Source organism: Pseudonaja textilis, chromosome Z (assembly GCF_049901715.1).
Source record: "Pseudonaja textilis isolate UNSWEBS1 chromosome Z, rPseTex1.2, whole genome shotgun sequence".
In the NCBI taxonomy this organism is placed as follows: domain Eukaryota; kingdom Metazoa; phylum Chordata; class Lepidosauria; order Squamata; family Elapidae; genus Pseudonaja; species Pseudonaja textilis.
Genome location: NC_142008.1, coordinates 22,546,306 through 22,656,650, shown reverse-complemented (window position 1 = coordinate 22,656,650; position 110,345 = coordinate 22,546,306). Strand labels below are relative to the sequence as shown.

The window sequence follows — 110,345 nt, the reverse complement described above, 5'->3', positions numbered from 1 at the left end:
CAAAATTCAACATTCACGCTACACATTCATGTATCACACAGAACACTGTTGCTTGAATTATTTTAAGTACATATTCCGACATCTGAATATCATTTCCAAGCATTGTATTGCTACACAATCATGTTACATCTGCAGTTTATTTTTAAATCTACTTCTTCCAATCCAACCTCTCACTATATAATCTCATGTAGACTGAATAAATATTGGGAAACTATATAACCTTGTCACATTGCTTTGCCAACTTGGGCCTAATCTGTTTTTTTTCATCCTGTGGGTTCCTCTCCTGCATATAGATTTCACTTGAAGATAATGAGATATCTTGGGAATTCAGTTTCCCAAGCACATTCCAGATACAACTAAGGCTCTAATCAGTTGGTTGCAAAATTACTTTCTCATCATGATCATAATTGCAAATAGCTGCTGTAAACAAGGCAATTCCTAAATGAGACAACCTATAGCGCTTTCTCATTTGTACAGACTTAAGCAGGGTTGTTTTGCCTCCTGCTATATTAATATAGGCAACTTCATTCCAATAAGATCAATTGCTCCTACTATGGAAAGAATGACCGCTCTCCTCCTTGTCACTAAAAGCTGCATTTTATTTTATTTTTATTTTCCCTAGGTGACATTGAGAAGAGTTCTGTCACTTTTAACCCAAGTAACAGGGAAAAAAGTCAAACCGCAGTCCCACCCTTTTAATTCATTTGGGAAAGGTAAAGAAACAGGAATCTACTAATCAGAAGTTGTAATGAACATCAGGTCATTATCAGAGCCAAAACACAAATGAGTTGAATCCCATAAAAGTCACTCTTAATCCAGCCTCATTTCTAGTTTATATGCAGGAGGCAAGCAATTTAAACAGCAGTGTGGAAAATCCCTTAAGAATATTGGGGATGAGATTAGATATGCACATTTGGTCTTATTAAATAGAGAACTGGATTAGGATGTAATAAGGAGTCCCTTAAAATTTGCTGAGCAAAAGAAACAAGCAATGATTGTTAGTATACTAATTTCAATTAGAAAGGAAACCATGCCACAGGCACACAACTACATTTTCAGAGTTGATTTTCTACAATTGAAATCAATAGGGGACACCAGAAATTGCAGTGTTTCAATCTAACCCATCAAGTTTATATATTAATAGCAAACTGTAGGTAGGACTGCTGTAAAACAAAGGATGTGCTTATTAATTCTGAGTATAAAATAAGTGTTAAGAAAATGGCCAGGGGAAAAATCTCCCAATCCAATGAAATAGTCAAGCAGAGTTCTATCAATAGAATATTGATTAATGTATTTACCTGAGATACAATTTCTTCAAATAATTTACTTTTAAAATGAATGTTGCCCTAATGAATTTTTCTCATAGTCTTTTTAAAAATGGTAATAGGTCAACTAATTCTAAAGTTTTCTTTTCAAATTCATATTTATTCTTTTCAAATTAATAACATAGAAAACAACAACTGGAAAAGGGGAGGATTGAAATGGTCTACTTTATGAATGAATGAATTCTTTATTGGCCGAGTGTGATTAGACACATTGGATTATTCTAATCTATTATACTTCATTTTAATTCTGGGTTTAAAAAGACATCCAGGGAAAAGTATTTTTTTGTTTCTAGGTGCAATTTTTCTAGCTGTCAATCAATGAAATATGAAGGTGGCTGGACCCATTGCTCCCCAGTTCCAAGGCTGCATTTAAATACTTTTCTGATTTAGACATTTGTGGACAAAGTTGCATAAGGCACCTTTCTCTCTCAGCCTAACTCACTTAAGAGGGATGTTGTGGGGGAAATAGCAGGAAAAAGGTGGGCTGGACATATTCCCTTCCTTAAATTGTTTTAAAAATAATAAAAGGCGGGATACAAATAAATAAAGTCAAGTCATGAACCCTCAACTAACCATACTAGCTGAATCGAACCAATTTAGTAGACACGGGACCGAAAGGGTCTAGTGAACACGACCTTTATCATCCCTTGACAGATTTAGTCCCAAGACTTTTACTAGATGTCCATCCTTTCGGTGGCACGAAGTGTATATAGGAAGCTATCCGCTGTGACGATCGAATCTTATTGTTCTGACGACTATTCCCCACAACGGAGGGCAGCCCAAAGGAAGCAACCGTGGCTCCCGAGACGTTGCACACTGCAAGGAGGCTGCCTTTTATCTTGCAGCAATCCCAATGCGCTGAAATCTGACCCTATTTCTCTAGTTTCGAGATTCTGGCGGCTGCAAAATAATACTTCTGAAGAGAAGGCAAGGTTCCACTGCTGCTTCGCTTCGCGCCTCCTCGGACTCTGGCGCCTGCTTTGCATTTCCCTGCTTCGATGCTGCAGACCGACTCCTTCTCATCCCGGGTTGGCTTTGGCGCACTGAGTAGTACAGTCCTTGGAATGACGTCACAAAGCCCCGCTCCAGTCACAAAACTGCCCAGCCCGGGCTCATAAAAAAAGGGCTGCGGGAGGGAGGGAGTGCCGGTTCTGCTGCTGGTTCGTGGGAGGGCAGGTATTCGGTGCACGGAGCAACATGACACTCCAGGTAATGAAATAAAAAAGCGGGAGGCGAGGAGAAAGAAGAAGGAGAGCTGGTTTTACCTTTGCGGTTTCTGGGCTTAATTGCACATGAAAAACTAGATCGTGAACGGGGGTTGCGAAGCGGGGGAGGGTCGTTTACTTGCTGGAAATCGGCTTATTTTCGGTTCATCCTATAAAAACCCACTTTTCTTTTAGTCTGCGTCGCCGCGTTGGCCAGTGACATTGATTCACAGACTGGCCAAACGCATTTGAATCTGCCCTGTTAATATGCGAAACGGTCAGTTACAAGTTCCCATGTGATGTGCGAACCGGGCTAACTTAGTTAAGTGAGTGAACCGGGATTCTAACCACAGGAGAGATATTCGTGGGACTAAAAGTGGCGAGAAAAGTTATTACTCCAATTCTGTATTCATTTATTTTGGGGGAAGTCTCTTGGAACTCGGCAAAGACTGGTGAACTCTCCGAGTGTTTAATTGGACTGCGAATCCATTACTGAAGCGGAAACAATGTAGGGCTTTGTTTCTTGGTGCAGAAATTTCTTTTCTTTCTTGGTTGCGAAGGAAGCAAGCAAACTCTGCTGATTTAAAATGAACTTGCTCTTTCACTTTTCTTTTCTGCCCCTTAGTGTGCGTGAGGACAGAAATGGGACTTCATACTTTTTCTATGCACAGTATAAATACGATCCTTAGAAAGGTATAAGTGCTTGTGACTTTAGAAATTTCTTCAGGCAGCTTCACTGCAGAGAATTTGATGTTCTTAAGGAGGCTAAGCTATCCATTGAGAATAATATGTGTACTGTAATGAGTCTCATGTGGAGAAAAGTCAGGTGTTTGATAATAAAAAGTGTTTACTAAGCATGATTGCTATGAAAATTTTGAATTTGCTATAAAAGCAAGGATTTGCCTATCAACTGGATTAGAGGTCTAGTTTTAAATGAAATGAGGAATGTGGGTGATAAGATCATTGCAATTCATTTCTAGGTTCATGTATAAAGGAATATAAGAAAACCCATGCTAAGTGGTCAAACCAAAAGCTATTAAATTCAACCAGGCAGCTGCTAATTGGAAATTGGACAATACACTTCTATTCCTGCTCCTTACAAGAGAGGCAGTGTGTTTCTGATTGCAAGAGCTACACATCTCTTTTGTGATTAATAGCTACTAATAACTGCGCTGTCTTTATGTTGATGTAATTTTTCCCCAATTATTCAGGGCTATGGCCATCACTGCCTCTTGTGAACATAAGTTGCATTGTTTAATTAAATGCTCCGTGAAAAAGTTATTGTTTCCGGGTTCATCCAGCATCTAGTATTGTGTATTGTGTAAAGGGAGGAAAGTTCTATTCCCCTGCTCCACATCATGTGTATTTGTAGGCAGATCTTATATTCACTTTTTTCTTAGCTAAATAACCACCAACACTGGTCACTTTTCCTTATAGCATCTTCCCTGCTGTGGTTCCATTTTGAAACCCTCTGTCTTGTGCTGGTTTCTTAGAAGCTTCTGCACTGCTGGCATGGATTTTTCCTTTAATTGAACCTGGCAAAGTTGTAGATAAACAGTATTTCACTTGCTTCTAGAAAATCAAACATAGTTCCCAATTGCACTCCTTGCCACCAGGTCTTGTTCTTGACTGCATATAATACCTGCTCCTACTTTGCAAATGTCTGGACTTTCCCTGGAAGAGTACTAAAGTAGTACGAGGAATAAAATTAGGAATAAACAGCAGTGTTCTTCGGAGTGGGCAACATTTGTAGCTAAGCATTCTAAGATGGGAGACCACATAAGAGTAATGTAAGGTAGGCTGGAAAGTTTTTTTAAAAATCCCTGAAGTAGACAGTAAAACCACTTTTGTAATTGTTATCAAATAAGCTGCAGGTTTATATCCAATTCCCTAAGAGTCAAACTCAATCCAGCATTTTTATTTTTTTTTTGTATTTGGAAGGCTGCTGTTGTAACTCTTTCATCCAGTGGTTTTTAAATACTGTGGCAATAGAAGAAATAGTTTAGTGTAGTAGTTAAAGACATTGAGCAAGAAACCAATGTTCTTGTCCTGCATTAGGCAGGCACAAAGCCAGCTGGATGACCTTGGGCCAGTCGTTTTTTCTCAGCTCTAGAAAGAAGGCAATGACAAACCACTCCCAAAATCTTGCCCCAAAAATCTGCAAGGACATGTCCAGGCCAGCACCAGAAATCAACACAGAGTTGAAGCCTCCCCTCCTCGCCCCAAAAAGCAATAGAACATATTTGCATAACCTTTAACAAATAGTTTGGACTATTTCAGCACCATTGTTGTGAAATCTGCAAAGGTTTTCTTGACAGCTAACACCGAGGAGAAGGCTTGGTTAAAGATAATATGACCTTAGCCAATGGCAGCTTTATTATTATTTCATTCTAATACCCTGTAAACATATAATCATGTCAAAGCAATTTAAATTTGAGATCTGATTCTAAATAGGTCCTTGCAACATCTACTGATCCTGAAATTCTGGTTGCTGATCTTTATCCCTTTCAATGTACTACTGGCACTTGGTAGAGAACAAAAGGTTGAATGGTGAGGATGGCAGGGTGAGATTTCCCCATAAAAAGCACCTCTCTGGAAGATGGAACTATCATGAATACTAGCTCAGCTGGGTGGAGCTGGGAACTTTATAAAATAATCTCAGAAGCTGTTGTTGGAGGTAACATTTGCTTCAGCCAGCCTTTTGTTCTGTGCCCAGAACCTTTGATTGTGAATCACTTATCCAGAGCAGCATTTTATAACTTTTATGATTTCATGGCACTCCACAACTGATTAGTCTTTCTTGCTTTTTGCATTTCTTGGACAAAACAAACAGAAGATATAAATAACGGATATAAATTATGCAAATGAATAATTACTATTAATAGCATTTTGCTTCATCATAGAGTTCCATTTTTAAATACTCTGTATTTCTATAAATTATCATAATAATGAGTTATTGAGTCTGTCATCTGCACTTCTATAATGTCTAGTTTGGTTCTGCAACCCAACAAGACAGACACAGACTTCAGAGGATAATTAGGAGTGCAGAAAAAACAATTACTACCAACCAGCTTTCCATTGAGACCCTGTATACTGCACCAGTCAAAAAGAGGGTTCTGAAAACATCACATGCCGGACATAAACTGTTTCAACTCCTACCCTCAAAACGACACTATAGAGCACTGCACACCAGAACAACTATACACAGTAATAGTTTTTTCCCTGAACAGCATCACTTTGCTAAACAAATAATTCCCTCAACACTGTCAAACTATTTACTAAGTCTGCATTACTATCACTATTAATCCTCCCATACTTCCTTTCACCCATCTTCTTCTACTTATGACTGTATGACTTTAACCTTGTTGCTTGTATCCTAATAATTTTTATTGACTGTTTCCTAGTATGATTTGATTGCTTATTGTACCCTATGACTATCATTAAGTCTTGTACCTTATGATTCTTGACTCTTGATGAATGTATCTTTTCTTTTATGTACACTGAGAGCATTTGCACCAAGACAAATTCCTTGTGTGTCCAATCACACATGGCCAATAAAGAATTCTATTCTATTCTATTCTATTCTATTCTATTCTATTCTATTCTATTCTATTCTATTCTATATTTCTTTATCATGGTACACTAAATTGGAATCTGGATTTTACTACTGCTTGTCTACTCATCTGCAAAATCTGATGTCTTGTATATAATTTGTTATTATTAAGGCAGGTTCATTAGCACTACAATGAACGAAATATTGGACAACTCAATTTACATTTTACTTCCATCTGTGCCATGACTGGAATTGTCAGGGCATTCTTTAGTGTGTTTATGTGCTTTAGCAGAGGATATAGAGCAGCCCAGCTGTGACGGCAGCTGGATCAGGGATTAAATCATGGAGCCTCACTTTCTTTTAGCCTAAGGAAAGATCACTACAATTGCACTCAAATATGAATCCAATCTAATGTCTTTTAATATATATATTAAAATTACTTGTATTTTATTTCCTTTAATGCACAAAATCATTATGCACTGCATTCCTATTAAAACTACTGTACCTGGAAACCTACAGATTTTGAGAATTTATCCATAGAGCCCAGGTAGCTGAAAAATGGACCCAGGTTATGTTGATTGAACATAAAAGATGTTGAACAGGTACATTTTTAAAAATTTAATAATAAGAATAAATTAGGACTGCAAGAAATAATTAAGCCCTGCTGGTAATGAAAAAAGAAAGTGACTTTTGGGATGAATAAAAATTTTATATGTATGTACTACCAAAACTCTTGTTTAACTGGGCAAAACAGTACATCATAAGGCAGCAATTTTTGAACCAAGGGTGGACTAACCTTGAATTTATCTAAAAATCCAGAACATTGTAAAATTCAGTTCTGAGCAAGTAGATATAAAATTCTGCTGGACATAATACTAAAAATGTGCTTTCAAGTGCCAGCTGTAGAACAGATGAGATAATTGTATCATACAAATGATCTTAATTTGAGTAAAGCAAAATTAATTAGTTAAAAATCATAAAATTGTTATCAAGGCTAAAACAGAGTTTCACTGCTGAGGAAGCATACATTTAATCTGGAAAGATTCCAAGTGGCTTTGCTAATTCCATGTAGCTTTCATTTCTACATTTGCACATGTGTGTATCCTTAGATTTATTTCTACATTTTAATTTCGGGATTACTTGATGCAGAATCAGTTATCAGTTTCTTTTCTCTTAATTCATTTCTTTCTGACAATTCTGTTACTTTTTGCTTTCTTTGCAGGTGTTTCTTATTAATATAGTTTATTATTTAAAGAATACGGAGAGGTTTAACGAATTTTCTGTGTAGGAGAAAATAACATATTTAGATAAAAATCAATTTTTGGCTTATGTCAAACATAAATTATCTTGGGGTCATCTCATATTGTCCTCCTGAGCCTGCTGTTTATTAGAAATTTTGGGTGAAGGACTCATCGTAAGAAAGGTTGATTTAATATAATCAGAAAAAAAATAACTGCAGTGTCACTTTTTAATTTACTTGGTTTTGTCAACTAATAAACAATAGCATAGAATATTTGAAGGAATGCTAAGTATGCTAAGTAAATATATTTGATTTCTTTTTAAAAAAGTAATACAGAATAGAGAAAAGGAAATTAGGAGCATAAAGAACTTAGAGAAATTCTACCGAATTGGATAAAAGTGCACATTTCTGTTTCCACGAAGTGTACTTCTGTTTCCACAGAAGTGTATCTGTGATCGTAATAAGTTTTAAGAACAGTGGAATAAGTGGAGGATTACCTACATTTAAAGCCCTTTTGCAAAATGGAGTTGTGATATGCAATATCATTTAAAATTTGTGTTGTATGAAATAGAACCAGGTTGTTTTTAACAGAATCCTAAATATTATTTTAAAGTATTTTCTTAAATTTTATTTATTTACTTATATCCTGCCTTTGTCATTTTTACGAATAACTCAAGGCAGTAATATATCCAACACACACCTTCATCCTATTTTTCCCCACAACCCTATGAGGTGAATTGGGCTGAGAGTGACTGGCCCAAGTCACCTAGCTGGCTTTCGTGGTTAAGGCAGGACTTTGGACTTACAGTCTCTTGCTTTCTAGACTAGCTTCTAGCCTGGTGTCTTAACCAAACTGTCTCTCAATCGTGATTAAATGAAGACAAAAAGAAGCCGGATTATAAACTCAACTAATAAATGTTGGATTATAAATTCAACTAATAAATGAATGTTGAATTGTTATCCCAAACTTAAAGCTTGCTTCTTGCCAGTTGCTGTCTAGTAATGAAAGTTTCTTTATCTTTAACAGCAATTCTCCACATGTACAAACCTGTTTTGTATGCATGGCCTCCAGCTCAAAGGCTGGAAGGAATTCTTACACTGGCAAAAAAAGGGGGGGAAATATAGGGTATGCACTAGAAAAACAGGAATATTTTACCATACATCTAGCATCAAGCATTCAGTAAAAAGTGTAGAAATATATCACATTGATACATAAAACAATGGCATATTTCTTTAATGATTGTCTTGTTTTGTTTTCTCATCAGGCTGACTTTGAGGCTGCTGCAGAAAAGGTTAAAAAATTAAAATCCAAGCCCACCGATGATGAATTAAAGGAATTGTATGGACTCTACAAACAGGCCACTGTAGGAGACATTAACATTGGTACTTAATAAACATCTAGGAAAAATTGAGTATGGGAGCACTTTTCAAGAACACCGGTTTAATGATTATATTTTCATCTTCCAACAGAATGCCCTGGGATGTTGGATTTGAAAGGCAGAGCCAAATGGGAGGCTTGGAATCTGAAGAAAGGTTAGTTTTACTGTAATTAATACTGGGAGGGTGGGGGTGGGGTGGTTCCCCCGATAAAAAGTAAGACACCGCAGTAACTGCTAATTTTTCATTCCAGGTATATCAAAAGATGATGCTATGAAAACCTATATTTCTAAAGCAAATGAAATGATCCAGAAATATGGAATATAGAATTTCCTTAAATACTTCATCTTCAAGTAGCTCATGGTATTTTCAAAACTATGTTTTTAATGTTAATGTTCTGGCCTAAAACTTATTCTGTAACAATTTCATTTTACTCATTATGGCATTAATTGTTTACAATACATTTTGTATCTTAATACATAACTTGTTTCCACCAGAATTTTAGACTTATTCCAATGACAGTCTTGTGGTACTTTAAAGTCTCAAACATTTATAATAGCATAATCCTTTGTGTTCACTGTCTGCTGCTTTTGATGTTTGTGGAACATAATTTTGAAAGAATAGTACTATAATACACGGTGATTATTGCTGTTAAGAGCAGTATTTCATAAAGTGGCATATTAAATGGCAGGTGAAACTGACAATTACAGATTAATTCATTATTAACAAAAAAGATATTGGATGAAGCATAATTTTGCATTTATGAGGTTCTTATATGTCAGTATGATAAGAAATCTTGGTCTCAAGTTTGTTTTGCAAGAAATATTAAGTCTGTTAATGATAAGCTTAACGAATTCTAGCTGTGCCATTTCTGTCTTTATAATTACACTTCTAAAGGATAGCCATACTGAGAGCATGATAGTGTTGAAAAGTTTCTCCATTGCTCCTTTGTTGGGTCTTGTTTTTTCTTTTTGTTTCTAGAATAGCCAATTTGTTCATTATACATTATAGAAAAGTACAGGTAGTTCTTGACTTAAGGCCACAAATGAGCCCAAAATTTCTGTTGTAATTATTAAGCTATTAAAGTGAGTTTTGTCCGATTTTGCAGCCTTTGTCACAGTGTTAAGTGAAACCATTCAGTTAGATACGTGCTTGTTAATGGAATCTGGTTTCCCCATTGACTCTACTTGTGATCACATGACCCCAAGATACCGCAACTGTCACGAGTCAATTGCCAAGCACCTTAATTTTGATCACGTGACCATGGGGATGTTGCAAAAGTCATGTGAAAAATAATCATGTCACTTTTTTCAAGGCCATTGTAACTTTGAACAGTCATTAAATGAACTGTTGCAAGTCAAGGACTACCTATAACAACATGTTCCATATTAGATAAAATGGTGTATTATCACACTGAACTTGCACTGCCAGTGAATCTGGGCCTAGAATTGATTTCTGGATACTGTAATTATACTAGTTTCTGCTGGTTAACAGCTATTTATAGTTAAACCCAGTAATAATCATGGCCTGTGAAAGAAAAGTACCATTAACTGTCCGCATATCTTCTTACACGTGACATTAGTGAAGTCTAATGATTCAAAATTTCTACAAAATTTAATAAGAATGCTAGGTTAGAAATTGGATGTGAAGATAAATCCTGTGTGTTACGCTACATTGTGATCCAGCCAGACACAATCTGTTGTAAGGAGATTGTTCTCATCATTGATTCTCATTAGCTATCACTATTGTGTAATGCTTACAATTATAACATTTCTGGTTCATGTACTTCGTTCCATCCTGTTCAATCTACCAGAGAATGATAAACAATTTGCCTTTTCTAAAATGTTTGCATATTATACTATAGTATACTATATTATACTTGCCATGTATACTAGTATATATATTATACTATATCTTTTAAATGTGTGCCTGCAAAGTGAGGAATTTACAGGAGGGTACAATCTGGGTCATCAACTGATTATTAAGCAGTTGTTTAGTGAATTCAAGATTAAAAATTAAAACAACAGTCTGTCTAGTAGACTAAAGATTAGGATTTACATACTTACCACCTGCATCTTCTAAAGTTTTTTCAACACACTATTGTGCATAGATGATTGTCTCCCACAGAATCAGCTAGATGATGTCTTAGAATTACACAAATATCTGAACACCTTTTCATCATCTCAAAAACAGATGCAATAAATAAAAAAAATCTGTGTGTGTGTGTGTGTGTGTTCATATTCCATTAACTTGATTTCCCTTCTGCCACATGGCAAAATCATGATTTTTGTTAGATTCCTGTCTTCAGGAATTAAAATGCATAGCAGTTCTTTTTTTCCCCTTCCTGTGAGGACAAGTCAAGTGACACTATCAACTCTGTAATAAGAATCCTGGATTTTTATAATTTCTGCCTTAATCCTATGAATGTTTATCTAACTTTGTAAGTGAGGAAGAATTCTTAGAAATGAAAATCCAATATAACTGAAGGCATACAAACTTTGCCTTAGCATGGTGTGATAGTGGTGAGTTCAGAGTGAGATAACCCAGGATCTGGTCCTCCCTGAGGCATGGAAACCAGCTGGGCCTTTCACCTTTCTTACCAACTGGCACTTGCAACAATCCAAATATGTACTAGTATGTATTAATATGTACTAGTAAACTGTAATAACAGAGTGCAAAAATAAACAGACATGCAACCAAAATGGGCATGTACTAAGGAAAGCAGCATAACTTGGCCCCCTTTTAACAGCTTATACCAAATCATAATTAATCCCTTCACAGGGAAAGAAGAAAAGGGAGCTCCACATCAGCTGAAAAGTTCTGCAGCTGGAATCCAGTAGGCAGGCTAATATGTAACATTAAGAATTGCCAAACTTGTAGGAGTCAGTTAAATTAACTTAGGTGATATTATACTAATCTCATTCAGTTTGTAATCAACTGAGTTTTAAGGTATACTCCTTTATTCTTTCAAAAAATTTTGAATGCTTGTTAACTGTTTTGCGTGGCAGAATAATTAAGATTACATCCTGCCCTCCCACCATAATGGAACAATGTAAGTAAGCATAGATGAATAATATACATATTGTTGCTCTTTGGAATGGCTTTATTTCAAGAATATATTGCATTATTCATAGTTTCTCATTTATGATACAAAGAATGCATGTTGTCCTGAGAATCATACTGAGTTGCACGTTTGAAATGGCAAGAAAATACAGTATCTTTGATTATCATCTCTTCCAGTTTATAGAAGCGTTTAAACAACCCCATCAAATAAAAAAAAGAACAACCTCAGGTTACCTGAAATAAATTCACAAGCATTCTAATACATTTTCCTTGATTACATTTGAAGGCAAGAAAAAGCCATGATATGCATTTCATATAGAAAGAAAACATGATTACTGCAATGGTTGCTCAAAATACAACTTTCCATTGTAGTAAATGAAAGCAAGTGTCCCCCATGTACTTCTGAAAACATTAACTTAGAACATTGAATTCATTTGAATATGATTTTGCATTCTTTATTGCTAGTAAGATTACATAATTAACTTTTTTCTATTGAAAAATTCAATAAACCTTGCATTTTAGAAGTTTAGTTTATCATTGCATAGTTCTAATCTTATTTTGCATTGCAATTGCAGATTATTCCAAGAAAATTGCATTGTTATTGCAGTAGAATTTTGCATGATTTATACCTAGCTTATATGTAACTGTCAAATATCATATCCACTTCAATCATTCCTTTTAAGTAAGGCTTTCATATTCAAAATTTCAATATTTATGGTTCTACAAAAAAAGGCACTGGAGCTCCAATATTTTTTCTACATCTGGGATGTGGATATTATTTTTATTATGTCTTGAAAAGACTGGAACAATTCCTTACATAAATTTTCGGCATCTGTGTCTGGACATGACTTCCAGGCACTGCAGGCAACAACAATCCTACCAGAGAAAAGATGGAACATTATACTAATATCATTCAATATTATATTAATCTCATTCAGTTTGTAATCAACTGAGTTTTAAGGTATACTCCTCTATTCTTTCAAAAACTTTTGAATGCTTGTTAATATTTAGATACATGCCATTTTTAAAAAATCAGCACAGAATTTCAGTTGGGTATATGTAGTGTCTTGGGCAGCTAAGTAATCGTAATGTTACAAGATACAATTACTGCATACCCTAATCATGGGCAGGTGGATTTATGCTATAAAATAGGAATGAAAGAATCTCTTCAAGATGTATTTCACGTTGAACTTCAACAATATGAAAAAATAACTACCTTCAAATTAGAGAAAATTTTAAAATGTTGTAAAACAAAGTTCTTTGTCTTATTACTAGTATTTTTCAGAATGTTTGGTTATGATATACCCCTAAAACATTACTCAGCATATTATTCCTAATACGAGCAGCAGAAATAAAGAAAAAGGCAAGAAATTAGCACTATGGAATGTATAAACCTGGTTAGGAAGCTGAATTTTTGAAGTAAAATATGGGTCTACATAAATTGTGATTTATGGAGTTAACCCTACTCTCTGGATTCACAATATCCTAATAAACCAGTGTACTAATCGCCCTATTACATTAATACAACAGAAAATCACCAGTTTAGGTTAGTTATATGAAGGCACAAATACAGTAGATCACAGAATTGATAAGATATTTTAGGAGAAAGAATAATCATATTTAAAACTATGTAGAAGAAAGTTAAGAGTGCCTAAAAAGCCAAATGTGAAGTCAAGTTTTAATTACTGAAATAATATGCAGTGGTCACTCCCACACTGACACACAAAACAGGTTTCAATTTTTTTACTTGGAATAATGTTAATGGTATTCTTACCTGTCATCTCTAATTCTGTAGAAAAAGCCATAACCATGCTTTACCATTGGAACAGTGGCTCCTGCAATTCTTGTGTACCCTACCAGGCTAGTTGAAAGAACAAAATTTCCACCTCCCCCACTGCAAATTAAAAGAACAAAACAAGAAGACATGTAAAAAATAAGATCTGCTTTCTCTGCTAACATTAAGCAACTTCACTGGAATAAATGAACAGGATTCAATGCTCAAACTGGTATTATGATGACTTCTGGCAGACTCTTGTTAATGGAAAAAGTGAATTACTTATTCCACAACAATAATTTAAAAGAAGTACATTTTCTTAATCACTGGAAGCTGCTGGACCTATAAACTTTTGTCCCATCACTAAACAGTTATCTATATCTTTTCAACTCCAATATGGGTTGTCCCTGTTCAGTGATTACATCATTTAGCAACTGTTCACAATGGTGATGAAAAAATAGCTTTACGCCAATCCCACCTTTTACAACTTTTGTCTATAAAGCGAGGAAAACTGAAGATCATAAGCACAGCCGCTGTTTAGAAAGTGCTTCATTCAATGACAGTTATTTGTATTAATTGTGGTTGCTAATTGAGGACTACCTGTAAAACCTTACGTTCAGTTGGTATAGAATGATTTAATTCCAAAGATAAATTTAATATTTTTCAGTACCTTCTGGTGAAAGCAGGATCTAAGAAGAGTTCAGGCATTGGAAGGCTGTGCTCTCTGGCCAGGAGTTGGAGGCCTAAGAGATGACGATCAAAACCTGTTTGAGAAATATAAGTTAACTGAAAAAATGCTCAATGACTTGCACAGAGTTTATTCCATTCAGCCTGTTGAACTTCTGAGGGTAGTGGAATGGATGGTTTGAGAATTGTGCTGGAGGAAAAGTGATGCCGGTTGGGGGCTTATTGTGTACAATAGAGCAATGACTCTACTCAGCACTCTTATAATTAAAACTGGAGAGGTATGAAAACAAACCACAGCTTATGAAGAAAAGGTATTAATGCCAGGATGCACAACTAGTAGATCAAGGTTTACCCATGGCCATACTTTTAAAGGAGGAGGTTGGTTCGGAAAAAAACCATATTTGTCATTTAATAATTAAAACTAAACAATAGTATTACTCTCAACAGGTAAATTTTAAAAAAAACTCTCTCCTATTACATGAAAGATTATTTTGATATTTTGAGACTGTATCTCTTTGCTTCTGCACGATTAAAAAAATGTACCTCTTCCATTCTCACACTCTTTCATCAGTTTATTATGTCTTGCAAATGCTTTTAACATTAGGTGTTTTCTTTGGCCTTGCTGCAGAACATAAGAAAAACATAATTATTCCACCCAAACTGCTTATATCTAAACATTTCAGAAAATAGCAAAAGACAACAGGAAAAGGAAAAAGAGCCAAGATGCATCAGCTGCCATTTGGTTCCTTCTATGCTTCAATTATTATCTATCAGCCTCTCTTCCATCTGTTTGCCACAGAAGATAAGAAGGAGAGTGATAGCGTTCAGTTGAATAACCACCACCTGCTACTAGGCCTTTCTTACTAGGAGTTGAACCCCAATCAGATTAGAGAAAGCTGCTCTTGAAATGTGAAGGATGATCCAGAAGTATAATGTGATCATGTCCCAAATATGTATCTAAAATTGTGTTCTACATATCCAGAAACCATGAAAGGGGAAGCTACTTTTTGCCAAGTATAATTTGCATATTCTGTACTTGCACAATCAACATGAATCAAGAAATTTAATACAAACATGATTTCTGAGTAAAAAAAAATCTAACAAAAATATCATGGTAAAATATAACTGCTTTTAAAGAGGAATTAAAATATCCATGAGGATGAGATTATTTCTTATTTCAAAAGGAACATACTGCAAGTTTTATTTCATACTGAACAGTTCAGTATTTGAACTTTTTCCCATGCTGACAGCTATGAATTCAGTTTATGAAATGATGTATCATTATCAAGGAAAGATGGCATTTATCTCCACTAAATTTTGACCTATTGAATATACGAGTAAAAAATTTGGGGGGTTCTATAAGTGTTAGTACTGAACACAAAAAAGGTCACAATCTCTTTGACTAGAATACTCACAGTGACTGTAGGGTCTAGCATGGATTTACACCATTCAATTACTTCAGTGGTGCATGGTCTCATAGTTTCTGTCCGGCCATGATAAAATTGTCTGGTTGCTGCAGTTTCATAACAGCAACCAGGGCTAGAAAACAAATAGTAGATTTATCCCTCAACTGTTTTAACTGCTCATAGAATAGATATGTAAAAGCCCTATTGTCTGTGGATATAGCAAATTACTTTTACCAAAAAGTATTTGAAACAAAGTAACTTCACTCCAGTTTTTGAACCTTACATAATAAAATGATAATTTACTTCATCTGGCCTTCACAAGATATCTTATTATTAAATTGTTTTTAAGCAGAGAAAATTGATGATATAATAAAATACAAAGTATTAGATGAATAGATAGAAACATGAAGAATAGTGCATTTAGGAAGAGCAAAAAGATAGGAAATGAACAAATTAGATTTTTGGATTAAGTCTGTAAAATAATATACAAATAAAGAAGAAAGGAAGAAACATAAAGCATTTGATCATTCTAAGGAATATGTAAAGTGTGCAAACATGAGAAAATAATTTCCATCTATTTGTAAACTTGCACAAAGGCTATATAAATTATTCTTCATATCTATTTAATGCTATTAAATGTTTTAATACATGTTTAAAAATTATTCTTACTGTCCATGACATCTGTAATAGGTTAATTGGAGAGCAATCTGGACAAATGTATCAGGATGAAGATGGTGTTTCTTAATCAGTACTTTCCCAAAAGTTGTAAAAGCATAATTCACAAGCTCTAAGTCAGACATCTGAGAAGGGAAAATAATGAAATTTCAGAGAACCAATGGAGGGAAATTTTATATTTTGAATTACACAAAACTTATAATATCTAGCAAAGATTCAAGAATCAAGACTTTAGAAACTCTGAGTGATGCTTATTGCCATACTATTGATAGAATCCTCTGGCTTATAGCAATGCAAACTGGTATTCCTAAATCATGCTTATCACCTGGACACTGGGGAAAAAGCATAGATCTGCCTCCGTGTCTTACATTTGAAGAACTGATACGAAATGTTTCAGGATGGATCTGGGCTGCAGTGCAAGCAGACGGCAAACCAAATTAACAAGTCACCAGCTGTGCATAAAAAAAGAGTTCTCTTTTGCTTCATCCTCATTCGCGTCATATAATGGAAACAAAAAGAACGCACTAACACCAAGCACAAATATATGACTTTCAAAAATGTACATGCATACCTGCTTGTAATATTTCTCCTTTGCACAAGTGATATCATTTAGCACCTTCTGATCAAAATTAAACGCAAGCTCCTCAGGCCAAGGGATATTGCGTACTTTGTCCGATCCCTGTTTTGTATGAAATAAAAAGAGAACCATTTAATTTATCTGACACAAGAAGGAAGTTTTATCAACTGGAAAGGAATGGAACTACAGTTAACAGCATACCTTCCATTTCCCTTCTGTTTCAAAAATCTTGGAATCAACATAAGAACAGAGGCTCACTAAAACCATGGCGTCAAAAGGAGCATGCTGGAAGATATGTATAAAATAAACATTACTCCATGGAGCAATAAATATTTGAATCATCACATTTTATTTTATTTTTCTATTACAACCATAAATAATTTACTGCTGGTCAAGCTGAGTGGGGCTGTTAGAAATTGTAATCCAGCAGCATGTCACATGTCTCCTGTTTTCAATGATCTTTTTTAGAAGGGTTGCTCATAATTTTGTTATGTCAATATTTCTTTTCTAGTAATTAAAGTGTAGCACAGTAACAGAATGAACAAATTATTTTTAAGTTGCTATTTATAAATACATTTATTGCTACATTAAAACAAGCAGAAATTTCTTAAGATTGCTGGTTGTAATGTTTTTATATAATAAAACAAAAGAGAGAGAAACACAAAAGGTACAAACTCACATCACAGTTTGATGCACAACTACCATTTGAGAAGGCAATGAAGTTATAGGATTTGTCTCCCCACCGCAATGTTGGGTTCCCCGTGAGTGCCAATCTGGTGATCTAATTCAAGAATTAGCATTATTAGTTCTGAAAGAAAAAACTGTCACATTTTCCCCGCAAAGACAGAAAATCCTCACAGCGATATCCTACTTCTCATGTCTTCTGGCATCATTGCAGGGTGAAGTGTGAGAGCAAGATCTCCACCTACCATTAGGTTCCTCACCTCCAATACTACCTTCTACAGCCATGATGGCGAACCTATAGCACGTGTGCCACAGGTGGCACGCAGAGCCATTTGTGCAGGCATGCGAGCCGGAGGCAAACTTACCTCACTGTGCATGCGTGCCTCACAGCTGATTTTCAGCTGGTCTGAGGCCTTTTCAGCCTCCCAGAGACTTGAAAAAGCCTCTGCAGGCTGTGCAGGAGAATAATAAGCCCGTTTTGTCACTTCCTTACAGATGCAAGCCTGACATAAAACTGCAATCTTATACATCTTTAAAAGGGAAGGAATCAATAGATGTCAGTAGATTTTGAACAGATGTCAAGCTGTCCATTGCCGCTTGGATTTCTGGAATGACATGCATTGTTAGTTTAGTAACAAGATATTCATAACCCATCAAAATAATTTTCCAGGTGGACTTAGTTCCTTGGAATAGTTTCTTGGTGTACCCAGAAACTATGTTTTCCCTATATGTTTTCCCATATAACCATCAGGGAGATAGCACTCAAATTACTTTGGCTAACATGAAAAGCCAAAGTAGGGTTGGAACTGATTATTAGATGGGAGGCCACTGGGGAATACCAGGCTATAGGCAAGACTGGGAAGTAAAAATATCTTATAGAAGCTGACTGAGATTCCTTAGTAATCCTTGGCTTATGATTACAATTGAGACCAGAATCTCAGCTGTTGAGCAAAGTGAGACATCACAGGACACTTTCCCCAATGACTACACTCAAGTTGTGGTTGTTAAGCAATCTTGTGTGTCATTGAGTAGATGGAATCTGAGGTAAGGATTGTAGGAGGGAGTACAATGCAGATGGAAGGAGATGCTGTTACAGAGCCCCTCACCATAGGACACCTATCACAGCCCAGGAGGCCTCGGCCAGCTACAAGGCCTACTGGTGCGCAGAAACTGCTGCAGATTGGGAAGCCTGGGGCCTTTTCCCCCACCAGGCTCAGAAGGCCGCAACTGGTAACAGAGCTGACCAGCAAATGCAAACTGACCCACTTACTTTGCAGTTTTTCTGCAGTTTCCGCTAGGTGTGCCCACGCTATGCAAAGCATGAACTTCCTACCAAGACTGCCTCAAGCCATTCAGCAAGAAGGCACCATTTTCATAGTTCAGAAGGCTCTTTCAAGTAGGTGTTGAGTCCTATAACTAGCCAAGGCCTCCTGGGCATGAAGGGGTGGAAAGTAAGCTTGGCCTGTACTTAGCTGAGCCTCCCAGGCTGTAGCATGTTTCCACGCACTAATGGGCCCTGTAGCAAGCCACTCAAGACTTCCAAATAATTTAAAAACTGGTGCCTCATTGCAGAATAGCATAAGGCAGCATTGGTAGAAAGGCCAAGCCTTGCATAGGATGGCACACCTGTTCAGCAGGTGCAAAAAACTGCAAAGATAAATGGGCCAATTTGGGTGTATCAGCGGCCTTGTAATTGACCAAAGCTTCCTGAACCTGGTGGTATGAAGAGCAGGCCCGCACCTCTTGGATATGATAGGTTGGGAAGTAAGTTGGGGCTCTCCAGATGTGGTGGTATGGAAACGGGCCCAAGCCTCTTGACAGAAGGCAGGCCTGACAGGCTGGGAACAGGCCAAGGTCTCCAAGGCCATGGCCATTTTGCATGTGCTGGTAGGCGGGGGCCGGCAGGGGAGGGGCAGCTGAGATGGTGAAGAGATTGCTGGAGGGAACTAAGTCATCCCTGCAGTTTTAAGTGCAGGCAGATTGAGTGCATGCCTGAATTTTCATCAAGTGACTGCAGTGAAGCTGTAATGCTCATATAACCTATATAAATCTTCAAGTCCCTTTGTCCAGGACTGCTGTGATTTTGAACAGTTGCTGAATGAACAGTTAAGGAAGGACTTCCTGTAACTACTTTTATGCTGTTGCCAAGAAAATGACATAACCATAGCCATACATAAGAAGCCAAGCTCCATTTAAAGAGGCTTTTGTTTTGTGTCATATTTAATGTACGCGTAAGATAAAGTAGTATACTTTGTCTTGAAAAGTATAAATTGGACCACGGAAGTGCTATTTGATCTCAGCAAATTACAATTTAAAAAATGACAATTTATTCTCTAATAATTGATCAATGATTTTTCTCTCCTGTCACTTTTAACTACTTATAGAAACTTTACACTACATAGTAGCAGAACTGTGTTGTGCTTTAGATTTGATTTCTAAAATCTACACAGCCTTAATAACCATTGTAAAAAATAAGGACTCAAAAAAAAAAAAGAAAGAAAACAAAGTAAAATCACTTCTTCTCAATTGCAATCCAATGTATATGTAATTGGGGGAAGTATTTCTGAACATGTTTACTATTGACTAAACAACATATAATTAAACCACCTTATCTCGTGTTTATCTTGCCTATTTGTAAATCAGAAACAAGTGTTAATTAGAGTTTAACAGCGACCTGGGGAGGAATGTTGCTATGCGTTCATTGGAGTTGCATAATTCCCACATTCTGTCCATGACACACTATAATTTACATTTTGAATAAACCAGATACATGATGTAGTTAACGTATGCCATTTGATCACTCCAAATCCTTTTCCTTTATAATATAACAAGGCAAATTATGGTCGGTACCTCTGTATAATCTTCAGGGGTAGCTTGAGGCTTTGAATCATCTAGACATATTACAAATAAACTACGCTGTATTGTTTCCAACAGAGACAGATTCTTTGGATGGAGTCTGATAAGATAATCACGTGTCTATAAGAGGGAAACAAAACAATTATTAAAAATAAAGCATATCAATCTGCACCAAATGTTTCTTTTAAAAAAAGTCCAAACCTTTGCCCACGAGTTTCTTTCTTCAGATGTTAAGGCGGCCAATCCTGGCCCTTCAAGTTCATTCTCACATTTCTTCTTAATGTAGGAAAGTTGTCTACAAATAATATAAATACCAAGTAAAAAATACTTAGCATTTCCAATGCAAACTATCATGTAAGACAATGCAAACTATCATTTTTATTTTTTATTTTTTTGTTAAGCCAGCATTTGAGGTAATGAAGACTGAAAATAAATAAAATTTCCAGGTCCTTATTTATTAAACTAAACATTCATCTCTTCTGAAGTTATTTATCAAATATTAGAAGTATTAGTGTCCTTTATTAGCTATAGTGATCTTCTTTGATATTCTATGCAGAGAACACTCAGATTATAAAAATAAAAAAAAAGTTGGAGGTGTGCATATATACTATACATGAAAGAATGAGGGGGAAAAAAGCTTATTAACTGCAACACAATTTCTCCAAGTAGATCCCTATTTTTCTTCATTCTTCCTTAACAGACTGACAGTAATTATACTCTTGGACAATTTGAAAGGGTGGGGAAACAAGCACTTGCTGTGTGGGAGGTGCAAGTCCAGTCACCAATAAACTGAATTTAAAATGGTGTTTCAGCAAACAGTACAGCATTCTCTCTCCCATTCATTTCCATATTTAGGGTTTCAATTCAATAAATATGTTTAACAATCACAAAATAGTATCTTGATTTTAAGATGTGTCCTTGTTTAATGAAGCATAGAATTATTTTAGGAAGTTGGGAATTGTAAGTATTACATTCCTTTCATTCAATTGGGATTCTCAGCTGACTTATCATTTTCCCCTCATATGTTGAGTGGGAGGCAATAATAGGAAAAACACTCCAGAAATTAAGGACACATAAAATTATTAAAAACAGTATAACTGACATTTAATTGAAATTAATAAAACAAAGCTATAAAATGCTGTAAATTAGATCAGAAAGCACTGAATTACAGTAATGTAGCAACAATATATTTGCCACAAAATGAGTAAAAATACATAAAAACTATACTTAAGTATAAATGGAAATAATCTTAAATATTAATTCAAAACTGAATACACAGCATCTTTTATACAGAAGCCCTTAAATTCCATCAATCTTCATTGACTACTTCTTTCTGTAGAGCATATTTGGAATATCAGTATAAATATATTTAATGTCAAATTTGTATAGAAATATCTATAGTCTAGCAGGTTGTTTTTAGAATGATTTCTAAACATACCTAAAAAGCTCTGGTGGGCTCAGAATATGACCATCATTTAAACTATCGAATTCAAAAATTCTGCCTTCACACAACACTATCAAGTGAGATGGACATTCACCTTCATTCTCTGGAAGAAAAAGTTTAATTCATTAACAGAAAAATTTGTATAATCTTCATAAAATGCTTCCTAGGAAGATGGGACATGCACAATAACCTTTTTCTCTTATTAGCTAAGTAGGCCAGGATATTGGAGACTTATATCTCAAATGAGCTGTATCTTCATTGTTTAGCAGGATGGTAATTATCTGCACACATATGAAACACTGTTACAGGTAGTCCTCAACTTAAGACTGATTGTATAATGGGACAGATGTTTTACAGTCCATAAAGCATTTCTGATTGTCATGAAATTTGGCACACACAGTTCATGACTGCACGACAGCATTTCAGGTGCTTGGCAACTGGTTCACCTTTACAGCGTCCACTGTCACATAGCTGCAACTTGCAGCAATTTTTTCTGGTTTCCAGCAAAAATAGCCATTCGGAAGAATGAGTTTGCACTTATAATTGCAGTATACCCAACAACCATGGACTTGCTTAATTATCATGGTGATTCACTTCATGTCCATGCAAAAAAAAGTAACATAAATCAGGTCGGGAATGACTTGACCTACAACTGTTAACAATGTATGGCCAGAAATCCAGACCCAATTGCAGTATTAAATTGAGGACTGGATCGCAGAAAAAATGTACTTGTTTTTCAACTGCTAACAGCAGAACTAAAAGAGATTCTGAACAGGTACAGTGGGGAAGAAGCTTTAGCCATTGTTCTCCCCATATAATTTCATGTTTAACTACATGTTTTTCACTCCACGAAAAAGGGTCTTTTAAAACCATGTGCACTAAGCTGGGGTAAACAGATGTAGCATATAATGTCTCCATCTGCACGTGTGCATATATGTGCGTGCATGTGTCTATATTTGTAACGACAGACACACTAATCAGAGAAGCAAACAGAGTAAATAGGCTCTAAACACAGAACACAGTGCTCTGATAAGAAGTTCAAAATTCTGATTCGGTTGTGTGCAAACACAACTATTATTGAATACAAGTACAAATTGCAATAACAGTTAGACTTACATACCACTTCCTAGTGCTTTACAGCCATCTCTAAGTGGTTTACAGAGTCAGCATATTGCTCTCAACAATCTGGGTCAAATGAAAGGGCAGTTGAAAATTTGGGGTGCTATAAAATTACTTTTATAATTAGAAGCCAGGACTGGAGTTCAAATAAACTTGTTTTGAACAAAACGCAGAAGCATCATTATACAATTCAATGCTTTATATGCCAATTTAAAAACTAAATCTCACTGTATTCAATTAAACAGACATAGCATGGTTAGGGATTAATCATCTTCAAGTTTTGGTTTTGCTGGGCAAGGATAAGTAACATTATTTACTACATTTATATACCATTTTTAGTACAGATTCCCTAAATGGTTTACAATTATTAGAATTACAGCAGGCTATATAAATGACGTACACAGTAGCTGATGGCTTGGTTCATATTTTGTACACTTCTGTATAAATTGAGAAACAAAACTAACTTAATGTAATTCAAGATTTGACTGATAATAAAAATATCAGCATGTATACAAACAGGGCTTTTTCATCAGAAAACCTACATCTTCCCACCCCCCAGCTAAGTTCTTTTGCTTTTAATGAATGTTCCTTTCTGAATCTAAGAATTGTACATCGAGGTCCCCTATTCCCGGGCCATGGCCCATTTGGAACTATGTGGTGCAAGTGGCGGGTGAGTACACAAGCGCAGCTCCACTTGACTGAGTGGCAGGCTCTCACAGCTCCATTTGTGCAAGCAGTGGGCGTATATATGGCACTGCTTGCACAAATGGAGCTGAGCAGTCTTACACACACACCTGCCATTCATACAGAACCACCCCCTCCTCCCCAAGCCAGAAAGTTAGGGGTCACTATTGAACACAATTACTATGTAACACGTTTAGGAGATCCATGAAGGTTTACAAAAGGGGCAAACCAGCTGACTATTGTTTTTTTCACTGATGCCCAATTTCCACATCAACAGTACCGCAATATATATGCAACATCTTACAGTAATTAAGTTAAAGCAAACCAATTTTTTTGCAAGCAACACAAAGGAGCGTATTTATAAAGATGACTGCCTAAAAAACTCTCTTCTCTTAACCTGCAAACCAATATTTATAATAATTACACAATGTAGTTTTGTGTAATGTAATTATATTGTACAACATCAATGTAAGTAAAGGATTATGAATACAGGATCATTGTACAAGTGATCTCTATTAATTTTCTGTGGCATATTTCTCATAGATCACAAAATGACAGAGCTGAATTCAGATTTATGAACTGTAGATGAAACACCGGGAGTGGTTTAGAACATGCTGTGTTAAGAATATTAACACATACAGCAATGTAGTATACATAACACAAAAACAAAAAAAATCATGTTAATGCTCTGAAAAATTTCAGCAGATATAAAAATAACACCCTTTGTTTATAACTTAGAAGGATGAGTCTCAAAGCAAAGCTCTAAGACAAGGGTCTTCAAACTTGACAGCTTTAAGACTTGTGGACTTCAACTCCCAGAATTCCTCCTCCAGTCATCTTACCTCAGGAATTCTGGAAGTTGAAGTCCACAAGTCTTAAATTTGCCAAGTTTGAAGACCCTTGCTCTAAGAAGTACTGGGCCAGTGCAGCTGAAATTCTAACTATTGGAGGGGGGGAGATATCAGATATCTTTCTCAGTAATTATCCACATCTTCCTAATGGCAGATGCCTTGTTAACAATTTTAGGAATTATCCATGTAATTATGTCTTTTATCCATATCCCATAACTTAAGCTGCCTAACTTTGTATTTAGTTGTCCTGATATAAAGTGGTATTCCCATCTTATTCCAATAAAAACTTTACTGCACATGTGAATTATATCCAGCTCCTATTGGCTGCAGCACACATACAGTAGTATCTGCCCTTCAGTCACTCAGCAGTGTCCTCCATTGCTATTTTGCTTTGTTATGTTGAACTAACATGGTACCTGGCTTCTTCACAGAACTGCCTGTATAACAACTGACTGGCACTTTCAGAAGTGCAAGTCAGATTTTATATGGGCTCCTTATTAATACATGATTATAGCATTAGACCTCTTTGAAAATGTATGACCAGAGGCTTCTGGGGAAAAATAGCAAACTGTTTGTGGAGCCAACAACCACAGCAGAATGAAGAGCCAGCATGCAGACTGGCTCTAAGTAATTCCCCATTACATATGGCAAGGCCTTGAGACCATCCTGAAGTCTCTAGACAGCGCTCCTTGTGAGATCACAAGACAGCAGAAGTCTCTGGTGAGTTTAAAGCTCTATGAGAAAATAATCTATTCTGCTCAAACCCTGGTCAGCACCTTTAATAAACTTGGTTTGCATACTCCCTTTTCTAATAATTTTTGGAAATTTCTTGTTGACTACTTTTATGTTAAACTTTTGGATTAACACACTTTTTGCACCAGATGAATTTCCTTCAATCCTTAGTGAGAGAGGTTCCAAATACACCTTTAAGGACTTAAAGAATTAAATAAAATTAAGACTAAATTTCTGCACAGCTTAATTTCACCAAGACGATAATATTTTTAGCAGTATAGTTTATCCACTGCTTCTACCGACAAGGGGACTTGCTTTTATATTGTTTTTAATTTGTTGGAGGGCCACATTATTATTCTTACAGGCTCATTGTTCACTCACTGCCTGAACTTCTTCACCACAGTGCATCTAACACTGTGCCATGGTGCTGGTGATTATACATAGGGCAAGTTGCAGTCATGTCCGTCCACAATTTTGGGAGCGAATATCTAAGGCATGAAATGAAGAGTGGATATTAGCAACTGCCACTTGTTAAAAGATCTAGGCGCTCACCACTCTACTGAACAGTAATCACTGTGGGAATGGAACGGCAAGATTGTTAAAAAGACTGCCAGCAAGATCATCATTTAAAATGCTCTCCATAGCACCTTGAATGAGACAGAGCAAATTAAGCCAACACACTTTTGGGCCACATTACAAATTAGAGTAAAATGTGTAAAAGCAACTTGCCTAGTGACCCACAAATATTATTACCTTGCTATGCATTTTTATTGAAGGAAAGAATGAAAAAAATCTTCAGCCCTTTTAATATTTTTCACAACAGCTATCTTAAGGAATCAGACTGTTTGTTTCCAGGTATTCATACTACATACTAAATCTTGGCCCAAACTATATTGTCTGTACTGTAACGAGAGCATTTCCAATAAACCCCTATTTTATATTTGTTTACAATGCCTACTGTAAAGCATTATGGAGTGATATATAAGTCTAAATGCTAAAGGTGTCTAAGCTCTACTAGGTTTTACTTCCAGGAATGTGATTCAGACTGCCAACTAAATATACCTGTTGACTATATATATATATATATGGGATAAACATTATATACACTACATTGAAACCACTTTTTTTTATACAGAAAAAAATCATTTACCTGTTTTGAAATAATTCACAATGGAATCTTGAACAATGCCTGGTATCTTGCAAGTGCAAAAAAGCATTCGAAACTGATCCATGTCCAGGGGTTTATTGCCAGATCTATGTACAGCCAATTTTTCTCTGTAAGATAATTAATATGTAAGTTATTGAAGCTAAATGGATAAGCATACATTTACAACCAGGATCTAAGCAACTGCTATATTTCAATATGTTTCAATATTATATATTCAAAAAGCCTATGTCTTTCCATATAACGTGACATAGACAAGGCACTCATCATTAAGCTTCTTGGAAGAGAAGCGAAACATCTTCAAAGAAAAAACAAAGTTCATTTGCCTCTTTAAAAAACACCTTTAGGACAACTATAACCTAGATGACTGATAATCTCCACAGACCAGGGGTGGGATTCAAAATTTTTAACAACCGGTTCTATGGGCATGGCTTAGGTGGTAGGTGTGGCTTGATCATCATGTGACTGGGTGGACATGGCTTGGTGGTCATGTTATTGGCTGGGTGTGGCCAACTCAATATTGCTCACATTGAGGCACGCATCTCCTTGCCTGGCCTCTCATGACTGTGGGGGTGCTGCAACAGTTGTAAGTGTGAAAAATGGTCATAAGTCACTTTTTCAGTGCCACTGTAACTTTGAACAGTCACTCCACACAAGCAAAGTACCAGCAAAGGAGAGGAAAAAAAACTCCAGAGATGTTACTGAGACAGGAAGTCTAGTCCTGCCAAGAATTTAATAAGGGTTAATGGAGAGGCAGTTTCTGTAAGCAACACCAGAATGTTTCCTTCCTGACAGGATTAGGCCAGTAATTTCTTCTAACAACCAGATCTCCGAACTGCTTGGAATAGAATGCTAACAACCGGTTCTAGACAATAGGTGCGAACTGGTAGAATTCCACCCCTGCCATAGACACTCAAGTCACAACTACTTATTCTTTTAAAAATACTACAGAAATGCTCACTATACTCTCAGGCTATTATGCTTAATTAAAAGCAGTGGCACTTATTTCAGAAACTTTAATTTCAAAGATGACAGTTTTTTTCCCTATTAGAGTTCCAATGGTTTAATTTTATAGATGTTTAAAATAAATGTGAATTTTTGGAGACCTGCACCAATTAACCAGATATAAAATTCTACTCCAAACTTATGATAGCAATATTAACTCACAATAACATGACAAATAATCGTACGTAACTATTGTGATTTTGTATTTCTTACTTTCTTAATTGTTCCCAGAATTTCAAGGTGTACCAAACATTTATGCCTGTTCTTTCTAGCTGAGTCCCTTCTTTAATTGGCCAATAATGTTCAATATAGGGGCCTGGTCCTCCAAAATTGTGATAGATTTGTGTTGGTAAACGGGTTTCAAGATAGCCCACATTCAGCCACCATTCTTCCAACTGAAAAGAAAAAGCAATTAACAGCAAAAGAAATCCTTAATTTGGTTATTTGTTAAGTTCAGGTTCTATCCCACAGTTGACATTAAAAGCACAGCAGAAAGCATTTGGTACAACAAAATGTTATATGATGTTCAAACAGCGACCATCCTACACTTCAGAACAGATATGAAATCAAGCAAAACTTAAAATAAGTTCAGATCTGTTCAAAGGAAAATATTTCTAGTGAGACTTGCTATTTGTAAAAGCAAAGTTTGCTATTGAATTAAATTCTGCTAATGTGTTTTTTCCTCTCTGACATTCACTATCATAAGGACTAGAACCGAGACAGGACTCTATTCAGACAAGGCTTGCTGAAATACTACAGTAACTGCAGTGGCTAGATTATAATAAATAAAGCCTGGCTTACATATGTCAATTGCAAGTTCACAAACATGTTAAGTCAAACCAACAAGCCCACATTATGTAGTGTGTGAACACTGTCAATATATTCTTATTACTATACATAGTGACTGGGAAAAATGGCTTTCTTAAAAGCATACCCAATTTCTCTTCACTGTAGCCCTTTCAAGTAATTTTTTATGCAGCTCCTTTCCAATGCCATTCTCAAATCTTCTGACTATGTCTCGAGTTCTTTGATACTCTTCTTGATTTAGGAAAGGTTTCACTGCACAATATAAATGATTGAAAATATGTTTTAAACACATTTACTTCTCTACTTCAAGTAGCATTAAGGCTTCATCTTTACTATAAAACAAAACTTCTAGAGATCGCATATCATTCGAAATTTATTTCTAGCTCTCAACAGAAATGGATTCAGGTCATATAGGTAAAGGTTTCGCCTGTCCAGTTATATCTGACTCAAGAAAATGATGCTTATCTCCATTTCTTAGCCAAGGGAGCCAGCATGGTCCAAAGATGCTTCCATTGTCATGTGGTCAGCATAAATATACGCCATGGTAATGCTGTAACCTGGTTCTTCCCACCAAAATGGTACCTATTTACCTAACCGTATTTGCACACTTTTGAACTACTAGGTAAGCCAGACCTGGGTCAAATAATAGAAGCTCACCTATTGCGCAGGTCCTGAACCCAAACTGTCAACTTTCCAACTGACAAGCTCAGCATTTTTTCTTTTTTAACTGGTTTGTAAGATAAACATTGCAACATGAACATGTACTGTATGTCAGTTAGCTCCTTAACAACTCAATGTTTGCTTTCTAAACTGGGAACCTGCCCCATAATTCCTATTTTAGCCAGCATTTCTGAAGTGGTGTAGGGTTTCCTATCTAAGCAGGGGGTTGGACTAGAAGACCTCCAACGTCCCTTCCAACTCTGTTATTCTAATATGTGTTCAATTGGCAAATTCCCATTCAGGGTTCTACAGATATGAGGTCAAATGAAAGAATGTGTTAGGCACACATTATGAAAAACAGAGATCTTAGAAATTTGGAGAGGATTGCTTATAGAGCACATGTATCTTTACCAGCACAGATTAACAGCTTTTAGCAACAGCTGGAACAAAATTTGGCAATTTTCCATTTACAATAATTACTACAACAGTTAGAAATTAAAACCATCTTAGGTTTAAAATAATTAGTTTCCAGCTTTTCATAACAATATGTTGCAAGGATTCACAGGCTTTGCCATTGCAAATCTTAGACTATGACAAAATGACTTCATTCAGGGCCAGCTTAGTCTAGTGGTGAAAGCCCCCGCTAGAAACCAGGAGACTACGAGTTCTAGTCTCTCCTTGAGCCTGAAAACCTGCTAGGTAATTTTGGGCTAGTCACTCTCGCTCACCTCACAGGGCTGCTGTTGTGAAGAAAATAGGAAGAGGAAAGAGGATTAGGAATGGTCACTCTCGAGTCATTACAAACATATTAAAACAATTTTAATATTAAAATATTTTTAAAAAAATCTGAATAAAGTTTCTTTGCATAGAGAATGGAGATCAAATTGTTATCTAACATTATAGGATAAAACCCACTTTTCAATGGAATTTTTAATTGCAGAGTCTATATAAAAATTAAATAAAAAATTGTGCAAGAATACATTCCTGAAATTAAGACAGTGGGATTTCCTGTGATGATACAGTTAAGAAATGTGAAAGTGTTCTCATATATTATTATCAGCCGCAGAAGGCACAGATCTATAGAAAAGATGGCTAGTTTCCTCCCCAGCCATATTCTAGAGATAGAATCAAAAGCAATCTTCAAGTCAATGAAAGCATTATAATATACATACCTGCATCAAGGTATTTCGTTAGGGATTCATCAAGAGGAGGAACAGGAAGTGAAGGCAAGGAACTCTGGTATTGAAATGTGCTTTCTTCAGAAGAATCAGTTAATTGGTTTTCCATTATGTTGACCTATGGCAAGTAATAATATTTTTCATTTTGACATTTGTATTTCTGCAATTTACTTATATTTTAGTCTTTACATCATGAATATTTATATATAACAAAACAGGAAGAAAAGTTAATTTATGTTTACATCGCTTTCACGCTCCATCTGTTCAGCTTTTTATACAATAATTAAAATTTGCTTTAATTCTATTAGTGTTTAATGGACTCAGTTACAGTGGCAATGAATGCATCAGTTACAGTGGCAATGAATGCATTGTTAGTAGACTTGAAAGAACAGGTCCACAAGATAGATCATATTTGAGAAAATCTAACTATGTACAGGTAATTCCTGGGTTAAAATGTTACCTTAGCGACTGTTCCAAGTTACACGAGAAGTGCCCCCTAGTGTTTATGAACAAATCCCAAAATTATGAATATTGCAGTAGCATAACTGTTTTTCACTCTTACGAACGACTAGAGGCTCTGCAATGTTCACCCCACCTATTCCCCCACCCAGGTCTTCACAGGCATTTCAACTGAAGTGGCAGACTCACCTTACAAAGATCTCCTCTCTATCATAGTTTCTTTGCCTGCATTCACAGAGAACAGAGGCCTAACATACCGCAAGATCACACGAGATCAGTAGCATGAGATCTCGTGCTACTGATCTCATGTAATCTCACATTTTAAGTCTCTATTCTCTGCTAATTGAGGCCAGGACGTCTGCAAATGGAGGGAAGGCTTTGGTCCTTCAGGCCTTCTCTCCATTTGCCATTTCCTTCCCAAAGCCAGAGGGAGTTTGCGTTCTTGTAGGCTTTGGCAGCTCTTTGCAAAAAGCCTTTGTTGGCACCAGTGGAGCTAGGAAGGAGCAGGTGCATCCTCCAAAGTCCTGTTTCTACCGGCAAAAGCTTCTTGCAAGGGGTTGCCAAAGACCACAGGGACGCAATCCTCAAGTGCTTTGCTGATGAGAAAGGCTGTGTGTGACTTTCCAAGGATGCTTTCTCACTGGAGATCAGCTTGATGAGGCCTCCAGTGCAGAGAAAGCAGCCCCAAAAGGCTGCTTTCTCAGCACCAGAGGCCTCTTCAAGCCATTTGCTGACGAGAAAAGAGAGAGCAGGCTAAGAAACAGGCTGAAGAGGAGACAGATTTTCATAAGATAAGTCACCCAGTGCAGTAGGATGGGAGTGGGATCAATTGTGGGGACCCCAGGGGAGAGGGAATGAGGTATCTGAGGGTCAGGGGAGGCTTTGGGTGGTCTGGAGTAGATGACCTGTCCTTTCACTAGGCCCCCTACGGCCTTTCCCACCCTAAGATACTTCATGTGCACTTAACAAGCTGCACATTCACCCACACATTACATTAGTGTGGGCAAAGCAGGGACTTCAAGATACAATATTCACTCCCCCGAATTCTCAAGTTACGGAATGGACATTACATTTGTAACTAGTGGACTACCTGTAGTTACTAGGAGTCAAAAATTGATTGCACATAATCATAATTAATCATCTTTAACAGCGTTGTGTCGGATCAGACCTCTACATCTACAATTAGCAGTTTCAAGAAAACAGACAATACTTTAAAAATTTAGAAGACTAGAAGTTATTATAGAGTAATAATGTGCACATTCTGGTTTTTGTCTCCAAGTCATGTGCTACATGATCAAATTAAGGATGTGCCATTAGTGTTTTCAGCAATATATTGCATTTATATCATAAAAAAACTTTGAACCCAATTCTCTCCATTCCCTTTGTTAACCAGCAATGCACTCAACGGCCCCACCCCGTTTCACTGCTGCTTATCATGGCTCGTTAAAAGTTCAGGTGGACTTTTCCAGAAGAATTAGGAAATGCACCTGTGATACTACAGCTGAACATATTCTGCCACATGGTTGCAATGTAAAGAGGGGAAAAACACACATGGACACAAAAACCCCCACCTACTAAGATTGGTGTTCATTTAAAGCTCCTCCTTTGTGCCTTCCAAACAGATTAATCTTTAACTGCCCATCCTCGTTTAGACTGGACTGTTGAAAGAAACACACCTGAAATGCCTCATATTGAAAAATGCTATTTCAGTATAAACCCCACCCACCTACCCCCGCCCAATTGATCTCACGAACTTTTAGGGTGTCAGTTCAGGAGAAAGTTTCTTAAACTTGTTTTCTTTCAGGATCCCTTTCCCACTTTTAAAAATTATGAAAAAATTCCAAAAGAGCTTTGGTTTGCATGGGTTATGTACCATTGATATTTACCTTATTAAAAATTAAAACTGACCCACGTTTGCTGCCACTTTATTTTATTTTATTTGTCAAGCGATTATAAGATAACAGGTATAAGTATAAACATAGTTTTGAATATATGAGATGGATACTAAAGAAAAATAAGAAACAATAGGACAGGGACGACGCCTACAGGCCTCTTAGGAAGGGGGTGAGTTCAATAGTAGACAGACTAAAGTTTTTGGGGTTTGGGGAAGAAACCACAGTCAGGTAGAGTATTCCAGACACTGACCACTCTGTTGCTTAAGTCGTATTTCCTGCAGTCAAGTTTGGTGCGGTTTACCACTTCTCACGAATGTTTAATGAGATTTTAATACGACTGTATTTTTCAACACTAGGAAATAATTTTGATTGCAAAGCCCGCAGGAAAGGCTCTTCTGGGGGAAGGGGGAACTCGAATGCTAGCATTATTTTAAAAAAAAAAAAAAAAACCATTGCTCTACTCCATAAGGGAAACTCCCATATTATTAAGGCAAGATGTCCTAGTCCCGAGTTAGTTCTTCCAAGGTAAATATGTATCAATGGAAGAGAGCTAAGTTTTTAATTTAGTTAAGTTTCTATTTACTCAGCAACGCCCAGCGTTTTTCTATGTACTAGCACGAAGCTCCGTCTCTCAATCTTCGTGCAAAGCGTTTTTTGTCTCCAACAAACCGAAGACGCTCTACCATGTCCAGTCCCCAGAAGCTGGCAAGAGAGAAAAGCGGAGTAATAACGACCCTCCTTCAGCGAAAGGGGCCCTGAAGAACTAGGGCCGAGAACAGAGGAGAGGTCCCACCCCACGCCGAAGTCTTTCCCCGCTCGCAAGTTCCGCTCGCAAGTTCCGCTCGCAGTTTGCCGCTTCTCGGGAAAGCCCCCCACTCCAACCTCGTCGTCAGACCCCGCGGGCTGGTCAAAGGTCCCCCTCACCTTGTCTCCTGTCCCGCACCGCGCTCGTCAAGTCTTCTTCGAGTCAAAATAGGGGCTGAAGCAGAAGCAGAAGCAGAAGCAGAAGCAAGCGACTCCTCCCTTTCTCCTCCTCCACTTCTGCGCTTCATTTAAACTCACGCGAAAGGAAGGCGGGGAGGAAGGACTGGCGGCCAGGCCTTCTTTGGCGAGACCAAAAAGGCGCGTGCGGGGAGGACTTTCAAAGTTTCTCCACCACCCACTGAGGTTACAGATGCCGTGCTCTCGGCTTTAGTGGCCTGGATGGGGGCTAGGGTTCAACTGCGACCCTCACTCTGTCCATGGCAACGTTTTTCAACCTGGCTAACTTTGAGATGTGAAAGACTCCAACTCCCAGAATTCTCCAGTTAACGCGTGCTGGCTGAGGGATTCTGGGAATTGAAGTTCCTCTATCGTAAAAGTTGCTCAAGTTGAAAAACATTGCCCAACTTATTAGGTCGTTTCCGTCAGGAATGGACAAGTCCGATCCTCCTAATTTTAAATTCTGTCGGGTGACAGGCTACCTGCAATCTATCTCTGTAAAACAAGCAAGCACCATTCTCATTAGAGAGCGCACGCGTTTGGATTCTCCAGTAGTGTTAAAATTAGGAAAGTTTGGATCTTGGAGCATCACAATTTCAGCTGGCGTCCACCAGTTAAATAAGAAGTAATATCCATCTACACAAAATCACTACAATTTGAGGATAAGTGGTCCCAAGTTTTATTCTATTTATTATACCCATTTATACGGCACCCAACTAACATGTGACTCTGAGTGGCTTATAACATTGAAACTCCACAACACACACTCCACTCTCCCTTCATAGCAGCAGCACTGAAATTATTACTTATTATGCAAATTTATTTTAAAAAAATGGCCACAGAATCAAAGCATTAATAGGAATACTAGATGCCCATAAAAAGTACATATAGTCCTCAATCTATGATCATAAACGTGCCCCAAATTCCTGTGCTCAATGAGGCAGTAACTGAGCTGTGCCTCATTTTACAAACCATTTTTGCCACAGTTGTTAAGGGAATCATTGCAGTTAAGTTAATCACACAGTTACTAAGTGAATCTGGCTACCTCAGTTGATTGTGCTTGTCAGAAGCCAGCTGGGAAGATTACAAATGTTGATCATATGATCCTGGGATAGTGGAACTGTCCTAAATACATGCTAGTAGCCAAGCACTGGAATTTTGACCACATGACCATGGGGATGCAATGGTAATGAGCAGAGATGGTATTCAGCAAGTTCTGATCAGTTCTAGAGAACTGGTAATGGAAATTTTGAGTAGTTCAGAGAACGGGCAAACACCACCTTTGACTGGCCCCGCCCCCATCTATTCTCTGCCTCTTGAGTCTCAGCTGATTGGCTTCTTTTGTTGCCCTGCACAGGAGAATGGAGCTGGAAAGCAGGTTAGAGTGCAGTATTGCAAGCTACTCCTACTGCAATTTGGCAGATCGAATCCCACCAGGCTCAAAGTTGACTCAGCCATCCATTCTTCCGAGGTGGGTAAAATAAGGACCCAGATTGCTGGGCGCAATATTTATTTATTTTTATTTATTTATTTTGTCAATTGCTTATAAGATAATAGGTATAAGTAAAAACATAGTTATGAATACATGGATGCATATAAGAAAAATAAAAATAAAAGAAACAATAGGACAGGGACAGTAGGCACATTGGTGCGCTTATGCACGTCCCCTACAGATCTCTTAGGAAAGGGGTGACGTCAATAGTAGACAGTCTAAGGTTAAAGTTTTTGGGGTTTGGGGAAGAAACCATAGAATCAGTAGAGTATTCCAGACATTGACCATTCTGGTGTTGAAGTCATATTTCCTGCAATCAAGTTTGGTGCGGTTTGCCTTGAGTTTGTATCTATTGTGTGCTCTTGTATTGTTATGGATGAAGCTGAAGTGTTAATTGACAAGTAGGACATTGCAATGTATGATTTTATATACTATACTTAGATTGTACCAAAGGCGGCGTAGTTCTAGGTTTTCTAGGTCAGTAAAATCAGTGGTGGATTCAATTTTTTTTACTACCGGTTCTCCAGAAGTGGTCAGAATCTGCTGAATACCACCCCTGAGTAAAATGCATATAATTTGGCACAAGGACATCTAAAATTTCAGTAATATAATATTAAAAATAAGAATCACACTGAATCAACTTAATACTTGTCAACATTACACCAGTCACTATTATACTGCAAGTGTGAGAATTTTTTTAAAAAGTAAGTAATCTTTTATAAATGGAGAATCACACTTCTTTTATTTTAATAACCATATTTCTTGAAAATATGGACCAAGATGAAATAAAAGAAGAAAGTTATTTCTTAACTTGCCAGGTGTTTAGAATCTCTCAAGTCTTGCTTTCTAGTTTTTTATTCCCCGCCTACATAAAATATTTAAACATATTTCATCATATGCTTAATTTAAGATTCAAGAAAAAGACAACATTGTTACACTGCAAAAATGTTTTCATGATGTAATGTGTGTAAAATAAGATAGTAAACTAAGCCTGTATTCTTTAAGTATCTGTTACAAAGTCATAGAAGAAATTTTGTCTGGTTTTTGGTTTAAAATGTTAGAAGAAGAATTTGGAGTTCCAAGTTTAGCTAAAGTTGTGCAGGAGCAAATCAAAATGAAATCCAGACATTTATTTGGAAATAAATATTTATTTATTCCACAAAGTAAAGAGGTTTGCCTATGGGGATAGCTACAGAGAAAATGGGGGATAGAGAAGTTGTTTTGTAGGTAGACTGTACTTGGTGTGGGTTTGAGGTGCATGTTATTTCTAGTGTGTGACACTTGAAAGGCATGAATTTGTATACATATTGACTCAGAGAGAAGGCTAATTAAATCAAACAATGTAGTTTGAATCTCTTCATTTGAATTGTGACCATTATTGATGGAGTTCAATAACCAGTCATTTCAGTGTGCAAAGATGGCTGATTACATACGTAGAGTTTATTCATTTTACATGGTTTTCCACAAGTAGCAAAAGGCAACATAGATGCAGCATTAGGAATGGTGAATCCCACACACCAATTCTTAAGAATAGAGGTGATGTTAGTAAGATGAGATCACTGTACCAGGCACCTAACATAGAATGAGTCCTAGTATGAATTCAGTCAGTTGTTCAGTGATGCAATGTAGGTTGGTCTTGGCATCTGTGGTAATCAGCAGGAAGTTCATGGGGCAGTTTGTTTGGTGGAGGCTAACCACAATCAATCCTGTTTAGTTTTCAGTAGCTTGGAGAACTCTTCCTGAAGTAAGTGCAATTTCTCCTGATGCATTTCTATTGAAGCCAATTGAATCAAACAATCATTAGCCATTATTGTGGGGGAGCCACGGTTCTATTAACACTCACCATGTTCTATACTTTGCACTGCCAAGTCTGTTATTGCCCATTCAGGTTCCATATTGATATTGGGCATTTTCCAGGTGTGTTCCTGTAGCTCTCTCAGCTATGTTGATCAGTGCGAAAGCATGTTCTTTCCACACATGAGGTGTGCAAAGCTTTACTTGGGGGAAGGTTCTCTGTTAGGCATAGATCGGGTGGGGGGATGGTCAACACACCATTGATTGGAGTTCAGGATGGCTGGATTTCAAAGTGGTTTCCACTCCTTTAATGACCCTTGATCAGACAGGAGACAGATTAGCTGTGGAAGAGACTTCAAGAAAATTGATCAGTGTTATAACTGGCTTGGACTGTTAGAAACCTCACAATCTCCTAAGTTACCTGCTTTGCATCTTAGCCTTGTTGCCACAAGGCGCAGTGGAGTTACAGTTTCTTTCTCTTAATTGTATTGATAATAAAAATGAACAGCAAACAGTAAATTAACCAGGAATTAATTGAACCCAGCTAGCTAAAATTAGGACTGATTAAATTATTTACTAGAGTGGCTTCTCCCTCTTCTGCCAGTTTCCTTGCAGCACTGACAAATTACAGGCAAGACTAAAAACATCTAAGATTTTCAAAACAGAACTCTTGCCCCACTTCTTTGGGGAAGGGTTGTTTTCCCCAAGTCAGGTCTGAGCCTGGTGCCAAAGTTGTTGAAGAACGCCAGACACAAGGTGCAGGTTTGTTTCCTTTTATTGAAGTGATTCAACAAAAAAGGCCCCAGCCAGCAAAATGCCAGAACAAACAAAGGATTCAACAAGCTTCTATATGGTTTTTCAAGGCGAGATAAACAAGCCGTGTCTAACAGACATTCTGAAATTTCTCTAAAGGTTCTCTGTTGGCTCCATACCGTTCCTATTTCTAAGTTTTAATTAATAAGCACTTCAAGAGTTATCTAACAAGTGTTCTATTGGTTCTATTTGAACCTTATTTCTAAAAGTTAACTAATAGGCATCCTATAAGGCTCTGTCTTATCCCTATTCCTTATCTTAACGATATGTCTTGTATGATGTACATGACAGGCAACTCTTGTTTTCGACATTGAAAGGGGCCCCACCCGTCCACACTCCCTTTTCCTTTATCTTTTTTATGTAAGCCTTGCAAATACACATCTCCTTTCTTCCTTCTGAGTTCATGCCATAACCTTGCATTTTTACAACAAATTGGCCCTAAAACAAATGGCTCATCCTCCTCCATCCCCTTTGAATCTGAAAAGTTTTCCAAGATTCACCTAATACCGATCGATATCTGTGTGTGGAGAGACTATGTTGTCTGCCTGCAAGCAGAAAGGCAATGTGGAAGACACTGCAAGCCACAAAAGACGATTAACAGAATAAAAGATAGACACAAAGACCCTTTTGCTTAAAGGAGGTCTTCTTCTGAATGTTCCTTAACAGTTCAGCCAGCTGGGCAGAAGTGTTGACTGTTAATAGCTTAGCTTCTATAATTCCTCACAATGCAAACACTGCATATCCTGCCTTTCTGTGGTCTTCCATCATAAACCTACTACTATCCGTAAACCATTCGCAGTTTATTTTATTTTTATTTTATTTTATTTGTCAATTGTTTACAAGATAATAAGTGTATACATAGTTATGAATACATGAAATGGGTACATATAAGAAAAATAAAATAAAAATAAAAGAAACAATAGGACAGGGACGGTAGGCACTTTGGTGCGCTCATGCACGCCCCCTAGAGACCTCTTAGGAAAGGGATGAGGTCAATAGTAGACAGTCTAAGGTTAAAGTTTTTGGGGTTTGGGGAAGAAACTACAGAGTCGGGTAGAGTATTCCAGACATTGATCACTCTGTTGCTGAATGCTGAAGTTGGCATTTGGGATAGGCTGATCATTGAGGTCGGGTCTACGAGCATGGACTGACTCTACAACCTGTATACAATCATGATGTAGATCATATCTATCTGGAATAAAAGTGTGGCCAGATTAAGTATATTGCACACTTCCATTTGAACAGCAGAAGAGTCAAGCAGAAGATTTTGGTGTTTTGCTTGATGGCCCCTGGTCAACCAAAATACTCCTTTTATCTCCATAATTTCTTGAACCCTGTGTACTGCCTTGACTATGAATTGTTATACCAATGTTAGCTTCTGAGCTTCTTCAACTAGTAGAATGTTGCTGCCATCCCTCGCAAACAGTAAGGCCATTCCAATGCCCCCCCACCGCCCCATTTATTTGCTTGGTAAAATATGCCACTGGTCTCTGCCATGAGCCTAGTTTTTTCTATTCATGTACAAAAAGTATAAAGGATCTTTTGGGGTCTGGAAGTCCCAAAACTGGTGCTATCATAAAATTCCTTTTTAACCTGCGTAAATGCCTGTTGGAATTCTCTGGTACATTCAAATGTTTCCTTGTCTCCTCCCTTGACTGCTTCATGATTTTGGACAATTAGTCCAAAATTGGGAATCCAAATTCTGCCAGATAGCTTCTCTCCTTGGAGCTAATGGCTATACCCCAAATATTTAACCTCCTGTTGTAACAGTCGAGCTTTTGTTTTTGACACCTTATAGCCACAAGTTGCCAGCCAGTTCAAAAGCAATATGGTCTATACAGTTGTCTCTCATTTCAGCACCCCAAAATGAAACATCTACATCCTGCAAAACCGAATATTCCTTGATCCGTGATGGTTTATACAGGTCCTTAGCCAAGTATTGGCCAAAGATGGTGGGATTGTTCTTAAATCTTTGTGGTAACCTAATCCATGTATATTGTATGGGGGTGCCTGATATTGAGTCTTGCCATTCAAAGGTAAAAGTTGGTTGGCTCTCTTTTGTCAATGCGATGCAGAAAAAGGCATCCTTCAAATCTGATACTGTAAACCATTTATCTTTTGTGTTAATTTGTGCCAAGAAGGTATACGAGTTGGGCACTACTGCATGGAGAATGAGAGCATTCCTGTTCACCCCTCTCAGATCCTGGACAAAATAGAAAGACCCATCTGCACTGGGGTGTTCCAAGGTGAAGATATTTGGCTTATAAGTCCCCATTCTAGAAAGTTTTCTATTATGGGCTGCTTGCTTTGCCTCCCATTTAATATTATATTGCTTTATATGAGCCGCTTGTCTCCTATAAAACAATCTTTCCAGATCCTATTTTCTTTGTAGCTACCCCCACAGGGAAATCTCTTTGCTTTTGAGAATAAATATCCTTTCCTCTCAGCATGTCAATTTTATTTTGATTTGCTCCTATGCAATCCTGGCTCAAGTTGGAACCCCAAATTACTCTTTTCACAATATGGCATGCAACATGGAGTCTCGAAAGTAACTGGCCAGGGACCCAGACAGGGTACGTTTACACCAGACCATTTTGTCTTGGGGTGCTCCTTCTGGACTCTGCCTGCTTGGCATTGGTAGTAAAGGGATTTTGAGCTTTGAAACAGACAACTGTGTGAAAAGGAAAAACATGATAGATACCTCCATATTTCTATGTTCATGTCTAGGGAGCAAATGAATGTGTGTGTGTATGTGTGTGTGTTCCTCTTTTTCTTTCCGCTACTGTGGGCTTTTTTTTTATGCTCCATGCCTTTCCTAGCAGTCCCCTAATTCTTACAAGCCTCACCTGGCTAGGACCAAGACACTGGATAGCAAGAAGGATTGGCACATCAAGCAGCTGCGAATCACAGTAGATTGTGCATGAAAAAACAGAATGGATGTGCAAGTTTTAATTTGGATGATTGCCAGTCTCATTCCACATTGAAACCATATACAGGTAATCCTCAATTTATGACAGTAATGGAACAGGCCCATTTCAATCATAAGTCAGGAGGACCTTAATTGAAACTTGTTAGGTGAAAGAGCCCTCATCCTGGATCGCCCCAATGCATATGTTAAACAAATGCAGGGGTGAATGCAGGCATTGATAAACTTGCACGGGGAGCCTCAAGGATGCCTGCCTTGGGCCTCCCCATCCGGAGATACCCCCATGCTCTGCTTCATGTCCTTGGGGTCCCCACAGCCATTTCCACCCCTCACAATGCCTTGCTTATCTTTTGGAAATCTGCAGAACTCAGTATTGTGGGCTGTAGTTACTGGCCACATGGGACAGCCATTTGTAAACTGATCTTGGCAAAGCAGCATTTCCCTCCCTTCCGCCTTTCTGCATGGCCTCTTTAATTCAAAACAGGATGATCAGCCCCAGTTTGTTCTTTGAAGTGTTGAAAGGCTAGAAAATGCCTTTCTTCTGGGAGCTCGATTTTCCTGATGGGAGAACTCTGGTTTAAAGACAGAGACAACTGCTTGGATTCCTTTTATTTTTCAGGAAGGCAAGAGATAGCAAGAAGTCTGCATTCCTGGGGCTAGCCATCTTTGTATAATAAACCCCTGATTTTTATACCTTTTCTCCTTTTGTGTGTGAGTGCTTGTGTTTGTATTTCTTAATGTTTTAAATCCTGTCAGGGGGTTGTCTTCATTTCCGCCAGAGGGTAAATTCCGCGGGGTGGTTTGATTTGATTATCAGTTTCATCCTAATGTTTTCTTATATTTGTTTGGTGGCAATCTCCTGTCTGCTATGGAATTTATTTCGCGTGTCTTTTGTCTATTTGTTTTGCTGATTTGGCATGACCTGTTGTTTGTAAGGGATTTCTTTTTCTTGTTTCCCTAGCTTTCTTAATTACTTGGCTTTTGTCTAGGGGCTTCTTTCAATACCTTTTATTAAATCTCTTTTCCTATGCAAGTTTGTTTGGCTTTTGTCTAGGGGGCTTCTTTCAATACCTTTTATTAAATCTTTTTTCCTATGCAAGTTTGTTTTATGGCTGGCCTGATGTTCCCTTTGGGCTTTTCCTGCTTGGGTGTCACCACTGTCCTCATGAAGTTCCCTTTCCACAGAAGTTTCTATGTTTCCTTGTGAAAAAAGTTTTAAATGGAAGGTGGGGGGGAAACTTGAGTGTGGTGCAATGAGATGGAGAACATACAATGAAGGATTAAGGATTAAAAGGGAGAGGGAGAAGGAGCTGCTTTGCCTTGAAATCTGACTTGGAAGGCAAAGCTGCTCTTCCCGTTCCCTCTGCATTGCCCTTATCTTGCCTTTGTAAGTGAGATTACTGTTGCTAGACTATGTTGTACTAGCAAAGCTAAAGCTAGTCTATCTTAAGAATCTTTAATATAGGATTCTTTGTCTATTGTCTCATCATTTAGCATGGATTACTCACTCATCCTCCATTTTGTGAAAGTTATTACTGACTGTATGTTACTGAAGATGTGTGATATAAACTTTCTTATTACTAAAGTTTGATTTAAACTTGTCTGCAACTGTATGTAGGTTCGATGCATCCTATGCTGCAAAGTTGATAGCAAGCATAGGTTGCAGATGATTGCAGATGAGTTGACACACATATCTCCCAAATCTTAAGCATACATTTTGTGCAGATGCACATCCTACATGCTGATTGATTGATCTAACTTCCACTTGGGATGTAGGTGGAAGCCAAGGCACATTCAAACAGGAAACTCTGGTTTTTCTTCAGATTATACAAATCTTTCTATTTATTTATTTTTTACTTCAAACAACAAAATGGAGCAGTTAGAGGATAGCCTTACTTACAAAATGGGGAGATACAAACATTTGTATGATGTAATGGATAAATACTACCCCAAAAAGGGAGTAACAGCCAATTCATGGGGGGAAATTAGAAGAACTTTGAAGGAAGACCCAAATAGATGCAAAGGAAAGTGGAAGCAACTGTGAGACAAGTTTGTCAAGCTAAAAAAAAGAAAAGAAAACAAAGATAAGGGACCTGGGCTTTTCATAAAGAAATTGCCTTTGCTGATTTCCATGTGTGTATCTGTATGTATATAAATGGATGTGTGTGTGTGTGTTCCAGCATAATTCTGGAACGTCTCAAGTAATTTTAACCAAACGTGGTACACAGATGACTTACTCTCTGGAAAAAAATATTGTGGGGGTAAGACACCCTAACACCCCTTATGTATTTGTGTGTGTGTGTGCCTGTGCACACGCATGTGCACACACCTTAAAATGGCTTCTACTGTACAGCACAGTGGAGTTGCCATGGTAATGGCTTCACAGTACTCCACAAAAGGGCTCCCTCTGGTAAGGGGGATTGGTTCTTATAAAAAAAGGGGGCTCTCAGCTTCAAGCAAAGAGGGCAAGATGTTGGGGGAGGTGCCTGTTAATGCAGATAATCATCTCAAAGACTGTTCCCTGCAGAATTTTTCCACGGCTGTTGGCCAGAGCAATTAGGTCTCTAATTCTTACCACAGTGCTTGAGGTAACAGGCCCAGGCTCAAGATGCCTCCAAGGAAACATCAGGCGATTGGCTAAGTGCAATGAAAGGTGAAAAAAATGAAGTACCAGCATAGACAAGAAACTCCCAAGAAGCGGAATAGAAGACTTGCGACACTGCATGAGAAAGCTACTACATATACAACTTCAGAGACAGTACAACAGCATGAGGCCTGACTAAAGGATAAGAGAGATAGAGCTGCTACATCTAGACATTTGGTACAACACCGTGGGGCCTGACTACACTATAGGAGAGATATACCTGTTACATCTACAGCTTCCTTTATAATTTGTATACTCTACTTATACTTTTAAAACCCTGTAAATAAAGTTACTTTGATTTGACACTATAGATATAATTCATTCCTTTTCCTGTCTAATACAGGATTGGAATAAATAAATACCTGCGCATCGTTGGGTTATCAGCTAGTGTGTGTGAGTGTGTGTGTGTATGTATGTATACACTCACACACACACACACACACACACACACACAACAGGATGTGATTTTTAAAAACTGTATATTCCTAGAAATGACTCAACACTCACTGGTTATTGAAGCTTTATTTTTAATGACATTCAACAGATATTAGCAACTGTCTCTTTTCACTGGAAACAACACTTGCTTTTAAAGCTTGTCTATAATACCTCTTTCCCTCCTCCAAAATACAAGTTTCAAGCTCTAGATATACATTTAAAACCTGAAGTACATCAATTTGCATTGTATGGTCACAAAGGAAACTTCTTAATCCATTACCTCATGGGGAAGATGATGGTGATAAAAGTCATCATACAAGTATAACTGTCAAGATACAAAGTACTCAGTTTAGCCAGCAAAACAGATGTTTAATGCTGGTGATTCTTCTTAGAAATTTGGCCTATCTTGCTTAATATAAGAATGTGAATAGCATTTTCTGCAGGGGTGGGATCCCACTGGTGTAACTACCGGTTTGGTGATTTTGCGATTTGTGTGCGCATGTGCGCGCATGTGGAACGTCGTCAGTTATGCTGTCTGAACAGCTGAGGAGCGCTGCGTGCAGGTGTGCAGCATTTGAAAAAGCACTATTTTCCTGCTTTTTCAACTGCAGCTGTGCCGCGCAAAGCAGCTGAGATTGAAAAAGCAGGAAATAAAGGTCAGGTAAGAGCCTGGGTGGGCAGGTGGGGCAAAACAGCAGCAGACATAGAACTGGTTCTATGTCTGCTGCTCTTCAGAACTACCGGTTCTACAGAGCCAGTCAGAAATGGTAGAATCCCACCTCTGATCTTCTGTACTTGCTAGTCCCCACAAATACTGGTTGGGAACTCACAGTCTGGAGATAACATGATGAAACAGACTGACTCCAGGTTGGGGAGAAGTGAGTAAAAACTGTGTATCCTTCCCTTATTTATTGAACTAATCTGTGGAGCATACCACATATTACAGGAAGCTGGGAAAACAGTAAAGGAGTGACAACTTCTCACTTTTAGGAACCAGCAGCCAACAATAAAGAAACCAGTAGCCAGGAAATACTCCTTTAGACTAGCATTGGTAGAATAGCCATGAAGTCCTGAGAAAAGATGTGTATATCTAAACAATCAGAAACGTGCAGACCATATTTTCTCTGTAACACTATGGATGTGAAAGTTGGACATTGAAGAAGCAAAATAAAAGGAGTGTTGATGTTTTTGAACTTTGGTGTTGGAGAAGATTCCTGAGAATATCATGAATAGAAAAGAATTGGATCATGAAATAAATCAATAGATTTCTTTCTCAAGGCACAAATAAATGATCAGGTTTGAATATCATACTTTTCATATATTATATGAAGACCTAGTTCTATTTAAAAAAGTCTATAATGCTGGGAAAGGTAGAAGGAAAGGAAAGAAGGAAAGAAGAGAACTGTGGTGGAATGAAATCTGGATTAGGAGCTGCATTCCAAAAGGCAAAGAGTCAGCAAAGCATGGGAAATCTGATCAGGAGGAAGAGTTAAAACAGTTCCGCCCTAGCAATTCCCATAATATATTTATGGTGATGTAAATATTTGCTTTTCTTTGGCAAGATTTCTGCCTATAGATGAGGAACAATAAAGGAAACTATTCAGAAGTAATTCCATGTATCCTTCTTGGTCCTTAGGGACCTGACAAGGGCAACCAGCAGCAAGACAGATGTTTTTAGTTACTGTGGCAATCAATGCACCTATGGAAGACCTGAAGGACAAAATTGGGGGTAGATCATTCTGCTGAAAATCCATCTGTGCAATTGTAAAGAGTCAACCCAATTTAATGCCACATAATCCAGCAATCAAATTAATTCAAGTAATGTTCACTTTCTTATTTATACATGAGCTGTTCCTGCATGTACATTGACTAGTGAATAATAAATTCCTTTTTGAGCCAGTAGCTGCTGATGTGTTCCTTGTTCCATGACTTTCCCATTCTGGATTACAGCTATAGTGTCAGCATTCTGCACTGTTGATAAACGATGAGCTATTATAATGCAGGTACGACCTTGTCTGGCTTTATCCAGAGCCTCCTGAACAACCTATTGAAAAGAAAAAATATATTCTAATAAATAAAAAGTCCTCTTCTATTCTCTGAGAATATGTAATTTTGACTATAATTTTTCATTGTTAAAATGAACTATTGAATTAATTATATAATGAGCAACCATAAAAAGACAATCATCTTTAGCTGTTACCTATTTTTCACCCTACCCCCCATAAATAAGCCCTAGTGAAGGGGTGGGTGTGGCCAGCACAGGAGGCAGTTCTTCCCTTCCCTGGTCACCTCCTGGCTGCTCAACCCCTTAATCGGGCCCATGGATCAGCTGAGCCAATGAGGGCCAGGAGCTGCCTCTTGTTCCTTCTCTCCAGGCGCAACCTGTTCCTTTCAAGTGATCAAATGTTGTTCGAGAAAATAATGCACATCCCAGGATTGCAATGCTGAAAGCTCAGGAAGGAGCCTATTTGAGATGTCCATCTGTGCTGAGCTTGAGAGAAGGATGAGAGGCAGAAAACTCCCCCTCCCCATTTTCCTGCCGTTTGCCAAAAAGGCTCCATTCCGAAACTTCAGTGTATCAGGAATCCAACACTGAAGGCTAATAAGATGTTATCTTATCTCATCTCAACTCATCAAGTTCTTTAAATAGCATCAACAACAATTAGAAGAAGGAACATTTCCAGCTCAATTGAAAAAACCAGGAATTAAAATTGAGACTTTTGTTCATGTGCTTGGTATTTAGGTATGGTCTGCCTCAAATGATATGCTGTATTCTGAAATCTTTCCAATTGGAAGCCTATGTTTTCTGCAGTGACAAAATAGTTACCTTTTCACTTTCTGTGTCAAGAGCAGAGGTTGCTTCATCCAACAGCAGAATTTTTGGCTGGCGGAGGAGAGCACGGGCAATAGCGATGCGCTGCTTTTGGCCCCCAGACAGTTGAGTTCCTTTGTCACCAACAGCAGTATTGTATTTCTATACACAATCAACAGTATTTCAATAAATAATGGTGTGTCCATTAATTCAATTAGTTCATTCCAGTGAACAAGCTAGGATTCTTTGCGTGTAAAATGCCTGCTTTCTCTCTCTGAAGTACAATTCTTTCTTTTAGAGGAGCATCTCGGTTAAAATATAGTCTCTTAGTAGTCTGCCAATGCTCCAAATTTAGCAAGAGTAGAATTTATCAAGAAGTAAAAAGCTTAATTAATTAATCCTGCCAATGTCATATAAACAGCCATGTACCAAGGATATATACCTCAAAATCCAAGAGTCTGTAGATAGTGAACTGACATTTCAATCATTTTATGGCAGTTGGGAAAAATGAAAGAATACTTCCAGTTCAGCTGGCAGTTGTTAGTCATAGTTCATAATAACTTTTGCATATATCAAGTTCAAAGAACTCTGGCTAAAATAGATTATAGATAAGTCTTGACTGGTTGTTTAACAACCTTTTGAAATTTTGATGGACTTGGAAAACATTTCTGGCTAACGTAAAATGTTACACTGTTCCATCCACTCCACCCACTAGGTCCATGGTTATGTTTCAGATGCATGGCAATTATGACGTTGCAAGCATCCATGGCGACATGGCTGAAATTGCGATTTTTTTTGCCAGTTTCCAATAGTTTTTGCCAGTTTTAGGCACCCATTTGGGAGAATAGATTTATTTAACAATAATTGTAAAACTGGTGATAATCAACTCTGGTCACTTCGGTGCCTTAACTTACAAATACAATGACTTACTGTTGAAATCTCTATCCCAGTTGTAGTTGTTAGTCATAATAACAACTGCATATGAATTCTTTTTGCTGGGGGCTCAGGCTCAAGCATACGAAATACCACTCACACATCATCACAAAATCTCCAGAACTGTAAAGCCTACAAACTTAAAATTTGGCACGTATTGGCTTCTAGGTGCTCACTAAGAAAGGATTTTTCAAAATGACCATCAGACCATTAGCACTTCGTATCTTATTATTCACATGCTCTGATGCTAAGGAGTTCTATTCCCCCTCCCCATCTGGAAAGAAATCTGTTCCAAATGCAAAACACTGCTTGTGTTTTTCAGGTGGAGAGGAGTTTCAGTTTCAGTTTCAGTTTCACAGCACCAAGCAGCTTTAGTACAGAACAGTTGAGCTAAACCATGTCCAGGCTCCTTACTGTCTCCTTCTTGCTCACACAGCAAATACTGTTTCAGTTTCCAAACAGCCCTCAGCTCTGTCACACACTGACAGGACGCTAGCCAGATGAATACCAATGGATGCTGGTAGGCAGAGGCAGAATTTTTCCTCCTTATTTTCCTCTCCAAAAACTAAGCCTACCCAAAAATATAGTTTCGTAGTGAAGCAGAGGTATCAAGCTAGTATTGTATATTTATAATTCCCAGTTTTTATTTTATTATATTATAAAATATAATAACATTTATATTATTTATATATGTGTGTGTGTGTGTGTGTGTGTACACATACACACACACACATATAAATCTGTGCTGAGTTGGGACATTTGGTATGAGTCCTGTTTCGATGCCTGGAAGTTGTGAGGATCTACAATTATATTGAATAGAACCTAATTGAATTTGAGCATGATGGAACTTCTCTCTGTGGAGAAGCCTTTTGTTCCAAACTAATTCCAATTTTAAATAGGATGACATTTCTTCTGAAGAAGCAGGTGGTTACTCTGAGAATTTTCCTGAAGCAAGAAATGGTGGGCATGACCAGGACACATTCAGCCAATTATGCAGTTGTGACCTTTCCTGACTCAGGAGCCTGAACTCTGTTATCTATCGATTAGATCACTGCAACTTCCCCCGCTAATGTACTGACCAGGGATAATTGGTAACAGCAGGGATAGGGGGAACGTCTAGCTAAAGTGAGAAACTGAATACAGTCCACCCTAGAATGACCCACTAAGTTGGGCTGATTCAGATTCGATTAAATAATTCTTCAGGTACTTAAGTACCAATTATTAATTGTTTTAGACTTATAAATTATCTAGAACCTTTGTTGAAACATATATACATTTGTGTAGAAATAGTTAGGGAAAATATTAGTGTACAGATAGTCTTTGACTTTTGTTTAGTAAGCATTTGAAGTTACAACAATACTGAGTGACTTATGACCATTTTTCAACCCATGGTCACATGATTTAAATTCAACCATTTGGCAACTGGGTCATATTAATGATAGTTGCACTGTCCAAGGGTCATGTGATCACTTTTTGTGACCTTCTGACAAGCAAAGTCATTGGGATTTATTTAACAACCATATTACTAATTTAAGAACTGCAATTGATTCACTTAAACTTGTGGTAAAAAAAGCTGTGAAACAGAATAAAACTCCATTTGTCTTGTTTAGCAACATAAACATTGAGCTCAACTGTGCTCATCGATCAAAAACTACCTCTATGCATAGTAAGAATTTAGCAGAGTGAACCAATCCTTGAAGGCTCTTCCACCATTAGAATACAGATTCAATAGTGTGAAAATTCTTTTTTTTTAATACAGTTTATTTGAGTTTTCACACACACAAAATACAAGTAAAACATCTTTTTTGAAAATAGCATGGTCCCGGGTTACACTTCTTTATACAGACACAAACTCAATTTCATGCTCATCTTTGTGAAAATTCTTGTAGTAGAATAATAACAAGTAATCTTAGGAATCATTTAAGTGAGATGGGTGGTATAGAAATGAGGAATAAATAAACAAATTACAATAAGAAATCATACAATGAGCATAATCAGAGGTAATTCTAACCCTCTAATTTTAATTTGCTAAAAGGTTTTTTTTAATGTAATTAGTTGAGTGCTATCATGAATATACAACCTGTTATTCTTTATGGTAACATTTTGCTTAATTTCCATACAAGAAAAATTCCTTAACAATATACCATCAAGAAGAGTCTCTTTGCTACCAAGGAAACATGCCTAGGAATTCAATGAAGAACATGTTAGAAAAGGAACTTACCTCTGGTAAAGATTCAATGAAGGAATGTATATTGGCTGATTTGGCTGCTTCACATATCTCATCAAATGGTACCTCCCTACTGTTATCACCATAGGCAATATTTTCTGCAATACTGCAGCCAAACAGAACTGGTTCTTGAGAAACAATTCCAATCTGAGACCGCAACCACTGAATATTTAACTGCTGTTCATTTTCACCATTCAAAAGCTGAAAAAGAAGAGTTAAGACAGCTTAGAGGTGGATATTTTTGTGATATACAATGGTTATTGGCTTTCAAAAACATTATCAGACATACTGAAAGCTCTTCCTTACAAAAAAGGAAGAGGGCAACCAGCCAGAAAGTGGATGGACTTAGTTATGGTGACAGTGAGTATAAGGTAAGGATACTTGAAAGAACAGGTTATGGATAGATTGTCATGTGGAAAAATCTATGTTTAGTTGCTAAGAGTTGAAAATGGCATTTAATCAATGAATCATTACAAAAATGACAGAAAATCCCACAAGAAATAAGATGAAAATATGAAAACAATGCATAATTTGAATGAAATGAATGAATGAATGAATGAATGAATGAATGAATGAATGAATGAATGAAGCAGAAAGGCAATTTTTGGATCAAATTTTACCTCATCCCAAGATGACTTTATAATCGAAGATGTTCTGGATTAAGTTCAAGGCATAATCAATATTAGGAAAAGGATGGAAGCTACAGGCAACACCCAAGAGTCACAAATTCATCACCTCTTAAATTGCCCTAAACTATTCTTGACAAAATACTTTGGCCACCTAATGAGAAGGAAAGACTAACTGGAGAAGAGCATAATGCTGGGAAAGATTGAGGGCAATAGAAGAAGGGGATGACAGAGAATGAGGTGGCTGGATGGAGTCACTGAAGCAGTAGGAGCAGGCTTAAATGGACCCTGGGGATGGTACAGAACAGGAAGGCCTGGAAGAATGTTGTCTAAGGGGTCGCGATGGATTGGACATGACTTCACAACTAACAACAATTCTTGACATGGGGGTGCCTCCAGTTAAGTCTTGAAGGACAATGACCCAGAGTAAGAGTTGGGGACCTCACTCTTTATTCCTATACCACAGCATGAAAAGGGTCACCTTTTTCTAAAGATATTAAAAATTACAAAAGAGAGGAAAATAACAATATATTTTAAAAATAAAATGGTACCCCATTTTGGCACCTAGGATTCAATTCTGGGTAGGAATGTTTTATTATCTATTACATTAATTACATATTACATTAATTTGAATTTTGAAAGCAATATAAGCAAAATCCAAATGAGTTTACCACTTCTCCACTGAGGGGATCATAGAATCTTTCAAGCAACTGGATTAATGTGCTTTTCCCACAGCCACTGCTTCCCACAAGCGCCAGGGTTTGCCCTTTCCCTGTTGCAATATTCAGACCTTGAAGCACTGGAACATCTGGCCGGGTTGGATAGTTGAAAACCACTTCCTTAAATGCTATATTGCTACTAACTGTTTCCTAGAATCCAAGCAACACCCATGCAGTTAAGACAAATGGTACATATACATAAGAGACATATTAAAAGTAAAGCAAGCAAATTATTTTGTAACTTTCCTTTGCTAAAACTAATAGCTACCATTCCAATTGAAATAATATTTTAATACCTTCTAAGATTGAAAGAGCTGTAATTTAATATTATAACGTCAGAAGGCAGACGGCATTGAGGAATTCTAATGAACATATTATTCTTGCACAATTCAGATGTGCTGGGTTTATAACTCTAGATTTTAGTTAGGACTTCTGATAATTGAACAATTTTAACAAAACCTAGATTAAACAAATCAACAAATTTGGATTACAGAAAAACCAGTAAGATAATGTGAAGAATGAAATATCTTGATTTTTGCATCATAATTACTGCAGCAATAGCACAGTTCCATATGACATTATATACTTTGAAATAGATAGTTGGCCTTATCTGTGCCCATGAAAAGAAGGCCCGTGAAAAGATAATTTATTAAACTGCATGTATTGGAATAACATGGTACAAATTAATCTTTTTACTATAGCAATAAATAGCTCTTAACTACAGTCCTCACATTAGCTAAGACAAGTGTTGAAATTCTGTCCAAAAATCAACTTACAGGCTTCTTTCCTTCCTCACTGTAATTATCTATTGATGGGACTCTTTCAAATAACATGAACATTTGAGCAGCAGATATCTTGGCTTTGGCATAATCTGGTGTGAATGAAAACGCCTGCCCTACAGCCATGGCACCAAATACAATGCAGGAAAATACTCTGGAACAGCAAAATAAGAAAGCAGGGCAAACACACATTACATTAAGAGAGGGGTTTTAATAATATTTATATTACATTTTATTATTTTGTTTCTTGTTAATGAGAAGTTATTATAATGGCTGGGAATTTATAGAATAACATTGCTAATGCATTTGGAAGAGACCAGGTTGTGGAAGATTGACATAATAGCATGACTGCCTCAGTGTGCTAAAAATTCAGAAAATGCCTAACTTATTTCTGCTGGTGTGTCATTGCCTCCCTCTCCTGAACAAAAGAGAAACATTTTTTTTAATATTCGTTTGTTTTGTAAAATATTCAGTTAATTATGTGTGGTGTTATATAAGGAAACATCAAATAATTAATGAAATGAACTAAGTAAAATAAACTCAAATTTTGGAGGGTCTGGAAGCTGCACAAGAGCACATCCCATTCTCACACTCCATTCTCATGCAGCCTCCAAAAATCTCACAAGAATGGGACATGTTTTTTAAAAATAATTGTGGTAGGTGTTGATAAATGCTGGCAGCTACCCAAATTTTGTGGAATGTCATAGGTTCATCACTGTCCTATAATACTATAGATGATTTATTATTCTATTCTGAAAAAGCTGCATGTGCAAAAATCTCAAATCAGTCATGCAAAAACTAACTCAAATATGAGCTACTTGCCTTTTTTATAAGTGAAACTGAAACATGAACTGTGTATATTTCCTCTTTTAATTAAATGCTTAAACAATTGTTGGGAAAAGCAATTACTGCTCTTTCAAGAGATGTGGCTCCCCAACTTTCAGATCGCCACCATATTCAGACACTCCAAAGATTATGTAGGAATGCTATTTTTTTTCTCTTAATACACAACCTTTGCTCTGCTTGAATAGTCAGTCAAAGAAGGGAAGAGTCTAGGTAATGCTCTCTATTTATTTCAAGAATCAAGTTATTCATTCTTTTGTTTAATTTTTGCTGCACATGGTTCCCGAATATTTCTAAAGCACCTGCCTGGCAGATTGTTCATTCCACATAAACATTATTCTTCCTCCTGAGGCTTTAACTGTCCTACAAGTCCATCTATCTGGTATTTAATCAATCACAATTTCAGATATGTTATTCTTATATACTATGATACAAGACAACCATCTACCCAGTTGCAATGTATGGCATTGAATGCTGTGCAGCAACAACAGGGACTGAAAGCTAACTCCATGCCTTTGAAATGAAAATGCTCCGTTGGATATTGAGTATCTCCCTTCTTGACCACATCACAAATGACACCATTCAACAGCGTTTTGGTATGGCACCAGTTATAGAGAGGATGAGAGAAGGCCGACTCCGCTGCTATGGACATGTTCAGAGAGCAGCACGTTATTACACTGTGGCCAAGACTGCCTACCAACCAGAAGTCAATAGCCAGTGACCTCACAGGCATCCAAGACAAAGATGGCAAGACACTATTAATAAAGATATGCAAGTTGTAGGCCTGCGCTCTAGAGACATAGCTGACCATGCAAAATGGTGTTCAATGATCCAAAAAATGGACCCTGCATCTGTGGGAATATACTAGGAAGAGGAAGAAGAAGATTCTAGTATACTATAATGCAATTGGAATAGTTTTTCAAATATTGCAGTGTTACATACAAGAATACGGACTTAAAATCCATATATCCATTCGCAATAAGATAGGCACCAAAACGAAAACAGCCTGCATAGGAGAAGTACAACATTGCTTGGGAAATGCCAAAAGTTAGTCCATGAAGATGTGCTTTCTTTATAGAATTTCTGTAACAAAAAATGGAAAAAAGCTGGGTTTTTAATATGCTGATACATTTTCTACACATTTATCAATAAAATAAAATCTATCAAAATTCCATATGAATAATTCATGCTAATCTTTCCTAATATGGTACAAACCTGTATTTTGGGAACCTTCTAGAGCAGAGCTGTCAAACTCCTAGTCCGCGTGCCAGATGCGTCACGTGCTAGCCATGCCCATGCCTGGTTTAGTGAAGGGGAAAAATTTCTTATACACCATGTGAGCCATGGTGACTATGTGAGTTTGACACCCCTGTTCTAGAGAATGATAGAAGATTTAATTTTTTACTAGTGGAAGGCACTGTACTGGAAAAGGCTGTGATAAAATCTTTGATTTCTAAGTCTTTTTTTTCCGAATGTTGGCAAGACATTTTAATATATCTTACTTGTAAGGTCCTTGCAAATTTTCTCCATACATTTGTTCAAATTTTCTTTCTCGAGTGAGGGAAACTACAGTTCGAATATTTCCAATAGCTTCTGTTGCAATCTATAAAATGTGAAAAATATGGTACTAACAGGAAAATAATGAACTCTCCAATTTGAATTTTAGATTTAGGACACCATTTACCAAATTGGCATTTTCTAATCCTAACATATCAGGATGACATTTTAAGACCATCACCCTGAGGAAAAAACAACTTGACAAAAAGACTATAAAACAAGAAACACCATACTCTAGTCTAGTACTATGTCAAAATAGTTTTATATATTTGCCATCAAATTTTAATTTTGGAACCAGAGCACAGTTACAACAGATACTTCCAGGTATCTGTTGTAAGCACTGACAGAGCATTATTTATCATACTAATTCATAGAAAAATTAGGTATGTTTTATTGAATAAGCCACAAATATTATGGTTTCATTTATAACACCAAGCCAAAATTATGGCTTAATACAGATGTGGAGGTTTTTGAGGAACAAGAGACTGCATTTTGATTTCCTGAAGGGCTACTGGACAAAATCTGAGAATGTTCTGATATTATCAGAACTTGATGACTACAGTAAATGTCTTTTGCTTCTTTTTTTGAATAGTTTTTATGTGCAAGATTGGGAGTCAAAGGAAAACTCATTCTCATTCTAAATCCTGGAAAGCTGGCCAGAATCACTGTAATCACTATGATGAAGGGAGAGACATTAGTTGCAGCATTGTGCTTTGACCTGGAGAACAACCGGGGAGAGAGGATAAATTTAATAACTGTCTTGAAGATTTTCTTCCAAATATAAGAAAAAAGAAAACAATAGGTACTCAAATTAAACAAGACTTGATGCAAGATCAATGTGCGTTCCCAAACAGGAGTTTGCCAACTAATTAGTCCTCTATTAGGATTTTATCTTGTCCAACCTGAAACCTTGATTTGATACAATCTAAACTTTAGTATTAGTATTTAGTATTTGATACAATCTAACTTTAGTATTGGATGATGTAATCATGAAATATCTGGAGAACAACAAATTGAGAGAGACTACTATAGATTGACAGAGAATCAAGAAACATTCGTTAAATTGTCTTTTATATATCTCAGTGTTTCTTGGTTTCAATACAGCTTGTTCACCAATAGTTGAATTGGCTGTTCAAGAGAATGATTGATTAAAAACTTACCTTCCCTGCACCTTGAAGTTCCTTCTTATCTTTCTCAGCATGTCCAGATAACATTCTGATTTCAATGAGCCCTGCTATTGCAATGATTGGCACAAGAGCCAGAAGTAAAAGGGTCAACTGCCAGCCATACACGAATGAAATAATAATTCCAGTCCCAAGATTAGCAATGTTTTGAGCAATCATACCTAACCTTTCCCCTGTGGCCTGAGAGAGGGAGGGGGAGAAAAAGAACGTTAAAACAATGTAGTAAACGGACTGACTCTTCATAAGGAGAAAAGTGGAAAACTGCAGTGAAAGGTATTCAGAAGCATTTGTTTTGCGCTTTCTTGTTCTTTCTGACTGATACAATCTAAAACAGGGGTGTCAAACAATGGCCTGTGGCTTGGGTGCATCATGTGCTGGCCATGCCCACCCTGTTTTAGTGAAGGGGGAAAAACCACGACACTTCATGTGAAGACAATGTGACGCCATGAGTTTGACACCCCTGACCTAAAACTTCCATTAGGAACTTGACATCTGCATATTTGCCATTGCAAATAGTTAATCCATGGTTAAATTTCTATTTTGGATAATGCCGAAAAGCTCTGGGAACAGATTAGAAATGTGTTATTACTTACACCTTTTACTTCAGAAGCATCATTTGCAAGTCTCGTAGTTAGGGCTCCAGTACTGTTTTTGGGATTATCAAACCAACTGATATCCTACAAAACATTTCAAATAACAATTCATTTTCAAATAAAACTTTTCAAATCAGATTAAATAAAAGATCAGAATTAGATAGAATCAAGCTGTGATAAAGGTTGTGCTGCATTATAATTACTATAATTCCTTTTCATGACTTTATGAGGTTTTTTGGGTTGACTATTGAAAGATTAGCAGATTTTTTTTAAGGCTATACAAGACACTGCTCTCACGATGTTGGCCGCTGTCGCTGTCACTTTTTGGGGAGTTTCTATTAGCAGTGTAGATGTGGCTGGCACTGGGTCCTCATCCAGAATAGGCAGGGGGCATCGGCTGAGTGCTTCGACATGATTGATGTCCTTTCTGGGTCGGTATATTAAGTCATAGTCGTAGGCGGCTAGGAACTCAGTCCAACACGTCATCCTAGGTGACAGGATGTTTGGGGTGGCTCTGTTCCCTGCAATGATCCCAAGCAGTGGTTTGTGATCGGTGAACTTTCTTCTGTAGATGTATTTGTGGAATCGCTTGATTCCGGTGAGTGCAGCTAGCGCTTCTTTGTCGAGTTGACTGTAATTGTGTTCCGGTTTGGACAATGTCTTTGAATAAAAGGCTATGGGGGCTTCTTTTCCATCCGGAAGTATGTGGCTGATTATTGCGCCAAGCCCAAATAGTGATAGGTCGCAGGTTAGGATTAGTGGTAAAGTCTCGCTGTACTGGATGAGCACGCAGTCTGATGTGATTATGTTTTTGATTCCACGGAATGCTATTTCTTTCTTTTGCTCCCAGGCCCAGACTGCCTTCTTGTCAAGCAGTCTGTGGAGCAACTCTGCAGCTGTCGCCTTTTGTGGTAAAAATATATTGTAAAAGTTAATACGTTCCAGGAAGGATTGCAAATCTGCCTTGTTTGTTGGCCTGGGGGCTTCTTTGATTGCTTTAATTTTGCTTTCCATGGGGTGAATTACTTCATTGTCTATTAAGTAGCACAGGAATTCTACCTTGTTGGCTGTTAGTTGGCATTTTTCCTTTTTCCTTTTAGCTACTTTGAATCGGGTTAGGACTTTCCTTAGGTGTTCTTATAATTGCTCTTTGTCCTTAGCTGATATCATTGAAATAAGGCACCACTCTTTTTTAGTCCTTGTAGTAGGCATTTTATGAGACTCTGGAACAGCCCCGAAGCTACGCTGACCCCGAATTGTAAATGCTTGCATTTGAACGCCCCTCTCTGTGTTACTATTATCTGGGCTTCTGCTGTCTCAGCATCTACGGTAATTGTTAGTAGGCTTATGTGAGGTCAAGCTTTGTGAAAACTTTCCCCTGCCCCAGGGAATGTAAAAGGTGTTGCACCACTGGGACGGGGTACGCGCTTTGCTGTAGGGCGTGGTTCAGGATGGCCTTATAGTCAGCTCAGATGTGCATGGCCCCATCAGGCTTTACTGTAGTGACGATAGAGGTTTCCCATCTTGCATGGTCAATGAGTTCTAGGATCCCCTGGGCGTTGAGCTTATCTAGCTGCTTGTCTATTTTTGGTTTAAGCACGAAGGGAACCTGCCTCGCTTTTAGTCTCATTGGAACTATTGTGGGGTCCAGATTAAATGAGATGGGGGACCCTAAGTACTTGCCCAATTTTCTGTCGAAGATGTTCCGGAATTCTTCCATTAGGCTGTCTTCCCATTCGCTGTCAATGATGCCGTGGATTCTGGTGATTTCTATCCCCAATGGTTTGAACCATTCCAGCCCCAGCAGGCTTAGCAGTCCTGGTTGACTACAGTTAATGGCAGGATGCCGGAGTAGTTTTTAAAAGTCACTCTGAATTTTCCGATACCAACCATGGGAATCTTATTCCCTTGATAGTCTTTTAAGGTTAGTGTTTTTTCAGCTGGTCTTTGGTTAGGCTGGGTTTTAGCCATTTGATGGTGTCCCAGGATACCATCGATAGGTATGATCCAGAATCCACTTCCATCTGGCATTGCTTACCCTCTATGGTGACTTGAATGTGGACTTTCCATGTGTTTGTCATGCTGGAGTGGCCCACCATCACTGTTTGATGCATCTCACTTCTTCCAGTGGCTGACACATTGTTTTGTTGGCTTTGGTTGAATTGGCAACATCAGTTCTTGGGTTGGTTTTCTCTGCTCCGTGGAGGCATGTTCTGTCTTTGTCTCCTGGTGTGGGGTTTGGATGCTCGGCATTCCCTCGTGATGTGCCCTCACCACTCACATCATTGGCAGATAGCATCGTGGAAACGGCATTCTGACCTGGGGTGGTTTCCCTCAAATCTTGCACAGCAAAAGTCCTTCCTCTTTCCGTCTTGGCCTCTTTGGCTCTGTTCTGAGAGGAGTTGGTTCACATCCTCATTATCATCTGTGTCTGACTCGGATTCAAGGTCCTCATGGTGAATGGCAGCGGCTTCTTTCAGTGGGAGCTGTGGTGCCTTGTTCATTTTTCTCATGCCTGCGGTGGATTTCTGGGATGCTTCCACAGCCAATACTTCTTCGATGGCCTCTTTTAGAGTTCTTTTGGGCTTCATCAGGAGTTGGCTCTGTAGTGTTAGGTCCCTGAGTCCCAGGATTATGCGGTCTCTCATTGCCTTGTCCACATTTAGGAACTCACAGGCCCTGGCAATGTCCCTCAGGTTCACAGCGAAATCGTTGATGCTCTCCCCGTCCTTCTGGACTCTCTGGTAAAATTCATGCCTCTTGATTAGGCAGGATATCGGCAGGGTGTAGTGGGTCTTCAGAATTCTCTCCAGGTCCAGCCAGGCTATTGTTTTTACATCATTGGGTGCCGAGAGAGCTTTGGCCATTTTAAAAACAGCGGGTCCACAATGCGTGAGGAAAACAGCTCGTTTCCTCTGTTCTGAAATGTTCATCAGGTCGCCTCCTTCAAGAACATGTGGAATCCGTCAACGTACAATTCCCAGTCTTCAGGTGGCGTGTTGGTTCCGGCCATTGTTCTGATTCTTCCTTAGGTTCGACAGCCACATGCTCGCTGATCCGTTGCATCTCAGAATTCCACCTTCATCGCCAGTGTTAGGTTGTGGGTAAGAAAGATGCGGGAAACTCAGCTCGTCCAACTTCTCTTTATTCGCTATTACAGAACTAAGACATGCAGCCGCGGCAGCTCCTTTTATAGCCGAGCTGTCCATGGCTTTAACCAGTGATGGCTGTTTAAATTCCTGCTCCCATCGAACAACCAATTAGGGGTGAGTATGCTAATATCTATCAAACATGCTTTAGCTTAAGAACATATGAAACCTTTTGCTATGATAATGGTTTTATATGAGAATTCCAGATTTTTTTTTCGAAGAAGGAAGAAAAGAAAACCATAAATACCCCAAATGATGAAAAATGAATAGAAAAAGTGGATTGTTATTAATGAGAACTAAAGAGCAATTTTTAAAAACTAATGCAATAAAGCACAACATTAAATGTTTCATAGAAATAGGTTCCCTACTATGGGAAATGTTTAGAAAAAAATCTACCCAATTGAATTAATTTTTTATACCCATTCGAAAGATATTTCAACACACCCACTGATTGACATTGGAAAGTAATGTTGCTAATTTGCATTGTTCATTTGTATATTCATTTAATATTTGCTATATAGGTTTATACACCATGTTTCCTTGTAGGATTCAACACACATATACTGTATAATGCTACCATGTTTTTCCTCACAGCAAAAGTTCTGTGAGATAGACTCAAATTTACTGATGATTTTAAATAATCTAAGTTTAGATTTAATCTTGAATCTCTCTAAACATGGCCTAGCATCTAACCAATACTACACTGTGTTTCAATAACTGCAGTAGACTAGAAACCCTATATAACAGCTAATTTCTAAAATATTATTAATAATAATAATTAATAACTGCTTATAAGCTGCCCAGAATCTCTGTGAGTAAGTGGGTGGTCACATACATTTCTCAAATAAAATAAAAATAAAATATTAAACTTTCTAACTGTGGTGAATTTTGAGATTGTTTTAAATAAGAAAACTGATATTTAAAACATTGTTAGACTTGCCTTTGGAAAAAAACAAAGTACATACCATGGAGTCTATTAGTTTAAAATGATTAAATTATACTTTATTACACTACAAGGAAAAGCATTGTTTGAGAAATATAATTCACATTACTCCCTGGATGTTTTGTATATTATCATACATTTTGTAATGTACAACAAACCATGACTAATTGGGTGAAATAATATAAAAGCAACAAAACAAACGGGTACATTTCTTCTGCATACCTGTCTAAGTATTGCTTTGAATCCCATGTAACGTAGCTTCATTGTAAGAATCTCTCCAGCTCTGCCAAAACTGAAGCCCTGAAAGAGAAGAATGTTGTACCTGATTGCAGCAAATATAAAAGCAACACAAAGCCAAATGAAAGAGCAGTACAATGTTCTTTTCATAGGAGAGAAAATAAAATTCCTAGAAAACAAACATTCAGAGGGAATAGTAAAAACAAAATCAAGATAACAGTTAAAATGTTTTTTATGCCCTGCTGGTTTTTAAGCTCCACATCTAAAAAGTAGACAAAGCTCCAATAGCACCATTGTGGCCACTAACTTGCCTTTTCTGAACACATTCTGTGGCTACCCATGGAAACAATTGTTCCATCAAAGTCCAACAGATTTTATATTTAGCTCTTTCCCCTTTTGGACCATTTCATTTCCATCTTAAATTGCTTCCTAAGATAAATAGGGTTAGAGACTATTAGTACAATCCACATTTTAATTAGACTAATATTGTGCTATATGGTTCAATGATAGTTTAATTATCATGAAGAAGAAGAATTTAAAATGCCAGTAGAATAATTTAAAATACACTACATTAAGACTCAGTTACAATGTTTTCCTTTCCATAATTAAAGCACTAATTTTCAAAATAGCCACGCAAGCATCAAAACAGTTCCCCAAAATATAAGGAAACTTATCCAAGATTCAGACCAAATAGATATACCAAGGGAATGTAATGAGAAAGACTATTGTTTTTCCTGATTTAATAATAGCTCTAGAATGCTATATATCTGAAGATCACAAATGTCTGGATCTATCTCTTGGCAGAAATTGGTAGAAATTCCTTGAGTTTTCTTCTTCCTGGGTATTTTCAGAATCCATCTAAAATGATAAGAATAAAACAATGAAACCTACCTGAAGAAAAAAGGTGATGAAGGAAACAATGCCAATTCCTAAGAACAGCAGTGAATAGAGATTGCTCTTTTCACGCAGAATGTTGGGTTCTCTTATTGCAAAAATCTATGGAAACAATAATTTCAGCTTTAGTTTTATTTCATTCACTTCCAATGTAGTACTTCATATTGCTTAGATAATATAATTTTTTATGTTCAGTACATCACAAAATGAAAACCTCTTTTAATAATTTTTGTTCTGTCGCAGAACAAAGACAGACTCAAGACCGGAGTTGAGTTCAGCTCTTTATTAACTGTCAGTAACTTCAACTAAACTCGAGCCACGGCAGCCTCTTTTATAGCGGCTGCTCGCGGCTCGTGGCCAATGGCATCATTTTAAACCTCCCGCCGTTTGGCGGACCAATCATATCAGTTGTTAACCACCAATCGCTAGACGGCAGTGGTAGTCCAATCGGAACGTAGTATTACGAGTATGCAAATGTCTATATACAACAATTTTTAAAAGATAAGTCTGCATGACATTGTTCAATTCTCAATTCTAATCATTCTCAAGGCAGCTTAAACTAAATGGGGCTCCTCGGAAGAAAAAGCAGTGAGAACAGGAGAAACTTGTGGAAGAAACTTGTAACCTTCTACTTGCTCTTCCCCATTGATTTTGTTTGCGGGAAGTTGGCATGGAAGGTTGTAAATAGAAATATAAATCACATACTATTTTTTAGTAATCCTGTGGCCATTAAAAAAAAATCAGATCACAGACCTGGGCTTATGTCTGTTGTACTATTATTCCCCTGAGGAAACAATGAAATTCTTTCTCTATAGATGGCTTTGTAGACACATATATATTAGGTAATCTAAACTGATTGCCTGCCACTGGCAACTGTTTGCCAATGATAATCACAAAACAAGGGTTAAGCAAGGTTGGACTGAGTTCGTCAGCAGGTTTTACAGGGAAAAATCTTGAAGAAAGGCAATGGTAAGCTACCTATGTAGCTTGAAGAACATTTTATGATGGGAGCAATGTGCTGACTCTGTAAACCATTTATAGAGGGATGTAAAAGCACCGTGGAGTGGTATGTAAGTCTAAGTGCTGCTTCTGTTATAGATCTATTCACATAATTGCCAAGAATCAAGCTCAACTTGAGGGAGATTTCATGAAGGAATCCCTGAGGTGTAAACTTTATGTTAGCCAGTAGGCTATGTGCATTTTATAAAGCTATTAATTAAATTTCAGACAATTTCTGTTAAGAATTATCCCATACTTATAAAGCTATCTTTTTGAAGATTCAATACTGGTTTAAATCATGGGGTAGGAATGAATATTGAAAGCAGAACCTATCATATGATGACATGGGAATATATAAAATTTATTATATATATCAAATACTCACACCTATGATTTCTGAGAATATTACTGAAAATGCAGGCTGCAGGGCTCCATTGACCAGAGCAGCAAGTGTTCCCACTAAAAAGTAAGGCCATTCGGATCGATTTAACTTCATAATCTTAAGAAATGAAACCTTGGGAATATTTTCATCCTAGAATATGGAAAGAGATGAAATATAATATAACATATTATTCACTGGATTCCAGGAATACATGCACATACATATGTATGCAAGTGCATGTGTGCTGTAAGATACATTTTTTAAAAATTAATATCATAACATTGATTCCCACCTCCCAAATTTCAAAAGTTTGCATGTGCCCAACAGTCTTTGCAAGTTCCAACAACAACTTTTGAAGATGAATAGGCCTCATGCTGGGTCATTTTGTTTGGCATGCATCACTAACATGCATATATATTATGAAAGTAACATTCAATGTCTGGCTAGGATAAGCCAAAAGGGTGGAGCTGCACTCCTAGCCCTGCATTGAGGCCCTGTCCTCCTGTCACAGTTTGGGACAGTCAAAGCAGCAACGTCTACAAAAAATGCATCAAAACTTGTAAAAAGAAAAAAAAATCTGTGAATGACTCCAATGAAGTCTAAGCATGGTTATTTGGAGTGGGCAGATGGGAAGCCCAATGGCTGGATGGAAAACCTGATAGAGTACCTCGACAATAGGTTCTGTTGACTGACTGGAACAATAAATAGAAATATTATTTAGCAGAACAATCTGTTGCAGATCCCAGCTAAAATAGATAGAAACAAAATACAATTAACAACTTGTTCCTAAGATGCATAATTCTAAACCCAAAACACTTACAGGCTGAGCTATCTGGACCTCAAGGTCTTTTTCCTCCATTTCTGACTTTTTAATACTTCTGCGAGTAGAACATCTCCTCAGCTTGTTGGAAAAAGCATCTTTGCTTATATCTTCTGGGTTATTTTTCAGATGGGGTTCTTCTTCTACTGACTCTTCTGATTCAGCTTCAGTGGAAACTGCCTGAACAAACAGGATGAAGTAACATAAAAGATTTTAGATCTCTAAATAATGCCTGGAACATAGAGTCCAGTTGAAATGTATTGATGCTACTTGTGATGTTTTTTAAAATTTGTTTTATTCTCAGAAATTCAGTAATGGATGATGATACTGTAAACAATAATTATTCTCTCTTTCTTTCTCTTCCTCCCTCTCATTTATTCCCTCCCTCTCATAGGTTCTGTCTGGTTTTATTCTTTTATCTGTGAATAATATATTCTGTATCTCTAGGGAGACATTCTTCAGACCACAGAATGACCCTGGCTGTAAAACAGAACTGGCCATTACAGTAGGAAGTTAGCAGCATCTAACATTTGCCTGATTGATCAATTGCTGTTTGAAATCCTATGTGGAACCTGTAATATTTTTTGTAAATGAAAATGGTGAGTGGATTTAGCCCTCTAAGTGCAAAGCGTGCCCGCTCACTCAGGAAAAACAAATAAAAAATACAGCTGAGTGCTTGAGCCCTAGAAAAGGCACTCAGGGTTTTTTTCAATTTGCTTCTGATAAACAGTATTTGAAACTTTCCCTATCTCTGAGTTAAGAAGTAGCCATTCATCCAGAAGAAAAATAAATGGACACAAAATTTAGTTTTTTACAGATTTAGTTGTATTAGCTCTGACCCGATTTTGAATTGCTCCATCCTCTGTTTGAGAGGCCATGAGAAGGGCTGGTTCCATCATTTCAATGTTTTATGTTATTTCACTGTCATTCTTTTTCACCATTACATTGTTCTGCTGTTTTACTGGTACAAGCTTAGGCGTGGGTCTATAGAGACTGGCTGAGTCTAGTAAACTGCATAATCGGCACAGACTCTTGGCACAGTATTGCTATATCCAGCTTTTTAAGGAGGCTATGGCAGAATGGAGGAAGATGACACTGACCAGAGACTGATAGAAAATGGAGGGCCTCCATCAGCTGTAAATTGCCAATGAATACCATTCTGATCCTATCCTCTTCTGATCAGTTGGCTTTGTTTTCAGTATAAATAATAATAATATACGGCAAATAATAAATATGCAAAGTATCAGATTTTACCCATATTTCAGCTGACTTCCAACCTAAAGCATAAAAGAGTCTCATCCTTGAGTTGGATACAAAATGAAAGCAAAATTATGGGGACATGGCAAGCAAAAATGATGCCTACCTGCATATTGACAAGTTTGAAATAAACTCCTTTCTTTTTCATAAGCTCATAATGGGTTCCTTGCTCGCTAATGACCCCATCTTCAAAAGCAACTATAAGATCTGCATTTCGGACTGTAGACAAACGATGAGCTACTATAATCGTTGTGCGGCCTTCTCTTGCCTGAAATACATATCCAGATTCAATTAAAACTATGAGATGTTCATTTACCTCATTTTCATATTTAATATAATTTAATATAATTAGACTGAAGCTTTCATGCCTTTTTCCCTTTAACCAGGAGTGAGATGCTACTGGTTCTGCCTGGCTCTATAGAACCAGTAGCTCTGAAGAGCAGCAGACACCGAACTGGTTCTGTGTTTGCTGCTGTTTGGCCCACACGCTTGCCTGGGCTCTTACCTGTCCTTTATTTCCTGCTTTTTCAACCTCAGCTGCTTTGGCGGCACAGCTGAGGTTGAAAAAGCAGGAAAAAAGTGGCTTTTCAAACACTATGCACCCATGCAGCGCTTTTCAGCTGTCCAGGTGACACAGCTTAAGGTTTTTTACATGCGCGTACAAAACATAGTCACCGAACCGGTAGTAACAACGGTTGAATCCCACCCCTGCCTTTAACCTTTTGCAAATTGTTAAAACAATGGACATATTGGCAGTTCATGAATAAATATTTGCACTGGGCAGAAAAGTGAATGATTTGTCCAAGATCATTCAGAGAGAGAAGGATATTAGGGCATAAAATTAAATCCAAATATCCTAGACTGTAATCAAGCAGGAAATCTACCTCTTTGGTTGGAATCTATTTTTTTCTGAAAGTTTCCTTGGTTATATTTCAGGATTGATGGTAATGAAAAAGGTGACAAAAAAGAATTTGTATCATATTTATATTTATATTTTATTTATATTTATATTTTATATAAATATATATTTATATTAAATTCACCACTATTGCAAAAAAAGTACAGATAGCTGACTGCCAAAATCTTTGTCATTATATTATCCTGTGAAGATATAATAATTCACTTAACTTATGATTTTACAAAGCTAATCAGAGGTAGATTTTATTAGTACTTGGATGGGATCTGGGCTATAAATTAATCTAGGAAAAAATGCCAAATAACTTCTCTGTTTTTTATTTTTTTTAAACTTGCATGAATGTGTTCATGAAGTCACCACAAGCTGAACTTGACTCAAAGGAAGTCTTGTGTGAATCTATGCCTAAAATTTGCTGCCAGTATCTTATTAAACAAGGACTTTGACCTGTTTTAAGTCTCCCATTTCTAGAGAACATATTAAACCTTTTTACTCCTCAGCTTTTGAAAAAAAAACATATCAGCCACGCATTTTGGAAATTCTAAGCTACAATTGTTGGAATCCCCCCTCCCAATATGATGCTGTCCAAATCTGTGTTTAATACTTCCATTGTATTCAGGCAGTATTGCCAACTGATTTGGATGAATGCTTCTTCAAATCCAATAAGTATTACTGATGTAACCTCCAAACAAGTAATGAATTTCTTGTAAGTCAACTATATTAAAAGAATGTATCAGTGATATCAAGCTATATTGAGAAGTAAAACTCCTGGGACCTGATCTTCACATATCTCCTATCTGCAGCCCAACATCAGTTTCTACTGAATATTGCTGATTCTTAGCAGAAGGTTTCAAAGAGGCAAAGGAGATTAGAGAGAAGATCTCATTGGGCAAATGAAGTACTGCAATTCACTGTTTTAGTCAGATTTTTTTTATCAGCTTCCCACCACTGCCCCTTCCTTTAATGTATTAGGTTCATTTTCATTTTTAAGGACCTTATCCAAAGCTGCCTGTACAATAGCTTCACTTTCTGTATCCAGAGCAGATGTAGCTTCATCCAGTAACAAAATTTTGGGGTTCCGCACAAGAGCCCTGGCAATCGCTATCCGTTGCTTCTGTCCTCCACTTAGCTGTGCTCCTCTTTCACCAACCACAGTTTCAAACTTCTGCAGAGTAACAACAAAACACATTTAACTTCATAACTTAGAATTAGTAGTGAAGTTGTCATGAAGGGTAGCATCAGTATGAGTGGTACAACAGTTCAATTGAAATTAAGCAGCAAATCGATGAATAAGACGAAGAAGCCTATTTCTTCTGCAAACACACCCTATATTCAATGGCAAGAAAGAAAACCTGAACAAAATATTGATATTTTAAGGAATGTTTTCCCATCTCCATAATGCAAGTAACCTAATAGTTAATACTATCAACTGGTTTATAAATCATTTGGTTGAACCTTGATTTGCTAAATAAACCTTAAAGGGCTTAATTCAGAACACTAATCCATAAACCATAATTTACAGATCACAATAGCAAAATTTACATTACATTAAGCCATAAAAAAGTTTTTTTGCTTTTGGCTGAATGTGCTGCATGAAATTAGCCCTATGGTATAAAGACATACTTAATAATACAAAGCTTCCAAAACCCCTGCAATGATCAATGGTAATCTTAAAATGTCATGAGATTTCAAGAATGCCTTTTATTTTAATTGTATATGCCTACTTGGGACATTTTAGTGCAAAAGTTGCTAATACATCATGAACGACCTAGTGCAAAGATTTTCAAATACGGAACTTTGAGATGTGTGGACCAACTTTCATAACTACCCAACAAGCAAGGCTGACTGGGAATTTTGAGAGTTGGTCCACATTTGTTAAAGTTGTTAAATTTGAAAAACAATGACATAGTATTGTTTGGTACCATTTGAAGGGGATGGGAAGCAGAACCCAGGCTCCAGACCTTCTGAACAGCTGCATCAGGAATAAGAATATCCATTGATTTTTATGATGTCATCAGAAAGGGCATAGCTGAAATTGTTTAGTTCATTTTTTAAATATTTTGTGGATTGTTAGGAGTGGGAGTAGAGCACTTCCCAGAAGCATATCATATAATATACATGGATTTTTAAAAAGTAGTCATTCTTTTATGAATTGTATTAGCATATTTGTTTTATTTATATCCCTTTTTTCCTAAGGGGGTTTAAAATGATATATGCAGATCTACTTCCTCCAATTCCCCACTCCCCCTAATTCTGTGAGATAAGATAGACTAAGGGAGTGTAACTGGATCAAAGCAGTAAGTTTCCAAGGTTGAGAGTAGACTTCAATCTGGATCTCCCCAGTTCTAGTCCAATAACTGGTACTTGTTCTCTTGTGATGCTGGGTGGCCATATGCTGTACATAGAATATCAATGTAGCAAGAACCTTACCATTTGTGCTTTTCAGTACAGTAATTAAAGCTAAAGGAAAACTGAATTAGCAGTGTGTAAACTCAGGTAGTTCAGAACAATCTTCCATGATCTGGTCAACATATCCACATGTTGATTATAGTTCCCATAATTCCAGTTGGTCCAGTCATAGTGCTTGTGAAATTACATCAGTTGTGATTATTTTCTGATGGCACCAGGAAACTTTAAAAAAACTGGTTTGGATTACCATTTCCATTCCTACAAAGGTTTTCAAGGGCTCCATATAGTTTTACTGATGCTATTAGTATCAATAAATAAAGCTGAAATAAATGAAATATATACATCACCTTAGGCTAGTAATTCCCCACCACCTGTCTTCCAGACAGCTTGGGTTATAACTACGATATTTGCTGAGAACTGTAATGCTAATGTTATGCTTCTTTATGTTACCAACATATCTACTGTAATTTAGAGCACTACAAAGCATTGTAACTTAGGACATTAGAATAACCAAAGGCAATAATCAATATATTTTCTCACTTCAGGTAAATTCATGATGAAGTCGTACGCATTGGCTTCTTTGGCAGCTTTTTCCATCTCTTCCATGGTGACATTTTCACGGCCATATCTAATGTTTTCTGCAATTGTTGTGGCAAATAGTACAGGTTCCTGGTTCACAACACCAATAATTTCCCTCAGATATCTTAAATTCAGGGTCTTAATATTCTGTCCATCAATGGTAATCTAAAACAAAATAAAATCAGTTATTTTATTTTATCCTATTCTTGATAATATTATATGAGTTATTTTAATACAATAGGTTTTTATTGCATACTACTTTTAAGTTCTTTATTTGACAAGAATGTGATTAAATATTTCAAAAACAAAGGAAAATTGTTCTTCTGGCATTATTTACATTGACTATTGTGTGTCACAGAAATGTTTATTATTCTTATTTGAAATCTTTTGAGGATATAGCCACTCTTAAAGCAGTCTAGAAAATAAAACAATTTTTAATTTTTAATGTTTAACTAAAGTGGCTAGATAACCAGCAATAAAAATTAGGATATATTAATTTAAGTCAATCAATATATCATGTATTACTTTATAACTTAATTTCCCAAGAACTCTGGATAAATATTGTATTGAAGAAAGACTGAAGTTAATGTTTAGAACAGCTTTTCTGTAATGAAATAGCTTTTCATGTGTTTTCCAAAGTACTTTTTTTCATTTTCCTTCTGCATTATACGCAAAATGGTTACCATATCAAACTAAGTTAGGTTTTCCAAGTAAAAAACCCTTTAGAAGAATAGAATAGAGAGAAGAGAAGAGAAGAGAAGAGAAGAGAAGAGAAGAGAAGAGAAGAGAAGAGAAGAGAAGAGAAGAGAAAAATAATACTGTATTGGTCAAGTGTGATGAGACACACAAGGCATTTGAGTGTTTAAAAATCCCTTTAGCTATCATTTCAGCAATGTAAATGGTATATAGATCTCCTCTTTCATCCTCATCTCCTGCTCTTCCTGGAACTACCTGATATGGTGAATTTGGTGAATAAAAGAAGTCTCAAGCACTATCAAGAGACTCTGATTACAGTATCTGATATCATTCCAAATCTTGTTTCCAATGCTGCCACCACCTGCTTGACTTCAAGTACTGTACTCATTCTGGCATAATGATTTTTTTCCCCTGCCTGTGGAAAGTTATCTGATATTGAATATAAAATGTGTTCCAGGTATTCTTACCATGCCTTCCAAGGGATCATAAAACCTTTGTATCAGTTGGACAGTTGTACTTTTTCCACAACCACTGCTGCCAACCAGGGCTATTGTTTGTCCATTATTGATCTGAAGATTCAGACCTTTTAATACCTGAATGAGGAAAATAGGATAAGGTGCTGGATCATAAACCACAATAAAAAGTGTTTTATTTCACAAAATAATGGCAGAGAGATATCCATGCTCCTAGACCAGGGCTGTCAAATTGGCTGCCCATGGGCTGGATGCGTCAAGTGCAGGCCACGCCCACCCCTGCGCTGCAAAGGCAAAAAATATTGTGATACATCATGATATGTCACGTGACGTGATCAAATTTGATACTCGTGCCATAGACCACGCAGCCTTAACACAAGTTCATACAGAAATAATAGATGGAAATGAAATATATTTAAGATTACTCGCAGTAAATTCTATTGGCAAAAAAAGATTTCAAGCTACTTTGATGCCACATTTATTATTGCTTCAACCACTGGCATTTTTGTATGAACAGGAAATTTTGTTTGTTTGGAAAAACAAAACCAAGGGAGCATTCAGGGCACAACATTAATTACATTACATTTCACACATTTTACAGAAGACTTCTCTACTTCGGTAGTCTCAAAAGGTTTGGAACTCAAATCTAAATCAAATCAAAATTATTGTCAGAGTACAACATGTGTACAATGAGATTAGTTGAGTCTCCCTTTGTGCACACCCGTCAGCCTCTTGGTGCGTCTAGCTATGCTTCTACAGTATATCTCCTACCCAATGGAGAACTGTAACTTACAGCTGGCAACTAACATGCCCAAAGAATCTCTTCTCTCTGGACTGTCATTTTCCAACTCAACAATAGAAAGAAGACGCTTCCTTTTGTCTACTTGTCTCTCTGAGGTTAAGGAAAGTCCCAGAATCAGAATCATCCCTTAAAATCCTCCCATAACAGCAACAACCTGCAAGCAGTTTTAGAAGCTGAGGTTCCAGAACAACTGGTGAGCTGAAGCTGGGAGGGAGGGATGAAATCACGTCATTGTGGGATGAAGCAGAAGTTTTGGAATTTATTTTTCAAATGGACAATAAGCTACGACCTTCATTTCTTAAACAGTTTATGGGACTATTACCTTTATAAGTTAAAAAAAAGGCTCTCTTTAGTTACAGATTACTACTCCTTTTTGAAGCTTCCAACACCATTTTTGAGACTTCTTTACTATTAAACAACAGGGAGAAGATTGCCAGAGGTAGCCAAAATAAGGAAGCATGGAGTATATTTCTCTTGAAATCTAAGGATAAAAGATGTGGCTTTAATTTATTATATTAAAATAATTAGGTGCTCTGTATTGTTTTATTGTGGGTGGTTGAAATCTGCCAATTTGAAGGACTCTGGCCAGAAAAAAAAAGAAAACAAACAAATAAATAAATGTATTTGACCACTAGACAGTGGTCTAATTCTGAGCTAGTATCTGTTATTAAACACACTAGTCGTTAGAAAATGTTCATCATTTCATGAATCTGTCCAAATACACTAATTACACAGAGGATATTAAAATAGAACAAGAGACACAGTTAGGTATAGAAAATTATCAACCTACTGTGTCAACTTTACAAATACTAGATAATGCAAATAACATAACTGTAATTTCAGAATATAAATCTGACATCAGTTTCGATCTTATGACGATGATGCAAGTGTAACCCTCCCAGTGCAACTAAAACAAGAATATCAAGTAAATTCACAATTCTTAACAGGTCAAATTTGGGACTATTGCTTTATGGATACTAACAAGGTCAAGAATTCTTTGAGAAAAAAGGATATGATAGCCATCTCAGTGAAGGAAACTTTAATCTGGGAAAATTTGTTTCAGACTAATTTATATCATCTAACAGAACAACTTTGGGACTTTTTTTTTCATGGCTATAAATAAAGCTGAGAACTTTTTCAAGAAAAGAGATCTGATAAGATTCTCCTGAGAAGAAAAAACTATTCTATGAAGATAAGCTGGAGTGAGTGACCTAAATTTAACGTTTTATTTAATTAGGATGGACTTTTAAAAGTTTGATACATGTACTGATAGACAGCTTTAAGTTAGTTTTATATGTATAAAATGAGTATGGATGTAAATGCATGTCTTGAGGTTCTTTCAGTAATGATGAATAATATTCCAAAGTTTGTAAAATATTGACTAGATTTGAAAAAATGAGAATGAATGATATATTATCCCCCCACATCAAGAGAAGCAGAGATGGTTAAACTGATTCTTTTATCAAACAAAAAGAATAAATTTAATTTTGTCTCTATTTTGAAATTGCTTCCGGATTTTGTGCTTTCAGTGGAAAAAAAACAGTGAAACTTTGGATTTGTTTTTGTAAACCAGATAGCTTATTGTTATAGAAATGCCTTGTATATACTGTTGTGCAAAAACAAAATGTTGGGGTTGTTAATGTTACTTTCTACTGTGCTAGAGAATCGGAAATCAATGCCCTTTTCTTTCTTTTTTCTCCAATTACACTATATCCCTTCTTTTTCCCTCCCCCTCTTTTTACTTTTTTCATGCTTTTTTTCTTTGTATTCTATACTTCGATAAACTTTTAAAAACTTTAAATGTAAAAAAATAAAAAGGAAATAAAAAAGAAACTGTAACTGATGGAATTTTTATGGTGACTGAAAATTCAAATGTGGCTCCAGCCCATTTGAAAGGAACCTGTAGGAAAATCTAATTTAAAGCAATAATATGGTGTTTATGCTATGAAGTCTTTGTAGAAACAGCTTAGTACATTTATTTGCACCACTTTATATTCCTTTGCCAGTTCTAAATAAAGTTGTATACAGTACTAAGACCTTCCTTTAATATTTGAAACTGAAAGTTATAATTTAAATGGTAGTAGTGAAAAAAAACTTCTCATTTAATTCACGATACCTTAACATCTGGCCTTGCTGGATAATTAAAATATACGTTTTGGAAACTGAGATTTCCTGTAATTTTGTCAGGTTTATAGCCACTTTCTGAATAAATATCAATTTGTGGTTCCTACATAAAAGGAAATAACAAATTAAATCCAAATAGTTTCATTCATTTTCAGATTGAAAACAAAAGAAAATATTGTAAGCAAGATGTATAACATGAAAGTTTACCTATTTGCTATTTTTACATAAGTAATCATAATTGTTTTTCACATTGGTTGGACACAGTGAATTATGTGCAACCTTGCTCAACCTTCAAATTCCAGAAGATCTGAGAATTACCTAAAAGTTCTAGAAGATATCTTGTTGGTAAAATCAGTGCTTAGCCATAGTATCATAGTTTGGTTTTAACTTAATATAATGTCTGAATCTACCCATTGTGATTTATAAGCAATGAGTTATAGCTTACTATTTATAAATCTAATCAATTCTGATTCAAGTCAAAACTATAATTAAATATATTTTGATTTATTGTGTAATGTATGATCTTACATCTTTGTTTACTGACAATTTAGATCTTTAGGAACTACATTTTAGCATTGTTCCTTGTCGCTGACCTACATTTCCCTTTTCAAATAATTTCATGGACTGTCTCTTGGCTTAGCTTATAGAAACAAACCAAAGTTCTCATTAAAAATATACTCAAAATAAAATTGACATATCTTTTTTTCTCCTTCATGTTCCTCTATACATGTTTCAAATTCTGTTTTGGTTTCCTAGGCAATTTCTTACTGATTTTTGTTATTCTTCAACTATGCTTGCTGAAGCCATAAAGTTATTGCTTATACATTAACCTATCTACATTATCCATTTACAGAGTAAGTGCAAAGACTGATTTAATGTTACTTTCTTTAGTGTTAGTTGTCACGCTGTACAACACTCTACAGATATTCTTATCATTCATCTAATAGTCCCTACTTTATTCTATTCCTAAAAATATATCATCAATGAACTGAGCGGATCATTTCACTGTAGTGAGAAATGCATCTACAAATCTATTTTCTCTGTTGACTTCTTAGCTAATGTTGAAATGCATACAGCCTTTTAGTTTTTACTGTTATTGTTAGTTAGTCCATTGTTAGTTAGTTATTGTTAGTCCAAGGAGCAAAGGACCATATATTAAGTTGCAGTTCAGATTTATTGCTCAAGGTTATACATAAGAATCTAGTTAACTAATATTCAATACTAAATTAGACTTGCATGGCTATTCAATAAAAACTAGAAAGAGGCAATTAACCATATTTGCAATGGCTAGATTTAAAGAATTAGGTATGCATAGATTTGAAAAACAAATCTGAAATGTTTGCCACATGCCTAAGGCTACAAAATCCAGCCAATCAATAGAGAGCAGCAAAAACTCTTGCCTCTATTTAATGGTCATCTGGACTGTTGCATGAGCCAATCACAAATAATCCTTAAACTACAATCAATTCCTTATTGACCATTTAAAGTTACAATAGATTCCTCCCCACCCCACACCCAAAGATATTTATGACATGGTTCAAACATTCTGGTGGCTGCCTGGTCTCTGGACATGTGATTGCATTTAAGATACTCTGCAACCAGCATCATGTAAGTCAAGGACTACTTCTATTGTAGTTCTAATCATCCAAGGAGCAAAGGACCATATATTAAGTTGCAGTTCAGATTTATTGCTCAAGGTTATACATAAGAATCTAGTTAACTAATATTCAATACTAAATTGATGCCAGGTTAGTGAATTCATGAGGTGTCAGAGCTGGACCATTTGTGGAAATATTATGAGTCTAAGCTGATGATATGCTTAATTCCATCTCCCAGCTCTACATGTTCTTCTCCTACAAATCATGCCACAAACATTGGAAGATAATGGCCTTGTCACTTGGTTTTCACCAATGATGATTAAAACTTTTAACAGATCTCTAACTCTTTGGCTCTTCTCATTTATAGGCATAATTCTAAAAAGGATACTTACATTGTCTATTATCTTGAATATTACATATGCAGCTCCCCTGCCAGTAGCAAATGCTTCTAGGTTTGGAGAGACTTGGCCAATACTAAATGCTCCAATGAGCACAGAAAAGAAGACCTACACACAAGAACAAAAGTTTCAGAACAAAAAGAAACATCCATTATTAGCTGTACAGTTTCCATATAAAGTAATATAAAAATGATTAGTTGAAGTTCAGGAAGCAAAAAATATCTACTTCAGGAAATAATGATGCTTGCAAGTGAATATTCCAGGGGTGGGATTCAAACACTGTAACAACGTTTGAACTAGTTTAGTGAGCGTGCGCTTTGTGTGCACGCATCAAATGTGTGCTTTGCGTGCATGCAGCATTTAAAAATCACCTTCTGCTGCAAGCTCTGTGTGTAAAACAGCTGGTGCATGGCAATCCACTGTGCTGCATGAAGCAGCTGAGCTGGAAAAATCAGAAATTAAGCACAGACTAGAGCCAGGGCGGGCAGGTGGGCAAAACAGCTGATCAACGGTACAAACTGGTTCACTCCCAGATGATTTACGGAGCTACTGGTTTGCCTGAACCGGGCCGAACCAATAGAATCCTGTCCCTGGAATATTCTCAGTATAGTGTTGGAATAAACTTCATTCAGCATGCAAATGTTATGGTATAAGTAGCCATTTCAAAATTTGCATTGTAGGAAAATATTGCCATTTTCACTGAGATAATATTAAAACTTAAAAATGAAGTTTTAAGTTTCTGGGTGTTACCATAAAAGAGGACTTGACCAGGGGTGCTCACATTGCAGCACTGGTCAAAAGGGCCCAGGAGAGATTATACTACTTGAGATTTCTCAGAAAACAACAACTGAATGAAAAACTTCTGGTGACCTTCTATCGCTGCACCACAGAGATTATCTTAACTTACTGCACCTCTGTATGGTTTGCCAATTGCACAGTGGCACATGGGACAGCACTCCAGAGGGTTAACGTCATTGCCCAGAAGTTCATTGGTTGCCCTCTCCCCTCTTTGGAAGAGCTTTATAGCTCCCGCTGCCTTAAGAAAGTTCAAAATATTTTCAAAGATCTATCTCATCCTGGGAACCCTTTTGTTGAACTATTACCATCTGGCAGACGGTACAGAATATTAAAAACAAGCACAAATAGGCTGAAAAACAGCTTCTATCACAGGGCAGTAACTCTATTGAATTCCACTGTATAGTGCAGTGTTGGTGCGCTGCTGGGGGTTTTGGTTCAATGTGTGAAGTATGAAGGATGTGTGTTTGTGTTTATTTTCATGGTCATGATGTGCACTGAAGATGGTGTTTGATTTTGTTGTATGAGGTGCAATGATAATAAAGTAAACTAAATAGTCTAACCAAATTCTAATCCTCTGCACTATCAAAGTAAACTTTTAAAGAGTAAATATATGGGGTTTTTAATTGCGATATATATTTCTTTATTTTTTATCCTATTATTTTTTATTTATTTAGTGGACTGTCCTGACTCTCAATGACTTTGGGTGGTTCACAAGTAAAATAAAAACAAAGAAAATATTATAATACACAAAAATAAAGGTATAAAAGTAAACTAAAATATAGTTAAATACAAACTAAAACAGAATGATGTGTAATAATGCAAGCTGGTCTGGTCTTTGTACTGAAGTCAATGTTTTCAGTTGACACAATAGACAGGAGGGAGGGGGTCCAAATACTGCCAGTTTACAACATTTTTAAATAAGTAAAGAGACACACAAGATCAAAACGGATGGTAAATTAGGGGTATTTTGGACTTAAACTATTCCTACAAAGCTGGAGAGAACAGTAATAATTTCAGGAAAGGAGCTGAGATTGGGCAACAATACAAAGGAGATACATTTGTGTTATAATGTCAGCTCTTCAAGGTAAACTAAACTAGGAAAACAAACTCATGTAAATGCTACATTTATCATAAGGTTAAAATAACAGAATTCTGAAGAATGTGCTTCCAGTTCCCTTCCATTATCTTCCTAGGAATTAGAGAGGATCTTGTCTTAGATGCTTTCTCAGATTATAGATCTGCCTCGAGTCAGGTTTCTTTTATCTGACCATTGTCTTGGTAGTGATTGTTCCTTCTGTTCGTCAAGATCTATTTTCCTTTTTTCAGTTGGCTTTTTTCCTTAGATTTTAAATAGCAGTTAATCCTACTTTAGATCATGTGGTATAGTTTTTAAAATACACTGAAACTAGAGGTCAAAATCTACAAATGACAGGTGATCAAATTTTGCAGGTTTTGACTTCCCTCTGTAAAAAAACTATGTTGCATAGAAGGAATTGTGAATCACATTTAGCCCACCCCTGCCAATCAGCATGAAAATTCCTTTTGTCATTTCTTAGAATTACAATTTGCCTATGTGCTACATGCAGTTTACTTCGATGCATGCTCCAATATTTACTGAACTTGGCAAGCCAAAAATTCCCCTGCAAAACCATGCTCTTTTTACTATCTTAAGCTGCAATGCAATATAGTGTTTGGCATTAAATATCCCTGCACCATTTCCTAAAAACACCTTAAAAACATCATAGTTCAGAAAACCTTTGAGCAAAATATGACGTGGTCTCACCTCTCAGGCCTTTTCCGTTTAAGAACTATGGTTGCTTCTAATACTTGGCAGGCAAAAAGAAAAGGATTAAAAATAAACATGCTCTATAAATATACTACAAATAGCTAGTTGGGAGAGTTTCAAGGCAGAAAATATGCAATGCCTCGCCAAACAATAATATACAGCTTTGTTTATCTTCAACTGTCCTAACGTAATGATTGTGGAAACTGGAAAAAGAATCATGCTGGGCTGCACAATGAAAGGAAGCCAGTACATGTGCTAAGGCATATTTCAGGTGGCAGCCTGGGCTAATGGGAATTGAAGTGGAATGTTAAGAAAAGGGCAGGGAGATTTAGAATAACTAGAATCCAATGAACAGGGCAGTTACCAGCAGAACCTGCAACAAAGGACACAATGGAAGAAGCAGAAAGAAAATAAACAGAATCAAAAGTGTATTCTTAAAGAGAAATCCAATCTTGTCCAAGCAACTTTGTCATAACATAAAGTGGAGCAAGGCTCCTCTTGCATAAGTTATTAAAAAAACCAAATAGCAGAGGAAGCAACATGCTACTCTGATGGCTCAACCCAAGGAGAAGTTTATCTCCTTTGCCATTGAGATGATGTTTCCAGGACATCCATAAGCAAGACTGGGAGTTGATAGCCATCTCTAATAACAGTGTAGTCTCTTTCAAGTTAACCTCAACTTCACAAAATTTTCTTGCCAATAATAGAGATATGGATTTCAATTGCTTTCTTCCAAGATACCATTTGACCTTCCTATTCCTGTCTATTGCCTTGGGACTATGTGATGATCTCCTACATGCTTAGCTTTTCAAGATCAAACAAACTTCTAACTGATAAATTATAAAATGGATTTGTACATGTACATTGTAAAATTGTTTCCACATAAAAGACCCAACTTTAGAAATTGGTTATTATTAATTTTATGTTGTTTTATTTTTGCAAAATAAAGTTGCACAGCTAATTGTCAACACTTACTGTAAGGATTCCTCCAATACTGTAATTTTCCTCTATTACCAATGTAGTCCCATACCAAAAAGCCAACGCATAGGAAGCATATATTATTAAGAAAGCAACGCCAAGCGAAACGCTGGTACTCATAGTCTTCCTTATCCCAATGTTTTTAGCATCTTCTAAATTTTTATGATATCTGAAAGAAAAACAGAAAGCTATACATTATATAACTGCACTGGACACAAAAGTCATCAAATTATATTGTCTATAGATATTGATGTAGCTAGAGAAAATATATCCTCATGTGTTTTGCTTATCATAATCCTAGAAAAATATTTTTGCACAAAATTAACCAACTTGTCATTTTATTCAAGGAAAAATGAACAAGCAACATGTATTTAATTAATTCATATAATAACATCTATGTTAAATGAAGAGTTTATGCTGAACTGACCAAATGGTTAAGTTCTAGGAGGTGTGGTGGTGCAGTGGTTAGAATGTGGCATTGCAGGCTAACTCTGCCCACTGCCAGGATTTCGATCTCGACTGGCTTAAGGTTGACTCAGCATTCCATCCTTCTGAGATCTGTAAAATGGGGATCCAGATTGTTGGAACAATATGTTTACATTTGTAAACTGCTCAGAAAGTGCTGTAAAGAACTGGAATAGAATAGAATAGAATAGAATAGAATAGAATAGAATAGAATAGAACAGAACAGAACAGAACAGAATAGAATAGAATAGAATAGAATCTTTATTGGCCAAGTGTGATTGGACACACAAGGAATTTGTCTTGGTGCAAATGCTCTCAGTGTACATAAAAAAGATACATTAATCAAGAATCATAAGGTACAACACTTAATAATAGTCATAGGGTACAATAAGCAATCAAATCATACTAGGAAACTGCTCTATAGCATCATTTTGAGTATAGAAGTTGAAATAGTTTATGTCCAGGATATGAAGGGACTCGTGCATTATACAAGTCCTCAATTGAAGGCAGGTGGGTAGTAATTGTTTTTCTGCAGTCCTAATTACTCTCTGAAGTCTGTGTCTCTCTTGTTGGGTTGCAGAACCAAACCGGACAGTTATAGAGGTGCAGATGATAGACTCAATAATTCCTCTGTAGAACTATATCAGCAGCGCCTTGGGCAGTTTGAGCTTACTTAGTTGGCGCAGAAAGAACATTCTTTGTTCTGCTTTTTTGATGACATTTTTGATGTTAGGTATCCATTTTAAGTCTTGTGATATGATAGAACCTAGAAATTTGAAGGCCTCTACTGTTAATACTGTGTTGTCTAGTATTGTAAGAGGAGGTAGTATGGGAGAGTTTCTCTTAAAGTCTACCACCATTTCTATGGTTTTGAGTGTGTTCAGTTCCAGATTGTTCCGGTGAGCTGTATATAAGTCTAAGCACTATGGCTTTTGCTAAGTTCTCTATCAGTCTTTTTGACAAAAGTATTACATTATTTAATTTTGGCCACAATTAGTTATTCTTATTATTCAGTTATTCTCTCCTATTTACAGCTATAGTATCCTTTAACTCAATGGTTGCCAACTAGTGGGCAGCGGACCACTGGTGGTCCACAAGAAAATTTTGGGGGTCCGCAGAGAAATGTCCCTCCCAAAGCACCCCCCAAAGCATTTACTCCAAGCTGCACAGGAACACAAGGCTGTGTCACCCACATGGCCGATGGGAACACAAGGCTCCACCGCTCACATGGCCCGCCCACCCACTGGCCCCCACCCTTCAGCCAAGTGCAAACCTTACCTTGAGTAGAGTTGGAACTGGAAGGTAAGACCAATGGCAGGGGGAGGGAAATCCACCCTCGGTGGCTTGCTGATGGTGGGAAAGTCGGTCCCATATTCTAGAGCTGCAGTAGTCAACAGGACTAGCCCTTTGGTCATTCTGGAACAGCTCCTCCACCCGGGTGCATCGGCCTGCCATGGATGAGCTGCTCCGGGTTGACCAAAGGGTCAGTCCTGTGATTACTGCAGTTCTGGAAAATGGGACTGACTTTCCCATCAATGTCAGCAAGCCACCGTCAGTCAAAATTCATATTAGTGGTCTGAGGGATTTAAAATTATGAGTTTAGTGGTCCCTGAGGTCTAAAAGGTTGGCGACAGCTGCTTTAAGTAGCAGCTTGTGTATGTGTACAACACATATGCAAATTCATTTAATTTCCTTTTTTATCACGAATTCTTGAGATTAACATTGGAAAGCTAGTGCAAGCCCTGCATTAATGGACAAGAGGAATTGAAACAAGAAAAGATAAACAGAAAAAGACTGTAGAGTACTCTATTTCATTTCAGTTGTAGAGCATCACTGAGAAGCAAGCAGAAACTCCCCAAATTTGCAGTTCTGCAAGAGTTTTTCATTTCAATTCCCCGCTGGTTGAAGATAATGGGAAATGTAGACTGAAAGATTTGGAACAGCAACATTAGGACAAGACTTACATTTAGATAAATTCTTATGAATCATGATGGAAGAATGTAGCAATGAATGCTACTGGTCTGTCACTTGCGTGTTTTAGGAAGGCTCAAATACACAGAATGAAATTAGCCAGATATGTGGGCAGCCCCAGAGATTCTGTGTAAAATTAACAAATTTTCCTGACCTTTCAATTTCTTTTTTCTGTCCTCCAAAAGCTATCACTGTTCTGATAGCCCCTAGGACCTCCTCAGCAACTGATCCAGCTTTTGCATATGCAGCAAGTTCCTTATTAGTGAATGAAGAAAGGATCTGTGGAAAAGAAAAGAAAAAATTGACTTTTCCATTTAGAGCAATTTTTCATGAATTCTAATACCAGCTTTATTTTAAAATGTAAGTTTCTCTAGTGAGATTAGACACTGCTTAGATCCAAAAAAAGTCTACAACATGTTTCTTCTTAAAATCAAGTAATTTGAACCTGCCCATCTTTGTTCCCCTTTCCGTGGCCTGAACCATTAAACCAACAATTAAATCAGTGAAGACTTGGTCAGATGAAGCAAAGCTGAAACTCCAGGCCTGCCTTGATTGCACTGATTGGAATGTTTTTGAAGATGCCTCTGCAGACCTAGATGAGCTCACAGATATAGTAACATCATATGTCAGCTTCTGCGAAGACTTATTTGCAGGCTCCTTACAAGGAACCTGCAAATATATAGTAACAATAAACTTTGGTTCACAGCTAAACTTAAGCAGCTATGTCGTTCCAAAGAGGAAGCTACAGAAAAGGTGACAGAATGCTATAGAACCACGCCAGAAACATATTAACAAGAGAGATCGGAGCAGCAAAAAGAAGCTACTCTGAAAAGTTAAAGAATCAATTTTCAACAAATGAACCAGCAAACATGTGGAAAACTCTTAAAAACATCACTGACTTCAGCAAACCTCCTTCCCAGGCAGAAGGAAATCAACAACTAGCAGATGACCTGAATGTGTTTTACTGCAGGTTTGAAAAGAAACTACAGCCATCTATCTCCACAACCCGCATCTCAAACACACCAACAACAGCCAAGCCTCCTATAACTGGCCCCAATCCATTGGGCTCACAACCTCTGGTGATCACAGAAAAAGAAGTGCAAGAACTGTTACACAGACAGAAATCAGGAAAAGCACCAGGGCCAGACAAGATAATTCCTTCTTGCTTAAAAGTCTCTGCTGACCAATTGGCCCCCATCTTCACCTGAATATTCAATAGATCACCAGAGATGTGCTATGTTCCTTCCTGCTTCAAACATTCTACCATCATCCCAGTGCCAAAGAAGCCCTCCATCAAGGAATTGAATGACTACAGACCAGTTGCTCTAAAATCTGTAGTTATGAAAATCTTTGAAATGCTTGTGTTGTCCCATCTGAAAACCATCACTGATCCGCTGTTAGATCCCATGCAGTTTGCATACCAAACAAATAGATTGACAGATGATGCTGTTAACATGGCTCTGCATTACATCCTACAACACCTTGAATTTCCAAATACCTACGCAAGGGTCCTCTTTGTAGACTTCAGTTCAGCATTCAATATCATCATTCCAGACACTCTTCTAAGTAAATTAAACCAACTAGCGGTACCTGAACATACTTGTAAGTGGATCATAAGCTTCCTAACAGACAGGAAGCAGCAGGTGAATCTAACGGAATCACACCCGATACCTGTACAATCAGCACAGGGGGCCCCAAGGCTGTGTGCTATCTCCACTTCTCTTCTCTCTATATACCAATGACTGCATCTCAAACAATCCATCTGTTAAAATACTGAAGTTTGTTGATGACACAACAGTGATTGGTCTCATTCGAGACAACAATGAATCTGCATACAGACAGGAGGTTATACAACTTGCCTCGTTGTGTAACCAGAACAATCTGGAACTGAACACACTCAAAACCGTAGAAATGGTGGTAGAGTTTAGAAGAAACCCTCCCATACTACCACCTCTTACAATACTAGACAACACAGTATCCACAATAGAGACCTTCAAATTTCTAGGTTCTACTATATCACATGACCTAAAATGGACACCTAACATCAAAAACATCATCAAAAAAGCGCAACAAAGAATGTTCTTTCTGTGCCAACTCAGAAAGCTCAAACTGCCCAAGGAGCTGCTGATACATTTCTACAGTGGAATTATTGAGTCTATCATCTACTCCTCTATAACTGTCTGGTTTGGTTCTGCAAACCAACAGGACAGACACAGACTTCAGAGGATAATTAGGATTGCAGAAAAAACAATTACTACCCACCCATCTGCCTTCAATTGACAACCTATATACTACATGAGTCAAAAAGAGGGCTGTGAAAATATTTACAGACCCCTCACATCCTGGACATAAACTGTTTCAACTCCTACCCTCAAAACAACGCTATAGAGCACTGCACACCAGAACAACTAGACACAAGAACATTTTTTTCTGAAAGCCATCACTCTGCTAAACAAATAATTCCCTCAACACTGTTCAACTATTTACAAAGTGTACACTACTATTACTGTTAATCTTCTCATCACTCCTTATCACCCATCCCCTCCCACTTGTGATTGTAGGACTATAACTTTCTTGCTTGTATCCTTACGATTTATATTGACTGTTTCCTAGTATGATTTGATTGTTGATTGTACCCTATGTCTATCATTAAGTGTTGTACATTATGATTCTTGATTCTTAACAAATGTACCTTTTCTTTATGTATACTGAGAGTATTTACACCAAGACAAATTCCTTGTGTGTCCAATCACACTTGGCCAATAAAGTATTCTATTATATTCTATTCTATCCCTACCTTTCTCTCCTCTTCTTAATAAGTTCTGGCATTTTTCTTCTTTTCTCCATTGCTTTTGATTTTTAAAGAATGTGAGCGCGTTGAACAATGTGGCTGTGCCTAGTATATTGATTTTTCAGAGGATTTCTTGGCAGCAGCATTGACCTGTTTTGGGGGATCCAAGGTGCCTGCTCTAAGTTTATTTTGTAGGTAGCCAAATTCTACACAGCCATCAACAATATCCATCTTATCCTTTAGGGAAGTTTTACATTGTCAGGCAAAGCTTTTTATTGTTATATTTCACTCTCCTGTTGAGCTGCCTTTGGCTTAAAAAGAGGCCACATACAATCACAGACTGCAATGCCTGGTCTGCTTTTCCCTTGCTATGTTTTATTTTTCTCATGGCAAGGAATTATAATGAAAACTGACTGCTGGAACAGAAGCAGCAAAATACAAGGAAGGAGCTGTAGGATGAAATAGCAGGCAAAGGCACCATATTGCCTTGACTATGGGAGAGAATGATTAGAAGAAAAGGGATAATGTGTAAATAGCTCAGATTTATTTTCCTTTTTTATCAAGTCTTGAGATTTACACTGGAAAACTAGTGCCTCAAAATATGGAGAAAAGCAGAGTGGTTTTTCTTCAAGCATGAAAAGCCCTCTCTTAAAGAACATAGGACACTCTCAAATGCAGATACAGGTTGAATATTATCTTTATTTTGGCAAATCAGAAATGTTGAATACAGAAATGTAATCTCCTAAATCAGGGATCTTCAAATTTGACAGCTTTAAGACTTGTGGACTTTAACTCCCAGAATTCCTCCTCCAGTCATGTTAGCTCAGAAATTCTGGGAGTTAAAGTTGCCAAATTTGAAGACCCTTGCAGTTAAGTATAGTCAGTGGGTTCCATGAATAGATGAGACTTGAGTAGTCAACAACAGCTCTTTATTTTACAGATAGATTCTGAGCCGGAGAACCCTAGCACGCAGCAGCTCTTCTTATAGAGCTGGCCGCGGCTAGGCAGCCAATGACAACTCTTTAAGTTTACCGTGCTTGGTTTCAGCCAATCGTGGCAAACCCTGTATGAGCCAATCAGGAACGTTCAAGCCAACCAATCACGATCCAGCTTTTCTGGACCAATAGGAACGCAGGGTTTCAAGCCTGCTAATATGGAACACCCCTCCCCTCTTGGTTCCGTCCAAGGGGTGGGGTAACACAATCACGTAAGTAGGAGGGTCTTTGGACCTGCCTACTTGACTTGCGCGGTTCATAATGTCTGGTCATCGTCAGGTTTGGACAGGCTCTGCGTCGCTCTCAAGCTTCTCGATGGAACCCTCTGGAAGGGTGAGCCGGGCCTATAGCTGCGACTCCCGCCTGGTGTATCCGGGTTGGTCGAGTCATTCGCTCTGTCACTCCTGCCTGGATTCTCTGGGCTGGTTGAGCTTGTCCGGCTGCTACTTCCAGGTGAAGCACCCGTCTGCCTCGGTTCCCTGTTCGTAGGTAAGTATTGCTGGTTTAATGTTGAATTTTTATTTAATGTGTGTGGGGGGTGTTCTGCTTGCACAGATATTGGTTCTTTTTCTAAGTTTGAGGTTCCACCCCCACCCCACCCCGATTTCCTGGTTGGAGTCTGTGAGGGGAAAAGTGGCCAGTCTAGACCGTAGCTGGTCAATGTGCCACTTCCAGCTCCTCCTGTCGGTGGTCTTGAGTCAGTAGGACCGGGGGCCAGTGACTTGGGTGATCTTTGCAGGTAGCCTTAGTGGGTCCCCAGTAAAGTTTTTGGCAAAAATAGTGTCTCCCACGTTGAAGGCTCGGTGTCTGCTAGTAGATCCAGGGGGTTTCTCTGGAGTGAAAGTAGGGTGCAAACGGTCTAGAGGTGACCGGAGCCTTCTGCCCATGAGTAATTCTGCTGGGCATTTGTTCGTGGTGGTGTTGGGTGTGATGTGTTGTATTAGGAGCATTTTGTTGATTTTTTCATGGATGTTTCCGTGTTCAATCTTTTGGATGGTCTTTTTTGTGAACTGAACCATGCGTTCAGCTCGCCCATTCGCTGCCGTGTAAGTGGGCGATGTCAATGCGTGTCGGATGCCACGGTCTGCCAAGTATTGTTCAAACGCCAATGTGGTAAATTGAGGTCCATTGTCAGATACTATCACATCTGGCAGACCATGTTTGGCGAAAAGTTTGTTTAATTTTTTGATAACAGCTTCTGTGGTGGTTGTTTTCATTTTGCTTACTTCGAGCCAATTTGAGTAAGCATCAACAGTGATTAAAAAGGTATGTCCTTTGGTTGGCCCCGTGAAGTCAATATGGATTTGTGACCAGGGGCCTCTGGGGGTTTCCCATTCTAGTGGTGGAGCTGCAGGGGGAGTTGAGCGAGTCTCTTGACATCTGCTGCAAGCAGCGACTCAAGTTTCTATCTGTTTGTCCATGCCTGGCCACCAAGTGTAGCTTCTGGCCAGGGCTTTCATTCACACAATGCCCGGATGCCCGTCGTGCAGCATGTCTAGAACTTTTTTCTGTAATGTTTCTGGTATAACCACCCAGTCTCCCCAAAGAATGCACCCCCGTTGTGAAAAAAGTTCAGTTTGCCGGTTTTTAAATGGTTTAAAGAGTTCATTTTTTTGGCTTTCTGGTCAACCTCTCTCCACCCAGCTGAGGACTCGCACCAAGCCTTTGTCTCTTCTTGTTTCGTGGGCAATGTCTTGTGTGGTCAATGGCAGTGTGGTTACTGTTTCTATTTGTAAAATTGGTAATGTGGGTGCTGGGTCGTCTTGCACGTCTGGTGGGGGGGATCGGCTTAAAGCGTCAACAAGCGAGATGGTCTTGCCAGGTCGATGTGCAAAATGGTAATTATAAGCGGCAAGAAATTCAGACCATCTCATCATTCTAGGTGACAGGATGTTTGGAGTGGGTTTGTTTCCAGCCAAATGCCTAGTAGAGGTTTGTGGTCCATAATAATTGAAAAAGTCCTACCATAAATGTATTCGTGGAATCTTTTCACTGCGGAGATGATGGCTAGGGCTTCTTTGTCCAGCTGGCTGTAGTTCCTTTCTGGCTTGGACAGGGTTCTTGAGAAGAATGCAATGGGAGCCTCTTTCCCATTCGGCAAGGTGTGGCTTAGGATTGCCCCAACACCAAAGGGTGATGCGTCGCATGTGACAGTCAGCGGCAGGGTTTCATTATACTGAATAAGGACTGCGTCAGAAGTTAAAAGGTTTTTTATTTGTTGGAAGGCGTGTTCCTCTCGCCTTCCCCATGTCCAGGATGCCGCTTTATCCAGGAGCCTATGCAAGGGTTCCGTGACAGTCGCCTTCTGGGGTAGGAAAACATTATAGAAATTAATGAGTCCAAGGAATGCTTGGAGTTCTGTTTTATTTTTCGGTCTGGGGGCTTCCTTGATGGCTTTTAGTTTTTTGTCAGTAGGGTGAATTCCATGTCTAGGAGGTACCCCAAGAATTCAACCCTTTCAGTACATAGCTGGCACTTCTCTTTTTTTACTTTGAGGCTGGAGTCTTTAAATTTTTGTAAGACTGCTCTTAGCCGTTTCTCCAATTGCTTCTTATTGGGGGCTGCTACTAGGACATCGTCAAAATAGGGTATGACTCCTTTAATTCCCTGCAGCAGTCTTTCCATTAGGCCAGGTGCGACGCTGGGTCCAAATTGGAGTCGGTTGCATTTAAATGCCCCTCGATGTGTCACAATCGTTTATGCCTCAGCGGTTTCAGCATCGACCGGCAGTTGTTGATAGGCTTGTGCCAGGTCGAGCTTTGCAAAGATTCTGCCACCCCCCAGTGAGTGTAGGAGATGCTGGACTACTGGCACAGGGTAGGCACTCTGCTGCAGGGCATGGTTCAGGGTGGCCTTGTAGTCTCCACAGATTTTCAGGGAGCCATCTGGTTTGATGGGGGTGACAATAGGTGTTTCCCAATGGGCATGGTCGATAGGTTCTAAAACCCCTTGTGCGATGAGCTTATTTAATTGCTTGTCTATCTTAAGTTTGAGTGCAAATGGCACTCGGCGCGGCTTGAGGCGGATGGGAGCGATGTCTGGGCTAAGATTGAAGGAGATTGGGGACCCCTTGTACTTGCCTAAAGTGTTATCGAAGACCTCTTGGAAGTCTAGTATGAGCGTTGCCTCCCAATCTTCTTCGTCTGTGTGATTGATGCCTGCCATCTCGATCCCTAGCGGTGTGAACCATTGTAATCTGAGTAGGCTGGGGCGGTCTTCATTTACAATTGTAAGTGGTAAAATATTGGTGCAGTTTTTGTAGGTGATCTTGAAATGCCCGATGCCAGCCACTGGGTTGCGGTTCCCTTGGTAGTCCCTCAGGATCAATTTCTGGTCACTTAGTTCTTGGTGGTGTATGCTGGGTATTAGATGCTTTATGGTGTGCCAGAAGACCATGGAGAGGTAGGAGCCAGAATCTACCTCCATGGTGCATGTTTGGTTTTCGATACCGACTTCGATGCGTATCTTCCGTGCATCTATTGGTGAAGAATGGCCGATGATAACTGTTTGGTGTGTTTCTTCTCTTTGCAGTGCCTTGTTGAATCTTCTGTTTTGGCCGTCCCTGCTCCACCGGCTGTCAGTCTGGTGGTCCCGGTTTTTGGTGGGGTTGCCATCTTGTCTTCTTGGGCTGTTGCCTCGACGCTGGGGGCTGAAGTTTCTTTTATTACGGCATACTTTAGCGATATGCCCCCGCTTCTCACAATGTCAGCAAACAGCATCCAGGAACTTGCATTCGGAATGCAGGTGATTTCCTCCGCAGCCGGCACACTGGTACCCCGACTTACGACCTTGCCGGTCTCGTCGATCGCGTTCCGACTGAAGTCGGTGAATTTCTTCTTCTTCGCTATCAGAAGGGGATTCAGCACCGCCATGGTGGGTGGTGGCTGTGAGTTTTTCTGGTGTGGTAGTTGCCTTGCTGGTCAATTGACGATCAGTTCCGTTTGAATGCCACATTCGGGCCGCTGATTTGCAGGTAGCTTCGGCTGCGCTTGCTTCGGCTATGGCGTCGGTGAGGGAGATGTCACCCTTGGCCATTAGTCTGCTTTGGAGCGCTGGGTCTTTCAGGCCAAGAACGACCCGGTCTCGCATGGCCTCATCCAGGTTAGCGAATCCGCACAATCCTCCAAGGTCCTCAGGTTGGCCACGAATTCACCGAGGCTCTCGCCCTCACGCTGGTCTCGTTGATAAAAATCATGCCTTCGGATAAGAGTTGGTATGGCCAGAGCATAGTGGTTCCGGAGGAGGGGAGCTAGGTTGTTCCAATCCATCGTTTTGACATCTGTGGGCTTTGGTAGCACCTTGGCCATTTTGAAAACGGTGGGTCCGCAGTGCATTAAAAATACCACCCGTTTCTTGCTGCCGGTGGCATCTTTCAAGTTGTTGGATTCCAAAAACATTTTGAAATGATCAATGTAGGACTCCCAGTCCTCGCTGGCTGGATTAAATGGTGTGGGCAGCGTGGCACTGCTGGCCATTTCGCTGGTCGTCTCTGCGCTGTTTGCCACATGCTGGTTAGCCTTGTTGTCTCAGAATCCCACCCTCATCGCCAGTGTTAAGTATGGTCGGTGGGTCCCATGAATAGACGAGACTTGAGTAGTGAACAACAGCTCTTTATTTTACAGATAGATTCTGAGACGGAAAACCCTAGTGCGCAGCAGCTCTTCTTATAGAGCTGGCCGCGGCTAGGCAGCCAATGACAACTCTTTAAGTTGGTTTCAGCCAATCGCGGCAAACCCTGTATGAGCCAATCAGGAACGTTCAAGCCAGCCAATCACGATCTGGCTTTTCTGGACCAATAGGAACGTAGGGTTTCAAGCCTGCTAATATGGAACACTTTCCATAAGTCCTAATCCGCAGGAAAGAGTAAAAGGAAAAAAAAGGCTTGCTTCTGCGACATCCCACTGATCTCTTTTAGGACAGTTATGCGCTCTCTCTCTCTCTCTCTCTCCCTCCCTCTCTCTCTCTCTCTTTGTGTATGTGTGTGTGCATTTTCTTATGTGTACACATGTGCTCTGATGGCATCTTATATGGAATTTCACAAAGGGGTCTATGAAGTGAAGATGTCAGTCATGACTGAGTAACCAAATCCTATTCCTTTTTATGTGTGCCACACACAGATAATCTTGATATACTGTCAAGACACCATTCAAGAAAATTCAGTACAGTTTTAGATTAAAATATACTGATCTGAAACCAAAATTAATCAATCAGAGGCCAGAAATGAAATAATGTGTTTCTTCCTTTTTCCTAAAGAAGGTATATTATATCCTCAGTCACCCAGAACATTTTGGTAATGACAGGCAATCTCTAGACATGCATATATTATCCCTGCTATTGTTTCAAGAAATAAAGAAACAATCAAAACACCATTTTAGGGGGCCATGATGGCATTTTCATGATTGAAAAGAGTGAATTGTATACTATCATTATGTTTCAGCAAAAGTATACCTGCCTTTGCCCAAACTGCAGCAGAGAGTCCTAGGACAGGACTGACAGCAAGGATTACAAGAGTCAATTTCCATCCTTCAGTGAATCCGACTATAAATCCTGATAGAAATGCTGATATTCCCTGAATCAGCATTCCAATTTTCTCACCAATTCCTTCATTAATTTTGGATACATCACTGAAAAGAAATTAGAGCAAATTTGTTAGGACAGTATTGAGGAAATGACTATCAAGATGCATTTTTGCTGGTTTTCTGACATATTTTTGAATCTTGTAAGATGGCCGCGCATTCACATGCTGCAGCTCAGTGCTCTTCGACTTGGCGTTTTTTATGGATGTTTTTGTGTGGATTATCTTGTATTGTGAATACCTCCTGCGGGGTGAACATACTCTACAGCAATTGTGAGCTTATGAAGATTGGACTGCAGTGTAAACAAGAGATAACAGCTAAGTTTGTTTGGAAACATAACATACCATCAGAGTTTGCAAGGCTCCCTGGCTCTCTGTGGATTGTGGCTCCAGTGAAAAGGAAAAGAAGACGAAGAGAAAGGGGCAAGAAAAGAGGCTGCAGGGCTGGTGTTTTGTACAGGCTGCAAAAACAAACGAAGCGGCTACCGCTCCCAAGCCTCTTTCTGACTAATGCTAGATCCGTGGTAAATAAGATGGATGATTTAAGGCTACAGGTCTCTTCAAGTAAGTTCGTGAAAAGCTGTTGTGTGTTGCTAATCACCGAAACCTGGTTGGACCCCACTATTCCAGACATTGTTATTGAGATGGACGGTTTTTTATTACATCGTCTGGACAGAGACAGAAATGTGGGGAAGTGTAGAGGAGGTGGAGTGTGTATGTTTGTTAAAGAGACTTGGTGTAAAAACTCAGAGGTTATAACACGTCACTGCTCTTTGGAGCTGGAATATCTGTCTGTTAGATGCAGATCCTTCTACCTTCCACGGGAATTCAGCATTGTTATTATTCTTGCTGTTTACATTCCGCCAGACGCAAATGCAGATTTGGCTCTGGACTACCTGGGTGATGAAATTGGCAACTTGCAAAGCAAATTTCCAGATGCTGTATTCATTATTGCAGGAGATTTTAATCATGTAGATCTTCGTGTGGTCCTCCTAAATTCTATCAACATATAAGGTGTGCAACTAGGGGATCGAACACCTTGGATAAGGTCTACACGAATATTGTAAATGGATACAGGGTATTACAACTACCACATCTGGGCCAGTCAGATCACTTGTCCCTGCTTTTAGCCCCGGAGTATATTCCTCTGAGAAAACAGGCGGGGTCGGTAGTCAAGACGGTGAAAAGCTGGCCAGAGGGAGCAATGGAGCAGCTAAAGGACTGCTTCAACGCACAAACTGGGAAGTTTTTGATCATCCTGATCTCAACGAACACATGGCTGCAGTGCTAGGGTATATGGCACACTGTATTGATACTGTCACGGTGGATAAACGAATCCGGGTGTATCCTAATGAAAAACCTTGGATGACCGGGAAGGTTAGATGCTTGTTGTATGCAAGAAATAAGGCTTTTAAGTCTGGGAATGATCTAGATTATAGTGCTGCAAGAACAAACTTGAAGAGAGGTATTAAGCAAGCTAAGGCCGAATATAAGAGGAGAATTGAAGACTGCTTTCTCAGTAATAACATGAGGCAGGTTTGGCAGGGGGTTCAACAACTAATGAACTATAAAGCAAAAAGGTCTCTTTGGATGGTAGTGCGGTGGTGGTTGAGGAGTTGAACAATTTTTTTGCTCGATTTGAGATCCATCAAACTGAAACTGTCCCTTTGCCATCATTTACCCAGCAGGGCCTCCCCTTCATTGTGAATGAGCAGGATGTGAGGCAGACAATGAAGGCGGTTAATTCCAGAAAGTCAGCTGGGCCCGACTCAATTCCTGGTCGTGTGGTAAAAGATTGTGCTGATCAGCTAGCTGGGGTGTGGACTGAAATTTTTAATCGATCCTTGACACAAAGTATGGTTCCTGTGTGTCTCAAGGCTTCCACCATCGTTCCACTGCCTAAAAAGTTGCCCACAAATGGTCCTAGCGACTATAGGCCGGTGGCACTAACTTCTATCTTAATGAAGTGCTTTGAGAAGCTAGTTCGAAATTATATTATCTCCTGCCTTCCTGATTCCTTTGATGGGCTTCAGTTTGCTTACAAGAAAATAGATCAACCGAGGATGCAATTATTACTGTGCTTCACATGGCCTTATCCCATTTGGAAACACCGGGGAATTATGTAAGAATGTTGTTCGCAGATTTTAGTTCTGCTTTCAATACCATCATACCGCACAGATTAATAGCCAAGCTCAAAGATCTAGATTTTCCAGATTCTATTTGTTTATGGATATTGGATTTTTTAACAAATCGTCCACAAAGAGTTAAACTGAATGATTATATTTCTACTGTCAAGACACTTAGCATTGGCACTCCGCAGGGTTGTGTCCTTAGTCCACTACTGTTCTCCATTTATTCATCAGATTGTACAAATAAACATCCCAACAATAAGATAATAAAATTTGCAGACGATACTACGCTTGTAGGACTTATTTCTGGGGATGATGAGTCTGCATATCGGGATGAGGTATTACAGCTATCCCACTGGTGCAAAAATAATAATCTTCTATTTAACATTAAGAAGACCAAGGAGGTTATAGTGGACTATAGGAAAAAAAGAGCAGACATTCAGCCACTGTATATAGAAGGAGTTCGTGTGGAACAGGTGGTTGAATGTAAGTATCTCGGGACCATCATTACAAATGACGTGACCTGGAGTGCAAACACCGCTGCTTTAATTAAGAAGGCACAACAACGGTTGTATTTACTAAGGATTCTTAGGAAACAACAACTGGCTGAGAGTCTACTGACTACCTTCTATCGGAGTTCAATTGAGAGTATATTATCCTACTGTCTCTGTGTATGGTTCTCGAACTGCACAGTGGCAGAGAAAAGGCAATTCAGAGGGTGATTAAGATGGCCCAAAACATCATTGGCTGCTCACTCCCTCTTTGGAAGAACGGTATAGGAATAGATGTAAGAGGAAGATATTTAATATATTGAATGACTCCTCTCATCCGGGACATCAGCTCTTTGAACTATTACCATCGAGAAGGAGATTCAGGGTATTAAGAACAAGGACGACTAGATTTAAGAACAGTTTTTATCCAAGTGCAGCTTTGAGTTTGAATGCAGGGTCATAAGATTTTGTGGAATTTAATGGCTGAGAGTAATGGGGTATTTACATTTTTAAATTGTATAGAGATTATTGTATGGTCTGTTGTGTTTAATTTTATTTTTCTTTCAATAGTGTTGTCCAGTTTTACTTGTGGAAGAGCACCTCATTTCGTTGCACCCGCTTGCGAGTGTAATGACAAATAAATTCTTATGTCTTATGTCTTATGTCTTATATTTCAGTTGTATTGACATAGCAAATTTGTGTATATACATGGATATAGAATATATATTCCTATATATTGCATACCATGCAGAGAATCTTTATCCTATTGTCATCGAGTGCTACACACATAAAGTACTTTTTTAGAGTTGAATTTTACTAACACAAAATAAGCAATTGGGATTTACTTTAAATTTAAACAAACTGATAAATTAATTGCTGAAGGAAAAGCATGAAATGTGGACTTACTCTATAAGTCGTGTGTTTAGTTCTCCAGCATCATTTATATCAAACCATCCTACTTCTTGCCTCATGATGGCATGGAAAAATTGTTGCCTAATTCTTTTGACTTGGCGGCCAGCCGCAAGTGTCCAACATGCAATGTATGCATAGGAACAGACAAGAACTCCAGCTCCTATGGCTGAATACCAGTATGCATACCTGAAATACAATATTATAGAAGTAAATTCAAGAAGGTAATCAACGTCTGTCAGTAGCATTATAATAATCTTAAGAAAATAATTGACAATAATGAGGATAATGAGGAAAATATACTCAATGTAAACAACTAAAAAACATGACAGATCTGACAAAAATATCTGTTTAGATTGTTTCATAGTTATTAAGGTCCTAAAAATACAACATTGAGGCAACTAGTCTTCCTATTCTCAAGAAATTTACATTTGGATGGAAGCATCATGTCCCAAAGGTCACTCCTGTCAGTCTTCTAAATATGTTAGGCTGTATTACTCTATATAGCAAATATGACTACATCTACATCTAGCCAAAATGATTAAACATGTGTTGTGACATCACACTGGGAGCTCTGCCCTTCTGTATTTTTATCTTCCTTGACCCTTCTTTCTTTGCCTCTTCTATCTTACCACCCTTAATTGTAGGGTGGTACTGTGTTTCCCTGAAAATAAGACCCTGTCTTATATTGTTTGGACTTCAAAATAAGCACTAGGGTTTATTTTGGGGTAGTGAGCACGTAGGAGTGTGGCAGGACTGCGTTCAGTACAAACAGATGAGCGTGGCCTGCACAAGGGGTGGAGATGCAGATCTTCAAAGCATGGCAGCAATTGGGCCAACCTCGGAGCATGGGGGCAGACCAACTATGAGAGAATTTGAATGAGGGGAGGGACATGCCAGGATGGCCCCAGCAGCTTCAGGACAGCCATTCTGGGTGAGGTGGGAAGGGTGCTGAGGTGAGTGGCCAGGCTGATACTCCTCTGGGCTGAAAGAGGGGCCTTTGCCGTGGAGATGCTGGGGGGGGATACACCTCCTTGGCCTGGCCCACTGAAGAGATGAGTGGGGAGCTGGCAGACCAGGGGTGAAGTATGGGCAGAGCCCTGGAGGGTTGGGGAAGGCACTGAAGTAAGAGTGCATCCTGCCTGCAGCGCCCTTGCCATCTCCCCTTTCTCCTCTAGAGCTGAGTGCTGCCCCATTTCAGAAGATGCTGGCCTTGTCCTCTGGCAGGTTTGAGCAGCTGCTAGAGAGAGACTGACCCATTTCAGCACCTGGAGCTCTTGGGTGGGTTGCCTTGCTGTGAGGTAGTCAATGCAAATGGGGAATAGTAGTGGCGGATTAAGGCTCACTCGTGCCCTAAGCACTGACAAATCTTGGTGCCCCCCTCCTTTGTACATACTGTACAAACTAAGCCATATTTTCAACTTTGTGGTGCCCCCTTTGGGCCTGTTGCCCTAAGCACGTGCTTAGTCTGCTTAATACATCACTGGGGAGGAGGTGGAGCTGCCACACATACCTCAGACACAGGTATCCCCAGGCCACTGCAGCCAGGCCATTCTCTGTGACCTATCCCTCCCAAGACAGACTGCCATCCCATGGAGGGTAGATAGGGAAGTCTCGATCCCTTACCCAGTTCCATTCCAATTCAGAGCTAGGAGGGAGTGATAACAAAAGGTCTCCATCACTGTTCCACATCAGCCATGTCTTCTGCTGGAGGGGCTTTTTCCAGTCCCCGCCTCCCCACTCCACAGGTCACCTGCCCAGCAGCAGCTGCCACCTACTCCTCGTCCACCTGTTGCAATGTACTGTTACGCTAAATGTTGCAATGGTCAACTGTTGCAATGTACTGTTACGCTAAACATTGCAATGGTCAACCTTGTAAAAGTGATGGATGGACAACCTAATGTTGCCATGTGATAAAGTGCTGACTGTGTGGAAAAATACTGGCAACAAAAGTTATATGGGAGATAAAAGTGACAGGGCTAAGAAGTAAGAGCGATAAGGCACCAGCTATGGCATAGTTTTTGCATTAGCATAATTATGTAGAAAGCTTCTTTGTCTCTGCTATGACGTGTGCATGTAGCCTATAAAAGGAGTACCCACCATTATTAAAGGGCTTTTTCATCCCGAGTAAACACCGTGTCCGTGTGTTTATTTATTTACCATGAGAGGCCCAGGGCTCTGAGTTCAGACCCTGTCGTCGCCAGGAGGCAGGCAGTGAAAAGCCACATCCACCTGCCATGCCTGTTCTTTATATGGTTTCAATGGTGGCAGCTCTGGAAGCCATTGATGGGGTCTTTGCATTGTCCCTGGCCTGATGGTTTCCCATGGGACAGTTGAGTGGAGTCACAGCAGCACAGAGCACTCCCACTGCCAGTCCTAGTTTAACTCTCCAAAGTTGAATCAACTCTTCTTTTCTTCTTTCTCTCCCTCCCTCCCTCACTCCCTCCCTTCCTTCCACTGGGCAACAATCACTGGTTCCAACTTTCTCCCGGGCCTGTGTCTCTCCATATCTCCCTTCTCCATTCTGGAAATGGCAATCCCATTTTCTGCTGCTTCTCCTCCCAGATTTGTATTCCTCCTTCGTATGGAAGGACGGAAAGCTCCAGGAAAGCTACCTCACCTGGAGTTCTGCAAAGCCCTTGAGATTTTGCATGGAGAAGTGGATCCGCTTCCCACAGGGCTGGCCTGTGACAAGGGGGTTGGATTCACATATAAACTCAGCTTCTTACCAAAATCATACTGGTAGTTATCCTCAACTGATCAGAAGGAAAACATGTCTGCTTTGGATTTTAAGGCAGAAAAGCAAAGTGAGGGTCAATTTCAAAGGCCCTGGAGGAAAAGAGCAAAGCTCTTCTGTTTGCTGTCCAAAGCAAGTGCCAAGGCCAACCCTGCGGGGAGCAATCTGCTTCTCCATGCAAAACCTCATTAATTCATTCATTCATTCATTCATTGGAATTTGTCAAACAAAAACGAGAACAAGAATAAGAGAATAAAAATACAATGACAGGGACGATAGGCATGTTAGTGCCTTTATGCACACGCCCTCTTACATGTTCCTTTACTAGGGAAAAATAGCAGCTTCAGCAGAGCCAATTTTAGCCTCTTTTGTCCCATTTTTGCATAAATGTAGTTCCCTGAAATATAGAATTGCAGTCTTCTACCAATTCCCTAGATTCTCTAGATTGTCACCCATATCAGAATATACACTAAGGCATTATTTCCTAACTTGATGACTTCCAGATTTGTTGAAGCAGAGTTTAAACAGGCTGTATCTGAGTTAAAGTCCAAAACATTGGTAGTTATCAGGCCCTCGAATAACTGCCTCCCCACTCCAAAGTACAACATTCATAATAATTGATGTACAGCATAGCTATTCTACTTGGGACAGATAACAATTGATCTGATCATATCTTCATATATTGTGCTGTCATATTATTTAATGAGCACCACAACTTACTTTACTGTAGCTAACTAAAGGGCATCTATTCAGATAAGGACTTGTGGACTACTGACATAATGAGGCATCACCTTAATCAGCTTTTTCTCATTTTTGTTTTCTGAATGTTATAATCAATAACTGACCTTAAGACTAACATGGCTTCTTCATTGTTTGCATTGTATCCAAACTTACAAACTTTACTATAGAAAGTTATTTAAAAAATAAAATCTCTTTTATTACACTATATACACAAACACTTATAAACATGTCAAATATATAATGTACAATTATATGTATTAATTTAAGGTACCTTGTCATTTGTTCTTCTAGTTGCTCAAAGCGCTGGGAAAGATTAGTTGTGTTATCTAAGTAGAAGGAAGAAAAAATGGTTTAAATCAGGTAAAGACAATATTAAGGGGAAATTAACAATATCTCCAGTCACAAAATTATCCCCAGTCACAAGATTATAAAGATTTTTAAAACTATAAATTATCAAATGACATCATTTGTTTATACCAAGATAAAAATTGCTTGATAAGATTCCTTGTGGCTATTCCTCCAATTCTGTTCTTAATAAAGAAACATATTTATTTCTTTTAGTAAGATTCTGAATGACTGTGCACATCATGATTTGAAAAAAATATGTAGGAATATATTATTCAAAGGAAGATAGAAAACGGAAGAAGTGCCTATTTATGTTACCAATTTGGCCTGTGATTCTAGTCTTTTTTGTTCTGCAGATAGACCTTGCTTATTGATTGCCTCATGCAGTGACCATGTCAAGTTATAATGCAGCTGAAAAAGTAATTTTGTGACTAAGGTGCACATTTACTAACTGTGCAATCTCTGTCTCGGTCTGTCATGTATTCACCATTACAGTCAGTTAATATGTATTTGTCCTGTACCTGACTCATTTTTCTTTCCTCCTTCACAGAGTAGAGAGATTGGGAAGGAAGGGTTTAGAAGAGAGTAAACATTCCTCATTGTGTGCCTGCTTACTCTCTTGTAATTCCTTTCTCCAATCAATGTAAACAAACATTAATTCCCTTATTGCTAACTATGAAGTGGGGAAAGTGGGGAAAAGCAAAGTACAATTTACATGTTTCCCACTTAATAACTGTTTTGATTACAAATGAAGTTGCCTCTCTCAGTTGTGGTTGCTAAATGAGGACTACCTGTAGCCATGTTATCCTAGAGAAAATAGAAGTATTACAGCTATCTCTTGTAAACCTAGTTCCCTTCAATAGCAAGAAATAATAAAGCTCAGAAAAGTTCTGTTGAAGAATACTTTGGACTTTCTGTTTAAGGGGTTAGTTAGTTTTGTTAAAACGTTGTTGGATCTAAGGTTGTGGGGCAATCTAAGGAAGGTGTCAAATTCATATTGTCATGTTGTCACCATGTGATGTATTGCAACTTTTTTCCATTTGCTAAAGCAGGGGTGGGTGTCACCAGTGTGTGATGCATCCGGCCTGCAGGCCGTGAGTTTGACACCCCTGAACTAAGATTAGGACTTTATGTAGCCCTTAGAATCAACTCTAATTACATTTGTCCTACATAGGTAGTATGATTTCTTGCCATTTGGTAACAGAAAATATTAAAAATATAGTGTAAATTCTAAAGTAGATGTATCCTTTAAATAAATATTTGGCAACAAATAAGAAGTAAGAAAAGTCCCCCAGATTAGCCACAAAATGTTAACTTCTCTCCTTAAATGTATATATTTATTTTAAATGATTATTATTATTTGAGAGTGCTGATCTTTTTTACAGGACTATTTAATGGGCCTGGATATGATTTTCAGTGGCTCACACAGCTATTTTTTATTTTCATCCAATCTATTTTCAGAATAAGACCTTGTACAATTGGATTCCAAAGTTTAATTTGTCATAAGGCTGGTTTCCTATGTTTTCATCACTGCTTACAAGCTTCAAAGATTATTCTTTATGGTCACTCTTGTTTTGGTAAATGATTCTAATTTGTATATAACATTTATTACTAGTGCTAGATATATTGATCTATATTTATTGTGTTTATCATGTACATTTGTCTAAATTTCTTCTTTTGCAGTATCAGTCTTTCATGGGTGACTATATACAGAATAACAGAGTTGAAAGAGACCTTAGAGTCTTATAGTCCAACGCGCTGCCCACATAGAAGACCTTATACCAGGGTTGTTAAACTCAAGGCCTGTGGGCTGAATCTGGCCCATAGGGTGCTTAGATGTGAGCCACAGATCCACCCTGGAAACAGCAAAGGACTAGCTTGCGGTGCCTTTGCCAACAAAAATGCCGTGCCAAGTTCTGTGGCCCTTCCGAGTTCTGTTTTCACTGGCAGAGGGTTGCAGGAGCCCGTCTTTGCTGGCAGAACACTTGGGCAGCCACAAAACACTTGGGGTGCCTACAACACGAGTGATGTCAAGCTGGCACACCCACCCTGGCCACATCCCCTGCCCTCCCCAATGTCAAACACAATCTTGATGTAGCCCTCAATGAAATCGAGTTTGATACTTCTTCCTTATGCCATTTTGGACAACCATTTGTCAGCAATTTAAGAATAAAATGCTCTTGTTTGTAAATCCTTCGCTATCCAATGCCAGTAATCAACAGCCTACAAAATGTTTGGCAGTTTTCTTAGAGATCCACTTTAAAAGATACATGCTTCAATTCTCTCTGGCTTTGCATTCTTTTCATGACATTATTGACTCCTCTTACCTATAGTTCCAGATCCAACAAAGGTATTTGTCATATCTCCAAAAACAATCATCATAACTGGAAGGGAAGCCCCATGAAGGGCTGCAAAAATAGTGCCCACTATCATTAATAATTTATCCAGGGAATCGGAGTAACGAAACTGAAAAGCAAATGATCCACAAGGCAAAAAATTTTCCACTTATTGCTAACTGTCATTTAACTAGAACACATATATCTACGAGATAATTCCACAACTAACAAGCAGCATTCATTGACCTTTTATTTTTTTCATATCCTTGCATTAATTAGGCAAACATAATATAATATGGTTTATATTAATACTTTAAAACAGTGGCCCCCGACCATTTGGTCACCAGGGACCAGTTCCACAAAGAGAGGTTTTTCTGTACACCAGAGGGAACGTGATTTCATAGGCTGCCTGCATCCGACGAATAGGGCTTTGTTTATTTGTGCAGCCCAGTTACCTGGTGTCAGTCCACAGACTGGGGTTTGGGGACCCCTGCTTTAAAACAATATTATCCAGTACCTTCTTTAAAAAGCAGCTTAAATACAAATAACAAATTGCACATTATATTCACAGAATGAAAGTTCTTATTTAGCTTTATTGAACATGCACACACACATACACACACACACACACACACACACACACTTTTTAAAAAGTTTTGCTATTTTAATTTTAAATTTTAAAACAGAACCAGTCTCATGTAGTGGTTAAAACAGCAGCTTAGAAATATGAGGCTGAGAGCTTTATTCCTGCCTAAAAAACAAAGCCTTGGGAGTATCTTGGGCAAGTCAGCTCCTGGAAGCAGGCAATGGCAAACAACTTCTGAAATCTTGCCAAGAAAACTGCAAGAATTAATCCAGGCAGTCAATAGAAATCAACATTGGCTCCAGGGCACCAAAACAAAACAAAATAAAACAACTAAATTTTAAAACTTACCACTGCAAATGGGCTAACCATATTAATTTTTTCCTTGATTTTTTTCTTTTCCCTATAAAATGATATGTAGTCAAATTTCATTTTTTTTCTATAAACATATTTATACAGTTAAAATAATAAGCAAGAAACATAATTTGTACTTCTCATAATTTAAGCGTCAGTGAAAAAGAAAGTTCTAATGATCCCAACTGGGATGCTTTAAAATCTCATTATTTCATAATGTTAATTTAGCATGATAAAAAGAATCAAAATCAATTTGTTTCAGAAATAGCACACCATAATATTTGAAACAATGTAACAGTGTCAGGAACTATGTTTTATTTTGAACCTCAAAATTGTTTATTTCTCATAATTCATTTTAATATTAATTACTATTATATGATGCTATTTTATTGCTTATTTTTGAATTTTTTTCCCTTTGGTCCAGGATTCTCTGTTAATTGACCTAAATCATAATAGATTCAAATAAATAATTACTTATTAGTACATTAAGTTATGATACTATGTATAACTTATTTATGTATTTTATTTATTAAATTTATTTGCTGCCCATCCCACCACAGGGTGACTTATGTATTCTTAGCCCAGGTAATAATTCTCAAACTATTGCATCAAATATGAATGTTGATTTCATTCAATATTGAAACATGAGAATGTTGAAATCTGATCCTTGTTTTAACTTGTTTTAACTCAATTTAATTTGTTTTTTTTTTATTTGGGGGAAATAAAACCATAAGCATCTAAAGTTAGTGAGTGAGTTAAAACTCACTGAAATCAATGAGTTCTCAAATACTTATAACTCCCTAAATCTGAAACTTTTCCATGAACACTGTCAAGCAGGAGAAAAGCATTTAAGTTTTCTTATTATTTTGATAACTAAGTTTGCCCACTGTGCTATAATATGTTTTCCTTGGTTTTGTGCTGGGTGAATATAGCAATTGTGGTTTATAATCTAGTTGCCTAGCATTATATGCCTACTATCTCATTTTGACTTTTGAGCCAGCTAGGATTTAAATGAACTACAATTTCTCAACTGATGTGTGAATACACCAATATAAGGATCCTGGAGTGTATACTTATAACAGAAGCAGACAACTTATTAACTTATTAAAACCAAAGTTCTTAGTTTCAATAAGAAAATAAAATAAACTCTGTGTGCATTGTGCAAGTTGGGAATATTTTTTCCTAGCCCAGAGGGATATGATAGAAAAAACAACAGCTGTTCAATCTATGCCTATCTACAAATAGGGTCAAAGTGGTGAAGTCTGATATGTTTGTCCCGCTGAATCTCCTCAGCTACCAAAAACAAACATGAATGCAATATAAATAGCTAGCGATATTTGTACACTTTCACCAGTTTGACAGAAGCCGATGATGATGGAGAATGTAAGTAACACAAAGTTTTCTTAAATAATATTTCATTTTTGAAAAAAACAATTCTCTGGTTGAAAATCTGTAGGCAGGCAGTTTTCAACAAAACTTTCGAAAAATGTAAAGGAAAAAAATAAACACAGCAAGACTGAAATAGAGAATAAAATAATCAAAGTCACTGAACTAAAATGAAAGCTCAGTAAAGCCCAATGTCCTTTTAAGGAAGATAAATAACAAGGTATACTAAGAAATTTGAAATGCTAAATATAGACATCAAACAAATTTAATAATAATAAATAATTGGTGTTTAGCTAATAATACATGATTACAACAAATTTGTTGAATATAGAAGTTAGCTCTGAAAAATGGTATATTTTGAATGGATGTTTGGCCTCTAATAGTGAAAGAATTGTGCAGCATAAAGCAGAGAAATGCATCAACTGAAAATACAAAAAAGCAGCCAACTAAAATGGAAAAACCTACTTTTGGCTTCCAGAAGCATCTTCAAAAACAATATTCTCATCATTAACATTTCCATTAATATGTTTCTTTCCTTCCTTTTCAGAAACCATTTCTACCTGTAGAAAAAATAAATTTTTCAGGAAATTAAATGGTAAACCAACTGATTGTGGAAGGAATATGCTGCCGCTAAGAACAGAAACACTTACAATTTATAGGAATTTTTTAAACAATGGAAATAATATTAAAAACCATTATTCAGTAATTTGATTGATTTTTAAATAAAACATTATCTTGGATGCTTTTGCTCCATACATTTATACATTTTCTGTGGTTGGACAATCCTAAAAGATCAGAATGTTGGATATTATTTCAGGAACCTGTATCCAAATTTATAATGTTAGCAGGTAAGAGGGTGTTCTTTAGTTTATTGGACAATGGTTTACACAGAGGAAAAATGAGAAGCGATGGACAAAATAACACAAATTTTTAAAAAAGCGAAAGGTACTAGTAACAGCAAAGATGGAAAGTCTTTTACAATTTTATAATTCATAATTTCCAGCTGTCATAAGTTGACACTGACATTGTCAATAGCTCATTTTGTTAACAATAGGAACATCATCTGCCCAAACTTTAAAAAAGTGTGATTCTTGGCTACTGAAAGTTCAGCAGAGGAGAGATTATCAGAATCCTCTTAGGATAGCAGTTTACTTAGATATCTTATCTTTCCCCCTCTTTTTAAACACAGTAGTTAAGTGCACAGTCCATATAATTCAGTGAAAAAGATAAAAACACAGACTTACTCTTTTGGATATACTGATTGCCTTTTGTCTTTGAATTATTCGGAGCCTAAGGATTGAGGTGTGATCAGAGGCTGTAGATCGGTCGAAAGAATTTGTTCAGATACACCCAGCTGTTATAAAGGAACCGCTTATTGTGGAAGACAACTGTCAGCAGTAGCCCTTCCCCTTTGTCCTTGCTCTACTCTGGAAAGTTAAGTCTATGCTAATTGATCTCCACCTCTGCCATAACTAATATTTAACGAAGCTTGAATGAACTCTTATGAACTCTTGCCCTCCAACTCCTCCCTAAAAAAGCCCCTACCTTAAACTTATGCCTTTGAAGAACAGCACTTGTTTCTCCAAATAGTGATCAGAAAATCAATGTCCTAATGTCTTGGGAGGGTTTGTGTGGATGGTAGGAGTATAGCAGAACAATCATTTTCAAACATATTTTTCTACACATAATAAAGAACAAAAGAAGAATAAATATTTGGAGGGAAAATTGAGCTAAGAAATTATGTAAGAAATAAATAAAAGGAGAATAAAAAAATAACCTTAAGAAAAGACAGGGATAAAGCAGTGTTGCTATGGTCCATTTCAAATCTCTTGTTAAGACATTTATTAATTGATCTAGTTATTTGCCTCCCTTCTCTCTTGGAGTTCATGTGTTGTCGATTATGCTTCCTCCTACTTTTTTCTACAACAATAAGCCTGTGAGGTGGGTTGGGCTGATAGAGAAAGTTGGCCCAAAATCATCTGTTAAGGCACTATGAAGTGGTATACAAGTCTAAGTGCTATTACTAATTGACAAAAATAAATTCTTGTATAGAAATTGTATCAAATATTTCCTTACTTCCACAGCATAATGATGATTGTAGTGTATTATAGTGTAGAAATGTTGTTATGGTCATCAATCAGATCAAACAACAGATGAAACAAAATAAAACAGGATAGTTTATGGAAAGGTCATTGATGCAATTCAAATATACAGGTAATCCTCAACTTACAACAATTCATTTAGTTACAGTTCAAAGCTACAACAGCACTGAAAAAGTGACTTATTACCAGTTTTCACAGTTACAATCTTTGCAGCATCCTCATGATCATGTGATCAAAATTCAGATGTTTGGCAATTGGTTCATACTTATGACCATTGGTGTATCCCAAAGATCACCTTTTGCAATCTTCTGACAGGCAAAGTCAATGGGGAAGCCAGATTCACCTAACAACCAGGTTACTGATTTATCAACTTCAGTTATTCACTTAACTGCAGTAAGAAAGGTTGTAAAATAGGGCAAAACTCACTTAACAAATGTCTCACTTAACAACAGAAATGTTAGGGTCATTTGTGGTCCTAGATTAAGGACAACCTGTATCTGATTTTTCAAAAAAGTATAGCAAAATCCAGACATATTTATAGGAACTACATCAAATTGGTCTGATTAACAACTTTTATACAGAATGAATTAGAACTGCCTTAGCACTTTGCTAAATAAAAATTACAATTGCTACAGTAAAACCTGCAAAACCTATGGGAAAATATATCAAATCAGTCTACCTAGGCTTCTCAAATCTTACTTACTACAATATAATAAAGTTTCCAGTACAATTATTTTGTACAATTATGCAAATATTGTTGCATAATAAAACTTCCAGTCCTAAAATCATAATGAAGAGAGTACTTCATCTTGAATCAAGTAGGACATGTAAAAATAAAATTGAGTACTCTTTAAATAAGTTCAGAAATTTCTTGATAGATGACTATATTTAGTCCAATATTATGTGTTTTGTGTAAACAGGGAATGAAATGGATTTGAAAACTTGTGATTTTCCAGATGTTGAGAAACAAAAGTTCCAAATATTCCTTTCGTTATTTTTCCTGGGAAATTAATTCTTATGGAATTATGTAGTCCTTTAAAATTCTGAATTCTAGGCTTAATATGAAGGCTTTCTCTCCTTCAGGTAAATATTAACCAATACTGGTTATGAAATATTTGATTACACAGGCTTCTTTTATTACCCTTTATGACATACTAAGTAATATAAACCTCTAAAATGGTTATACAATTAGATAATCTTTGAACTTTTATCAGTTAAAGGAAGAAAGGTGAAGTTCCTTTTTAATGAAGCTATGCAAGCTGAAAATTGTGTCATCTTCTAAAATGGTGCCCACTTTTGGGATGGCATCATGCCACATCTATAAAAGAAGGCCATGTGTGGGATTGTTTTGTTCTTTTCTGAAGCAATTTTTGGAAAACTGAAGTGAAACGTGATGAGGTGTGTGTATGGTGGGAGGAGATAATGTGGGACCTAGCAGGACAGGAAGCTGGTCCAAGGCCTATGGATCCCAGCCAAATGGTCCCAGAGACTAGCAGGATGGGATAGGTGGAAAAATAGGCAGGGAGTGTAGCAAAATCCATATGGTTGGTTGTAAACAGATTGCCAAGCCCCCAAATTTTGTTCACATTATGATGAAGATGCTACAGTAGCCATAATTTCATGTACAGGTCGTTAAGTCCCTTTGTTCAGCACCATTGCGATTTCAATCATCACTGAACAAAAGATTGTTAAGTCAAGGATTATTTGTAGCAATATTTATTATGGTATACAGTTAAAATTACTTACCAGTGAAGATTCCTATTTAATTTTACTATCTTTAAAGAAAATGTGTGCAACATCCACTGAATAGAATTGGCTATAATATTTCAAAAACCAAATCTTGAATTGTTGGAGTGGGTATATAATAACTTTTAATGTTCAGATTTCTTGAAACTAATCATACAAAAATAGTGTATTACTGTGTTTTTATGCTGATTGCTTGCACCTTGGGATCTTTCTTAGTCCCTGAATGGAGTAGACCACTTTTAATATATAAATAAAATATATTACTGAATGTAGGGCATTGTTTTTAGATACACCCCTGCTATGACCAGCATGTGTTCTTTCCATGTATTTTTCAATAGTTCTTGTCAAGATTGTAGATAATTGTCAGGGAGGAAATGTGACTACAATCACATAGACTTTCATGTTTGGCCCTAGCTCACACCTTGTCCCTTATAAGTGCTTGTTTCTTGTACAATGGGAAATCTGTTTCTGATTATTTGCTTTTAAGTGTTGGAATTCATTGTTGAAAGTCATTGAGAAATCAAAAGCCTGGAGCTAAAAAAATATTTTTTAAGTTTTTGTTTCATTTCTTCAAGAAGTTCTTTTATGTTGGGTGTTTCATGAGTTATAACAAAGCTTACTTTTGGAACATGACAAATTGAAACAAGCCTTTCTTTGAGTACTCTCCAATCTCAAATCTGCAGGAAAGCAAATGCAAATGTTGCACTAAGCCATAGCTTGTTTAATGATTGTGTAAAGACTTCTCTTTCCCATCACCAGGCCTCTTATATCAGATTAGGCAGCCCTATAAAGGTCAGGGTGATAGTTATCAGTAGTACCAATTGCCATCGTGGTCCCTTCATGACTTCTCTAAGGTCATATGGACAGAAGCAAGCCTAAAAGAAAGCACAAAGCAATTGAAGCCCACAACTAGTACCCAGTTTATAAAGGCTTTTTTAAAAAGGCACTGAGAAGGCAGCACCATTCTAGAGCTTTTTGTCACTATGAAATCCTCATTGGTAGATTCTTAAACAGAGAGTAAAAGATTTCCAAAGGACGAATCTATTACAGATTGTTGACTTTCTGATGCTCTATTTGACTTGAAGTGGAAAGACTGCGTAGTTGTAAAAAGAAGTCAGGTATGTGAAGAAAGGAGAAAAGGTAGGGAAGAACGGAAAAGTCCAGGAAGTAAAGAATCAGTACTTCTCACTCTTATTGTATCACAGAATGTCATCTGATAATAGTCCTCAGATAATCTGTCCCCTAAGCGCAAGGTTCTCCCACTGAGCCACTTAGTGATTTTGCTGAAAAAGATGCTAACATTCCTCTGGCCTGGCCTGTTTCAGTACAATGGCAGCAGAAAGTCTTGTAATGTCATCTGGGATGTGTCTAAACATAAATTCCAAAAGGGGAAATATTCCCCTTGCCCACCTCAATGCATAGGTTGCAGTATTCATATTTAATATGAATACTGAAACCTATAAATTCAGGCGGGGAAGGATGGTATGATTGTTTCTTCAGTCTTGGCAAAGGGAATGGTGCCAGTTATTTGCTACATTAGACAACTTTTGCCTGGTCTCCAATCTTCCTGGTTTAGGAAAGAGCTTTTTGTACAAAATTCTGGGACATTACAAAGAATCATGATGAAACGTTGTATTCCAATCCTTTCCCATCATATTTCAATTTTCCCTTAACTGAAATTTGGATAATAGGAATAATATCTACCAGATTCAGATAACAAATAATGATTATCTATCAGAGTTGGAAGGGACCTTGTAGGTCAACTAGTCCAACCCCCCGCCCAAGCGGGAGACCCTACACCATTTCTGACAGATGGCAGTCCAATCTCTTCTTGAAAGTCTCAAGTGATGGCGCTCCCACAACTTCTGAGGGCAAGGTGTTCCATTGGTTGATTGTTCTCACTTTCAGTTTTCCCTACCATTATATTACAAGCATGTGGGATTTATTTGTTTGGCAAGTGCTAGCTGCTTTAACTTTTCCCCCCCTTTTGGTACAGTGCAACTGAGCTACTGAAATCCTAAATTATATATTGGAGGCCGAGCTCAATGAAGAATTTTAAATTAGACAGTGGACAAATTATACATTCTGTTCATTGTCAAGTGAGATTAAGAAACAGTTTGTATTATCTCATTCTACACTGGATTTTTGCTTTGCATTGAATTAGAATCCAGACCTATTTTCTGCCCCAGGCTGGTACCTATGTATGGACTCCCAGGGGTTTTAACATGGTTTTAAAACTTTATATTAATATTTTATTCTGCTCTTCTGTTATAGCAGTTATGATGTCTTTAGCCTTTATGAGGTTGTTATATTATAGCTCATGATGTGATCAGTTTATAACATCCTTTTCTAACCTATTGCCTTCTGGCTCCAGAATCATTGGATTTCATCTCTCATAATCCTCAGTCTCATTTGGTTCTTCAGGTTTTTAGACTTGTATCACATTGAATTCTGTGATATGAATTGCTTGTGTTCAATTGATGCCTTATTACAGGCCTTTTGGGTAAAGAATAAGAACGTCCAAGCTGATCACCTTGCAGAAAACCCAACCAAGCCTGGGGAGGTGAGGTTTCCATAACCCTATAAAACCTCTTATAATCAAGCATGTGTCCTTCTGTATCCCTTGAGATTTGAAGTGGGAGGAGACTGTCTTACAATGGTTCCATTTCTTTCAGAGCAGAGAGTTCAGTGAGTAATCAAAGAGAAAGAGTGATCAAGTCCTTGTCCCCTCTTGCATGGAATGCCATAGAGCTTGGTCTTCTCTGATATGTTGTTCAATAACCACATAAAACCACTGAAGAAGATCAAGGGTTGGCTTGGGGTAAGGTATAATCTATGCTTAATAATCTCTACTCAAGGCTGTAGAAGAGTGACTGGAAGCTCTAAGAGATTGGAGGGATGAAATAAACTCATATCAGGTCCACACTCCCTCTGAAAAACTGATCTGTACCTTGAGTTCTTCTGAACTTAAAGCTTCTGCTTATGTAGCAGATAGAATATCTGGTGAGAGAAGCCTTCACCAAGTTATGTCCAACATGCCATTTGTGACCATTTTTGAAAAAGTGGTTTATAAGAATGCCCTCATTGTCTCCAGATCAGATTATTGCAGCATGATCTAATTTGGAGTTGAAGTTATCTCAGAAAATTCAGGTTGTGAAAAAATGTGGCATCCTATTTGCTGATCAGCTAGAGCTATTGTTAGAGGATAATACCTACATTCTGGGTGCTGTATTTGTGATTTATTTGTTCCTGAGTCTAATTAACTGAGAATTAACTAAGCCATATGAGGTCCAATAGTTTCTCTTGCCTTGTCTCCATTTTTTAAATTTTAGTCATGGATGTTTTGAACAGAGATAATAGACAAGTTTGATCCTGACTGGCACAAGGTTGATTCAGCATTGCATCTTTCTGAGGCCAATAAAATAAGGACCAGGATTATTGCTAACTCTGTAAACTTCTTAGACAGTGCTATAAAGCAGTAGGAAGTGGTATATAAGTCTAAGTGCTATTGTTATAAGATTTAACTTGTACTTAACATTGATAAGAAAAGCCATGGTTTTGAATTTGAAGAAAACTGAATTTAAAATTGTATTGTGTGCCAATGATGAACGTGTTACTGCTAAGGTTTATATAATGTTGAAATTGAAATTGAATGTACTAAACTTTACATGATTCAATGACCTAAGAATTCTGGTTACAATATCATGCTTGAATGGTGGGAAAATATAGGGATGAATGGATTGAAATTTACATTGAATTATAATATGAAAGAAAACTTCTACAAAATGATGTAGTGTTGGTACCTAAAATCTTAGAAACTTTAAAAAAATGTATAAAGATTTTTCAGTGATTTGTTGGAAATATAATTGTAAAGGCCCTTTTTTATTTTTGGTTGACTTGTGATAAAGCAAAGATATATTGGGGCCTTATTTATGTTTTAATTCAGAAGAATATATATATGTGCGTGTGTGTGTGTGTGCGCGCGCAGGCATATACAAGTGTATATATAAAAAATTGGACATCATTGCTTCTTTCATGCCTCTTACCTTTTACTTTATTCACCTTTCTTTTCCCTTCTGTATTCCCTTATTGTTTTATGTTTTCTATAATAAACTTTAATTTTAAAAAATGATGTAATCAGAATAACCCATGAAAAGCAAAATGGAAATAATAAAATAAATGAATTATCATGTTTCAAAGAAAGTTTCTTGAGTTTCTTGAGTACCAAGTGATGCTAACACCATATCAGATATGTTGAAACCAAACCATTCTGTACATATTCAAAGTATGGTGCAAAAATGTTAAAATTTCGAAATAAAAATTGGCCAGGAACATAAGGCTACATGCAGGGAGTACTGTTGTTCCTGTTTTAATAAGCGGTATGTGTCAAGTCAAAGCTGGAGCACAGTAGAGGGTCTTGGACTAAGATTTCAATCTCAAAAAAGAAATGCTTCCTTCTATGGGTTGGAAGAGTATAATTTGCAAATAAATCCTTTCTTAATAATGCTTTTTCTGATTTTCATTTATTTTTCTTTTACTAGTTATTATGAAAGGAGAAAAATTCAGACAAAACAAATCTGATGTTACTTTATATTTTCAGCAGGATTAGCCATACAGCTTGGCTAATCAGTATGTGAACTTCACAGACCTGTACATGAAGTTCAGTAAATCTTGT

At 37.7% G+C, this 110,345-nt stretch overlaps 3 protein-coding genes across 6 annotated transcripts; 1 reads left to right on the top strand and 2 right to left on the bottom strand.

Moving 5' to 3' along the window:
* The first annotated feature begins 2,469 nt into the window (after positions 1 to 2,469).
* ACBD7 (acyl-CoA binding domain containing 7) lies at positions 2,470 to 10,470 on the top strand. The gene is made up of 4 exons (XM_026716153.2): positions 2,470 to 2,534; positions 8,589 to 8,706; positions 8,794 to 8,856; positions 8,954 to 10,470. Exons 1-4 carry the CDS (start codon positions 2,523 to 2,525, stop codon positions 9,025 to 9,027), a joined length of 267 nt encoding a protein of 88 aa, XP_026571938.1. The 5' UTR covers positions 2,470 to 2,522; the 3' UTR covers positions 9,028 to 10,470.
* A 1,309-nt stretch (positions 10,471 to 11,779) lies between these two features.
* CROT (carnitine O-octanoyltransferase) lies at positions 11,780 to 33,390 on the bottom strand. 2 transcript variants are annotated; one of them, XM_026716144.2, is made up of 17 exons: positions 33,346 to 33,390; positions 30,062 to 30,185; positions 28,357 to 28,481; positions 27,636 to 27,817; positions 26,403 to 26,527; positions 21,861 to 21,969; positions 20,624 to 20,717; positions 20,417 to 20,542; positions 17,562 to 17,663; positions 17,084 to 17,167; positions 16,877 to 16,984; positions 16,300 to 16,430; positions 15,640 to 15,763; positions 14,768 to 14,846; positions 14,208 to 14,301; positions 13,538 to 13,657; positions 11,780 to 12,639 (listed from the first exon to the last, which is right to left on the bottom strand). In XM_026716144.2, the coding sequence occupies exons 2-17, from the start codon at positions 30,174 to 30,176 to the stop codon at positions 12,519 to 12,521; spliced, it is 1,839 nt and encodes a 612-aa protein (XP_026571929.1). In that variant the 5' UTR covers positions 30,177 to 30,185; positions 33,346 to 33,390; the 3' UTR covers positions 11,780 to 12,518. The 2 variants fall into 2 exon arrangements, with proteins under 2 accessions (XP_026571929.1, XP_087771869.1); XM_087915743.1 differs by lacking the exon at positions 28,357 to 28,481.
* A 10,188-nt stretch (positions 33,391 to 43,578) lies between these two features.
* Positions 43,579 to 103,218, bottom strand: ABCB1 (ATP binding cassette subfamily B member 1). Of its 3 annotated transcripts, none has more exons than XM_087917632.1 (28): positions 103,067 to 103,218; positions 102,288 to 102,382; positions 100,434 to 100,485; positions 99,491 to 99,629; positions 97,090 to 97,144; positions 93,338 to 93,529; positions 89,689 to 89,860; positions 80,605 to 80,729; positions 78,012 to 78,183; positions 74,447 to 74,560; positions 72,449 to 72,559; positions 69,525 to 69,650; positions 68,323 to 68,526; positions 66,368 to 66,538; positions 64,567 to 64,728; positions 63,204 to 63,383; positions 62,387 to 62,533; positions 61,000 to 61,104; positions 60,094 to 60,171; positions 55,780 to 55,863; positions 55,163 to 55,366; positions 53,948 to 54,048; positions 53,388 to 53,528; positions 51,600 to 51,756; positions 50,776 to 50,973; positions 49,473 to 49,679; positions 46,334 to 46,480; positions 43,579 to 45,550 (listed from the first exon to the last, which is right to left on the bottom strand). In XM_087917632.1, exons 2-28 carry the CDS (start codon positions 102,374 to 102,376, stop codon positions 45,344 to 45,346), a joined length of 3,840 nt encoding a protein of 1,279 aa, XP_087773758.1. In that variant the 5' UTR covers positions 102,377 to 102,382; positions 103,067 to 103,218; the 3' UTR covers positions 43,579 to 45,343. The 3 variants fall into 3 exon arrangements, with proteins under 3 accessions (XP_087773758.1, XP_087773759.1, XP_087773760.1); XM_087917633.1 differs by having other exon boundaries at positions 103,088 to 103,197; XM_087917634.1 differs by lacking the exon at positions 99,491 to 99,629 and having other exon boundaries at positions 103,067 to 103,155.
* Positions 103,219 to 110,345: the final 7,127 nt, after the last annotated feature.

Coding starts and splice junctions, on each gene's coding strand:
- ACBD7 (XM_026716153.2), top strand. Junction 8,707..8,793: donor TGTAGGAGACATTAACATTG/GTACTTAATAAA, acceptor ATCTTCCAACAG/AATGCCCTGGGATGTTGGAT. Junction 8,857..8,953: donor GGCTTGGAATCTGAAGAAAG/GTTAGTTTTACT, acceptor TTTTCATTCCAG/GTATATCAAAAGATGATGCT.
- CROT (XM_026716144.2), bottom strand. CDS start 30,176: ATGGAAAACCAATTAACTGATTCTTCTGAAGAAAGCACATTTCAATAC. Junction 28,482..30,061: donor AACGAAATACCTTGATGCAG/GTATGTATATTA, acceptor TATATTGTGCAG/TGAAACCTTTCCTAAATCAA. Junction 14,847..15,639: donor TGCTAGACCCTACAGTCACT/GTGAGTATTCTA, acceptor TATGTTCTGCAG/CAAGGCCAAAGAAAACACCT.
- ABCB1 (XM_087917632.1), bottom strand. CDS start 102,376: ATGGTTTCTGAAAAGGAAGGAAAGAAACATATTAATGGAAATGTTAAT. Junction 72,560..74,446: donor TATTCAAGATAATAGACAAT/GTAAGTATCCTT, acceptor CCTTTTATGTAG/GAACCACAAATTGATATTTA. Junction 60,172..60,999: donor TCATCACCTTTTTTCTTCAG/GTAGGTTTCATT, acceptor CTTCTCTTTCAG/GGCTTCAGTTTTGGCAGAGC.